General features: G+C 39.1%; 1 protein-coding gene across 1 annotated transcript; it reads left to right on the forward strand.

Moving 5' to 3' along the window:
• The first annotated feature begins 4715 nt into the window (after positions 1–4715).
• Positions 4716–78967, forward strand: Slc7a11 (solute carrier family 7 member 11). Its single transcript, XM_059264665.1, has 12 exons — positions 4716–5281; positions 9493–9619; positions 13025–13140; positions 21329–21454; positions 25224–25323; positions 31565–31609; positions 62235–62358; positions 64160–64263; positions 64905–65001; positions 66905–67054; positions 68416–68593; positions 76378–78967. Exons 1-12 carry the CDS (start codon positions 5005–5007, stop codon positions 76440–76442), a joined length of 1509 nt encoding a protein of 502 aa, XP_059120648.1. The 5' UTR covers positions 4716–5004; the 3' UTR covers positions 76443–78967.
• The last annotated feature ends 65212 nt before the right edge of the window (positions 78968–144179 follow it).

A 144179-nucleotide genomic window follows, 5' to 3' on the forward strand; every position in this document is an offset into this window, starting at 1 on the left:
CTCTTTCTCCTTCCTCCCTCCTCATCCCCTGCCCTCCTCTTTCTCCTTCCTCCCTCCTCAACCCCTGTCCTTCTCTTTCTCCTTCCTCCCTCCTCAACCCCTGTCCTTCTCTTTATCCTTCCTTCCTCCTCACCTCCTGTCCCTCTGTCCTCTCTCACTATTTCTTTCCATTCAATGATTCATCTTCCACTGTTAATACAGCTCAATAACCACACAGTCTAAGGAAATAATGTCTCACCTCCCTTTTCCCCAAGTAAAGGCACCTTAGAAACCATTTGATCACTTTTTAGTTTACGTTATTTTGTCTTTCTTTCCAGCATACTCTGCTTTTGTGTTATTTGTTATCAATCAGTAAGAACATGGTATTCTAAAAGGATTAAGAAATGAACAGATGGCCTTGTTTTTTATCATCCCCCAGGAGTGCTCCTTCTTGTTCCTCAGGGACAACAGTTTTCTTCCTAGTGTAATTTGTTTTCTCCTCTGTTGTTCTTCTCCAAATCTCTAAGTAATACTCTGATATAGCTATAGTTTTCATTTCTGTAGGTTACAATCACCCTTTAGCACGACTAATCATGACTTAGCTCTTTCCCTTCCCCATCCTGCCCCAGAGCTCCACCTTTTCCTTTCCCTTTATAAACATATATGCTTACAGTACTGGGCTTAATGGTTATAAAGTGGACTCAGTGATTTCTACTCGATAGCAGACTAAGCATTTCATATCGGGAAACACCCAATGGAATAAGGATCAGAGAAAAATGATAAATATTAATTATTGTAACTATTAAGGTGTGTAAGTTAGCAAAATAAGTACATTAAGTGATGGAACTTCAGGCAGAGGGAATGATCAAGTCAGGACATGCCTTCCTTTTAGGACTATTGGTCAATGAACACAGAAGGACAGGTATTAGAAGAAGACAGTAAGTATAAACACTGGTGAGTTCCTATGTGTGTTCATAAGCTAGAGGTAAGTAAACATTTCCACTTTGGGGTCCACTCATCTCTTTTGCAACGGGCCAGCTGTTGAGATGTGAAAGCGGCTTTAGAAATAGATTAATGAGCAGCTATGGGTGTATTTTAATAAAACTTTATTTGTAAAAATCCCTACTACAAGCCATTGCAATGGTTTTGTATTCTTTCATCCTGACTGCAGTCCAGATGCTGCCAGACGAACAGCTGAAAATTGTACAGAAGCTAAGATGGAGCTTTGCCTTTGAAAAGGTTGTAACACATGTGCACACACATACATAAGTGAAGAATAAAGTACAGAGAAAAAGAATGAGCATAAACCCTAAAATAATTATTACTTGGCTATTTACAGAGGAAAAAAATGTTAGCTTTTGCACTACAGTGAGATGTACAAAAATCAGTTGAGCTTTTCTCTCTGCTCATTGCACTCAGTTTTTATTCTTTGAAGTGTCAATAATGATTTTGTTTCAAACATAACAAATCAAAAAATGTCTTATCTATTTTATGTTGAAGACTCTCCAAATTTATATACAAGAGAGTATATAATCTCTTTCTTATGGAAGTCATTTTATATTTAAATTTTACTTTAATTATATATTTTAAATTTTAAACACATTTCCACAACTGGAAACCACATCTGACTAATGGTTATCACATGGTGCAACCTGTTTCTAGAAGCTCTAATGAGGAGCCTTCACATTCATCCCCACTCTCCATGTGTGACTGATACTTGTGTGGGGCACCAGTCAGCATTCCTAGTAAGGAACCCCCAGTAGCTGATAGGATCAATGGAAGATCTTCAGGATTCAGCACCAGTCCAGTCTTCTTGGCAATGAAGACATAGTGCTGTGATGCTGGGACTGTAAGTATCTCCATTGGGACCTTTGCGACACAGCCAGTGACATGCTTGACATCCTTGTCATTACAACTACCAACAAATAAGAAAGGGTAATTCTAGTTCTACTTAGAAATATGTTAGCTCAGATCACATTCCAATACACTGTAGCTGGAAAAGTGATTGCGTGGTTGGCCACACCTAAATTATAAAGCTGTATTTGTACACATGGGGCCGACATCTTTAGCATAACATGTTAACTACCACAACACATGAGATACTTTTAGGAAACTGGGACCATCCTTGAGCATAGTAAACATTAAGTAAGTGTTCATCAATAATCTCTAAAATGCTCCAAATAGCACCAAAATCAGGAGAAAGACAATAAACTTATTTGCTTTGAATTTATTTTTATGACATATACATACTTGAAGACCAACCAAATTCTTAGATTATAAGGTTAACACTGGTGATTATAAAGCCTTGCTAACCTTAAAGGTAATTCAACACTTGCTTTGAAACCTGTATTTTTTTGTAAGCCTGTGGGTAGTTCAAAGAGATACACTAAGATTTTTATTAGCTATGTGCAGTTTTAAAGAAAGCTTCAGTCTTAGTCCTATATGAAAGAGTACCACCTTCTTGGCTATTAGTATAATTTCAGAATTTTTTCTCCACGAAAACCTATTAAAATTGCTAAGGAGGAGAATGCTATTTAAAATTGGAAGAACATTTTTCCTCTTTTGGAATATTTCCAGCATCCTGTCTGAATAGTACCCTAGTCTTACTTACTAGTCCAACCATTTATAATTTAGTCACCAAAGTGTGGTGCCCTGGTAGTTACAGGACACGGTTGCCTGGGGCTTAGTGCTCTGTTTTTAACTCTTATTTCTTAAGAATTAACATTCCCCTCTGAGGAGACAAAGCTTCCTACCCCTGCTTAAGTTCATTCATCAGGAGAATTATGTGAGTGGAAGTTCAGGGCAAGAACAGGAGAAATGGAACAGAGGGGAGAGAACCTTTGTTTCCTTTCCGAGGAATTTGGACAAGATTTAATAAGGACCATTACCCATTTACTATTTTTTGAAATACATAACAGCTGAGGAAAAGCATTAATTTGGAGTTTATAAAAATGCTGATTTGTATATCCAAAGCAAATTACACAAAATTGGGGTAGGTCATGTCAAAGGGAAATCATGTGGCCTCAGTTATTTGTGTGATGAGGCAATCATGTCATGCACATTTTCTCAGGTAAGGACTAACAGAAAGCTTCTGACATTTTCCAGGATTCCTTGCCAATGGTTATTTCCTGTGTCTGTCACCCCCGCTTCCTCCTCTCTCTCCCCTCCCCCACTTCCCTCCAGCCAGGTTATTTGCTGCCCCTATCACCCCCTACCCCTCTCTCCCCTTCAGCCAATCTTTCTTCCACAGAGATTTTCTGTGTGTTGTTTTTATTGAGAGATTCTAAAGCATATTTAATCATGGGTCTGAACATAGCTTCAGGATAGTGATGGCATCGGACTCCTCATTAAATTCAAACCACAGTGACCCAGAGCCAAAGCTGATATAGTTGAGATTCCTTTTCTCTTGGTATTTATTTGGCTTTTATAAGACACTTGGTTAGAAGCAGAAAGTTTCAAGTTTAAGTATTTACTTTTGATCTTTTCAATGTACACATTTTAGCCCTGGTTTGCAATCTTAATGCACTTTTATATGTTTAAATTTCTTTTTAACTGACAGACAAAAAAATGAAAGCTGTGTATATTATAATAGGGCGTTAGGTTTCAGGGCATGTGCACATTATGGAACGCTAAATCAGGTTAAATACCTCCATGTCCTCAAAATTTCATTATTTCCTAATGTTAAAAAAAAAAAACCATCCTTTTAGTTTTATGAAATGGACACTATACTTCTGTTACAGTCATCGAGAACTTACGGCTTTGAGCTAACTAAAGTTCAGTACTTGTTGATTTTACTCCATTTTAAATTATAATCATAATAGCTATGGATCCAAAAAAATACACCCTATAATTCCCTCACTTTCTCCAGCTCTTTTATTGTGAATTCCTTCTCAAGCTTTTGCTCTCTGCGTGCCTTCGTGCAATTACAAGTATTGCCTAAGATTCAGTCTTTTTTAATTTGATGGAGCAACATGCAAATGAAGGAGTCCTCCACTTCAGGAAATCACACTGTGCTGACAAGAATCAGAAAATGACTATTTTCCCCAGTCACTGTGATCTTTCAACTTCCCAAACTCAGATGGCGATCTTAAATACCAGTGTATTATAGGTCTTAAGAAATAATTGCGTCTGTTCATGTGGAGCTGCGTGCAGCCACGGCTCCAGAGTGCAGAAAGTTTCTAGCTTTGTAAATATTAGATGTGACAGTGTTGCTAGGAAACACACCCGGGAAGTAAGTAGAATACAAATTATGAAGTCTAAACTTTGCTATTGCAAACAGTGCAGTCCTAAGGCACCTTTCTATTGTCAAAACAGTTGGGCACACAACATTTTTATGCACGCGCCAAAGTTAAGAAGCAACTCCTTAAAATGAAGTAATTGTTTCCTGTTTCATTTTCCATTTTCTTTTCTCCCTGAGAGCTGAGTTGCTTAAAGTCACCACGACAAGTCTGTTCCCAGTTTACTTCTTTTGGATTGGCTAAGCCCCTCTTTAAGAGTATGCTTTGTTCAGGGAAATGCTTTGGGTCAGTTGAGCAACACACACCGCTACTGTTAAAAAAAAAAAAAAAAAAAAAAAAGCTGAGTAATGCTGGCGCTTTCTCAAGCTGGAGCTTTCTCATGTGGCTGATGCAAACCTGGAGAATTTGCATCATCATTGTAGCCCAGTAAGTTGGTGTGACAGGCGGTAGCATAAATAGGAGTCCAGGAGGAAGCTGAGCTGGTGTGTAATGATAGGGCAGCAGCCGCGGCTGCTGCAAACCGACTCCTGGAGCCGGTGCGGTGCCGCACAGGTGCTCCGAGGAATAAGAGGCATAATTAGATAGCCGGGAAGGCAAAAACACACCTCTGGGGTTTCACCTGTGGACATCAGAGTGCAGAGCCAGTCAGTGAAAGCAAAGAGGTAGCAGAGACTCAACAGTGATCAGTCACATCTAGAGAAACCAAAGTTGAAAGTTTTTGTTTTTGTTTTGTTTTGTTTTCCCTCCTGTTTTCTCTTTCACTCCCCTCCCCTGGCGTGACACTACCATGGTCAGAAAGCCAGTTGTGGCCACCATCTCCAAAGGAGGTTACCTGCAGGGCAATGTGAGCGGGAGGCTGCCCCCCATGGGGGGCCAAGAGCCACCGGGGCAGGAGAAGGTGGTTCTGAAAAAGAAGATCACTTTGCTGAGGGGGGTCTCCATCATCATCGGCACCGTCATCGGATCGGGCATCTTCATCTCCCCCAAGGGCATACTCCAGAGCACGGGCAGCGTGGGCATGTCCCTGGTTTTCTGGTCTGCCTGTGGAGTACTGTCACTTTTTGGTGAGTGCACTTCTTCTCTGGGGGTGTGGCTGTGTGGCTCTCTGGGAAAGCAAAGGGTTATTTCTGAGGAGTAAGTGAATGGCAAATGCTACAGGAAATGTTTTGAATTTTTGTTGTTGTTGTTCAGGTATGTGCACTACCCAAACACACGGTCCACTGTTGGCTTGGGCGGAATCCTCTCAGATTCTTTCCTTCAGGCTATACTCTTCTTTCCTGCCCGAGACGGACTCTTGTATGACTTTTCTCTGGTGTGATGAGAGCAAAAACTAACTTTGATGACCCAGAAAGCCAAACAAGCCCTCTCTGCCCAGGGTTTGGGCTTTGTGAGGCATGCTTAGAGCGTTGTGGCAGCTGGCTGGCTGGGTGGAACACCTGGGAGGTGCAGCCTGCATGGCCCTATTGACATGCAGAACTAGATGTTCAGAAGAGTGTCACAGACGTTTCATTAGCTTAACAAATGGGTGGCACTCTTTGCCTTTTTAATATTTTTAATTCATAGGCTTGTCCGTTCCTCATATTATGCAAAAGTCCTTGGAAAGGCAAGTGTTTGATGTGACTCAGTCTCTGTGAGTGGCACAACTTTTTCCCCTTATATTTTTTCTTAATACCTTTAAGAAAATTTCTCAGTATGAGTTTCCAGGCTTCACTTGGGTGTTAGTCTTCCCTCCTTGGATCTGTTTCCTTCATGTGTGATTTACTTGGTCTCTAGGGAAACGGATAATTTCTCCACTGAAATAATTTCTTTTACTGAAGTTCATCTGACCAGAACTGGTATTACTATTACTGGTTATTATTTTTCTCTTCAAAATTTGTTTCTTTGGTTTGAGGATTAATACTGTAGAGGAAATAATTGATCCTTGATCAGGAGGGCAAATCAACATAAAACTCCCCAAGTTCATTGTGAAGGTGACAAAATGGTGAACGGTCATTTTTATTTTTTTATTTGATTTATACTTTGGTCCCAAAGTAGCCCACACTTCAAAATTACTTTGTTACTCTGGGGCCAAGTGCTAACTCTTGCTCCATTCATTCTTTCTGCTTAGGTCTTGTGATATTTTAAATCACTGTTTGGGGAGAGTTACCTACTCAATATATCTGTTTCTAGGATGGAGGCATTTCAAATAATTTTGAAAGCAAACTTACTATAGAAAGATCTATTGAGGAATTACTTTAAGAATCTGGAAAACTTGGTGACATAATTTATGTGAATAGATTGTGCTTGATGAAATGTTTGGTGACAGCTGTGTGCTGTCCCTTTCCAGTTCTCTTCATTCCTGGGAGTAATACAGTTATCAAAAACTCCAGCAGAATCCTTACCATTATTAATATTAAAGTGGTTCTGGCAAATGCAGGTACAGATAAGCAAGGAGAAACTCAGTTGTTGATCTTAAGTGACAGTGTACCCCCAGGCTTTCATTATCTTACAGTACTTGATCTATTTAGAATAAATCAATATCTAATCAGAAAAACTACAACCAGTTTCTCAGACTTTGCATACTTCTACACTGGCAGCTCACACTGTGTGATTTGATTTTCACACATAATCAATGGTCATTCAGATGCTGTAAAATAAATTACCTTGAATGTTGAGCTAGTTAAAGACACATTGACTTGTATGGTGAAAATATGCTTGTATATAAGTCTGTCATGCTTAATGGAAACTATGGAGAGCAGCTGAGGGGGTGTAATGTGAGCTGGGGTGGACGTTTGAGCTCTAACTTCAGAGATGTGCTCTCATATCGTTTCCACTTAAATTACTGGGAGCTTTTTTGGCATAAAGTCTTCACAAATAGGAAGCAATCGAGGTATAAGGAGAAAATTCTTCTTTTACTTAAAGCTCTAGAATTCAGAAAATACAAATCTAGAATGTGGACCAAGAGAGTCCCCAACTTAAGGTAGTCCATAATATGATTTTTTTTTTTTTTACCTTCCAGTGGTAGGTGATAAGAGTTTGTTTATCAATAAATTACTTGAGATATTTTAACACTTACAAAATGAACTTTTCGTAGGATGATTTTGTCTAGCTCAAAGCAAATGTGTAGGATGGTGCCTAGGCTATGTTTGGCCAATGAAGTTCCCACTGACTAGTGTTTTGAATGTTTTGGGGGACACAGTCACCCTCTGTGAGGGGAGCAGCATCTGTATTTGGTTTACAACTTTTTGAGCACTGAGGTCAACACATGGACTTTTATAGCCTGCTTTGAACTTCTTTTCATCTGGGCACATAGTTATGGAGCTTGAGACCTTTCAATGAAAATTCCATTCTCCCAGAACTCAATTTAAATCTGGGGCAAAGTGTACAGAGGTCTGGGTATTGATTCCCTCACAGTAAATTCCAAAGTGCTGAAGACTCTTTCCAATAACTAGGTTATATTGGTTGCTTTTCTGGACAATGTACCAACATGATGACGACTTTTTCAGAAGAAGTTTACTAGAGCTAGTTACCTTTAATTCTAAATTAATTAAATACTCCAGAAGTTCTTAAATAGGTACCTGCAAGCTCACCACTTTAGCACCTGTTGGCATTAAATGGCAGTAGAGCTGCTTGGGTTGTCCTTTGGGATGGAGTCTGGACTCTGAGAATGCGTTGAGGTGTGGTCTTTGAGTCTTTCCTTATTTGTTCACTCTTTACTTTAAAAAAATTCCCCAAGTGACTCTGAGATAATGCTCAATTCAGGGATCAGGTAAGTGATACTCAGACTTCACTAAATTTCCAAATTATATTTATTTTGGGTGTTCTATAGGAGATGCTGCTGCTCAGTGATTACTTTCCACATGTGGAGCCTCTTTAGGTGCTTGGGCAGAAACCATGTTACCTTTGAGCACTAAGCAATGGATTCAGAGTTGTTGGTTTTTTTTTCTTTATTTTTTGATAAAAGTAAGATTTTTTTTTTTTTTCCGAGACAGGGTTTCTCTGTGTAGCTTTGCGCCTTTCCTGGAACTCACTTGGTAGCCCAGGCCGGCCTCGAACTCACAGAGATCCCCCTGGCCCTGCCTCCCGAGTGCTGGGATTAAAGGCATGCGCCGCCACTACCGCCTGGCAAGATTTATTTTTTATTTCCTTCATAATTAACTAGGAACTAGTTGATAAATATAGTGATATCATCAATGTGGCAGATGTGGCATTTGCTGTGTCAGAATCAGTGCTTCCTGTGGTACACTTTACCACCTTTATATGCACAAGTCTTTTTTGAGATGAAAATCCATTTTTTTTTCACTTCAAAGGGGATGAAAATTAGAATTTGGGGAGTTTAAATAGCTTCCTCAATCCCATCTGAGTATTATTTCTAAGCACAACTTAGTTTATAATTGATTTTACATTACATACATGACTGTACATATGGAATCTCATAAAACAGATGTTCTTTCAACTTCCTGGGTGTTCATTTTGAAAACATTCATAATAACCATTTCTGAGACGAGAACAACCAAATCAAGATTCATTTTGCTGACAAGACGTATTCTCTCAATTAACTGAAATCTCCCAAGGCATGCAGTCCCATTCTTTCCCAAAGAACAGATGACCCATGTTTTGATATGCCACAGAAACATGATTTATTAAAATTTATTGAATACCATAGTGATGTCAGTTTGAGTACATAACTTCTCTGAGCACGAAGTGGTGTTGTTAGTCAAAGAATAGGTCAGTGTCACTGACATCCGCCTTGTCTTTTCCCTCTGCCCTCTGGTTTCTGACCACACATTCACAACCACAATTGTAGTTGCCATTTCGAATGAAATTCCTTTCCTTACATTGATTTTCATTTCCTTTTATTTGATTTTTCTGTCTATGGGTATTTTACCTGTATACATGTACAACATACTTGTTTGGTGCTGGAGGAGGCCAGAGGAGGGCATTGAATCACCTGGAACTAGAGACACAGACGGGTGGGTGTGAGTCACCATGTGGATGCTGAGGGTTGAGTTTGGATCTTCTGGAAGAGCAGCCAGTGCTCTGAGCCATCTTTCCAGTCTTTGGCTTTTCTTTTTTCTTTTTTTCTTAGCATGAGGCAGGTCTCAAGTGTGAAGAAGTTAAAAGAGGAACTTGGTGGGTCTCAGTTATGAGATAATGACTATTCTCATGAAGAAGGTCATTCTGGCCAAAAGAAGTAGCCACATGACATGTAACCCAAATACTGCTGTATGGATTTCGTTACAAGACTGCTTGATTATATGTCAAATTTGTGCCTTTTTATTATAACCGTTCACAGGAGCCTTGTCCTATGCTGAATTGGGTACGAGCATAAAGAAATCTGGTGGTCATTACACATACATTCTGGAGGTCTTTGGTCCTTTACTAGCTTTTGTCCGAGTCTGGGTGGAACTGCTCATAATACGGTAAGGATGTGGAAACAATTAAGGGAGAATAAGCCTATTCATTTCATCACTTTCCAGGATAATCTTGACTATTTTTAACTAACTACAAATGTGTGTCATGTGACTTTGTAGGAAACATGATAACCCTAAGGCATAAAAAAGTTTTCTTTAAGCTCCAATTTTAATTCATATATGTTTTTCTAGGAAAGGTATTTATTAGAGAGGATGTGAGACTTCAAAATCTACCTTGATGAACTGCACCTTTGACTGACCAGACACAATTTAATGTACCAAGAATTAGAGTTTTTTCTGATTGTTGATTATGTCATCAGGCCATTTAACTTTACTACTTGGGACTAAGAAATGTCTGTGCCAAAGAACTTAGGGTATTATCAAGTCTTATGCTTTACAGAAAGTTAAAAAAAAAAAAAACAAAGATCAAGTTGACATACCATGAGTGATTCATTTCCTCACATTAAACAAACCAGCGATCTGTAGTTGTGAAAATCTTTTGATTGCATTGCTGTAAGACTCCCTACCCCTTCCTGATTGTCTTGGCACTGAATAGCGCCAAGTCACTGTGAACAGCAAATTTCCTTCGACTTTGTGGGGAGTCTGTGATGTCACACCCGCAGCCTGTGTCACAGGTGTTTTGTGCTAACTGCTCCACAGGATGTGACTTGCACTTTCTGATCACAGAGCTCGGTAGGCATCATCAGGGAACCTTGCTCTCCCTGTAAACATAGGACACACGGTGCTGAAATCTCAGGTGAGGTTCCATTCTGCCATGAACACAAGTGACGAAGGCGGAGCTCTCAAGTGATCATTAGCAGGAACGATGGTTAATAACAAACTTCAGAGTGCTGCATGCTTCATATTGGTTATGACAGCTCATCGTTGCTGCTTAGCCATTGCTAGACTCAAATGATGATAAAGGAGTGTTTCCACTGTTTCCCTAAGATCCCCCTGTCTGGAATTTACTTCTCTATCCCCTCTGTCATCTTAGTCATAGGTACTCTTCAAAGTTTATCTTCACACCCTTTTCTTTTCTTCCTTCCTTCCTTCTTTCCTTTCTTTCTTTCTTTCTTTCTTTCTTTCTTTCTTTCTTTCTTTCTTTCTTTCTTTCTTTCTTTCTTTCTTTCTTTCTTTCTTTCTTCCTTTCTTTCTTTAAACAGTTAATTTCTGGTTTATCGCTAGTTTGTGGCATTTATTTTCATCTCCTAATTCTTCTGAAAACAAAAGTAGCCTCTAAATCCTATTTGACCTTAAACTCGTTACCTTGTATTTTATTTAATACTTTAGCTACTATGTTGTATTTTTCCCAATTCAAGTACTTGAGATCAGGTCTTACACCTTTTATAACTTTCATTCAATTTACATCGGCACCCTGTGTATCCTGGATATGAACTCTTTCTTAACGAGTGCCAGAAAGTCCAAAACCATGTTATTTTGAATGTGACAAACTCAGCATTGAAGTAAGAACACCTAGAATGCTGGCCTGTCAGGCTGTTGAGCTTCCCAGCCTGATGTCCTTCGACTTCACCCCATCTTCATCCATGCATTTGTTATGGAACTTTATCTAATTGCTCAATGTTGCTATTAGTGTGATCATTCCATTTGCAATGGACAGATACAGTGCCCGTTCATTAAGTATTCTTTCTGAAAATTGCTGCAAATGGTAAATTGCAAGATAAAGAGATCTAAATTGGAATGAGCCACATTTCCTGCTCCTAAACAGCTGATAATCAGATGTTACCTTAATTTTGAAAGAACTGAATCATGGTGTGTGTGTGTGTGTGTGTGTGTGTGTGTGTGTGTGTGTGTGTATGTGTGTGTGTAGCTAAATTACCTAAATAAATTCTAGAAGCTTTAAAATACATTTGTATTCCTTTTTGTCACACTGGACTCTCACTGCTGGGGTAGTCTTTCAAATAGACCAAATAACAAATGACATGAAGAAGGACTTGGTTCCCTAAGTACATAAATGCTTCTCTTCTATTAGTGATATGCATGATATCTAAATAGTAATAATTATGATCTCTAATGTTAAAGTTATACTATCAAATTAAGGCAGTATTGCCAGGAATAACCTGCAAAATGAGTTCAAGCACAGTCACCCAGCAGAACATGATGGGGACTTTAAAGTTAAGTTCAATAACTGATAAGTTTCTACTGTGTCACAGATGCTGTGCTAGCCACTGCACTGGGATAAGATTCTGATTAGCAACAGACACAGTCTTGTTCCCATAGAATTCAAAGTCAAGTGGAGAGAAAGAGTTTCAATCTGGGAATCATATTAAATAGAATAAAAACCCTCCTGTGATAAGCAGTGTGGAAGGGACAGGCTTGGTGCTGTGTAAGAGTACACTTAGACAGATCTGACCCAGGCATAGGGTTGAGGACACTTCTCGGGACCAAGACTGAATGGAAAAACAAATTACAAAAAGTAGCTATTTGATGTTGATTGCACGTGTAGAGCAATCGAGCTGCCCTACATGTGCTGCTCACGGCAGAAGCAAAGGCGACTGTTTGAAAAGGCTTTGGGCAGAGGCGATTCAGATCTAGATCCCGGGAGGATGACAAGAGAAGAGGTAGGAAAGCTTGGACCCAAGTGCATGTGCAAGATCTGACCATGGCCAAAGCGTGTTTGAAGGAGCCGGAAATGTCACTACCAGATTTCATTTTACAAATCAAAGACTTTTATAAGTGATAGAGAGAAGCAAGAGCACCCCCTTTGGAGAAAAGAGAAAGGGGTCTCTAGGGAGAGAAGAAAGTTACGATGTTTGTGGTGCCGACTGGAGATAGCAGACCAAGACTGGAGACAGGTGATGGTGGTTGGTTTCTGGTAATCCAGGGATCAGGCCTGGGTGTTAGGTAACCACAAGAAGGAAGAGAAGCTGAAAGGGACTCTTACTTGAGATGTTTAGCAATTCTGTGGATTTCCTTGTGTGTGGCAACAATATGCAGTCATATTGAAGATGAAATGGAATATTCGTTTTTCCCTTTGAAGAAGTAAAGTGGGATGACTTATTGTCTGGGTTTCTGTCTTCTCAGGCTGGGATTTTGTCTTATTTTGTAATTCTCTCTATATAAATATTCTTCAGAAATTAAGAATATTCACTTAGCTTTGAGATTTCTTTTTACTAGAAAATTAAGAGTCAACATTAAATATTTAGACATATTTTGGCAATGAATATTTATAAATACTAATTTTCACAAAGATTTTTAAAAATTAGCCTTTATTGGTATAGACAATATTTCATTTGGAGTGTATGGCAACTTAATGAAATACAAAGTTCTAAGCATAAAAAATTTCTGTGTTAGATAGATTTCATATGTTAGATAGTAAGACCTGAAGATAAAAAAATTTTAGTGAAACTGTTACTTATTGTTTTCTGTAGTTAACCTCAATATATTATTTCTTAGGCCTGGAGCTACTGCTGTGATATCCCTGGCATTTGGACGCTACATTCTGGAACCGTTTTTTGTTCAATGTGAAATTCCTGAACTTGCAGTCAAGCTGGTAACAGCTGTGGGCATCAGTGAGTATTATAGCTATCACAGAAAATAAGAACACAATGTAACAAAGTGATTGGAGGCAAATTTTCTTTAGAATTTTTGCGTGGTATCCCCCAAATTGTGTTCTCTATGCTTACAAATCTGTGTTGGAAACTAGAGGCAAGAACACAAGATTTGAAGTGGCCTCTGCTGTTACAATGCATGCCAACTGTGTACTGGATCAACAGATGTGGGAGCTGATCTTTTAAAGTAGACAAATAAAAACTCCTTCCTTGGTAAAATATTAAATGGATAGTGTATCAGAAGACACTCTTACAGATGAAGAGCTATTCTAAGGAATTGTTTTTGAACTAGAAATTACCCTATGCTAGTGATCTATGAAATTGTTACTAGTGAATGGTCCTGGGGTTATGTTTATATGCTGGGTGTGTATGTTGTGTTTGTATTGTTTATAGTGATATATATGGCTGTCACCCTCAGTATTATCGTTTTCTCTCCCTATTTTTGGCCATGATAAGAATTTTCTCACAAGATTTGATAGTCGGTAGCCTTTCTCAGCTAGAAGATTTGTTTACAGGGTTGCAAATCAGGAAGTTGTCCATTTTTTTTTATTAATGAGCATAGAAATTGAAGAAACAGATGAAATGAAAAGAGGAGCATGCACAAGATTCCATAAGCAGTACAGAGCCAAATCTGATGGTCATTTCCTATAAAAATCTAGAATGTCATGGAAAAGGATAATAATTACAGATTGAATCATTGTTTTCTGAATCCTTATGATCATAACTGACTAAGTTTAACAACCCAGAGAATGGGTATATAGGAATAACTGAATTTCACACTCAAGGAGGACTGCTTACAGGGTTTCTCCACAGTGGCTTAATATAATGACACAATGCTAAATGTGCTTTTGACAGCAGATGCCCTGAGGGCTAGTCTGTAACAAAGTGTTACAAACATACATCTCTGGTATGACATACATGGATTTCTCAACTAAACAGCTTAATTCCAAACACACAGTTGTTCTCTGACATCTCCGCAAAGACAAAGAAAACGGCTGAAAAGTAGACGTTTTGGAGTTCTGGGCATTCAGATGTAGTTGTCTATGACATTCTTCCCTTTATAGACACCACAGATAGGAAACCTAAGAACAATTGACCTCACTTCTCTGCACCTCAGTATGTTCATCGGATAATTATGCCAGCATTGTGAGGGCTGTGAGGATTCAGCAGTATGTAGAGTATTAGTGACGATGCCTGCAACTTATTAAGAATGCAGGGCAAGCGATGAGTATTTATACTTCTGTGGAGAAATGTCACTGGGATTCCCCTGGGACCAGGGGCCTCCACAAGGCTACATCCCCAGCCCCTCAACAGCACTTAGGTTGCTTGTTTGTGCTCAGTAGCTATCTGTAACTGATTGACTTTATGAGAAGCCTAAGGATGTTTTTGTTTAAAATCTAGCAGAAATACTTGTAGTTTGTGACCTGTTAACCATAAGTTTTAGGAAGCTTCAGTTCTCAGGAAGCGGGGAGATTAGTGGAGTGAAACAGTCTGCTAGACAAGATGTTAGATCTGGCGCCATGAGCTTTTGTGGGGTGAGTCATCTTACACAATGGTTATAATTACTATAGACCAACAACCTGGAGTTGGAACAAAGTGTCCTGGTTTCTTGGTTATGTGATCTTGGTCTATTAAACTTACTTATGCTTGTTTTGTTGATTGATAAAATGCCTGTGAAATAATAATGTATCTTGAATGACTATAGAAATGTAAAATTGTATCAGAGTTTTAAGATCTTGAAGTGTTCCTTGCACATGGAAAGTTCTTGATGGTTCTGATATTGCACTAAAGGGTTAGACTAACAGCCATTTTTACATCCACCATATTGTCTTCCCTGAATGAGACCAAATCCCATCACAGTTGTTTAATGAAGACTGAGAAGAGAAAGAAGTTCTTAAAGTTAAAGAACTCTTTAGACTAACACTACATGTTATTAATTAAAAAGCATAATCAGAGATCTTAAAGCAAATCCTGATGCGCAGATATTTACAAATCCACAACTTTTACCTTCTTTGACCATGGAATTAGATAAACGATGATATGTTTGTATTTTTATTTTTATAAGTCTGAATGACTCTGTCATTAATCTCAATTTTGCTAACTCTTTTAAAGGAGACATTCATATTTGAGGGAACTAAAAATTTCAACCCCCCTAAAAAAATTTTAAAGCAATTGAAAGAAATAATCAGTAAGCTGTGTTTGGGCTCATATATTTGTAGTAGAGTTTGGTGGAGGAATGGTTAGAGAAGAGCCTGAAGGATTGATGGAACCTCTATGTTTCAGTTTATTTTTGCCATTAGCTAGAGTATTAGTGTGTAAATTCTGACATAAACTACAGATGCTGATCAGGGAACAAGTTCCTAAGCTCAGAAGTACTGAAAGAAAAACCCGAATATTCTCTTGAGTCAGTGGGAAGTCATTTAAGTCAATGGCTTAATTGGAAAAGTCAAACTGCCTTTAAGAGGAATTTAGCTTTAATGGAGCAACAGGGGGTGGAGACAGAGATAAAGAGTGATTTACCTGGGGGCAAATCTCTCAAATACTTTATTTTTCAAAGTGAATATAGGTGATGTTCTGCCTGTGACAGGGCGAGGTTGTGGAGATGTAGAAAATGGAGTTTAATTGCATGAATTACTTCCCGAGTTCCTAGAGGGAAATGAGGAATTTAAATCTCTAGTTAAGTATAGAAAAAGGTCAAACTTCAAAAGAGTTTCAACTGTTGTGAAATATTAACTAACCATTTGAAAAATACTAGCAGGGCAGGGGAGGGATTTATCTAAATGCTAATTTATCCATAATTTTCAAAGTATCCCACTCTGGCAAATAATAAAGATGAGATACTTGTGTTTATCCAAAAATCTGTCCATTTTAGCAAAAATGTTAGGCACATTGAAGTGTAACTGGAAAATCTTGTAAGTTCACTGGCTTATGTCCCTAAGCCCAATTCTGACATGATCAACACCCATCTATGGAAGCTCACCAGTTCCACTTCTTTTATAGTTTGAAGGGATAGGTATGAATATTCAGTATGTAAAATATTGAGCCTATTGTTACGGTCCCTCAAGCTGGACCCTAAAGAAGCACATTCTCAAATGGAATATTATCATTCCAACACTTTCTTCTTATGTGGCGAGCTGTACTCACATCTACCCTACTACATCTCTCCAAGTCTCATAGTCTTTGCTGGCTTACTTTACATAGATAAGAGTGGTGTTGTGCGGCTTCAACTTTGTGGAAGTAACTGGGAGGAACAACGAAAACGGCATTTATGTATCATTGTGAAGCATAGCTAGGGGCTGAGAAGATGGCTCCCTAGGTAAAGTGTCTGCTAAGCAAGCGCGAAGACCTGAGTTTCATCCCCAGCCTGTAAGTCCAGGGCTGAAGAATTAGACTGGACAGCCTCCAGGGCTAAATCAGTGAGCTCGAAGTTCAATGAGAGATCCTATCTCAAAAATAAAGTGGAGAGCAACTGAGAAAGACGGTCAACATCTGTCTCCGGCCTCTTAATGTGTATATGCACGTGCACACCTGCCCACACATGAAAACACGTACACACAGAGACAGACCAAATCAAACCACTCAACACTACAAATACTGTCATTTCTGTTTTGCTGGCACCTTCAGATTATATTGAAAATATATGACTAGCTTGTATTGGCAATTCAATCACAGCGTGTGTCTGTGGATGTCTTTAACTCTGAAACCTAGGTATTTTTACTCCTTTTCTCCATTAGCTAAATTACAACACAATAAAACTGACTCTTCAGTAGATGCACAGCAAGATATACATATCCTTCAGGAGGATGATAAAAAAAATGTGGGATTCAAATGTCCTGAGATCTTAAGACAAACATGAACCCTCCCAGAGAACCAAGAAAAAGAGATGTCACAAGCTGTAAAGAAACTGGTTATGCCAGGGAGCTCACACACATCTTTTGAGCTATTTCCTCATTGTGTCACCTGTGAGCTGGTGGTAAAGGCTTGAACTCAGAAGTTTACCTACCTGCCTTCTAATCTTATCTTAACACGTACTGCCTGTATATGAACACCAGCAAATTAAACAGAACCTAAAGTTTCACCTGTTTGTATGAAATACATGACTGATAACAGCAACCATGTCATAGAAATGTGAGGTTTAGTAAATATTATCCATGGAAATCTTTGCACCATGTCTGACATAAGATAATAGTTTACATTTTTGTGGTGCTGGCTGTGTTTATTCCCAACAGTGAGATCATAGATATGGAGTTGGCCAGCTGCCTTCTAAAGGTACTTTCTGAGATCAGTGCATCCCGGAAATGGATGCTGAGAGATAAAGGAACCCAGCAGCTGCTACGGGAAACAGTGGAGGCACCCACTTTATCTCATCATGTAGCATTCAAATATAGCATCTGTATGTTTTATCAGTTTAGCACCAAAGGCTCCAAAGCTGGAAGCCCGAAAGAATATAGCTTTAAGAGACAACCCAATAATCTGTTACCTCTCTTTTCAAAATGAAAGACAGAGGCGAATGATGGAGTGTGCAGAGAGAAATATTTGCTAGTCCTTAAATCATAGCATCAGTCCCTAAGATTTCCCCAAACATTCCTTTTAAATACAATTCCTTTCAAAAATGGGTTTCTTATCTCTAGGATTTATGGATATAGCTTTTCCTGCTACATTGTAGTTTCTAGGAAACTGCATCATAAATAAGTAAATAAAGCCCATGTACTGCTGAATTTTCATTTTGGTAAAAATTTGAAGTAAGCCCCCCCCCCCCCCCAATTTCCTCATGTGTGAAATTAACTGTTACTCAAAGGGAGTAGAACTCAGGCCAGAGTGCTGGCTCAGACTTCTTTTATTATTACAATATGCATAGATGGTACACATTCAAGGAGCAGATATGGTTTATGTCAGAAACTCAGAACACTCCTGTGTTTACTGAATCCCAAATCCCTATTCAGTGTTGTGGGAGAAGTAGCACATGCAGCCTTAAATCCCTCTGCATAGACGCAGGAGGAAGCAGCTGTTTTAGCAGCCCGAGAACCTCTTCTGGCTGCCCCATGGGCGACCTTGTTACTCACTGGACTCTACCTCCAGGTCACCGTGTTACACTCTCTGGAATATGGCATAGCTACTAATGAGTGTGATATTAGATGCCCACATAAAGCTGACTTGTGAGAAAAGTTTGAGGAAAGTCAGTCTTACTAAGAATTCTTCCCTCGCCTAAGGGGAAGGAAGCAAGGGGAAAGGGTCAACTCCTGAAGGTTGTTTGTTTGATCTGAGTCTTCTATTTGTCCAGGAAAAGTCTAGAAAATAGAGAATAATATTCCAGAGCCTCATTGTTGTTCCTGTTTCAATGGACGTCAAGCATTTAGAAGGCAAGAAGCCTTTTCTCAAATATGCACATGGTCAGGTGTTCTTCAAAGGAGAACATTTCTTCTTGTGCAGTGTGTCAGCCTCTCTAGTTCCCTCTTCCTCCTCTTCCCTTTCTCCCAGGGCCTCTTTTCTACTGTGGACCACCTGAGATAGGGCGGACACAGTGCTCCTTTCCTGCTGATCACAGCCAAGGCCAAGCTTTTTTCCACTTTCATGTCAAAGTTGGACCCCTTTAATTAAAAAAGTTATCATTCTCATGTGATAAGCCATTAATTGCACAAGAATTTGCATAGAGAAATGGATACCTATTCAATAAATTAAAGAGAAACAGAGTTGCATTTGATTATTTTGGATATGTAACGTCTCTGTATGCTTTGAAGACAGATACATTATTTTACTTTTTATCACTCCTGATAAAATAATGCCTTTGTGCACTGACAGTGGCTATATTTATTTCTTCATGTATTTGGCATCAGAGATAGATGAATTATGATGTCCCCCAGCTCAGGTCTTTCTGACCATTTGCATCATTATTTCTTTGACATACTTCATTATTGCCCCATTGCACTTTCAGTGGACTCTTCTGACCCCCATGTTTGTCTTCCTTTCAATAAGACTTAACTTACTGCTTCATTTACTGATTAAAATGTCTGTCTTCACTGAGGTATATTTGGCAAATAAAGTTGTGTTATTTTAGTCTGTGTAATGTGGTGACAATCTGCATATACCATGTGAACTGTTCCTAGTGAAGGCTTGTTCTTGTTTCTATCACGTCCCTCCATTACCTCTTTAGTTTTGGTTGCATGGAGGGAACATGTACACACATTTATGTACATAGTTTACTCATTGACTGGGGTCGCTACAATTCTATCCTCCGCAAAATTTGTTGAAATGTTGCCGTAAACTAAATTTCAAATTTGAAAATTTTTGATGTTCTGTCATCTATAGATAGTTGATATTATTTTATAACTATTTTTCAGACATCCTCTTTTCCCTGTCTTGGACTTTCTCATTGCCCCATGCGTACATCAATGACTCTGTGGGCCAGTAGCATGCTGTAAACACATTTTCATGTGATACATGATTGATTATATATTGACTTTAGATGGCTGTCCAAAATCATTAAAAGAATGTCCATTAATTAGGCTCTGTCTGGGTATAGATTGTTTTAATTTTTTTTAATTAGTTATTGTATGTTGGTAATATTTCAGCAATTCTTAATTAGGGAACTGAGGTCATGATTATAGTATACAAGGGATGCATGTTGACAACTCTTGACTCTACACAATTCCAATTTGAATGGTAAGAATTATGCTAGTGGATTTTTTTAAATTTCCTGAGAAATAATTTTATACATTTTAAAAAATCTTTGTTAAGGGAGAATACATCTTTACAAAAAGAAAGTTTATTGATGAAAACCATACATGTCCAGAATGAAATAGCTCTTAACTACGTTTGGATACACTGTGCCTATGTTTTTGGCAAAAACAGAAAGTTGAAATTCACTGTGTAGAATAACCCTAGACATTTCATCAGATAGTAAGAGCCTAGAATACCACCATTAAAACTGTTCATTAACATTTTTGATAACCCAGTTCACTCATTCATCCATTTATTCATACAACAAAAATATGTTAATTATCTACCTGGGCCAGGAATAGAGCTGATTACCTTTAATACCTGAATGAATTCTTCTGTCCTTGATGTGGATAGGGGTGGCTGCTTGGAAAACTGTCAATGGTATCATTAAGAAGAAGAAAGTCTTTTGGCTTCAGACCCATTGTATGTCCTAAGTTGAAAAGTTCCAAGACTTTCTTATCAAATAGCCAAATATATATTGAAAGCCAACACTTGCAGGGTAGTTAAAACTCACCCCTCATTATCTGTTTGGAAAGCAGGGAGGAAGTCCAAGAACAGTACTGTGTAGGGCTGGTCCTGATGGTGAAGAGCGAGACCTCAGACAGAGTACTTCTTACCCTTTCCCTAATCAAATATAGCACTATCATGACCCACTGGATGACTTCAGGATGAAATCCAACACTATCATGACCCTCTGGATGACTTCAGGATGAAATCCAACACTATCATGACCCTCTGGATGACTTCAGGATGAAATTCAACACTATCATGACCCACTGGATGACTTCAGGATGAAATCCAGCACTATCATGACCCACTGGATGACTTCAGGATGAAATTCAACACTATCATGACCCTCTGGATGACTTCAGGATGAAATCCAACACTATCATGACCCTCTGGATGACTTCAGGATGAAATTCAACACTATCATGACCCACTGGATGACTTCAGGATGAAATCCAGCACTATCATGACCCACTGGATGACTTCAGGATGAAATTCAACACTATCATGACCCACTGGATGACTTCAGGATGGAGTTCAACACTATCACAACCTGATGGATGACTTCAGAATGGAATTCCACACTATCATGACCCTCTGAATGTCCTCAGGATGAAGATATTTTACTTTATTGTTATTGCACAGCAATATATGTTCATTCTTACTAACATTCAAAGAGCAAAACAGGTTCTCTGACTGTGCAGGGGTTGTATCTAAGCTTTTCAGGCTTGAATGTATATCAAAGAGGAGTCTTAATGCAGGAGGGCCTAGATCTGGGGCAGAGCCTGGGATTCTGCTCTTCTTAGGTTCTGGTAGTTCATGCCAGCACTGCATGTCTATAGATCACATTTCGACTGACAAGGACCTAAGACATCATTGTGCTCATGGGGGTTTGCCTTTTGTAACTTGGTCTATTTGTTTGCAGCTGTGGTGATGGTCCTAAATAGCATGAGTGTCAGCTGGAGTGCCCGGATCCAGATTTTCCTAACCTTTTGCAAGCTCACAGCAATTCTGATAATTATAGTCCCTGGAGTTATACAGCTAATTAAAGGTATGGACTGAAAAGTAAATGCGTTTTAAACTGTGTATCTGCTTCTGGTCTCTTCTAACACTGACTTTCGCTTGTCTAGCAGAATCCTTAATTAGTCTTTGCTTGTGGAACTTAAACTCTGTACTGTCATCTAATTGATTTGAAAGGCTACACTGAGGGGAAGTCAGTATTTATAGTCGAATGGCAGCAAGAGAATTAAGAGTAGACCAAGCAACAAAAATAAGGTGTCTGAGAATTCTTTTGGTATAAATTAAAATTACTTGGAGTCAAAACCCAAAGTGAAAACAAACAAACAAACAAACAAAAACCAAAACACTTCCCCCCCCAAAACACACACACAAAATGAATTTGCTGTATAGCTTTAAGTACTGATCAATATATCGTTTATTTGTACTACAGAACTTTTCAGTAATAGTAACAAATGTGAAAGATAAAAGTATTTCTGGAAAATAACGGAGGATGACTAATAGTTCTTTATTTTCTCATTTGTATTTCCTTTCTCTGAGATTAGTGCTCACAGAAGAGCAGTGAGGTTTAAGAGTAACATTCCTAAAAACAGGATCTTTATGCGACAATGAAAGTGTTGCAAAAGCTTAGTTCTTATCGTTATATTATTTTCCCTGTACAATTTGCATTTCTGAAGAAATGGGGCAGCTTCTGGATGTATTGGTCATGGAGCTTCCCATTTTATAAGATAAGAATTTGAGGGACGCTATCACGGAGTTAGGGTTGGCCTAGTAATAATAGTATATGCGTTTGCTTAGATTTGGTGGAAATGGCTGGAAGAGAAAGAGGGCCCCAGGGGTTACTGAATTTGCCTCAGGAAACAATGGGAAATGATTAAGAGCAAATCAATGGGAAAGAGGTGATGTAGCATGTGGGCATGTTAAGTATTGTTTACATGAACATTGCCAGTTCCAGGAAAAGGCATTTCTAGAAGTTGAATGACCCTAAAGGAGGAGAATTATAACAACACGCAAGGAAGCCGCAAAGTTCAGTACAACCATTGCCACTGGCAGAGGCACCAAACACTGAAAACTTGGCCACTCGAGCTGGGAGAGGGAACTGTTCTTGTCCATTTAATCAGCCTAGTGGGCGATCTTAGAGTCCTGCCAGTAAAATGCTTTCATCAAATCCCAACACTTCAGCCCCAGAATAAACGCAATGCATCATTTGAACAGTAGAGCCGGTGTGGAGAAGATGTGGGCTTGCTATCCCGGTTCACCATGACCTCCGCACAGTTGGCCTGCTCACATTCCATTATGAATGGAGGCAAAATTGTCCACACCCTCAGTGCTTTTGTCTCCTGGGCTGACTTTCTAGTCTTCTGTAGAGAGCCTCTCCGATTCTGGAAAGGAACGGAAGGGTGAGTCACTAGCCCTTCTAGACATGGCTCTTTTCTGGCTTTTCCTTTTGGTGTAATGCCAGATATGATAGGTAGTTAGAGTCTGTCATTGGTTCTGACCCCTCACTTGTGTGTGTGTGTGTGTGTGTGTGTGTGTGTGTGTGCAAAGAGGGGCATGTTTATCAGTTGATACTGTAGTGCAAATTCCTTGAGAACAGAGACCATGATGAAACCCCCGATTCTTTCCTGTCAGTTACAGAACAGTGGTATTTTAATTATTGCTTATGGTATCTGGATCGTAGGTCTACCCTAATTCTTGCTTCTCACACAACAGAGAAATTCCCTGAGGATGTTACTGCATTTGAAGCATAGTTTAGTACTTTGGAGGCCAGACATATTTTTTTTATTACTACAAAATTTTATGAAATTAAGATTTTAAAATTTGTGACATAATCATTTAGTTTTTCCACATTTCTTTGAGACCCCAGGAAGAAAAAGACTTCAATGATAAATGTGTTATGTTTATTTCTACTTTAATCAGATCCTGATTTAGCTGGATATTGTGCATTCACTTATGAAGCCTGGAACTTCCCTTTGAATGTTTCTTTCATCTTCTCAAGGCCTGTGTTATGCATCCAAAAATACTCCTGAAGTTCAGAAACAATGTGCCTCTATTCGGCACTCTCAAAGTAGCTCACATGAAGAACTGTGGCTCAGTCTTTACAGTTTAGAACTTTTCTCTTATCCATTACTAATTGCTACACTCTGAAGGATATTCTCTCATTAGGCTAAGGAGACCACAGATCATAAAAGAATACCCAATAGATGTTTCTTTCTTTTAAAAAATATTTTATTTTTAAGTGTGTGTGTGTGTGTGTGTGTGTGTGTGTGTGTGTGTGTGTGTGTGTATTCACCCACATGTTTGTCTGTCTACAAATGGTCATGTGCACATGAACACAGGTGCCTGCCAAGGTCAGAAGAGGGCATCAGAAGCCCTGAAGCTGGAGCAACAGGTGATTGTAAGCTACCTGCTATGGATGCTGGAAACTGAATTCAGGTCCTCTATAAGAGTAGCACCTGCTTTTAAGTGCTGAGCAACCTCTCAATTCCCAACAGATGTTTCTTTTCTGAATCTCAGTGTGTAGATTTTCCTTTTATTAAGGCATAGACATGTTTCAGTAAAATGGCATTTCTAATTCACCCTGTCAAGTTTCCACAAAACTGTATTTAGAAGTTGCTTGCTTTGAGAAAAATATCACTCTTCGTGTAACACAACCATGTCCTTTTAGCCCCTATCTTCACATCCTATCACTATGAATACTGGGTCTCATGATGTGGGCAATAGCTGATATTTGACTTACAAGGGAGTGTTATATATCCATCATTCACCTTCTGCCCTCATGGCCCACTTTTGTTACTTACTCAGGGTCAATTTTAAACAGAGTCATTTCCTATTTGAGTACTCTCACTCAGTGTTTTTCTTTGGGGGTGGTAGATGACACAGATGCTTTTTTGTCCAATTTTGAATCTGTGCTTATTAACATAAATCTGATTTTGTAATCTCTTAAACTACCCAAAAGATTCAAAGTAAAAGGTACCCACTGTTCACAAAATAGAGAAAAAAAGTATGATGGACAAAAGTGTTCAGTTTACACATTGATGCCAAAGTTGGTAAAACTTGGTTTGGTTTTTGGTATAATTTCTTATTCATATTTTTAGAAGAAAATGGGGGCATGGACCAAGACAGTGTCAATAAGTATCTCTATAAAGAAAGCCCTTCGGGTTGAATGGCTTCTCACAGTTAATTACACTATGCTGCTGGGTGACATTGGCCATAGACACCCTTATATGAGTGGACATGGCTGTGCTCCAGGGAACCTTTATGTGAACAAGCCTTGCAGGTTTTGATGGTGGCTTTTGTCTGTAGCTTTCCCTGCTTTAGGAGGCAGGTGTCAAATGCACTACAGGGATAAACAGCAGGATGCTAAGTGCTATGAGAGGCAGTGCAGGTGTTTCTTGATGCCTCCTCACTCAACCAGGCTCTGAGATTTCTTTTCATCCCCTACCATGTTATACATTGTCTTCTAAGAATTTTGCCAAACTCTTAAAATTTCACTTTATGGAAGATGCTTTAGTCTACTGTCATGGTTAAAACAGAAGACACTCAAGCAAAGGGAATGGAGTTACCTATTTTAAGTGCTACTTTTATCCTGCTGGTCATCCACAAAAGAACTTTAAAGTGGTCTCGGTGACAAGTGTGCATTTGAGATTCCTGTCCTAGCTTGGGTGCAGTTTTAATGGATGGAGTTGGCTATGAATAGAGAATCAGAACAGAGTAGCTCATCTCCCAACCATGTATAGAGTTGGAATAAATAATAATCCGTTCTTTGCAAAGCTCTAAAAACCCTCAAATTCTAATTGCAGGGCAAACACAGCACTTTGAAGATGCATTTTCAGGAAGAGATGCAAATCTGATGGGGTTGCCCTTGGCTTTTTATTATGGGATGTATGCATATGCTGGTTGGTAAGTTGATATCTCCAGATGCTTTATTAAATTACTTAATTTGCCTTTTCTCTTGTTAATCTGTCTTTTTTTGTTGTTTTGGTTTTTTTGAGACAGGGTTTCTCTGCATAGTTTTGGTGCCTGTCCTGGATTTCTCTCTGTAGACCAGGCTGGCCTTGAACTCACAGAGATCCTCCTGGCTCTGCCTCCGAGTGCTGGGATTAAAGGTGTGCGCCACTGCTGCCTGGCCATCCTCTTGTTAATCTGTTGAGTGTCAACTTTGACCCCAGTGATGGGTGAGGAAGCACATCACACATTTCTTCTCCAACTAGATTTTCATTATGTCATGTGCACAGCTATAGTCAAGTTTCAAGTAACATGGAATTCTCAGAAATGAAGACCTATAAAGCCAGGACAAATTTTTTTTTTTTTTTTTTTTTTTTTTATAGCCAAAGGATATAAAGCAATGCTAGTAGACTGGAGGGAAACTAAGTGATGTGTGTTTGTTTAGATTCTCCTTGACTTCTTTGTGTAGCATTTCTTCTTCCTGGGATAGGATAGACCCTCTCTCAACCAAGACTCTTACGCTGCAGTATGAGACAAGGTGGAGCAGAGAAGTGCCCAGCTACTGTCCACAGAAAGGCCGCAGGAAGTGTGAGACACACATGTATTTTAGGTTTTACACTTGGCTTTGCGGGAGACAGGTTCTGGTTTCTGTGAGCACTTAGGGAACACAGATTCTAGCTTCTGCAGGTCACCCTTGGAGGGAAGAAAGAGAAACATGAAGGGAAGGTGGGAGGATCCTTCTTCAGAGATCCTTCCAGTTTCCTCCAGTGTGGCAGAGCCTTTAACTTATGATGTCATTTCTGAGCCCCCAGACAGTCAGGGTTGCTATTAGATTTAGCCCTGTGGCATAAAAATGAACAAACAAACAGATGCTGGAGATTTAACAGCCAGTATACATTACTTCTAATCATTCATCAGTGAGGACAAAATAGTGCCATGGGGTACTTGGGGTTAGTACCCGCCCTGTCAAAAGACCTTTGTGCCGGAGTACCAAGGATATTTATAAATAGTGGTTAATGAATTTTTTTTTTTTTTGTCTACCCTCTCATGAGGAAGAAACAATTCAGATGTAGAAATGAGATGGTCTCAGGAGATCAAAATGATAAAGATAGGAAAGGAGAAATCACAATAATAAAAGTCAACTGGTCGAATGGTATGCATCATATTCAAGGGCCTTTACACATTTCATTAAAATGTTTCCAGTAGCTGAAAACACAAACCGGTAGCCAATATGACTGGCACCACCATGCCATGGATTCATTTATTTCCTTCATTCTTGTGTGCCTGTGATTCCCGGTGCCCCTGGCACAGCAGTGTTTTGTGGAGGAGCGTGAGTCACAGTAATCACATATCAGAGAGGCACTTCCTGTAACTAAATTTTATTGACCTTTTAAGTTTTAGTTGAAATGACTATTTCAAGAAAGCCCAGTAGGTACAACAAAATCGAAACACTAGAATCATTTCAGGAAGATTAATTTTCATTGTTTTGGGGTAAATAATTGTAGTAGTTCTTTTTCCATATTTATAAAACCAGTAGTTAAAGCTGTGATAACACTCTGTAAGCCTAAAAACACTACCAAGAAACTTCATTATCGCAAAAGTTATGTAAATATGTATATAACATGAATACAATTTTTTCTTCTTTCCTCCTTTTATTTTATGTTTTTGGATCTTGCCTTCCAGGGAATATCCAAATGCATTCCAAAATAAATAGAATATGTACCCTATTAATCTCACAAATTGTGAAAATATGGCATTAGAAGAGAATCAGCGGAGTGTGGCTACATGGGTTTAGCATAGCTTTGAAGTGAAATATGTTTGAAGGTTGTTAGGTTATAGCATAAGAAGATCAATGTAAAATATTTGTATACCCAAAGAAGATTTTTGCAGCCATTGTGTGCACGCTTTAGTTTTGAATCTCAATTTTTTTTTAAGCCTTTTCACTTTTGTTCAAAGCACAATGTGGTGCTAAGCAGAGAAAAGGACTGAGTGTGATCACAGTGTTAGAAGCCGAATCAACTCTTCTCTCTTTTGAGCCTGGATCAGGGCTCCATGCCCTGGGGCAGCAGCCAAGCCACAGTGAGGGTCCCTGGGAGCCCCACAGCAAAGCCAGGGAGGGGAGCAAGGGCTTTCAGCTCCAGCTGGGTGCTGGGAGCCTGTTGTACTCGGTCAAGAATGTGGAATGTGGTGATCTTCACAAGGCAGATTTGATTAATTCTGTTGAATGGAGTTTCTTTTGCCTGTGAGCACCATGCATCTGTTCCCACGGAATATTAAAACATTTCTACCCTCACTCCACTACCACCCGGCACTGAATATTCAGGTCACCTGCTTCATGTAGAGCCAATTTTCTCCACTTCTGAGGTTTTTGAGGGGCGGTGGATTTTTCCGTGGAAAAAGACTCTTTTCATCTTGACTTATCTTATTAATATTGTATTTTATTGATGCTGAGTCCAAAATGCCACTTGCTTTCACCTATAATGGAGGTTTACAGAAAACTTGATTTATACTCCTTACCCCACCCCCCACCCCTGCCTGCATAATCCTTGTGTCTCTACCCTAGCTTGAAGAGCCAGGAACCATCAATTTTTTTTGGTGTGTGTTCTTGAAGATTCAGTCACAGTATTGGAAAGTAAGTCTAGGATTGTAAATGAGAGGTTATCTGATCCAAATGGCTTAGCTAGGGCATGATAGGGAGCTATTTAGCTTTATGGGTTGTTATGCTGGCTTAATGCTGCTTTGTGAAGAGGGGGAATGACCTGGCTATTAATCTGTGGCCCTCAGTCTGAGAAAAGAGAAGCGGAACTAGAAGAGAGAGTGTGTGGGTTTGGCACTCTGGAGATACACATATTATTTCCATGTAAATTGATTAAGGTGGGGTCTGAAATGGTCTCAAAGACTGGAGCATTGTAAGAACAACCTTTGCTATCTGAATTCACCATCTTTTACCGTATGATTCCAAAACTGGCTTGTACCCTTGTACGTTGGGACTGTGAACGGCTCCCACTCCCTGCATTGCTGTAGAACAATATTTGACTAAGGGAAGAATAAAAGAGGGGAGGGAAACAAACCTAACATGAAGACATTGTCACTGAGACAGAAACAAAGCAGTGATGGTCAGGAGTTGCAAGCCAGGCTGCTACCTCTGTTGTCCTGGTTACCTTACTCTCAGAGTGGTCACCTCCAGCTGTTAGGGTGAATAGGAAAAAGACACCACCAACACTTGGGGATCCTGAATGGAGTAAAGTTTTGGCTCTGAGGAGCGCAGAACCTATCCAGAATGATGAAAACTCCTTCACTGAAACATGATTAGGGGAAAAGAAATCATTAGCTCAGTCAGGTCACGGAGTCGGGTCAGAACAACTTTCATATTATTGCCAATGTCCGTATTCAGAGAAATACATCTGCCAGTCCGCCTGTGGCCTTGGGGAAGTCAACCAATTTCAATCCTATGTCTGGGTCCAAAGCTAAGCACAGCGTGGTGAGATGTTTTTTTCCTCTCTCTTTTCACTGTGTGATAGAGAATTGGTTTTCAGTGTCTTTTGTCGCCCTCTTTAATCGAATCCTCAATGGATTTAGTCTCCCTGAAACATCAGCCTTTGTGTCAAATCTCACCTCAAGAATCTGCTTCCTTTAAAAGTCATGTACAGGTTGGGTGCTACAATGTAGGGCAACTATGGCTTTTTATGCACAGTCATAGAAAATCTGAGACAATAGACCTTGTGAGTATTCTCTAGGGACTTTGAGAAGGAAACCAGGGGAAAGAGACTACTGTGGCCTTCATCCCATACTGAGACCAGACAAGTGTCAAAGGTATATTTCCCACTGTGTATGGATTTTTTCACTGAAATGATCTGCTGTCCTCCTCTTCCCTCCAAACTGTAGGAAAAATATTTGAAGTCACGTTTTTTTTCACAAGTATTCCCCTCCTTGCCTTAAGGTTACTGGAAAAGGCCAGTTCATAAACTATTAAGAAGCAACTGACTATCTCTGACATGCAAAACCTGGCACCATTCCTTAATTCATGTGATTTATTCCGTTTGAGGTGTTATTTATATTTTGCTTATTTATTTTTATTTGTTCCCCATACTTCCTGTTGCCTTAGGCTTATAACAAACATGTCAAATCTGTCTCAAATAGCACATTCCACAGCACTATCTCTGGTACACTCAATGCAGGAATAGTAGCTCATTTATAGTTCACATTATAATTCTTTCAGCCAGTCTTGCATTATATGGTAAAAAATGGAGTGTGCACATAGCAAGGGTTGCATTGACTATTGCTTTTCCTATAATAACAACATTATATGCATCCTGCTATATGTGCACTCTCCTGGGGCAACAACAGCTGTTGTTTTTAGAAGTTTAACTTTCTAGTTGTTAAAACATATTGTTAGTTTTATATGTGTGTGTATATATATACACTTTTTATATTACCCTTATTGCTACTGTTTCCTCAATGTATTTCTAATATTGATTTAAAACTTGGTCATTAAAGCTGTAGCCCTTTTGTTCTTGAACATCAACTGACTAATAAATTCAGATAGGATTGTCATGAAGGTGGGGCAAGACCAGCTTCCTCCCCTGTCTTGTAGGCTGTGAGATGCTTTAAGCAGGCAATGGGCTAATATTCTGGATATTTGTTTTTTGAGAGAAGAGAATTTGGCTTTCAGACTTGTGATCCCCAGTGCCATGCAAGAGGCTATTTAGCACCAAGGAATAATAAGATAACCATAGAATTGCTTGGCTTTCCATTCAGTGAGAGTTCCCCGAGCTTAGAGAAAGAAGATACAGCAAGTTCTTATAGTTGTGTTCATCTGTTCTCATGAGGATTCTTAATTTCCTTCAGCTGTACTTTGAGGAGGCTTAGGAAGAAGTCAGTAGGGCTTAAAGGGCCTCTAGCAGTCCCTTTTAGTTGGAAAATAAAATCAAGGATGGAAGGCATTAGCCATGTCTGTGTGGGCTTGGTAGAAGCTCATTGTGAAGAGAGCAATCAGAATTTCTTGGACCCTGACATTAAGGTAAGAATTGGAGATTCCATTGGCATTGAAAGTGAAATATTTTGTGCCTAAAATGCTTCTTTTACATGTAATTCTCCGAAAAGTGTTATGGACCTGGCAAATGGTCAAAATTCCTTGCTTTGTTTGTTCTTGAGGGACAGTGTAATAAGTAACAATGTGCCTACAATTAACTACCTGAACATACCTAAGACCTCCCTCCCTCCGTCAGCTTGTGAATCGGGTTATATAGGGTAAACATGGGCAGTGACTCTAAAGGAAGAAGTGTGAATGGAAGGTTTAATCTTTTTATTTTAGTTTAAAACTATACAGTGGCAAATAGTATGCATTTCTGAGGTACAAAGAAATTAGGTTATGGTTTATGAATAGAACATGAAATAATTAAGTCAAAGTAATTAACACTTCCATAACCAAGTATAGATTTTAATTTTCTGCGGTAGAACATTTGAAATTTTCTCCTTTAGAAAATTTGAGACATTTAATAAACTATCATTTCTACAAGTTTTGGTCCCTTCTCATACACTCTGGTCTGTGTATAAAGTCAATAGCACTTCTCTACAAGGCTGCCCTCATATAATTTGGATCCTCTTGTTTCTAGCTCTAAATTTAGATTTACAGGAAGCACAGGCCATCTTATACTTAATTTCTCCCCCCATGCTTTCTTGCACACTTGTATGGCTGAATACTGTAGCATCTCTCCTTTCTCTATGCATAACCATTGCGGCACACTTCTGGGCTTCATTCCAACCTCAGCCTGGAATGGCCTCATGACACCTCAATAAGGTAATGTTGTGTGTCCCTCTCAGGTCAGGAGGAATTTCCTCTGGAAATGCTTTTGCCACCTTAGCTCAGGGCTGGCTCTGCCCATCTAGCTCGTGTGCCCTTTCCGGGGGCGTAGCATCACGCTGCTCTGAGACGTCCTGTAAACCGTGAGCTTGCCCTACAGATTACGGGGTTTTCCACTCTCATTACCATCGTGTCTCACATTTTAATGCTTCCGCTATGATTTAGGAGAAAATGTTCTGTGGGAATTCTGACTGGTTTCCCATTTGCATCTTCCTGCATACAGTTTTCTGTCATGTTCATGACTCTTAGTTTGATTTAAAAAAGTTTAGCATGTGAAACTTTGGATTGTGGTGGCAAAATATACTAATAGTTATTTGTTTACTAATAATACAGGTTTTACCTCAACTTTATTACTGAAGAAGTAGAAAATCCTGAAAAGTAAGTAACCTAATTTACTGTGAGATTTTTGTTAGAAATAAAATTTGAATTTTCTAACTGAATAATGGGCTTGAAGAGGAAACCCAGTGTGGGCTGGTTAATTTCACTGCTGTTGATATCATTGAACTGTTAAATAAACTGACCACAATTTTTACAATAATATATATTATATCTTAATATTAATACATATCAAATATACCATGTATATTTGTAACCATATACCATATTCAATACTAAATTGTCTTATAATATGAAAGTAGGAAAGAATAAAGGTCTCTTTTATATAACCTATTTTACATAAACATATACATATACACAACACAGACTCTTTATAAGTGTAGTTTGAACTAAAAAAGTTGATTATTTCTACATTTACCTTAAAAAGAAATCTACACAATTAGAGAGAATAATATAATGAATGGAAACTTTGTGAAGTAACTGAAAGGTGTTATAGGAACTTGTAAATTTTGGTGCTCAGTAATTTTTTTTAACGTTTTCTTCCTTAAAAAAAAATTGATAGATGATTTGGTGTTAAACAAGTCAAAATGGCTGCAAAATTAATTATTTTCATGATTTGTGAATAAACATTTGACTATGTATAGAAAAAAATAAATGTCTGTGAATTAAAGAAGGAAAATTTAAGAAATATAAAACATAATTATATTTAACTCATCTTGCTTCTATTCAGCATAGGCTATCTTCTAACCATTGTGCTAAGCGCCTCTTTCAGGATGAATGAGGCTTATCTTCAAGTATTTTATTGTGTTCTCCATGAATGAAAGTGTGGAAACAGAAGTATAAGAGTGTGACTGATGCCACAGGAGAGTGTTAGCTAGCAAAGAGAAAATGAGACATCTTTAACTTTACCCTAGGGCATGTTTTCCATCAAGAGTCTCATGTAAGTAAGGGTCCCCAGGTAAACAGAGATACACACACACACACACACACACACACACACACACACACAGACACACTCACGGGGTGGGGGGAGAGATAGAGATACATACACACAGGGATAGAGAGAGAAAGAGAGGAGGGGAGAGAGATACAGCAATTCAGAGAGAGATACAGAGAGATGCAGGGAGATACATAGAGAGAAAGAGAGAGGGAGGGAGGAAGGGAGAGGGGGGGCGCTCTGGTTTGTTGGAAGAAAAGCTGAAGTATGGAGTTGAGAAAGTATACCATTGTGAAATTGGTTGGAATCAGAGACTTTGCCTAAGGGGTTGACAGTTCAAGGTAAGATGAACTATCACATTATGGCCCTGGGTATCTTGGAAGATGGTTAGCTAATTGCATTTGGCCAAGTATCAGAGATATCAGGGTTTAGAACATACAAGCCAACAATGGAAGTTAACATGATGCCTTATAGCATCTGATTCAACTGCTATGTAAATCAATATGTCATCTCAACATGAAGAAGGCCAATTCATTAAGATATACGGCCAATTTATAAGAATATTTTTATATTTGTCACTGAAATTAAAGGCAGAGGAAATATTTACCAGGAACCAATTCTTATGTTTCTTGGAAATGATAAGCAAGCTACCCAGTGACTGTAAGCACACTGATTATAGAGATAAATAGGTAGGCCTGTCTTTTTAGTTTTGTAAACTTATTACTGTGTATGTGGTGATGCAGAGAAAGGACAGTTCATACTAGGTTTTATGTAAAGTATTTATTGAAATCTGATTATGTGAAACAAATAACTAGGGCTTAGTATGGCATTTAAAGCTAAAACATTTTAAAGGGACCAATTGCTGAATCTAATGTAAGAGAATATTATGAAAAATAGCAAGTCACGGTTTATGGACATGTTCTAGATCACAGTATCAGTGTTACAGAAGCAATTCATACTCCAGGTTGAGTTACTTAACAATTTAGACAGACGTGTTTGCTAAAGTACATGTTGCCATTGTGTGTGTATGTATGTGTTGTCTTTAAGTGCTTCATACCACTGTTACGTGTTTCTGATGCACGGCCCTGGAGTGGCACTTGGGTTAAGGAGTCTCTTCCTTAGCTACATTTCATCTCTTAGTTTCTGACATGGATTAAGCCCATGCTTCAGTGTCTACACACACTAAAGAAAAGTGAAGGTGATGGATTGATTCAGTGAATTTTTTCACTGAAAAGAAAATTTTCTTGTCTAAAAAGAAAACAATGGGGGCTGGAAAGATGGCTCAGCAGTTACGAGTGTGTGCTGCCCTTTGCAGAGCACTGGAGTTCAGTTCCCAGCACCTACATTAGGCACTCACAACTGTCTCTGACTTCAGCTCCAAGGAGTCCTGTGCCTTTGGCCTTCATAGACACCTGTACCCATGTACATATGCCACCACACAGAGATTAGCACATACGCATAGCCTTCAAAGATTAAAATAAATCTGAAAAGTAAAAAATAATAATAGTATATGCCTTACTGGATGTACTGAAGAGTTAGTACATATATTTAGATTAACGAGAGTTATTTTTTAATCTCCACATAATTGATTGTTGTTACCTTTATTGTTATATTCTTATTTTAGAGCAAGGCAAACTGTTACTCATTTAAGAGTGTTTTCTAGGTTTTGATATTCCAAGCAATTGTCTTTTCTCAGTCATTTTTGAAAGGAGTATGAAAAATTACTATATTGTATTGAATCCAGTCCCTGCAATTTTCAGGGCTGGAGTTGAATATTTGTTTCATTAGTCTTATTTTTGTACATAGAACTCATTGAGGCTTTATATTTAGAGAAGTAAGGCTACTTTATAATGGAAAAAATAAAATACAACTTTTATAATAATTAAAAACTAACTTGGACCTGGAGAGATGGCTCAGCAGTTGTGATCACGTGTTGCTCTTCCAGGGGATATGAATGAGCTTCCCAACACCCACATCAGGCATCTCACAACCACCTGTAACTCCAAACAACTTTAGTTCTTTCAGCACCTACACACAAGTGGTGTACATGCACAGACATAGACACATACACATAATCAAAACAAATCTTTAAAAGGAACTATAAATCAGTCTTAGAATATTATTACTTGGTATGTATTAGAATAAAATAAGATTTTGAGGGACTCAAATGACTGTAGTTTCAATCATTAAATTCCACATAATCCCAAGAAATACTAGAATTTTAAAATATTGGCTCAAATAATTCAGTTTCTGGAAGTGTTGATTCTGATAAACTTATGTACAACACTTTTAATTCAGTATTTAATTTTTAAGATTTTATTTTATTACTTTATATTATATATGTGTGTGTGTGTTTGTGTCTGAATGTGCACAGGAGTGCAGGTGTCTGCAGGGGCCAAAGTGTTAGATCTCCTTGAGTCATGTCAGTTGTGAGCCTCCTGATGTGGGTGCTAGAAATAAAAATTGGTCTTTTAGAAAAGTGTGATTTTTAATTATATTTTTATTATTTAGAATAATTTTTAAATTTAAATGTATTTTGACCATATTCTTTCCCTCCTCCAAATCCTTTCATATCCTCTTCCCCTCTCTACTTATCTAACTTTAAGTTCTTTCTCAAAAAGAACAAAAACCCAATATAACAACAAAACGAAGAAAACAAAATAAAACCAGCCCCCCAGATCTCCCCCAAATTGTAACCAAATAAAAGCACACACACCAAAAACCAGTGGCATCCAATCAACTACTCTTGAACATGAGGCCTGTCCTAGAGTGTTTGATAGGCCCAGTGTCACTCTATTGGAGAAAATTGATGTTCCCTCTCTCAGCAGGTATAAACACCAGTTCAGTTGTTAACCTTTACCTTAGTGGCTAGTTTCCATTCATTTACTCATTCATTAACTCATTCATTAATTAATGTTTTAAATATAACAAAATAAAATATAAGATAAAACAAAAACTATCTCATCAAAATTGGATAAGGTGAACCAACAGAAGGAAAAGAGAAGGTAGGTATAAGAGTCAGAGACCCACTCGTTCTCACACTCAGGAATCCCATCAAAACACTCAACTGTAAGCCGTAATATATACGCAGAGGACCTGGTGCAGACATGTGCAGGCCCTGTGCTTGCTGCTTCAGTCTCTGAGTTCACATGAACTTTGATCATGTTGATCTAGAGGGCCTTGCTTTCCTGGTGTCCTCCATCCTTCTGGCTTTCCATCTCCTCTACCATGGGGTTCCTGAGTTCTGAGAGGAAGGATTTGATGGAAACATCTCATCTAAGGCTGAGTGTTCTAAGGTCTCTCACTTCATGTGTAGTGTCTGGCTGTGGGTTTCTGTGTTCCCATGTGCTGCAGTAGGAAGCTTCACTGATGATGGCTGAGCAAGGCCATCTATGAGTTTAGCAGAATATCATTAGATGTCATTTTATTAGTCTCAGGTTCTTGGTCACTCAAGCAGTTGGGTATGGGTTCCATCTCGTGGAGTGGGTCTTACTTAAATCAGTTGTTGGTTGGTTACTTCCACAAGCTTTGTGCCATGATTGCCCTTATATATCATGCAGACAAGACACCACTGTAGTAGATAAAGGGTTTGTGTCTAGCTTGGTTTTGTTTCTCTTTTGACAGTGTGCAGAGTGTTCTAAAAACACTAAGAACAGAGTCCTTCCTGTTCTAAGGACACTGGAATGTAGGTGAAGGCTTTATGTAGGCACTGGCTAAACATCTCCATGTTCAATGAATTGTGTATGTGTTGTCTTCAGCAATGGGCCTTGCTGTCAGTGTGGAGAGCAAGCCTGGTTTGTTTGGAGATTCCTATGTGACACCTTTGGCCAACAGCTCAATTAGATGTAAACTAACATTCTCGTAACTGCTATGAGATCTCTCATATAGCATCTTACTTTAAGGTCTTACTTAAGGGATTTCTTAGTACATGTTAAGAGTCTTCAGAATTTTGAAGTCATTACAATGAGACAAGTTGAAGAACAAAAGCTTTGATTCCTTTTTCTTCTTTCACACAGCATACTTAGTTAAGTTGGTTCTCATTTAGAAGACTGCAAAACTTAACCAATATCTTCATTTTCTTTAAATTAAAGCATGATAAATCCACAAAATTTCCTAAGTACACAGTGAAGGTTAAGGTCATGTTTTGTATTTATCAACCAAAGAAACTCGGAGTTTTGATCATTTTCTTTAGTGTTAGGTTTTAACATGACATCTTGTGACCATTTTAACAGTCAGCATAGGTCTTTTCAAACTGTATTTTATTTTTAGACCACAAGAAAGATTTGGGAAATATTTAGAGCTAAGTATCTAGAACAGATGGCACAATTATGTGGATCTGGTCCAAAAGCGTACTTTGTATTATTTTGTAGGTGGACACAGGTTCCAGAATGCCTTTCATTACGAGGGAGAGTAATTATGGTTGCGTCTCCTTTGTGATGAGCCAAGATAAATGTATTTCCTAATCAGTCACTGGTGCATGTGTCCAGGTGTGCCGAGACATGCAACTTGCTGGCAGCTGGTGCAATGAATCATCAGCCAAGGGTATAACCCTTTTACTACCTCCTCCATGTGAGCAATCAGATCTTCCCCAAACTAATGGAGAGAGGGCGATAATTAATTTAAGTCAGTGCAAAGAGCAATGCGATTTTTAGAGAGGTAGAATAAAGAGTGAAGTTTCCTCATATCCACTGACTACTCTTCTCAAGGAATCTCTTTGTGAGACATCTCCCAGGTTACCTAACATGACACTATGAACTCATTTCTGAGCTATCATAGGCATGCCTCATAAAACAGTTGTTAGGTGCTGTAACAAGAGAGAGAACAGCTTGGCAATTATATCTATGCTTGCATTTACATTACATTACAGTTAAGAAATTTCCTTGTGGCCTTTTTTTTTCTTCTTAACAGTACTCCCTCCTCTATAAATATTAACGCTGGTGCGTATGCACATGTGTGTATGCATGCATATGGATACCAGAGGTCCCTGTTGGATGGCTTTTCTAATCCCTTTCAACCTTATTTTTCTGAGACAAGGTCTTTCTCTGAGCCATGAGCTCACTGTCTCGCAAGACTGACTGGCTAGCGAGCTTCAGGGATCTGTGTGTCTCTACCTTGTCAGCACTGGGATTACAGACACCACCATGCCTGAGTTTCACACAGATCCTGGGGACCTGAACCCAGCCCCTCAGGCTTGTGTGGCAGGCACTTTACCCCCCGAGGCACCTCTCAAACTCCCTTACATTTTATAGCCACACAAGAAATAACAGTTTTGTTATATTGTTTAATAATTATCCATAATTCGTTGACCAACCCCACAAATAAATGCAGTAGAATAAGAGTACTATTTTCAGGGAACATTAATGTGTAAGGTTTGAACTATGAAGGGCATAGAATTCCAAGGAATCTAGTTTGGAAATGTAATCTCCCCAAATGGCATGTGGCATAATAATGACAGATGACATATTCAGGGTTTTTTTTTTTTTAATGTGTTTTGGGAAATATAATGAGTTTTGCCTCATGACATTACTTTTGTAGGGAATATATCACACAATCTATCATTGTTCATAAAGTTACACAGTACAAAGAACATATTATTTAGATGTATAATGTTTGAAATCCTGTTCATCGATTGATAAATCATGTCTTGTGTTGATGAAAGCTAAGAAATGGATTGCTTTGGTTTGACCTTGGGGGTCTGAGATTAGTCAGCCTGTCTATTAGACTTGTTCTCATGTTCTTCTCACATCATTTGTCCCTTCTGCTCTGAAGTGTTGGAAACCACAGATACACAGGGAGTCACTAAAGCTTGATACCATCCATCATTTTTGAAGAACACGCCATCACCGTGCTCTGAATGATCAACTTAGATAGAAGGTTTAAATAATCAGAGTGTCACGTTTAATTAATATCTCTCCTGCTCCCAGTTTATATTAATTGGTACCTCAAAGTCATCACTCCTTGTACCAGTGATAACTTAGAAGAGGAACTTGCTTCGGGAAAAGTACTGTGAGATCAGTGAGGTAGTACAATCCCTCTGACTGGCCCACAGTGGTCCTCCAAACAATCTTGATATTTGTATTTGGTTCAGCTGTTACTCTCTGAAATTTTTAAGATAGGCATTTAATTTCTTACCGACTGTTTTATTTCTTATTATACTGTTTTATATGACCTGTAAGTACAAGGTATATAAACCAATAATCTGATTAAAGATAGCGAAACAAAACAAGCAAGCAGAAAAAAAAAAAACACAATTTGCCTCAATGTTTTGTAGTGAAGTTGCATGAGAAAAGACTAAAGCTGGGCTTGGAATTCTTTTTATCTTTCATTTTGGCATTTTTAGGATTCAGCCTTATATGAGCTTAATCTTCCTCTTCATGGGCTCAATTAGAAGATTTTAACTCATTAGCAAATAACAGCATGTTTTGTGTGTGTGGATTGTGCTAATGTTTATGAAATTGTTTACTACAAAATATTGTAATTTTATAATCCTAGAATATATTTAAATTTTTATTATGTATAGTCATGTTTGATGCTCTTTGGTTATATAATCTGTTTTTATAGACAATTAATTCCTTTTAAATAAATTTATAGAAAAACCTATGTTAGTAAACCAATGTAACTTACAAATGTATTTGCCAAGTGAATCTCTTAAACAATGAAGTTTCTGAATAGAGGATTTTAAGGATTCAACCCCATGATGAGGCAAATTGCTTTTGAACCTTTGTTTACTACTTTTAAATGGATGATAATTATCCTAATATTACAGTCCTCATAAGTAAGAAATACATGAAAAATTTAAATTGTAATGGGATTGAAAAGTAATACAAATTGCCAAACTGAATTTACATCCAAGTCCACAAAAGTCTTCCCTTTGACAAAATAAAACTTTTTTTTCTCTATTAATGTCAACATGCATCATTAGATTTATCTTAAATCAGGCCACTGCTGCTCTTCCGTTTTGAAATAACTAACACCTAAATTAAAATGTGTCCATGTTGTGCTTTCCTAAGAATAAATACGAAGTTTGGTAGCTCCAGTTCTGCTGTGTTTCACAATAGAAATATAATGACATCATTGGGGCCACTGAGACTGACAGAGGCCAGCATGTGACTATATTTCAGAAAGAGATGGTTGTATCTTCGTCAAGGTCACAAGCTCTTCCTTGCTGTTACTCAGTCTGAAAGTTTCTCCCAATGGAACACAGGGTTGAGGTACCTAGGGATCAAAATTCTCACATTTCTCAGCTTCACATATGCATAAAAATTACATTTGGCTCTGAGACCCTTTGTTCATATAAGGCTGAAGTATCAAATAAGTGATGCAGAAATTATAGGATTATATTATAATATTTTATCATGGGGTAATCAAAGAAGACAGATATTAATCCTTCAAGTGCTTTGTGGAAGGCACAGGACTTTTTCTTTTTTCTTTTTGGATTCCAACCACATCAAAAGGCAGGTTTTTGAAGGGGAGTGCTTTTGAATGTTCTTGCTCCTTTCAGTTCAGTCATTTCTGAGTTCTATTTTTAATCTCATTGAAGTTTATATTTGACATCCAGAACAGAAAAAAAAATCATGTTTTGGGATCAATAACAGTGGTTAATTTATTTTCACCCAATTTCGGTTTCTTTTAGAGAAAGAAATAAGAGATCATGACTGGTAGAGTGGATAGAGCTATAGAATGCAGTCTTAGAAAGGGGAAGCTGGAGAGTTTCTGACTTAGGTTAGAAACCGAAGCGTGAGTCTGTTCTATCTTAAACAGCAGTAAGTCATAAGTGACAAAATGAGAAACTGACTATTGTGCCTTTGAATCAGTCTACCTTAATAACATTTATTATGATTAGAGTTGGGGGTTTCACTATGTAGCTCTGCTAGTGTGGAACTCATTAATATACATTGGGATGGCCATGAATTCACAGAGCTCCACCTGACTCTGTTTCCAGAGTGCTGGGAGGAAGGGCCTGTGCCACCACACCTGTGCCTTTTTGTTTTATGTGTGCGTGTTGACTAGCAACTTTCTAATTTATAACCATTTCTAGTTTGGATAAATTATTGTTTGAACAATATAAGCAGGGTGGTTGTTGATGTCTTGATGCAGTAGATATTATTCAAGTGAGGAACAATATATCTCACACTTGGGGTTCTAGATCAGAGTTTCTGGAATCTAGGCACTCATGCTGTAGTGACGTTCAAGCATCTACTCCAGTTTCCATCTACTCATCTACAGAGCTATTCTCTCCATATTTAGAAGTATCAAGTCAGCCATCAGCTTGTCTCCCAATTTTGAGGTCACATGTTCACAACCCCCCTCATCCATATTCTCATTTATGCAGATAATCTACCTTCACTTTTTGCTATGTCTGCATTTGAAAGTCAAGCAACCATGCCCAAAATGTGGCTCATAAATAAGTTTTACAGTCTGGGTTGTAATCAATGAAAACCTTCTTAGAACTGTAAGCTCTAGTCTATGGTCTGTTGCTGCTTAAGCAATCACGCTGACCCACTTCTGCTTAAGATTCCCGCTAGACTAGAAGTAAACTTTCATGTGATTCTTTATGGGTAGATGCAAGATATGTCATTATGTCTCTAGGTCATGACGTAAGGGTCATTATGTCCACACACATCATGCCTCAAAACTATTTTGATAAATTTTTCCAGTCATTCAAACATCATTCCACTCAGGAAAAGAAACAACCCTTGCGTTTGTCCAGGCACAATCAAGACCTAATCCCAGGATAAATTTGAAGGAAACCAAAGGAAGTTAAGACTTTCTGGTGAGGAAGAGGAATTCCTTCATTACTATGAACTATGTTTATAGAGTCATTGCAAATAGTGCTGGTTCAGAAAATCAAAATTCAAGCCCTGTCTGGCCTTGACCGGCCGTTTGACTTTGTACACACCTCACTTGGCTTGGGGAGCCTTTGTTTGCCACTATAATATGGAAATAATAATCCTTTATTTTGCTCTTCTCAGGGTTGTGGGGATGAATATGTGAAATTCAAAAATGCTAATGAGCTCAACAAGTAATATTCAAACACCAGCTGCAACCCAAACCTATATTCTTAGAGGATTAGAATATTTTATAAGTATAAGCTCTGAAAAAAATTAAAGGATTAACGTAATTGTTTCATGAACAGGGGATGCCTTTTCTGCTCATGTGACCTAATAATCAGCTTGGAATGTTGTCTGCACCATCAGCAAATCACCTACTTAGTAGTAGTTGGAAGGCTGGGGGAGGGGGAGACCAGGCTCACTCATCTGAGCCAGAAGGAATTTCCTGGAAGACATTTTTTTTTCCTTTTGTAATAAATGTTAGCATGCTCACACCTGGATGGCTGTCGTCACACATTTGATTGATGATGCTGGTAGAATGAATGGACTGCTTGTAGTCTGACTAGAGTTCCCTATTTTTAGATAGACTATCTTATCAAAAATACTTTCATGAAATCTGTGAAACAAGGCCTTGGTCTGAGTGGCTTACACCATGTATTTTAAACATTTTATTTTTACTTTTTTCTAGTAGAGAAGCTAGTTAGTACAGTGCATGAGAATGCAAGCTTAAGTTTTATAAATTTTTATATAATTTAAAGATATAAAATCTTGTTTTGTATATGTATGATTTTTTTAAAGATAGGTCTCATTTTATCATTCATGCTGGCCTTGCATTCTTTTGGTAGCCCAGGCTGGCCTTGCTATCCTTTGGTAGCAATACTCCTGCCTCAGTCTTCCAAGTTAGGGATAATAGGTGTGTGCTACCACACCTAGATTAAAAAATAATTCTTTATTAAATATATAAACAGTATTTTTTTTTTTTTTTTTTTTTTTTGGTTTTTGGTTTTTTTCGAGACAGGGTTTCTCTGTGTAGCTTTGTGCCTTTCCTGGAACTCACTTGGTAGCCCAGGCTGGCCTCAAACTCACAGAGATCCACCTGGCTCTGCCTCCCGAGTGCTGGGATTAAAGGCGTGCGCCGCCCCCGCCACCACCACCACCACCCGGCATAAACAGTATTTTAATCTGGCTCACAGATGGATCTCAGGGGTTAGTAACTCAGATGATTATTTTCATAGCTTGATATGTGTCCTGTGCAGAGAAGAAATCTGAAGCTCGAAGGAGTGGAATACATTCTTATGGCCAGGCATTTGGCCAGTGAGAAGATTAGGATGGTAATCCACGTTTTTCTAGCTGCAGAACTCAGAGTCTTTCTAACACAGCGTTTATCTTTGGGGGACAAAAGGCAGAAGTGATTCTTGACCATAAAGAGCACCCATGCTAATTAAGGATGTAACTTTGCTGAAGAAGGGGAAGTGGAAAGCAGAACAGAGAAATGGAGGTGTCTGAGGCAGTGACTGGGCATGCACAAGACTGTAGAAGAATGATTGATTTCAGAGAATAATGTGTAATAAACTCTGTGTAGGACAGAGTGTGGGTGTTAGGCTGCAGTAAGCATAAGCTTCCATCGTAAGGCGTTGGGTCCTTATCTAGCAGCCAGTGAGACTGGCAGGCAGGAAAGCATTTGGGTGTGGACGGGAATTAGTGCTTGAAAAGTATTAACTCTATGGCAAGTCCAGTGGGTTTTGTTCTTGTGATGCCATAGTTTACTTGTAGTTGCAGTGATGGAGACACACTTCAACCATCTTTTGTATGTTTGATCATAATAAAACAACATCACTGAGAAGTTAGTTGCCTTTTATACTTGTCCCATTGCTATATGAGACACAGTAACACAGTATGTAGCAGAAATTCTGGCAGAACCACATAATCACCACACTATCTCTGCCCCAAGATAGAGAAGGTCACCTACTTAGGCAACAAGATGAATCAGCACTGTGTCCATGTATTCTCATCACAAATACAGGGCTGGGGATGTTTCTTTTTTAGTGAAAAAGGTTCATCCATCTATTCTTTCTGCCACTGGAATAGCAAATGAGCTAAGAGGAGATAATTCTTTTATAAAGAAATTTATAACTCAAAAGTATCCAAACAAGAGAATTTGGTTAGGCATGGAAATGCTCAAAATGTAAGTATAGAGGACTCTTGATCAGTGACATTTTTTTTTCTTTTAGATATTATGATTGGGCAAATGAGACATGCTCACATCTAACTTGCTTTGGGTTCTATGATATTCTAATTCTTCTTTTAGATGAGTGACTGTAGAGAAATCAGTAGTCATGCTGATGGCTTGTGTTATTAGAAATAGGGAAGTGTCACAATTTAGTGATATGGCTGAAAAGATTTCTTAGTGGTTAAGAGTGCTTGCTGCTATTTCAGATGATCCAAGTTTAGTTCCCAGGACCCATTTCAGGTGGATCACAATCACATACACCCCCAGCTCCAAGGAATTCAATGTCTCTTCTTTCATGGACACCTGCATACAGTTGAACATACCCACACAGATAGCCATAACCACAAGCAGACCCACACAATCTTGAAAGCCTTTGGAAAAAAAGAAGACCTTAGACTTTTACCTATTTTATCAAATAGGAAACTTGGGTTAGAATCTGGAAACCTTTCAAGCAAAATATTTTAAAGGTTCAACTATCACTCATTCGATATTCCAGGGGAAAGGTGGGCATAGGAGAAGAGAAAAGTGACTGTGAGCATGGGATAGGAGACAGGCTGATGGACCATTGGTACTGCAAGACACAGTGAGTTTCATAGTGATGCTGTGTTCACAGATCCACGTGGATCAGGTGGATCAGATGGCCAAGGTTCTAGATTTTTCTGCCTTTTGTTTTCTTTTTTTCTGCATGTAACCCAGGATGGTCTTGGACTTGCAATGTAGCTGCTTCTGCCTCTCCAGCACTGTGATTATAGACACCGGGCCACCATACCAACGGAGACACCATTTCTGCTTCTGGGAATGTTTTGCTTGGTGGCTTAGCTATCGATGTTCCTTGTCCTTTCCCACCATCTTGCTTATTAGAGAGGGATGCTTGGTAGCTGCCTGTCCTTTTAACTGTAGCATACCCTGTGTAGGTGGGACAAGAGGCCAGATGTGGGAAGGAGGGTGGATCATCATGGGAACCACACAAAGAGGGGAGATAGAAGGAACCCTACCTCAGTGGCCAGAGTTAGTTTCAGAAGGCAGAGTTATAGGTGGGTGAATGGGGGAAATGAACTGATCTATTAGACCTTAAAGCAAGGGCCACATCCAGGAATCTAACTCAGTGAGGATACCTGAGGAAGGGCTCATGATCTGTGAGTGGGCCAGGAAGCACCACTCGTGAAGAAATCAGTAATGCTGTGTGATGAGGAATCCCTGATTCTAGTTATTTTCTTTATCATATATGCTCACAGGAGACAGACAGTTCCTGGTAAACCTCGGAGGTCCAGAAGATTTTTAATTAGTACTTTTCCATGTGCCTTATTGGATCTCTTAAAAGATAAATACAAGCAGGAAAGGATCCTTGAAGAAGTCTCCTGTGTCACAGATGATGCTTTCAGTAACCCCTTTAGGATCTCGTTATTTGTTTGCACCAGTTAGCATGATAGAAGAGAGGGAGAGCCCTTCCTCGTAATTTTCACAAGTATTTGCAATCTTGCTTTTTACAAGTATTAACCTGCTGTTTGTGTGCTCTGACTCTCACCAAATGCAATTGTTGTGGGAACTAAGGATAATATATTCATATGTTTGACAGTGCCATTCTTACTTATTTAATGATAGACTATCTGATCTCCCTTCCTTCCCCCTCCCTCCCTCTCTCCCTCCCTTCTTCCCTCCCTCTCTTCTTTCTTTCTTTCTTTCTTTCTTTCTTTCTTTCTTTCTTTCTTTCTTTCTTTCTTTTTTGCCTTAACTTAGAGTTCAATTTGCTCATTATCTTAAGGTAAATGCCACCCTCGTTGGAAACACCACTATGAAGCAGAATTTATCTCATCTTCAGTTAAGCATTTGTAATCTTTTACTATATTACAAAATCATAGAATATTTTTGTACTTGGATTTCTAAGGAAATAGGCTTATGTTTCTTTGGGTTTGCTGGCTATTTGCTGCTATGCTGTATTTTCTTTATTTCTTTTACATTCTTTCCCTCTTTCTTTATAGAACTTTCTTGATAGTTCTACCCATGGGAAAGGCCTACCAGCTCTCAGCCTTGGTATACATCAGTTGTGAATGCTATAATCAAATACCATTGTATTTTGTAGAGGTCACACAGTACCACATGGAAAACTGTTTGTGAGTTTAATTTTGAAGCCCAGCATTCAAATATGCACTCATATGTGAAGAGTTGAAACTTAAGTGATGTACTCTTCTCACACAAAATGAAGATGGCAGGCTAGGATGCATGATGCTGTAAGTGAAGTGGTTTTTAAGGGTTGAGATGTCTATATATCACTGGGCTTTTACAGGTATCCCAGATCCTGCCTTTCCAAAGTGTCAGCTCTGTTGGTTTTTCATGATGCCATTTCTCCTTCTGATCCTTCTGTTAATCTATTCCCATTCTCTTTGGAACAAATAGCAATCTCTTAAATTTTTCATATTATCACCCTGTACTAATAGTTCTGTTTTTATTTATCTTCCTTTATATGTCTTTGCGTTATCTTTCATTGGCATGTCCTGCATGCCTTAGTTTATTAAATATCCCCTGGTCGTGTTTCAACCATGATCAATTTGGCTTGAGAGAATAAGTCACACCAGTCTATAATGTGGCTATGGCAAGATTTTAGCCTTGAAGTTAGCTGGTGGGGAAATGTCACCATTAGACATGTCCTGTGCAGCATTTAATAAAACTGTTCTTTAAAACAGTAAAATGCAGCTTTCTAAAATCATTTGGCAAGCAGATAACGGATGTGGTTTCTAGACTAGTAGAAGTAAGTAATCTATTCCAGGTCATTTAGCAAAGGTCGTGAAATCATAAGATTAAAAAGGAAATATTATGAAGAAGAAATGCTAAAGTTTCAGGATACTATAAAGGAATACCTGCTTTTATTTTCTCCAGTGTCTCCACATGTACAGTGACTCTTAGATTCTTCCTATCTCTGAGTGGCTATATTTAATTTTTCTGATATTGATACCATCAAACCATCAAAGTTCCACTTTCTGTATTTTGTACTTGGGGAAGGAACAGATAAATTGATACAGAAGACATGGTTAACTTTTGTTGTCTGTCTGAACATGACAAAACAATAAGTGAGCTGAGCAGTGACCGGAGGTCAAAGCTCTGAGGTGCTGTTTTAGAGCTGCGTAGGGCTTTAGGTAAGAAAAGTTAAACATGTCTGGAATGTATGAAATGTCTGTTTACTTGATCTTCCTGGCAGGGAGAGATGACCAAGGGACAATGTGGGGAGAAAGCAAGTATGCCCCGAACTCAGGGATGCGATGCTCTGAGTCATGGGGCTTTCCTCTTTATACTGCACCACAGGCTGAGCTGTGAGTCAGCATAGGGGGAAGCTCCACTCTGGGTGTCTAGGTGCTTTTTAAACCTTCAGGTTGATGATACAAATCCATGACTAAGCAGGGTAGCTAGACTCTCTGTTCTCTAAACATCATGTCAAATGAAGTGGTTATCATTGCCATTTCTGTAGAGACAGATGGGTGGAATTTCCAGGACTCAAAACTCTGCCTGCCCACTCTGCCCTTCTGATCAGAGACACTTAAACACCCTGACTCTCTTGTTTCTGAGTTCTCCTGAGGAGCACATGCTATTTATCTCATTTAAAAGTATCTGGGACTCAAAAAAAAAAAAAAAAAAAGAAAGAAAAGAAAAGTGGTTGGAATCCAATAATCCATTTAATCAGATAATGACCAATTTTCCACATGTTTTATACTCTGCTACAACAGTGAAAGTAACATTTTCAATAGCAATGAAAATGATTTTCATTGGATTTCTAATATGGCAGTATGCACTCTTTCTCTTTAATAATAACAGACGGCCAAATTTGAAAATTCCAACAAATTCCAAAAGAGAAACGTAGAGCCATGAGTAGTCTGTGAATCATACTGAATCAAAATAGTACTCACTTGGATAATTTTGGTCCTCAGTTCCCTACCCCTGTGTGTGTGTGTTCATGATTGTTTGGCTTGGGATAAAGATCCATATATATTTCTCTTCACAACTTGGGCATTCTGATATTTTCTTCTTGTTTATTTGTTGTGTTTTCCCAGGGTGTTGTCTACCTCATTAATGTCCCATTCTCAGCCTTATCTCACACACCTGCTGTGCCCCACACCCAGCTTCTTCTACTTAGGTGGCTACAGATCTGCCCTGGGTTTTTCATCTCACACTATCCCATTTGATTTCTGTATCCTTAGTGGACACCATTTTAGTGGTGGATGGCATACTTCTGTTTTTCTCTTTTTCTTGTTGAATGTTGAAAACATTTCAATTTTTCCTTGATACAATAATGCTTGATCACAGATTTCTTATATGTCTATGGATCCAGTTATTTCCTTAGGATTGAATGCCAGGTTGAGTCTACTTTTTAATGTGCACTGAGCATTGAAAGGTCACTGCTTGTATTGCCTAATGCCTTTTAAAGAAGACGCGCTGCTTCCCTTCAGCACCGGCGTCACTACTTCCTGTTGCTGGTTCTACTCTTCTTCCTCTGTACTTCTAGGGCCTGGACACAGCCTCGTGGTGCAGTCATTTTGTCTTCCCCCCATGTCACTTTTGTTCTGTTTGTTTGTTTGACATGCCAACTTGCAGAACTTTTGCATTTGCATTTAAATATAATAAGCATTTTAATTTATGTATATTGCTTTTATGGTCATAGCCTGTTTTGTATAAAACATTTAAACCTCTCTTTTACACACACATACTATTTTTGGAGAAAACCTAGTGTGTACACACACACACACACACACACACACACACACACACACACACACAAAGTGATAAAACCCCTAAGTTTATGAAGCTCATAAATTATGGCACTTGTCATGATATGATAATATACATTAAATTTTATGTTCTCTACTAAGATATTTTCAGGTCATTTCTTTTGGCATAACAGCCAATTACTATATAATTTTATTATTAAAAATCTTTTTATTTGGGAGAGAAAAGCTGCTTCCATTATTACTCTGTTACTTTAAACAAACCCAAATTGGGTACAACTTATGTTTGCATGGAGGAATTTTCTGTTCAGCTTTTTCTGTATATGGAAATAACATGAATAGTGCTTTGAAATGTAATGCCCATGGCTTTTCAAGTTATCTTGAAGGCATTATCTCTTATAATAATGCCCCCACTGTATCATTTGTGTGGCAGATATCTTTCTCCATACATTTCTTTCTCTATGGGCCATGCTTAATTATTAAGTTTGCTTCTTTTTGTCCTCTTGAATGAAAAGAAAGTTAATGAGTGAAGGTAGCTGTGAATGACATTCATTCTTTTTTCTTTTTGGCCTTCTTACCCTCTGAAAACACTAATACAGCATTTTAAACATGATTTTCTATTTTCAGAATACTTTTAATAAGCCAACATGCCAAAAATATTAACCGAAATACCAGTGATAACATAAAGAAATATTGTTGGTGATATTTGCAATTGCCAGCATTTCCCGTTGAGGATTAAATATTAGTTAAGTTTATAAACGCATCCAAACTCTTTGGGTTTATAATCATGAGAATTAATCTTTTATCACATGTTGGTAAAATAATAAACATATTTCCTAAGCAATTACATAGATTCCACTCTACATTAAAAAGAATAATACACACTTTTCTTCTTGGCATCTTCTCTTTTGAAGGAATGTATCTACCGAAAAGAGAGGAAAATCTTTTCCTGGCTTTCTTACATGTTGGCTACTTTTCTTAGAAAGTGGTGGTTATGGTGATATTGGCTTATTTCATCACTAGCCTGTTTTCCCCATGATGGCTCCAGGGTACTTGGTATATTTAAATTATACATTAGAAAACAATTAAACACAAACAAGCGCAGTTGTGATGTCTGTCCAATTGTGCACTGTTTTGACAGGGAGCCTTGCAGTGGTGTGGTGTACCCTTGTACCCTTTCTGGTCCAGCATTGGTTTCCAGTCAGTCTGTGTTTTAAGGAGCATCGTTTGTGTGTGACTGCTATGTGAATCCAGGAGGTTCCTAACTTTTATTAAAAATGATCTTGGCTAGGAGTAGCTTTATCCTGCTCACAAATCAGGTGTTCTGAGAGATTTTATAATTTAGGATCCACACAACACTTGGATGGGATGAATATTTCCTTCTGTGGTAGCTCCCTTGTTCCTTCCATTTACTTTTATGGAATCTTCTTTTGGGAGCTTTGCTGACTTATCACATGGTTGTGACAGTCATATAAGATGGAGTATGAATTAGAAAAGATGTAGTTTGCTTGAAGTGACTTAAATTTGCTCTCTTTTGTGTCTTCTCGCTACTCTAAAACTTAGTTTTATTTTAATTGATTAAAAATATCTAAGTTTTAGATTCTGACAGCATAAATGTCTCTTCCTGTTTTAATAAGATTTTTTTATTATTATTATAGGAGATGTCCTAGAAAGACAGTATACAAAAAATTTAAAATTTAACCCAGGACTGGAGAGATTACTTAACAATTAAGAGCACTGGCCACTCTTAGAACCTGTGTTCAATTTCCATTACCTACATGGGGGAGTCAAAACCATTTGTGACTCCAGTTCCCAGGTGATCCAACACACTTTACTTGCCTCCTGGGGGCTGGCAGGCACATGGTACACAGACATATATGTGGGGGGAAATACCTATAGACACAGAATATTTTTTAAAAAAAATTAACAGAAACCAAAGAATCCAAAAGCCTTTTCCATATGTGGCTAGAAGTGTCATAAAAGTAAGTTATCCTTGGGCTGGAGAAATAGCTCAGTCCTTAAGCACTTGGCTTACAAATGGGAGAACATGAACTTCGTTCCTAGAACCCATGGTGTATGAGCTGGTTATAATGATTGTCATTGTTAGATTTCTATTGCTGTGACAAACATCCAAAAGCAACTTGGAGAGGAAAAGGCTTATTTCATCTTACGGCTCTCAGGTCACACTCCATCGCTTAGGGAAGTCAGGGCAAGAATTCAAGGCAAGAAGGGAAGCAGAGGCCATGGAGGAATGCTGCTTATTGGCTTGCTCAGCTTGCTTTCTTATACAGCCCAGGACCACATGCCTAGGCGTAGAACCACCCACAACTGTGAAGGCCCTCCCATATCATTCAACCATCCATAAAATGCTCCATAGTTGTAGGTGGAGTTTTTTTTGTTCAGACCACAACCAGCTCTGGTCTGCCAGCTGCTTCCACATAACCACTCAGCGACTTATTATTAATTATGGATGCTCGGCCAATAGCTCAGGCTTATTACTAACTAGCTCTTACAACTTAAATTCACCCATTTCTATTGATCTATGTGCTGCCCCAAGGCTAGTGGCTTTTACCCCGAGCATGTCCTGCTTTTTTTCATCTGGCTGCTGGCTGTTGACTCTTCTGACTCCACCCTTCTTCTTCCCAGCATTCTCTCTGCCCAAAAGTCCTGCTTAGTCATCGGCCAAATGGCTTTTTATCAACAATGAAAGCAATACATATTTACAGTGTACAAAGATTTGTTCCACAGCACACAGGCCTGTCTACCCACAGCCAATCTAACAGAGATGGTTTTTAATTGAGGTTCACCTTCACATGTAACTCTAGTTTGTTTTGGTCAAGTTGACCAAACAAACAAAAACAATCCACCCAACCAACCAAATGAATAAACATAAAAACCCCAAAACAAAACAGGATAGTAACATGCTCTTGTAGATGATGAGAGACAAATAGACCCTCGGCAGTTGGCTGGCTACTTGGAGAACACCTGTGAAACTATACCCGAGGTTGGCCTCTGCCACACACACCCATGTATACACACACCCACAAACATAAAGATACAGAAGCATAAAATCAGTTACATTTCAGAGTGACAAACAGATGTTTGTCCTTCATCTTCAAAGATGTTTTCATTAGATACTTAGAGGAAATCTTCGGGGTACTTCAGAATGCTTAGGGAACACTTAATTTCTTTGTGGAATTTGTTGTCTATTAACACATAAAGACTTAAAGACACTGTTCCAAGACCTACTTAGAAAAGGAGGAAAAGGTTCTCTGAAAAGGGACACTTTGATCTAAGACCAACCAGAATGGGGAAATTTGGGACAGTCTTCTTAGGAGATAGTCCCCTACCCCCGGGTCCTGTTTGAATTTTAGGTTCCACTAGTGAAGAATTTCTGTACATTTGATATTTTAATCACTCTACTTATAATAATTAGCAAATAGAAGATATTTGGCAAGTGTTGGTCAAATCCACAAGCTTGGTGTCAGTTAACTTGCTCGATACCTTTATTGTATTGCTGTGTATACTCTCCTGAAATTCAGGTGATAATGGTAGGACACAATAAAGTTTTGACAGATGCCAAAGTGAAAACACAAGGACTTAAGAAGCCCCCCATGAGTGTTTATGGTGGTGCAGTCTGTGGAGGTTTGGTTTCATCACAGACTGTCTGTGTAGAATCAGGAGGGTGGACAGCTCACTTATCCACTAAATTATCTTCTATGATGATCGTTTTTCTTTCAGTCAGATTGGCACTTTTAGATGGTAATGATGGAAGGTGCTCTGATGTGTTGGGTGCCTGCTGAGGACAGCAACACATCTTTAGAGGAGGGAGGAGATTGTAAAGTTGGTGCCTGTTCTGTCCTCTGAGAGACAGAAAAAGCAAAGGCAAAACTACATTCTGGTGCTCTGGTCTAAGAGCAGGAATTTTGATGCTTCAGGGAATCCTCTGGGACTCTCATTTCAAAAACTGTAGAGGAATGAAGATTCCAGGGAGTGTCCTCTAGACTCCACCAATCCGATGCTCTTGTGTATTTACTAGTGATGGACACCTGACTGAGGCCCGGCTTTCAGAATGAAATGTAGAGACTTCCTAATGGTCCCATGAAATCAAGTTAGAACAAATATCAAAGTCAGAGTTGGAGTGACATTTAATGCTCCTCCAAACTATTTACACTGGGATCATATATATGGAAATTTTTAATTCTAGGCATGTGAGAAAGAAGGTGAGGGGAATTATGGAAGAGAAGAAACATAAGGGATCAATGGTTTTGAGCACCCCCTGCCCCGTTTCCCTTGATCATGTATCACTGAGTCATCAGACAGTGTGTTTGCCTTGATAATATTTTCCCTTCAGAGAGAGGTTTGCCTATGAAACTGTGGTCTAAGAAAAGATATTAGTAAATATAAGATGAATGCATGGACGCGTAGTTTTCAAAAGGTTTTACTTTTTTGCTGAAAGATAAAAGATCACAGCATTCCACTTCCTCTGGGAATATGAATCTTGATAGCTGGACAGCTTGAGAAGAGGAGAGGGAGGGCTTGACCATGCTCTGCCATTCTGCGGGCCCCTGTGACCTTTTCGGGCAGCTGTCAACCGTTCTAGCCAGGAGTCTCCGTCCTCACTTTCTTGACAATGACATATTATCTCTCCAAACTGGCAGAGTGTTTAGCCCATCAACTCTATTTTTTCTCTTCTCCACCTTTCCCTAAACTGCTATGTCATGTGCCCTGCAACAGGGGGTTTGCCACTTTGACTAAAGCCAGACCATAGCTGTTGGATCCTTAATCTGCTTTATACTTTCCTTGCTAAGATTAGCTTTATATACTAACTTTTTCCTCAATTACTATAGTATTAAAATTATTTTCAAATTTAAGGGTCAGATATATACAAATCATGTAATTATTCATATATAGGCACTTTTTAAAACTAAATTTTATTTTTAAGGTGTACCTTAGAAAGCCAAAGTTGAACCCCAAATCTTAACTAAGGCATAAAAGAACTCTGTAGGGCCATAATTGTAAAATTACCTTAGAATTCTGGGTCACACCATCCTTTTAAAGAGGATTCTGCTACGTAAAAGCAACAAACGTGAACGTAACTGGTTGAAGTAGCTCAAGAGTACTCCATCATTTTGTCCGTGGTCTGCCTTCTATTCTGGTTCCTAGAGATATAGTTTAAAAACCAGTTGTCTACTTGACTACCAGATGTGAAAGTTAAAAAGATTATTATTAATTTGACCTGACATCATTGGTCATAGATATTGGAGGCAACTTTGGTGGCAGATGCAATAGTTTATCAAAACTGAATGGCTACGTGTCTGACTGCACCATTTCTCATTGTCTGCCAGAAATGTGATGGTTGGTCTATTTTATGTGTGTACAGTAGCATGTTGTCAGTTCCTACTAACTGACATGAAGAAATTTTGACACCACTTTGCATATACCACCCAGCAGTGGGTAGGCTCAGTACACACTGCCTTGCTTCCATCGTTGGAGTTTCTTTAAATTTGCATCATTGGGGAGACAAGTGGGCAATTACGTTTTTCTTTTTGTTAGATTGGTGGAAATTTCAGTAGTTTAAGATACTCTGCATTGCTTCAAAATAGCAAATAATAAGAGGTGTCTGTTGTTTCTGGGGAGTTTGCATAATGATTCATTTTCTCTATCCTAATTTGTTCAGACAAATATCCATTTTGATTTGACATTGTCATTTAGACCATTAAGAATTTTATGTCATTTGCTCATCTTTTGTAAACTAAATAATATATTATACAATACTACTTAATGAGGTCACATTTTCAGTCTTATCAACCCTAATTAAGATCTATAAATATAAAGAAAGGGATCCACACAATGGAAGTCATTTATTCTTTGATTATTTAGGTTAATGCTTCTTGAACTAACAGTCAACCCACAGAATGCCTGTGGCTTTAAACCACCAAAAGGTTACTTCTTAAATCTTACAGCATCCCATTTTGGGTATGCATGGATCCTTGGTAGGCTTTTGTCTATGTTAATTCTGCAATTCAGATTTCCTCCCATGGTATGGCTTCCTCGGGAAATAGTCTTGCTTCAGTTTGCAGGAAAAATGCCGCTCCCCTCCCCCAAGGTCCAGGAAATAAAGACTTGGTCCAAGTGTGGTACTTTTAGGAGATGATAGAATCATTGAAAGGTATGGCCTTACTGTGTGACACTATTCCTGTGAAGTGAACAAATGTAGGGAACTGACAATAATAACTAAAGTACAGATACCACCAGAGTGCAACTTGATGAACCAATAAAGTAATTGGGGTTACTTATAGAAATATGGGTGAGAGGTTACTTACAGGAGCAGACATGACTCAAAGACTACCTTGACTCCCAAAGCCCACTCTAGCACAGAGTTTTCACAAAAGCTGGGAACCTGGAGTACACTGCAGAATTTGCAGACAGCTCAACAATTGGAGAGTGTCTCTTCAGGCTGCTCAGCGGGTCTCTGCCTCTTAGAGGCAGCTGGGCAGGCCTGAGCTTGTCTCTCAGCAGTCCTTACTGAGTATATATGGAGAAGGAGGAACTTCCTGAGGCTTTTGAATTGTTTTCTTTCTGAGTTTTAATGAGTTTCCCTGAAGGGTGGCATTTTCATCTCTCTTTAGAGCGTCCTGAGTCTTACCGGGGCTTCTCTTCAAGACAGAACTCTTTACCTGGTTGGAAACTTACACATAGGCATCCTGGGAGTTCTTTGGGTCAATGAAAGTTTGCTGTTGAAGGAGATTACTTGATCTTGTTTCCTTCTTTTGCCTCAGTTTTGTTCTTTGCCATGACACGAGGGGAAAGGTTTTGTTCCGTTACACACTCCAGTCATGAAGTGTGGCCTTGCCACAGTCTCAAGCAATGGGGTCAGGTGGCCATACACTGATATATCCAAAGCAGTGAGCCAGAAGACACTTGCCTCTTCAGATATTGACTCTTTTGGGGAGTTTGCTACACTGATAGAGCATTGACTAACATAGAAACCAGATCCCAGCTAGGGCAGGGGTAGTAGCCATCTTAGCTTCTAACTCAAATCATCTATTCACATCCTGTAGCTAAGAATGAGTCACATTCCCTCCTACATAGGAGGAAGCCTGGTAACTGGGTTCTCTTCTGGGTGGCTACTTCTCAGGAATATGTAGATTTGAAAGAGGAACACACAATGGTGTGTAGTTTCATGCCTTGTTCATAAATCTGAATTTCAGGAACACCATTGTAAAAAGTGGTTCACTGAGACCTCAGTATACTTTGAGTCAAATCATGAGCAATATAATGAAATTTAAAGAGAAGTATTATTATATGCATGTCATAACAAAAATAAGAACTAACCACTACTGTGGAATTTAATTTATTACTATTAAGATATTTCTTCCTATGATTTAATTGCTGGCATTTAATTTAAAGCTAGTTTTGTCTTTATATACTAGAACTCGCCTAAAATATGCTTGTGTTTGTTCATTATAAATATAGATAACTGTAATGTATCCAGAGGACACACACTAAATCTTCAGAAAATGAGAAAAAATGAGATGCACACAATGCAAAGTTTTTGAGATTGTATAAAGTGGAAGCAAATGAAAATTTATGCTCATGCTACATTTTGTTGCATAATTTTATTTAGTCATGAATTTATTCTGGAACAAAAAATAAAGCGTTTGCAGGATAAAATGCTTATATTTATGTTTGCAACTGCTTATTACCCTGTGTTTCTGAGTTATACGTTTGTGTTTCTCTTCGTTTGTCCTATGAAGTTTTGGGGGAAACTTGATCCTTTTTGCCCTCTTTCTTGGTCCTCTTCCTATGCCCCTCTTTACACATCCCTCTATGTGTGTTTTCTCTTGAGCCTTTTGTGACCCTCCAATCTTAATCCTTGTCTATTAATTTCTCACATCTCCTTCCAGGTCTGTCTGTCTGTCTTCTCTTTCTGTTTCTCGACCTCTTCATCTGTGGACACAGAATGGTGAGATTTAGATGAGACAATGGTACTAGATTTGGAATGTGCCAGCACAACTACCCATGGTCTTGCTATATTCCATGGGAAGTGGGGGATGGGCCAGATAGGACTGAGCTCAGTAGTAGTTTTGTTTGCACTTACGTTACAATGTGTTTGTTGTGTTGGTATGTTCAACTGTGCTCCAGAACGGTCATTAGGCACGAACACAAATCCTTTCAGAACGTTAAACAGGTTCTTCTGGTATTTTCTTCCTCGTAAATTTTTTTTTTTTTCCTTTCAGTGTCAAACAACACCTTCTCAGTTGCTTTCAACATGCCCTCAAGTGGGTTTCTTTTGCACATTTTAGTATCCCATTCCCACTCTTAATGGACAACTAGAGATGTAGCAACACTATCGTAAATGACAATGAGGCAAAAATCCCTGGAAAAAATAGGAGATGCATATGAACTTAGCCATGGAAAATTGTCAGTCACAGCTATAATTGCCCCCTTTGCTAAAAGTGCAAGTGAGTACATGGCCACATGGGACAGTCCAGTGTCCAGGGGTTGCTGAAGACACTGTTATTAACAAGACTAAGGAAAGATGATTGACATATGTGTAGCTGGAAAGTTTCTTTCCATCTCCCGCCAAGCCCAGGCAGTCCCGCAGCCCACTTATAAAATAAACACACAGACTCTTATATTATTTAAACTGTTTGGCCTAATGGCTCAGGCTTCTAGCTATCTAGTTCTCACATCTTAAATTAACCCATTTCTATAAATCTATACCTTGCCATATGGCTCGTGGCTTACCAGTATCTTACATGTTGGTTCTCATGGCGGCGGCTGGCAGCGTCTCCTGACTCAGCCTTCCTGTTCCCAGAATTCTCTCCTCTGCTTGTCTTGCCTATAATTGCTGCCTGGCTACTGGCCAATCATCATTTTATTTATACAGAGTGATATCCACAGCACATATGTGAACATAAAATCATGTGCATGAAACATGTAGAGGAAGCTGTTCCTTGAAACAAGCTGATTAATATTTGGTCTGTCATACACAGCTAAATTTTGAAGAATTTAAAAAATTAATAACAGTGATTAATAAAAGAAACGATAACTCTCAAAAAGCAAGTTGGTGAATCCAAAAGAGAGAGGTAATGAGGTTTGAATTATTTCTTTGTCAAATCTCTGAAAAAATGATATAAGTCTTTTAAAGTCCCTGCAGGGTCACTATAGAGAAAATCTGAAACAAGTATGTCTCTAAAATAAATAGTTAGAATTGGAAGGTACTTAATATAATTATAAATACTTTATGTTACAGTGAAGAATGGCTGCATTTCAAGTACGTGAGGGCAAAGCCCCCTGTTTCCCAGCAGACAGAAAAATCCTTGAAAAATGTTAGTCTTCCTTTATTTATTTATTTACATCCCCCCTTTTTTTGTTTTTTTACATTAAGAAGTTTGCCATTCTTTTGCTCTTCTTGATCATGACTTTTTTTGTCCTTTCTTACCTTGAATGCCAAATACATGCATTGAAATATTAGTGCGTTCTAAATAGAAAGTTGAAACATTTACCACTTTAGAAGGTTCCAGAGCATATAAGAGTAGGAGTGTGTGTGTGTGTGTGTGTGTGTGTGTGTGTGCATGTATGTATGTGTATGTGTGTGTTTGTTTTGTTTTTTAATAACTTAGTTGTCTGCCACTGTGTCCTGGCCCATATCTCAAACATAAGAGCACATCCATAGGGGATTAATGAGTTCTAGGTTGCCATGGTGGCCAAGGAGCTAACGAGGGTGGGGGTGGGGAGATGGGGAAGGGTGGGGGTGGGCAGTAAGTTCTAGGTCCTCATGGTGACTGAGGAGATTAACAGGCTTGGGTCACAACAGTCTTGGGAGATTTTGTTCATGTTATGAAACAATCTTGGGCTATCCTAAATTCACACAATTAGGGCATTGCTTTGGTCACCTGAGCAGCAAAACTCCTTTTAACTTTGGTGTTCCTTGAAGGACTACAGCATCAAGCTGCATTTACTCACTCTCATTTTACAGCAGTAGCTCCTTCTGGTCTAATTGAAAGTCTGGAAACAATCTTTCTGGTACTTAATAATAACATGCTTAACAGACTCTCTACCTTCAGTGACTGTTGGGTTCATAGTCTTATATGCATGGCATACGATGTGTAGTAGAATGATTGGCTTGATAATGGATTGCCTACATAAAACATGATGTGCATCCATTGACATACCAGGACCCTATGGATCTGGAACTTGAAATAAAAGTCAAGATGCCCTTGCAAGAGCTTGAAGCACTGGCAAGGCTGAGTTTGAGTTCTAGCTCTCCACTCACTGCTTCTGTGACCTTGACCCATATCACTAACCAAAAAGCCTTGGCTTTTCTGCTTAAAAGAATATGGGAGTTAGCTCCCACTTAAATATATGATTGTGCATTTTATTTACTTATTTTATGTATCATTCCACAGTGATCTGAATGCAGCACATCTACTTAAGTATCAAGTGTCTTTGTAGGGGCTATGCAGATTCTTAAAAGGCAAATATCCACCCATCACTTTTGGAAAATAAGCCATCACTCATAACAAAAAAGAAATGGAAAAGGAGCTCCTGAACAGGCATTTCAGACTTCCAGTTTAGTAGTTTCAAAGAATCAAACATTCTTCCTTGTGTGCCAGAATGGCTAGAGATGCCAATTTAAATTAAGAAGTTGGAAGACTATGATATTTTTGAAGACAATTTCCAGCTAATAAAAATATCATACACACACTCATTGCCTGCTAATCGGAAAAAGCATATGTAATGACGGAAGGCTCTTGAGGATGAGGGAACTCTTCTCACTAAATTTGTGTTCTGTTCATCATAACAAACATGTTCAAACACTTGAGAAAGAGGAGGGTTTACAGGTGTGCGCCATTCGTATTCATCACGAAGCTAATGCTTTGTTACCCTTTAGGATGGGTGTCTACCTTTCACTAATTTAGAAGCTTTGAAATATCCATGGCCTCTCGGCTCCTTCCTCTAATTCCTTTTATTTCCTGTGCTACTAGTCTTCCTCTTGGGTTCCTAACCTTGCTTATCTGCCCTCTGCATCTAAAGTGTCCAGAAAGCTCACTCTGGTGTGGCCTAAAAGCTTTTATCAGTTCATAAGCTTTGATACTTGTAATCAGGACTTAACCGCGTGGTGCCCAGCCCAGATCAGGCCAGCTGCTCACCTTTGTAAATTGATGCTTTTTATGCCAAGGCAACCACAGAATCTGCCCCACCCCTTTCCCTTCCTTCAAAGGAGAAAGGGACCTGAGGACAGTCAGTAAGGCTAGCAGCTCTGTGGCCACAGTGTCTCTAGTTCCCGTGGGTTCATTTGATCTAATTGGAGAGAATCATGGTTATTGTACTCAACAGCATACCCTCTCATTCTTTGGACCCCTTTTTCAGCTGCCTGTGGTTGTCCCTCTCAATAGCTACCTAGTATATTTGACTCCACATCACATTTGTTAATAAGTCATTACAACCTATTTGACAAACATGTTGACTTATTCCCTTTTTGTATACAAACATGTCTGGGGAAATTCATCAAGTGAACATCTTTTCTTTTTAAATAATAACAACAATAATAATCATAATAATAAATAATCTGTTCCATAAAATGAGAAGTTATCTGAAAACACTCACCTTTCACTACAGTTCTACAAAAGCGTGATAAGAACCTCTGAATGCTTCTCCTTCCTTTACAGAAACCTATGAGAAATGTAGTCTTGATGAGACTTCCCCAACTCACTTAATATTCTATATCATAATTTCCATAAACATTAATATAGCTGAGGGAGCCACACTTGTGGCTTAATTGATTCCAAGTTAGGCCATGCACACAGCCGAATCCTGAATTCCACTCTGATATCCTTGGACAGTTACTTAAGCTCCAAAGACTCCATTTCTTCATAAATAAAATAGTGATGATGTTTCCAGCTTACAGGAATTTCCAAGGATAAAATGAGGCAGATTTGGGAAATACTCGGTAGAAGGTTGTGGCCGGCTACAGCCCAGTGGCCTTAACTGCTGCTGTTATGTTGTTAAACTGAGAAAGAGGGAACACTAACTTAGATGGCTGGATTAGCTAAGCCTGCCTCTGATAAGATGGGTATTGAAAGCCCCACTAAGAAACATACAACGAAAGGGACCAGGCAGGGGTCTGACTTCTAGATACAGGGCTAAAAAACTCAGTTCTTGGTTGGGATGACCATAGTCCCAAATTCCAGATGTGTTTTTTTGTTATTTCTCAGCATTATATGGTATGGCCATGTTCCCTATCTTGTGCAAGTTAGTCACCCCACTGCACTGAGCAATGTCATCTCAGTTTTTATTACTAGAACCTTGACATACCTTAATCAACCATGGCCTTGGAAGGAATGGAGGGTCTGTTTCTTCCCTTCTCTGCATCTCCATCTTCCTTTACTGAAAAAGTTCAATACAAGTCAGTGAATGGCTGAGAAGGGGAATCCACCTCACCTCTTCCTGCTCACCCCTTTGCAATGCTATCCAGTCTTTCAGAGAAACAGATTTTGTCTTTAATTCCTTCACTGCCTTGTATTTCTTTGGCCCAGTGATTTTTATTTTTTTCTTTCTTTTGACTTAAATTTAGCACCTATCAATTACAGCTAGTGAGGCCTGTCACAGTGCTCACAGGAAATTCCACGGGACCCTCTTCACACTGGGGATGGAGAACATCTGCTACTTTCATGTTTGGATGCCAGGATTTAGAGGTCAAGGCTGAAGGCTTTGGGGATCTGGGCAAGTGTCAGGCTGCAAGCAGCATAATGAACGGCAGTTGCTGACTGTCATTTTGCCTGTTCTCAACAGGGAATATTGCCACTCAGTATAATGAGCTGGGCCTCAGTGTGTTAAATGCATCTAGCTTGGCCAGTGAAACTGGCTATGCCTTTTGCCTCCTGGTTCTGAACTGCATTTTCATCTTGGAAGAAATTATATTGAGGTCTTCATTAGTGGCACCCAGCAGGGGGGAAGCCTCTGTGAGGGCTGATAGCAGGATGGCAAAAAATAAATAAATAAATAAATAAAAAATAAATGACCAGCTTTTGTGTGGGGAGTTGAAGGTTTAAGTTGCCTGAACTGGAAAGAGTCTGAGGAGGCGATTATGTTAAGCAAGTAATGTGTATCGGTAACATGGAATCAAATTATGAGGGTCAGTAGCTTCCTGGCTTTCCCACTGCACTAAATGAAGACATAATATTGCATTTGTGCCGGGTACTTCTTGAGGCCACCTAGTGTCAGCACTGTCCAGTCGTCCATACTTCCCAGCATGTCACCTCTAATTTCATGGGATTATCTGCACGGCTGCTTTATTAGATGCTCATGAGCTTGAGAGTCCTTTGAACTCACAGCAGGGCTGTGCAGAGTCATTATTGTGAGCACTTCCCTTACATGCAAAATTCTTAGTGCCATCTTTTTACGAAGATAGATACATCCCACTCTCTTGCTTCCAAATGTCTTCACTTGTTTGCACCACAAGCTGCCTAACGGGAAAACACTGAATATGAAAGATGCTTTGGAGGACTCCCTTTAAAAAGCTGTCAGTACAGTGGATTAATAGCAGAAAGGTATGTGCTCCCTAGTGAGCAGCATCAGGGTCACTTTGGAAAATAGGAATGATGCTGATCCCATTGAATCAGAAAGTTAGGGATAGGCTCAGTGGCCTGTGCTTTAACAAGCCTTCCAGGTGATCGTGAGGTTAGTAGAAGCATGGCAATAACATTCATGGAAAAAAGAAAGGAACAGACCGAAATATTTGGGAATGAAACAATAAACAAGTTATACAAAATACCTGCCTCCATGGATCTCATTAAATTGCAAAGATACTTTGTTCTGATAAAATGTCCCTCCATATGCCAGTCACAGGCAATGCCATGACATCCTGCACTGGAATGAGTCCTCTTTATTCTTTGGTCGTAGAGAGCGCATGACGACTCATAGGTGATGTCTCTGTGTGTTTCAGAACCATCCCCCTTGCGATCTGCATTTCCATGGCTGTTATCACAGTTGGCTATGTGCTGACAAACGTGGCCTATTTTACGGCCATCAGCGCTGAGGAGCTGTTACAATCCAATGCTGTGGCGGTGGTAAGTCCACATTAAAACCATGCCAGCTTGAATTTAGGCTAAGGAGATTCCCTCCAGGAGAAAATGTTTTGGAAGTCAGTAATCTTTTCTTGACCTGTATGATAATATTTTGAAAATTTTGAGCACACCTTACTTAGCATATATCATGTCTCTGCCATAGATTCTCTTTGTTTTTATTTTAATCTCCTAGAAAATATTTCCACGTATAGCTGCTTAAAACTCCATCAATACTGTCTTAGGAGGAGGAGTTATTTTCCCAACATGTCTCTATGGACAGGTGGACAGTTACTGAATGTAAATAAATGTGGATTTTGATTTGCAAAGTGCAACCCGCCTCTGCTCATTTCTAGTTATAAACTTTTCAAATGTTGACTTGATTCCTCTCCAAAGTATCGTTCTTGAAATTTCAGGAGGACCATGTCTATCTATTTCTAGCATAACCTTGGAATAGTAGTGTTGGAGAATTTATAAATTTGGGAACAACTAGGCAATTAAATGCTAAAGAGATGTTGCTGTAATACTTGAGGATGCCAGTGTGCATTGTAACTCCCTAAGAATATATACATATAATTCTAAAGCATTTCTCTAAATTTATTTGAAAACCAAGATCATAGTTGTTTCCAAAGATCATGCTATGAGGCTGTTTCTGTAACACAGACTTTTATTTTGCTCAAACATTTTGGCTTGTAAGAAAGAATTCACTCATTAACTCAAAAGCAGGAAGGGTGAAAAAATTAAAACTGTCCATGAATGTCAATTCCTTTTAAAATAGGATCACTTCCTATCAACACCACCCACAGGGGATAATTATCTCATTTTGTGTGAACCAACTTATGAGTTCACTGTATGAAAAGGCTTTGTCCACTGGTGGGCTTGCTATCAGGCAATGACATGTATAAAGCTTCTGGGTGTCTGGTCAGTTGCCTCACCTTTCTAGGCAAAGGGCAGCACTAATTTTTTGAGAGCATAGTGGGTTCAGTTAATTGCATAGCTCCAGCTGCATCAAGAACAACGAAAAAAAAAAAAACACTCTACATTAAAAAAAAAAAAAAAGTGTGTCCTTCATAGAAATGTACAGGGCCACACATGTGACAGCCTACGAGGAAATCCCAGAACTTTGTCTACCTTTTCTATTTCCTGTCACCTGTCAGGATTGGAATTGTGTTCTAGCTTTTTATAGGAAAGCCTGGTAGGAAATGACAGCTTCCTGGGATGGGGGAGGGCTAACTCCATAAACAGGTTCAGCTGGTATGACTGTACTGGAGGAAAGAACAGTGCAGACCGGCGCATTCGTGTGACATAACTGATCAGCTTGTGTGTTGTCTTGTTTTACCGTCTAGCACCAGGGTTGGTATGTGAAACAAATACCTGTAACTCGCGTGAATGCTTATCCTTACCCCATCACACAAAGGTGGCTTTCTGGGCGAAAGAGCACGCTTTGTGCAGAACCATTTCTGTCTCTAAAAGTAGAATTTCCGAATTGAGCTTCCTCCTCTGATCAGAGTCAGAGACGATATACATCATAGTTGATAAAGATTCCGCAAATGGATCGTTGCTTTGAAGGGAGAGAGAGGGCGGCTGTTGAGACCTTTGCTCACAGGTCTGAGACAACCAACGCTATGGTACCCGCTTCTGATGATTGTCTGTGGAGTCAGTTTGACCCCAACCAAAAGGAAGGATTATAAAACATTCACGTAGCACCGGGCTAATAGAAAGTCAAAGAGCAAGTTTGGCCTAAATTGTTTCATTTTATTCCACTTTCTGGGAAAGCATTAATTTGCTTCGTTCTTTCTTTCCCCAGACCTTCTCTGAGCGGCTGCTGGGAAATTTCTCATTAGCAGTCCCGATCTTTGTTGCCCTCTCCTGCTTCGGCTCCATGAACGGTGGCGTGTTCGCTGTCTCCAGGTGAGCGAGTTCATGTATTTTCAGAAACACATTTCTGTTTTAGAGATTGGATGTGATAAGGATAACTTTTAAAGAGAAAAGCAATAGAGCCTCCGAACCTGTTGTTTTTAAAGGGATATGCAAGTTTGGAGTAGATTCAAGTGAAGCATGTTTGATTCTGTCCAGTAGAGGGCGCTGCGGGCCTACATATAGCCCGCTCCTAGCTGGCCATGCGGCGTTTTTTAGAGTCTGTCTACAGAGTCTCATAACAGCTTTTATTTCTGGCGATAAAGTCTTTTGTTTTTTCTGAAGGTGCCACGAAAAAGAGTAAAGTAGAAAGCAAAAATAACCACCCCACCATCTGTAACCCTTTTGCTTTGTTTGATGGTACGAAGATTTCTTATTTCCTTATGTTACATTTTAAATCAGATAAATCTGAATGCCACATGTATGTACATGTGTGTGCAATGCATGTGGGCTAGATTGGATTGACACTAGCAATCTAGAACTGACTTTGCCACCAGCTCTTTGTGTGTAGGAAAAGCTCCACGCAGTGGGATGTTGCTGTTGCTTTTTCTCGAAGAATAGTATGATATGTCCCAGATTTCCCTTTGGAATGATTGATTCTATCGTCAACTCCACCCACGTTTTTCTCCCACCAGGCTATTCTATGTCGCATCTCGAGAAGGGCACCTTCCGGAAATCCTCTCCATGATTCATGTCCACAAGCACACTCCTCTGCCAGCTGTTCTTGTTTTGGTAATGCACATTAACAAGTATATGTAGATACAACCTCACAAAATGTTTAGCAGAAAGAGGGAGTTGAAACAGACATCCTAATTCACCACTCACTTGGTGCTCATTGTATCATGTTCGGGAGGCCAGAGATTTTGCCATGGCTTCCTTTGATTTTGCCATGGTTTCTGATGTGTATGGGATGCCCTGGGGAAGGCCCCACCTCTCGTCTCTTTCACCTTTGAAAAGATTTGTAAGGTATAATGGGAAGTAGGTGCCGTGGTTTCTCTCCTTGGCAGAAAACCTCAAAGGAAAAAAACCACAAGGACATAGTCTGAACCACTGACTCAGAGTTCAGCTGGAAACAGACTGTGCTAACATTACCCATTGTCTCCTCCTGGCCCCCATCATAATGAAACACACACAATGTAATTCAAAGCATAGACAAAACACTAAGCCGTGAAATGGTTCTCCAATCGTAAGTGAGACCTGTGAGAGCTAACCTTACAGAGAAGAAAGGAAAATCCCACATGCAAATGGAAGCTGTGGATTTCTCTATGCCGGCAACAATGTTTGTGAAATGTGGGCTACAAAAGACTGTAAAAGGTAGATGAGCCCTCAAATACCCATTGGCAATGATATAGTCATTTTTATTTTAGTAGCTTCTTTTTTTCTCAACTGGAATGTCCTGTCGAGAGTGCCCTAGGAAGCACTGAAGATTTTTTTCTTTTCCATGCACTTAATTTGTTTCAGAATGTTTCCTTGAAATTTCTTTTTAAAGTACGCACACACTCTGTGAGGAATCTGGAAGCTAACGTCACGTGTGGGAACAGGATGTATTATTCCATGAAGAAGGCTTTCATCTGAAGCATCTGCTATCAGTCAAGGCATCCTTGGCTTTTTCAGCTGCAGAGGCCTGCTCTGTGGCTCTCCAGGCTTCATTCTTTCCTGTTCTTGAGGGCCACATGCAGTTAGCAAAAGGGGGGAGTTGACCTGGACCAGGAAAATGTCAATGTTTTGCTTTCAGGAGCTGAAAGATTCATCTCCACATGGTTGTTTCCTGTGTGCATCTCAGGAATCACTTCAGAGCTTCCTTTAAGCTTTCTAGTGGAGTCTGCATTTAATATTTATGATTGGCACTTGCTAATAATTGATTCTGCATTGATTTTGAGTGATCGAATGTCTTTTTTTTTTTTTTCCTTTTTATTCTTTAGAAACAAATTGTTTGGGGTAGGGTGTACCTGGTGCACTGCTAGCCTTCAAAGCATGAGAACCTGAGTTTAGTTCCCTAGAACCACATTTTAAAAAATGCTGGTATGGTGGCCTGGGTTCAAAAATCCTAGTGCTGGGGTGGGGGGCACAGAGATAGGGAGATCCCTGGAGCCCACTGGCCAGCCAGCCTAGCCTACAGGGTCAGTTCTAGGCCAATGAGAGACCCGATCTCACAAGGTAGAAGTTACCTGAGGGATGGCAGGCTGAGGACAACAGCCAAGATTGTCCTCTGGCCTCCACATGCATTTATAAACATACCTGCATTTATAGATGCGTGCACCTGCGTATAGATGGACACACATTCACACAAAAACAAAACAACAACAGAAAACACGTTGTCTCCTCTCCAGGGACAAGAAGGAACTGACAAAGTAACAAAACAGCAAATTCACAGAAAATCCCAACTGAAAAGGGGGGTGATAATGGCACCCTCCAGCTGAGGCTTAGTTGCAGCCTAAGAACAGAATATGGAAAAAAAAAAAAAAAAAAAAAAAAAAAAAAGCGTGTGGAGTCTAGGCTTCGGTCAGGATGATGGTTTCTGGTTATAAATAACCACTGGAAAGACGCTTGTAATGGGAGGCGAGGTTGCTGTTCGGTATTGCCTGCTCCCTCTTAGTTCCCTGCATTTACTTTACCTCCTCTCCTCCCCCACCAGCATCCTTTGACGATGATAATGCTCTTCTCCGGAGACCTCTACAGTCTTCTGAATTTCCTCAGTTTTGCCAGGTGGCTTTTTATGGGGCTGGTAGTTGCTGGGCTGATTTATCTTCGATACAAACGCCCAGATATGCATCGTCCTTTCAAGGTAACCGCAGCGGTCTTGATGGGTTTCCATAAATCTCTCTCCTAATACCTAGACCTCTTTTTCTCATAACTTGATGAGGGGGAGGTTGGGGGGAGGGTGGGGTACTGCAGTGTAAAATATTTAACTCTTGCAGGGAACGCTCCTAATATGCTTCACTTAGGGAAAATATATACATTAGTAAGTGTGCTACAGTGAATTCGTCACAGATTTTATCTGTTGAGAAAAGAGAGTGTTGAAAGATACTTTTGATGTTGGGTTTTCATGCATGGCTTGGGGTGTTCAGAGGGTGTAACACCCCTATCTGTCTTCATATCCAATTGTTGACACAGCTGGGCTGTGAAAGGCAGAGTACTTCATTAATTATAACTGGGAAAAGGGTGTAGCTTTGCAGATTAGTAAGCATTTTAACTTGTTAACATTGTAGTATTATTCCTCCATGTACTCTAAAGCAATGGTTCTCAACCTGGGGAACCTGGAGGTCAAATGACGCTTTCACATGGGTCTCCTAAGACCATAGGAAAACACAGATATTTATCTACATTATGATTTATAACAGTAGCAGAATTACATTTATAAAGTAGCAACGAAAATAGTTTTATAGTTGGGGGTCACCACAACATGAAAAAATATATTAAAGGGCCACAGCATTAGGAAAGTTGGGCACCACTGTTGTAAAGAAATATGAAATAGCAAAGGAAGATCTTGCCACCAAGTAGGAGGAACATTCACTGTAGCTGACAATTCCCTTTGGGAAAGCAGAAGAACAGGCTTGTCATCTCCCCCAGCCTCAGACGTCCATGGGTCAGTGCGGTCTCACTATTTATTTGCTTTGAAGACATAGCACTGATAATGCTGCCAGTCATGTTATCAGGATTTGTTTCTAATTGTATTCATTGCCACATGCTTGCAGCATCTTTATTAGCTGTTGACTAGGAGTTGGCCTGTTTTATTCCCATCGGGTCGTAGTGTGACTCTCAACAGGAAATCAATATTCACTGAGAGGTGTTAACATGTAGCAAAGCCACCGGCCTGCTTGACTCCATGTGAAAGTGGGCTCTCATCCTAATTACCAAATAGCCAATCTTTTAGGATGAAAAATGTAAATAATAACGATACCTTGCTAGGGAAAGAATTTGAATAGACCATCCACGAGGAAACACAGTTTCCTAGCCTTAGACTTGGTTCAAATATTCTAAAACAAGTTCAAGTTAAGAAACCACACCTAATACGTGCTCTGTGCTGCTTGAAGAGATTTTGATGCTTAAAGGAGTTGGGGGCTTGCGGCCTGGTCACGTGACTGGTCGCTCCGCCCCTGGTCTCTTGCACGTGTGTGAAGCCGTTTTGTTTTGCCTGTGTTCCAGGTGCCTCTGTTCATCCCAGCGTTGTTTTCCTTCACCTGCCTCTTCATGGTTGTTCTCTCCCTTTACTCGGACCCATTTAGCACGGGGGTTGGCTTCCTTATCACGTTGACTGGAGTCCCTGCGTATTATCTCTTCATTGTGTGGGACAAGAAACCCAAGTGGTTCAGACAATTATCAGGTACGACTTTTAAGCCTCTTGGACCTGGTGAGAGACTGTGGTGTAGAAAACCCATAAAGGTGCACACATCCAATATACATCTCTTGAAGTTTAGAGCTACATATGGTACAATTGTTATTAAAGTAAGTTACAGCATTTTAATTGCAGCTGTGAGGAAGACAGGAAGGGCGTTTAGAGTGCAGCCCTGTTGAACCCTATTGGGTATTTAATTTGGGTGGTTGGAGTCCCAGGCATGTTAGAGAATAGCTTCTTTAGGTATAATTTTTTCAGTACTGTAAATGGTCTCAACTGCTCTTTTGAATCCCTTAGTGACATAATGATTGTTCTCCTGGGTTGAACAAAGTCTAGAGACTATCATAGCATAAAATTGACCAGTGACATGAGATTTCTTGGTGAGTGAGGTGGAAGCTTGCAAATGTCTTACATCATGGCTATAATACTACCTTGTTAGGAAAATGGAGCTACAGAGGGTTCTGGTAACAGCAAAAACCATGAAGAGAATAACAGCTTGCGTTTCTTGTATGGTTTCTATATGCTTGCACACGTGTGACCATTTTCAGTCCTAACAACCATTTGAAGTAGTAGAAGTCATTGTCCCTATTATGTAAATTTTGAGTAATGTCACCAGAGAATTCATGTCATTCTTACAGGTCATGTGGATGTAAGTAAAAGAACCAGGGCTCAAACTCAGAAGGTTGCCTTTGAAAAAGCAATGCTGGGCTGAGGATGGAGGAGAGAAGGTTGAGGCTGAAGAGAGAAAAGACATGGTGGTTTCTTTAGGGATAGCAACAAGGACACTAGCAGGACTAATAGGGAGTTAAAAGCACTAAGGAGGAAAAGCTGGTTAAACTTGATGGCCAGTTAAAATGTAGAGGAGAAAATGCAGCTCACTTGGTCAGAAGGGTGCTTTGGAAGAGCCTCAGTATCAGGGGCTCTTATGGTCTCTTTCTCCAGCTTCACTGTCTCAGATCAGTTCCCCAAGGATCCACGTCTAAGATTCTGTTTCCACCTGGTGAGGAAGCCAGGGCTCAGCAAGAGGGAGAATTTAGAATTGGGTATACAGAGTCTTAAGCCTTACAGCTAGGATTTGAACTCACATTTGCTGGACATCAGTATCCACTGTGTTAGATTTTCACCACCATGACAAAATATGAGATCAAGAGTAATTTAAAGGAAGAAAAGTTTATTTGGGCTCATGGCTTCAAAAGTTTCAGTTCACACACCTTCATGGTTGCCCTTTCCCTTCCTGGGACCCTTCAGTTCTGGGATTGGCTTTATCACCACACTGATGGTGCTGGCTCTGTTGTTGGAGGTTTTTACTCTACAAGGGGGCCTGACACCCAGCTCCCAAATAAGTCACACACAGAGGTTTATGCTTAATTACAAATGTCTGGCATTAGCTTGGCTTGTTTCTTCCCAGCTTTCCTTCCTTAAATTATCCTATCTACCTTTTGCCTCTGGACTTTTTCCATTCTCTTACTTCTGTAAATCTTACTCTTACGCCATGGCTTGCTGTGTAGCTGGGTGGCTGGCCCCTGATGTCCTCCTCCTTCTCTGGTTACTTCTTCTCTCTCCCAGATTTCTCCCTCTATATGTTCTCTCTGCCTACCAGCCCCGCCTGTCCTTTCTCATGCCTTGCTATTGGCCATTCAGTTCTTTATTAGACCATCAGGTGTTTTAGATAGGCAAAGTAACACAGCTTCACCGAGTTAAACAAATGCAACATAAACAAAATTAACACACCTAAAAATAATATTCTACAACACGGCCCTATTGCTTTTAGAGGCCTGGGAGTACCTGATGAGGTGAAGCTGTATCCAGGATGCAGAGAACTCCACAGAACAAGGGACTAGGGTTAAAAAAAAATACCTTTTAAATGCAGTCCTCAATCATCTAATTCTTCCAAACAAACCCAGCTTCAAGTGACAAATTCAGCTAAATACCTATCAGTAGATTAAATCCTGGTGACCCTTGACACAGGAAGAGTACATTAGTGTAAATAAAAATTTCCTCATTTAAGTTAAGTCTGGTATTTTATGATAGTGACTTGGGTTAAGTCACATAAAATATATTTTCAAAACCAGATATGCTGTTGTTTATGAGTTTGGTGAGTTTAGAATGCAAATTCCTTTTTGTTTTGTATTTGGTCTTAATTCACTTAATTTATCATGCCTAATCTTAAAACTTGAAGGAAGGACATGATCTTGAAGCTTTACACCCTTGAAATGGCAACAATATGGTCACCTAAACAAGACCCACATAATGACAGCCCAGGGTGACATGCCAAGGTGATTGAGGAAATCTCACAAGGCTACATCCCTAGATTAAGAGCAACAAATCCCTAGATTAAGAGCAACAGGAAAGCAATGGCTGATGAGAAAGGGAGAATTGGTCTTCTCCCAGGCCAAGTCCCAATCCAGGTGGCCAGCCCTACACACATCTACACACCATCCACACCAAATGGACTCAGTATGTTTATATATGTTATATACATATATGTATATATGTAAAAATAGCAATTAAAAAAAGTCATAAATTTGAAAGAGAGTTGGAACATGATAGGAGTTGGTAGTAGAGAGAGTGGAATAACGTAAATGCAGTATTCATATATGAAGTTCTCAAAAATATAAAAACTTACATTGGAAGTCTAGAGATTAATGGGAAATTTTTCAACAAGTGAGTGTTGATACAAAACTACAACAAAAATATTTATTTGTGGACTCTCTAATATAGTCCAAAAACACATTCAGAAACCAGCCATTTAAAGTAGTTTTGCCATGACTCCTTACTAACTGAATCGCCATTTGGCTTCTTCAGATTTCCTACCACAATTTCTGCTTGGATTTAACTTTCTAGCTGGCAACACTATTCCTGTAAGAAATGTTGCTATGTAAATTAGGATTTCAAGGCTAACAGAAATACGCTAATTCACTGAGCACATGCATGGTCTCTATATCCTGCACAGCTGTATTTATTTTTCTATAGAATGTATTTAGTAAGGTTTTCTCTACTGGAGACACTGGCTATGGATCCAAAGGGAGGATAAATTTTGTTAAAATATTTAGGATTAGTATTACTTGGCTTCTTGATACAGTTTAGGGCTGTGTTGGGAATGAGATGGAGGTACACAGACAAAGAGGCCTTGAGCAGGGCAGACAGCCCTATGCCCAGAAGAAAGAGTCAGCAGCTTTTGAGTGAAGAAAGGGTGAGTTCTGTCCTCTCCTGTGCAGTCAGCCAGTTCTAGCCAGTCTCTACCACAGGCGCATGCTCGAAGGCACTCTGTCAGTTCCAAACAGACATTTTCATACAAGATCTTTCTTTGTTGTCCTTCTGCACTCATGTAATTTTGGAGTTTTTGCTATTTTTCTGCTTCTAATGATGCTTTGAACATCTCCAAGGCTGCTGAATTTAGTGTCAGCCATTTGTGGAATGAACTGCTGGGAAGGAGACCCACAATGGTGGTTTGGTTCTCGGGGATGCTCTGGCGTCTGACCAGGGACACAGCATTCTGCTTTAAACTGTGATCATTGCGATTCTTTATCTTTATAGACGCCTTGGAAGGGACTAGGGAGAAGCAACGGTCCTCTGTAATTCTGCTTGATTTTACTCTTAGGCAGTGTTCTTGTAGGAAAATAAAGCAAGTTCATAATATTTATTGCTGCAATAGCAAGTATTTTTGTAGCCTTTGGCCAAAACAAAACACACAGAGACGAAGCATGAGAGTCCTACAGCAGCACTGGACCCTTCCAAAAACACACTTTCTGATTGAGAGAAGACTCCACCTGAGCTTGGAGGCAGGAGAGCCTTTCTTGAAGCAGTTTGTTCAGTACTTTAATATGTTGTGTTGCTTGGTAAATGGTCTAGGTTTTAAGTTACGCTGTTTTTTTTTTTTTTAATCTTAATATGAGTGAATGGATTAACCCTGGGAAAATGTGACAGTCTAGCAAAATGCACCTTTCCCCGGGCTGTTTCCAGGAGTTGTAACTAGACATCATTCAGAAACTGGTGCAAGGCTAGTTGGCAGAGCCAGCCAGGGAGTGTTCCTAGCCTCCTAGCCCAAGGATGTGAGATTTCTAGAGATTTGATGAATACCTCTGGCCACAGGATGCCAGTATTGAACCACTTTTTATGTTATAGCATTTCCAGAGCTAGAAGAAAGCACTCTCTTAAGGGGATAGTCATATGCAGAAATCTTCCTCCCCCGTCTGTAAGAGGGCGGTTAATTCTTCTGCTTGGTTGTTTATATGGTTTATTTATCTACAGACAGGCAAACTTTGCAGGGGAGGAAAAGGGGGCTGGTTCCACCCTGATGTGTCCAGATACACAGAGGTACTAGACCCTGGAAACCCAGACCAGGGCTAGTGGCAGCCATTGAACTTGACAGCCTCTAGTTATCTGCTCAACCTGATCATAGCTGAGAGCCGGTGGGGTGACTAGCAGCTGGCCCCTCTTGCTTAGGTAGAGCTAGGGAGGCAGCTGTATTTAAACAAAATCTTTGATTATAAAAACAAACAAACAAACAAATAAACAAAAACCATTCTGGCCCACATGAACAGAATGCCTATAACCCATCTTTGTGGACAGCAAGCTTGCAACTCCAGAGCCTGAAAGCGTATGTTGCTCAAGGTATATCAAGATAGCTTCATCTGGGACAGGCCCCTAAGAGCCAGTTAATGCATTTGTAGACTTTCCCTAAAGATTAGAGTGTACCTTTTTAATTCATTAAGATTGCCTGTATTTCTTAGGGGCTCAAAACATGTTCTGAGACTAAATAAATATGCATATGAAAGCATTTTTAAACCCTCTTTTAAGAGAACATACTATTATTTTCAATATAATTTCTGGGGCTGGGTGGCTTTGCATTGCTTCCCAAGCTCACTCAGTCTTGGCTGTTGCTCCCCTGCGGATACCAGGTATAGTGGGGAGTGAGATTTTGCAAACTCAGTTGTTCCAGTTTGTGTCAAGAATAACAAGGGAACATGAAAAATAAAACTGAAATCACTGCATTGCTGTGAATTCCTTTGGGTTGTAACTATGGAAAACTGTAACTGCAGGTCATCGGCTCACCTTTATTTAAAGGGGCAGTAATGTTGATTTATATTGTCCAGCCACTTATCTTATTGTGAGAGTGAACAGAATATACGGCACTCCAAAGTCACATGTTCTGCAGTGTTTCTAGAAGCTTCCTTGGCTCCATTGGGTACCTGTGCCAGCCCCACTGCTATAGGACAGCCTAGTAGGAAAAGTTGGGAAACCAATGAGTATTGAAGGCAATGCCAATCCCTTTGCTGAACACGCCACCATAATACAAGTTATGCCACTACTGGAACCCCAAAGGGAGAGTTTAGTAAATTCTAGGGGAGAATATCAACAGGATTGAGTAGGCAGAACCATACAGCTGGGTCTCTGTCTTGCTCTGCTGAAAGGAGAATCTGAACTGTCCTTTCAGGAGGGCACATGCAAACATGTGTCTGGAATGGCTGTAAAGTTCCCATACCAGAAAGAAATCTAGGAAGGCAAGAGTGGGAAAGCCACATTATGGGAGAACACGAGGACAAGTTTTGATGTCAGGTGTGAGGAATGGGGCTAAGTGAGACGACAAGACAGAGAGATTAGCTTAGGGGGCAACAGGCAGGGATGCCTTTGAAACATGGGCTCGAGGCCATGTTTCTTTAACCTCATTGCTTTTCTTTACAACTCTTCTTGTACTTGTATCTTATAGCCTACTATCAGATGGCTTGGCTCCTTCCCCATACTATAAAAGCCACCTTCCCCATACTGCTGATAGATCATTTCCCCCAAGCCTATTTTCATAGTATAATTTTGCCATGTCCTTTTCTGCAAATATGGGATTTGATTGTTGCTCTCATGGTGGAATGGACTGTTACAAAATACAATTTATTTAAGAATTACATAAGGTTTAGTTCACTTGACAATAGTATACATGAAACCTTTTACAATTAACATGGAATAAAAAAAATAATGTGCCCAGGAAACTCCCTCAGGAATATGATTGTATTTGTTACTGTTTTTTTCTGCCATGACAACATACATACCCGAGAAGAGGCAAGTTAAGGGAGGAGGGCTCACAGTTTGAGTGGCTACAGCCCATCCTGGCAGAAAAGGCAGGACTGTAGGGGTTTCATGAGTGGCTGGTCATATTGTCTGAAGTGAGGGAGCAGAAACCAAGTAGAGACCCTGTAGGAAGTAAGGCTAGATTGTAGAGTCTCCATGCTGGCCTGTGTAAACTCACATTTGTAGATGCAACTGTCTTATTAAATAAGAAACACAGAGCCAATGCAGAGATGAAAGCCCTAGAGGTCAGAGCTAAAAACCTTACCCTTCACTGCCGCTGCTGTCTTCCTCAGCAAGAGACCTACTTCCTGTCTGTTTGTCCTTTTTATAGACTTTCTATTCTGACTTCTCATTGGTTGTAAACCCAACCACATGACCTCCTTGTCACTGCCTGTCTGTACAGACCTCCAAGTCTTCTATGGTTGGTATTGAGATTAAAGGCCTGTGTCTCCAATGCTGGCTGTATCCTTGAACACACAGCATCCGCCTAGCTCTGCCTCCCAAGAGCTGGGATTAAAGGCATGCACCACCACTGCCCAGTTTCTGCTATGGCTTGCTATTAGCTCTGACCCCCAGGCAACTTTATTTATTAACATACAAATAAAATCACATTTCAGTACAATTAAAATATCACCATACACATTCTTCAGTGAAGCTGCACTCCTTAAACCTTCCACAGCCTTCCTAAACAGTATCAACAGATGAGGACCAAATGTTCAAATACATGTCCTCTGGGGGACATTTAGCTTTGAATCCACAATGTTCAGAGAGCAAAAGATGAAAATAGCTTTTTTAATGTAGTTAAATATTGTTCGCGAGAGCCTGTTAGAATAATGAGTTATCAGAAAAAGAGAAAGACTATCTGGAGGAGAGGTGATTTGGTTCTGAAACCTTTAAGAAGACAGAGCCTGGGGTTTTCTAAGATTAGGAGACTTCTGAAGATGTTCTGTGGGGGTTGGTGACAATGAGCAAACAAGAATGTCCCTGAAACCATCACCACAGAGCTCAGCGCTCTAGGGTTGTGGGTAGAAAGTGTCCTTAGAAGTAATAAAACTCAGGGGTTCTTATATTTTAGTGCTTGTTACAGTTACCTCTTGCTGGGTTAAACCTTCAGCTTCTAAATTAGGAGACTAAGGATTGAATTTGAAGCAAATTTGGAATTGTGGACAATACTTAATGGAATTGGTTCAAGGACCAGACCTTAATGACCTAGATTAGTCCAAGATTCTCATCCTATTTATGAGACAGGCGAGGCCTTGATAAATATGGTAATTTGCTCAACAATACTACAAATTAGACACTGAAAATAATATTCTTCTCTTGACTGTCCTGAGAAATTGGTTGTCATCTCTGTGAAAAAAGAACAAACCCATTTTGAGCTGAACATGAAGCATATTTGTAAACATTTATTTATATCTTGGTCCCATTGTCTCAAAATATTTTCAGCCTCCTGGTTCATAAATAAGTGTTCTTATTTGAATGCAAAATATTAATATATTCTTACTGAGGAAACATCATGGGAAGTTGTAGAAGTGACAAGTAAATTAATTGAGCATGATAGGATTGTAATGAAGTAAATAATTCTTGAAAGTGCACTACAAAGAAGGTGGCCATGCACTCTCAGTATGCATCCCCAAATAATTCACATTTTGCTATTTTTATGCTGTTCTGATTTTCATGCATTTTAATCTCTCCTTATTTCTTTGTAGACAGAATAACCAGAACATTACAGATAATACTACAAGTTGTACCAGAAGACTCTAAAGAATTATGAACTTAATACATCAAAATCTTGGCTATCTGCCCAGGACTGAGATACAGAATGGATCTTTATTTCAAGAAAACACAACTTTGGTGGTGTACTAAAGGAACCGGTTATTTCTATTCATATCCTCTAATGTATTCAAACTAATTTCTGAGCAATTTACTGGTAACTCAATGTATTTGTAGAAAGCTAATATGCAAGTCACATAGTGAGGCAAGGGCAGTGTTGGAGTCTGGTGCTTATCCATTGAGGTAAGGGGACAAGACAAGGGGCATTGCCAACAGGGCTATTATTCTCTGTAACATTTTTTTTCGTGACCGAGAACCTTCAAATGGAAGACCAAAGTGTTTTCTGTATATAGGGGGTCTGTATACATAGCTTTACCTACTGGGACACCTATACTGTGAAAAGTATTTTCTATTTTTCTGAAAAAAATGTTATTATTGTGGCAAAGGGGCCAGAAATAACTTTATTTTACATAGACCTTGGATGGTTTTGCTTTGGTGACCAACATGGCTGTCATTTATATTTCAATGGCTTATACTCAGAGCATCAGAACAAAAGATGGGGGAGTACTGTGTGTGTGTGTGTGTGTGTGTGTGTGTGTGTGTGTGTGTGTGTGTGTGTGCAGTTTGAGATTGATCTCAGGGCTTTGATAAAGCCAGGCAAGCACTCTACCTTTAAGCTACATCCACATACCCTAATTTTCTTGAATGCATTAAAGAAGCATTTCTTGAGGCTATGATCTATGAGGCAATCCTAGGAACTGTGTTTGAATAAAAATCATGGAGAATTTGTTAGGTTAAATATGATTACACTTATTGTCAGGAGGTTTGATGTTTGGAGTGTCACTTTGTTTTCATCCTGGTTCCTTAGTTCCGGAAAATGTGCACTTTTTGGTATGACATCCACTGATGAACCACCTCTTTGGTAATTTACTCCTTGATGAATAAAACTAAATTTTAATCACTATAGTACAGCATTAACATGGGAGAAATTGTCCATGAAACTCTAAATATCAAGCTTTGCCCCTATAACCACATTTATATGCAGTGTTAGTCATTCTAATCACTTTTCCCTTTACTTTGTGGCTATTTTTACATGGTGATGACTTCTGACAGTGTGTGCATTCCCTTTACAGTTCTGTTAAAATATGTCTCTGGATAAAATGATCTGGATCAATTAGAAAAAAGCACAGATTTACATAAAAACTATGGAAGAAATGTCACTGCTTAGTAAGACTTCCAACTGATCTTTTAAAAAGTGTCTTCTTCTAAATCTAAGCTTTTTCAATCATTTCTTCACTTTTGTTATAATTCAACTTGTAAAAGAGATCACTGAGGACAAATCTATTGGAAGGAGACTTCAGTATGTATGTTCAGCTAGGTGGTGCTAGGTCAGAAGTAGAAAACACTGGGCAATTTTCAAATAAGGTTAATGTAATGATGGGACTTCTAAAACTCTTTCTAACATTCAAAATTAAATGCTTAGCATGGCCACACTAAGTTTCATCTCTTACATTCTGACCACTTAAAAATGAAATGTTTAAAAAATTATCCTAATTAATAAAATCATTGAGTTCATAGTTAATTGCCCAAAGTACAAATGACAATTTTAATCTAAAGCAATTCACCAATTCAGCTTTTTTAAGTCTCAGTAACATTTAACATATACTCAAAGTTGACTTTGTTTTTCTGTAAAGGCCAAACGAAGTATTTATTTCCCTAAGTGAACCAGTAACAATTCCTCCTGTTTTTACTAATATGGGCTATTCCAAACCTTATGTCTAGTCTCTAGAACCAAAACAGTGCTACTTTGCTGACATCTATCTCTAGCAGATGCCACTGGAGGTGCATATTTATATATTGTTATTTTTACACTAGACCCATAAGATTTAACGTGATGGTGTTTTCTTCTTCCCTATGAAAGAGAGTAAAGCCATGGAGAGTCCTGTGGGATCTGGTTCCTGACCCTTTTGTTTCCCCTGCTGTTTGGTCTCATAGTTATCTTTGATAACTACTTATCTTTCCCTGTACCAGCTAGTCAGGGTGTGCCTTGTCATTGCCCTCCCTTTTCAAAGAATTTTTTTGTAGTGTTAAATTTATAATGCCATTGTAATACCATTTATCGAAGCATAAAAAAATGAGTATTTCTTTAAAATACTGTCTATGGAGTTGCATTTTGGCTTATTTTGAAGTTATACCCCAAGGGAACACAGCATTTCTTTAATTGTGGAATTCATGTTCATAATTGTTTTATTGAGAGCTTATAAACAGATTTTTTTTTACTTAGAAATACTCCTGCCCACTTGTAATGTGTTTTTATACGAAGTAATTTTTTCTCATATTTTAGATTAATAAGCATATATACACATGTGATTACATGCGTTAATGTTTGTGCTGGTGTACATATTTGAATGTTCATATAAAGTTATGATTTGATTACTATAACACAAAGCTAGATACAGCCTAAACAATTTAAGATATGCAATACTCTATTTTCAAATATTCTTTGTTTAGTATACAAAGCCTTGAACATGCAATTTTTATTTTTGTTTTTTATTTTATTTTTTTTTGTTTTTTTCAAGACAGGGTTTCTCTGTATAGTTTTGGTGCCTGTCCTGGATCTTACTCTGTAGCCCAGGCTGGCCTCGAACTCACAGAGATCTGCTTGGCTCTGCCTCCCGAGTGCTGGGATTAAAGGCGTGTGCCACCACTGCCCGGCTAACATGCAATTTTTAAAGGATCTAATAAAGATTTCCAAAAGTTGGGTGCAATTTTGTTCTCTTCACACAATTATAAGTATTTCCACGGATCGACATTCTAGCAGTGCTGTTTTGTCTCTTAAAGCATTAGATTCTCCCCTTTGATTTCAAGTGCCTCTTCTTACAAATGGTGGCTTTGCTTAGCTGGCAGTAGGCCCAGCACTTGTCTTTCTTCACGAGACTGGACATTTGTCCTAGCAAACATGGCTGAATCCAGTTCCACTTGTAAGATCGCGCGTGCGCGCGTGTACATCCACAGTCTGGGTGTTTGTCCCCCAGCCCTGTGGGCACAGGATCAGGCCAGCTGACAGGCTTCTATTCCCAGTGCTCTGCAGCTTTCGATAACACTAAAGTATGCATATGGAAACATTTTTATTTTTTCAGATTGCCTTATGTGTCTGCTTAAATTGTTTCCTCAACTGCCATTTGAACAGCAACAGATGGTTTTTATGAAGACAATTATGTAGCAGAAGTCCTCATAAGCTGGGATCAGCCCTTGGCAAACTCCCTGTTTTATCTCAATTTACAGGTGAATGGGATGTGAAGAAAGGGAGCATCTCTCCCTTTTGTGGATATCTTATAACTGAGGTGTGAAAAGACAACTCAGGGTCAGGATAACAGGAAGTGGAGGGAGCCTATGATTAGCAGTAACCACGTTTCACTGTCCTACAACCAAGTCAGAGCACTATCAAAGCTTGTCTGTTCGATGTAAATGAGTACCCTAAGAAGCTAATTAAGCAGGAGCAATGCTGTCTCCAGTGCTCCCAAGCTCCTTCCAAGGTCCTAGTGTGGCTTTAGGAAGATTGTGTTTTAAAAACAGAAGACCCAGAATTGGGCCTGGCTTAGCTTCGGAGAACACTTACTGTTCCTGCAGAGGACCTGAGTTCAATTCCCAGCATCCACATGGTGGCTCCCAACCATGGGTGACTACAGTTCCAGTGGATCCAATGCCCTATTCTGACATCGGTGTGCACAGGCATGCACACGGTGTACACGCATACATTAAGACAAAACACTCATAGATACAAAATAAAATAAATGTATGTAATTTTTTTAAAGACCAGGAAAATTGCCTTACAATATATACTGTGGCATCCACATTTATTTGTGAACAAGATAAAAAATAGTTCCTATTATTTTTCCATGAAAAAGAACCATAGAATATTTATAAAAATATTTTAAAATACTTAAATGCTATATTAATTGAAATGTACACATAAAAGACTATCAGTGGCTTTCTTATAAGGTCTATGTGATATAGAGGGCAATGGTTTCAATTGTGTTATGCTGTGAATAACAGAAAAGCAGTGAATGAAGCTTTATTTGTAGCTCTTTTTCTTATTTTGGAAAGAAATAGATTTGCGATTCCAATGAAAATGACTCAAGAAGCTTATTCTATTTGAGTGTCATTTGCTTCATAACGTTCTGTGTGTTGGTGCTGATAGAGTGCATGATGATGTTTTGGGTCCCTAATCAATCAAACCAGGAATTAAGTCATGGCATCGTATAATGGCAAGAAGCTTCTAGAGGATATAAATTAGAGAAGATAATGAGTCATTTGCATAGCTTCTATTTATGTTATAGATGAGTAAAAGAATTATTGCCTGCATATGTAGTTTAGCTAAATTTTCCCATAAATAGTATTTCAAAAGTCTATCTCAATATATTTAATAGCTGAAAGTGTGACCTCTATGTAGGCCACTGATTGTTAGTGCTGTACTTTAAAATAGATGATTTAACAGCCAATTCTTATAAGCAGTTCTTTATTTTATAGAATTTTAAAATTATTTGGTATCTAAAAATAAGTGATTTGTCTGTTTTTATGTCACATATGGGTGCAAAAGCATGAGTTATGGCCACATAGCTCACCATTTCTTTATTTTACGAGACATTGTCCTTCTTTATCAACTCATGGCAATACTGTTATTGTTACTTTTTTCTTTTCTTCTTTTCTTCTCCTTTTCAAAAGATTTTCTTAGTGAAAAACCTGCCACTTTTATTTGTTTTCTTGGGATTAGCCCCCCTGCTCTTCTTTATTTCTGCTTCACTTGAAATGCACGGGATGGTTTCCGCCTCCAAACAGCTACCTGCTACATGTGTCCTGTTTGGATCAAAGGTATTTTGTCGTATCAATAACTGCCCACACAGTTTTGTAGGTAATACTTTCAAAGAAATGGTGACTCCTTAGGCATGAGGGCCGTGTGGATGGCTACAGCAATTCAAAAGTAAACACACTCCCCCACTTTAGCACACACACTGCCGATTTTTAAACTGAATTCATTATTGGTTAGAAGACCTCCTCGCTACGTCCTTGTTACCTCTTGATGAGGCCACAGAGGCAGTGTTGAAAGCCAGGGGAGAAAGAGAAGACTAATGCTCTGTTACCTCTTTTGCAGCAGTAATTGTATTTTGAGCACTTCCTGTGGTGGTATTTTGCACAGCATCTTGTGGGAAAATGCGTTAGGTCTTTGGATGTTACAGCTCTAAGTGGGTTGTGCGTGGTCTGACTGGGAGGGGCGTTTTGAAGGTAGACCTCACATGTTCTTACTAATGAATGACCCTTAGTAGCCACAGACTCAGAACTACAGTCATATCTTATCAGGAGACAAGTCATTATGGGTCCCTGCTCCTAGGATTGAAGGGTCTTGTTTCAAAGAATTTACAAATTAATCTTTTTCCTAGAATTTCTCCATCATCCTACTTATTAAATAATATAATCAAATATTATTTTAAAGTAGAAAAGTGCTTTGGAGAAATAAAAAATAACAACCACATTATTTGCAATGAATGAATGTTCATAGCAGGAGAAATTACTTACATTAAATTACTTTGCATTCTAATTATTTCAGATACTAGTCAATAGCGTTTTTTATTACTCTGAAAGCAAAAAAATTCTGCATCATTAAACCCATCTTTTCCTATATCTATGTAGATATGTGATAGTGGTTATTTGACAAGCCACCAGAATTCTCTTATTAATCTGAGGAACCTGACCATCTTCTTGGAGAGACTTGCTAGCCAACCCTTTTCTCTGAGATTTTCATTGCTGCTGCTATAAAATCTGCAAATAAATTCTATCTAGGTTCTTCTTGATATTTATTACTCACGTTCAGAGAGTTTCACTGTTAGGAAGTTCCTAGAATCAGTCACAATAGTGGTACATACTTCATTTCAAAAGCTTGTATATCTTGAATGCAGACACTGGCCCCAAATTTCTGTTTCTGTCAAGGGGTTTCAGCACAATAGTAATGAGGGTAGTGGTGTTTTCCGACATGTGGGAATTTTGCAAGCATAAGCATCAGACATGTTTTCTACCTGTGCCAAACATGATGAAAAAATATGTAGTTATGTCTCTCTAATGCTGCACTGGTTGCCTGTGGTTTTATACTAAACACATTCCAGAGAGTGAAATCTACATCTGGCCTACTTGTGCTGGATGCTTGGAGAGCTTAATTTGTCTTCCCTCACAGATAAGACTCAAACCCTGAATTTCATACTGCATCGTTCTTATTGTAGTGAGACTTATATGGTAGTCATGCACTGAGAAGGGGGAGTTTTCGTTATTAATTCAGAATTCAGTCACTTCAGTCATATGGCTTGTCTCTTTGTTTTAGTATATCTGGTTTTTCTTTGCTAAAATATGGGATTGTAAATTTAATCTAAATATTTGACATACTAACTTTTTCCTCTTCCATCAAGGAGTAGAAAACTTCTTATGTGTGTTGGTTTGTTCCTATTAACATATTAGGCACTGTGGATAAACATATTTAACTTTCCTTTCACACATCTGCAAACATCATTGGGTGGTTCTGGTGGGGTCACTTCAGGTTGGTGGCAGCCAGGCTGACAACTGTCGTCAGATCTGTACTCCAGTTGTCATTTATAAACATGCTGAGACCTATAGTGGCTCTAGACTGTGTTCCTCGTGACCTTGGAGCATTGTCCACATTGCAGGAGCGTGGCAGCTCTGGAGCATTGTCCACATTGCAGGAGCGTGGCAGCTCTGGAGCATTGTCCACATTGCAGGAGCATGGCAGCTCTGTTCTGGTGACCTCATTACAGGATTAGAAACATCTGCCAAGACAGAATGGACCCTGGGTTCTCTACACTCCTTTACCCTGGCGTTGTGACGATGACCCTTGATGAAAGTGATGGCTAGAGTTCGCACAAACTTCCCACCGTGTCTTACATTGAGTGGTGACTTCTTAAAGGGTAAGGTGGCTGTGCTACAAAGATGCTGAATGACGAGTTGTGAGCAGTGCAGAGGAACTCTTATTTATGGATCCTGTTTTTGTCTTCGAATTCTTTGGCACTGGTGTCGTAACAACATGTGATATGTGAAATAAAGTGCGTTCTTCTACAGCTAAATGATTTTCCTCTAGGGAAAGTGCTGCTGTAGCAGACTCATTGCTAGATGATGTTCTTGGGCTATGTGTATAAGCGGGAAAGCACAGTGAAATGTGTGCTTTCTGATGGAAATGCTTCTTGTTCATCTCCTCATATGGAATGCATTTTGGTGCAATATGATGTCACTCCAGTTCACATTATCGAATTATGTTTCAGTTGTATTTTGTGGAGCTGCCCACTTGTTATGCTTCTAGCTGCTTCTATCTTTGTATATCCACCTTGTATATATTTTTACTTGAAAATACTTTAAATGGTTATTTGGATAAATATTTGATAGTTTTCATATTAAACATCATGTTTTTCTTTCTTTTCGATAATAAAAACCACTTTAAACGAAAGTTTCTGGTTTTTATGATTGAATTTGTCTCACTGATTATGTGCATGAGTTAACCCACTTCTTGACACTCATCCTCTGCATGTAAACTAACAGTAGTGGCAGATTCGATCTCTGCAGCATCTTCATGGTCCATGTTTGTCTGGCTTCGGCTCCTCTGACCTAATGTCTTATTTTCACATGTGGGATAAAGTCTTTTCACTTATTACCCTTGACAAGAGTATTGTTTCTTGTTTCCTTCTAGTTCAGGATCATGTATTTCCCTAGAATATTCTTTGTAAAACTGAAATCAGGTCACATTTTCACAACATTTTCCCACATGTTTGTTTGAAGATAAACCTTAAATTCCTTTATATAGTGTGTAGGGCTTTCCATAGTGTATAGTGTTTTCCATTGTGTACAGAGTTTTCCATACTGTATAGGGTTTTCCACAATGTACCTGTTTTTCCATAGTGTATAGTGATTTCTATAGTGTACAGGGTTTTCAATAGTGTGTAGGGCTTTTCATAGTGTATAGGGTTTTTCATAATATATGGTTTTTTCCAGTGTGTAGTGTTTTTCATGTGTATAGGGTTTTTCCATAGTGTGTAGGATTTTCTATAATATGTAGAACTTTCCATACAGCTTTCTATAGTGTATAGGTTTTTCCCATAGTGTATAGAGTTTTCCATAGTGTGCTGGGCTTTCTGTAGTATATAGGACTTTCCACAGTGTATAAGGCTTTCCAGAGTCTGTCCTTACTCCACCTCCCATAGTCTCTGTATTCATATTAAATATCTTTTCAGAGGTTCAATGAAGAGCAGATGTCAATATTATTGTTACTTAATGCAATGCAAACTCTTATAGGAACTATATGTTACTTCCCAACACCCATATTCTTTTTCATACAAAGCAAACCTCTATCCAACATAACATATTGAGTTTAAAAAAAATGATCTCATCCAGAAATCCTCACAAAGTTGGTTCAGGACCTGGTTCACAACCTGGTTTCTGATCTTCATTGTGGTGATATATTGTATACCCCAATAAAGCTTACCTGGGGATCAGAGGACAGAGCCAGCCACTAAATTAGACATAGAGGTCAAGCAGTGGTGGCACACACCTTTAATCCTATCATTCAGGAGGCAGAGATTTGTCTGGATCTCTGTGAGTTCAAGGCCACACTGGGCTACATGAGAGAAACAGAACCAGGCAGTGGTGACACATGCCTTTAATCCCAGGAAATAATGTGGCAGGACACAGAAAGGTATATAAGGCACAAGGAAACAGGAACTCACTCTCTTTAGGCTGAGGATTTCCTAGAGGTAAGAACTAGTGGCTGGCTACTTGGCTTCAGTGATCTTTCAGCTTTCACTCCAATATCTGGCTCTGGGATTTTATTAAAAGACCATGTAGGATTCATGTTAGACTTTATCATCCTGAGTGTCTCTCTTTAGAACTCACTGTATACTACTGTAATTGATTGATTGGACACATTTTCTCTGGCTATATGTGTCCACTTTGTCTTTCATGGACTAAAGGAGGGCTTCCTCTTTTTCCACTTGAAACTAAATTCCTTTAAGTACAAAGGTGAGTAAAACAGGTATGTTAATGAAAGTTTTACTACTAATAATACTTTTTTCAAAAACAATTATTAAGTACATGTATGATTTTACCACTTATTAAAGGTGAAGACAAACTTGCATACTAATTAGATAGACATGCTTGTTTATATTTACATGAGGAATTTAATCTTGCCTAAATATTTTATATTGGAGGATGCAGAGGACCTTTAATGTTTTTCAGAGTTGACTGATAGTTTGATTTTGTAAACACCAATGCTGAGAATGCCATTTAACATAAATGTATATGACTACAAGGTAGAAATAAGCTTAAAAACCCATTAGAAATTTTAGCTTAATCCCAAGCAGATATTGGTAATTTTTTTAAAAATAAAAATTCAAGTCTACAATTTTAAAAACCAAACATTTTAATACAATATAAGTTTAAACTTCCATAATTAGGCTATTATGTTTCCTAAAAAGCTTGTGTTTATAGTAAAAGCACTACATTTCATAGCACAGAACAATCACAATTCTGAGCTGAGTTGTTTCAGAAAGCAGGAGCTGGTGTTATGTGGTGTGATGGAATGCCAAGTGCAAAGTGCATATGTTGTGTATTCATAACCAAGGCTGCAGGGAAGCCGTGTGATGCAGCATGGGGATACTGCCCAAACCACAATGGATTGGGTTCATTGTGCATTTGATTTTGAATCATTTTTTTGGTTGTAGTGCAATCAGAAAACTTTTACTCTTGCCAAACTTTCCCATAATCATCACATCTGGTTATGTGACTTTAAATGGAATTGTAACCACAGTTTAAGAAATTGTGGTGGAAAACATAGGCAATATTCAATTGTGTTTATTTAATATATAAAAATAAAGCATGGTCAGCTGCTCCATTCAAGGATGATTCAACTTAGATAAATCAATATTGTAATACTTAAAAATTAACATACTTAATTTCAAATCACAGGATCATGTGAATAGATGCAGAAAAGACCTTTTACAAAATCCAACATCACTCCATGATAAAAGTCATGGAGATACTAGGGATAGAGAGTATATTTCAGCATAGCAAAAGTTGTGTGCAATAAACGTATAGTCGGCATCATGTTAAGTGGAGAAAACATTCCACTAAGGTTAGGAAGAAGACAAGGATGTCCACTCTTCTCTCCTGTTCAGTAAAGTGCCTGAAGTCTGACCTAGAGCAATTAGATAAGAGATAGAAATAAAAAGAATATAGATAGGAAAAGAAGATAGCCACATGGAAAGATATTATGATTCTACCTACTAAAGATTCCTGGGGAAATCTCGGAGAATTGATAAACACTTTTCATTAAAGTGGACAACATCCACTCTCAGTTGTAATCAGAGACATGAATATAAGAAAGGTATTTGTAGGGAAGAAGGCAGGAACACAGGGGTGGTAGGGGTTGAGAGTGGTCAAAATTGTCCAAGAACAAGCTACTTAATAAAACAATTAAAGCATGAATGGATTTGTGAAATATACTTTTGCAACTCTAAAGTTATGTTTCTATGGTGACAAAGCCTACGAAATCTTACATTAAGAAAAAAAAAACAAAAACAAACGGACTACTGAGAAGTTTGAGCTTCTCCTTCCCTTCCCTCCCCTCCCCTCCCCTCCCCTTCCCTTCCCTTTCTATTCTCCCTTCACTTCCTTTCCCTTCTCTTCACTTCCTTTTTTCCATTTCCCACCTTTCTCTTCCCCTTCCCCTCCCTCCTACTCCCTCCATCTCCTCCCCTTCCTTCTGCTTTCTTCCTGTCCCTTTCCCTTCTCTCTTCCTCTCTCCTGTTTTTTTTTCCTTCTGTAGGTAAGAAGAAATTCTCAGTCAAGAGTATATTATGAATTCTTTCTGTTAGTATTAATTTAGGTTTTCTTTGGGTATCCTGCCCATGTATATAATAAAATAATATATATTTTAATCCTAATAACTTGAAAAATGCTATGGTCAAGTGTAGAACAGAAGAAAGCCTAAATTGTGGATGATAAGACTTCATTCTGAAGATGGGCAGCATGAAACAGCATTTCTCTTCCTTGTTAAGGGAAAACATTACTGAAGGAATCTAATAATTTTGGCACCTGTAACATTTACATAATTTTACATTAAAAAAATGCGGCCAGGCGGTGGTGGCGAACACCTTTAATCCCAGCACTCAGGAGGCAGAGGCAGGCAGTTCTCTGTGAGTTTGAGGCCAGCCTGGTCTACAGAGCGAGATCCAGGACAGGCACCAAAACTACACGGGAAACCGTGTCTGGAAAAAACAAAAACTAACTAACTAACTAACTAAATAAATAAATAAATGCAAACTATGTGATATCAGTGATGTGGGTAGGGGGTAGTATGAGAGTGGTTAGTGGGTACATGTTTGTGAAATCATCAAAAATCAAATTTAATGAATAAGACAGTGAAAACATGAATGAAATTGTGCAATATTTTTATTTACATCTAATATTAAGTAATCAATTTGATGCTAAGGCAACTGTCTATTCTTACTTTAAGACAGTGAATATGACTGAATGTATGTCTCATGAAGATCTATGATGGCCCGCATTCTGTTTGAGAACCCTCAGTAACCTTTTGGATATGCTGTTTCAGGCTCACAGAGTCTTCGACTTGAATTCTAGGCTACATTTAATGAATAAGGGCTTGAGCCGATCATGTGCAGGCAGGTGTTGGGTAAGTAAATGTAGCCTTTCTTTTGTTTTCACATCTTAAAATTACATTTTCAGGCTTTCTGGAACTCTGACATTGAAGTTGGAAACTTCACAGCCCTCTTACTAGTTTTTATGGTCTTAATTTTAAAAACACCTGGTCACCAGCTGGCAGTGGCTAAAACTATCGTCTAAGAAGTGTTTGATGTTTAAAGAATTCTGAAATAAAAAATAATTAGGATTCAAGGTCCTTTAAGTTTTATTAATTCAGAAAGACATGAAAGAGGATTTCAGGCTAAACACTACAAAGGTTGAAATACATTGCAACTATAGTATAAACTTAGTAAATTATTATAATCCTGTATAATATAAGAGTCACGTAGCATACTAGTTATTTCCCTGTAGACAAAATTATAAACAGTCTTATTAAATAAGAAACACAGAGCCAAATACAGAGTTAATAGCTAAAGAGATCAGAGCAAGAGCCATGACTACCTTATTTTACCACCAGCAGTAGCTTCCCCAAAGAGAGCTTCTTCCTGCCTGACTTGTGTTTTTATTGCCTTTCTGTTCTGCCTTCTCATTGGCTCTAAACCCAACCACATGACTTCCTCATCACTGCCTGTCTATACAGACCTCCAGGTCTCTATGGTTGGTACTGGGATTAAAGGTTCCTGTTACCACACTTGGCTGTGTCCTTGACCACACCGAGATTCTGCCTGCCATGTGATCAGATTAAGGGCATGGGCTACCACCGCCTGACTCTGCTTATGGCTCACTTTTACCTCTGATCTCCAGGGACTTTATTTATTAACATACAAATAAAATCACATTTCAGCACAAGTAAAATATCACCATATTTCCCCTTATTTAATTTTTTAAAAATAAGGATATTAATCTTATTTTATCATAGTAATCAGCACAGTACTTATATAACATCATTTTTTGTGTGTTTTTAATTTCCTAAAATCTAAAGCCATTCTACTTTTTTCATGTCTGAATTCTGCTTCAAACTCACTTACGATTACTTTTTATTTATACACTGGTAGATTGTCTCTATAATTTTTTATTCAACAGGTTATAGTGGAAGATTAGCTGCTTATGTTTTTGATTTAGCAAAAATGACCAAGTCTCTGACCTTCAGTTCACATGATAGGTACCAGAGCTCAGTGCTTAACAATTTAGGTATGCTTTCTGCTTCATGAACATAAATATTTGGGGAAACAATGTTTCTTAATGGCACTAATTAGCATTGCTGTTAATTAGAGTGAGTCTTGGGTGTTTTAAGTCAATATAACTAGGTGGAAATGACCTAGTTTTGGAGTTAGGGGGAGCTGAGTTGACACTGAATGGTGAGTGCCTGTCACCAGATAACAAGTAGAAGGCTAAGGGAGGGATGTTACCAGCAAAGTGTGTGGCAAAGGCCTTATGCCAGAGAAAGCAGAGATTGTTTAAAGAGATACATTAGCTAGAGGGTGGGCTTGGGGATAAAGCCTTTGCCTAGCATGCTTGTGGCTCTGGGTGCGAGCCCAAGTTAACACAGAGCATGAGAGACCAGCTCCCACGATCAGCTCAGGGTAATAAAAGGAATGCCTCAGAGTAGCAAGGAAACTTTTTATCTGAGGGCAATTAGGAACAAGTTTTAATTTATCTATCACTGGTGAAATAAGGAAATACATGCTTTCTGGTGTTAACTTTCTCTTTTACCTCACCTTAAAAATGGTCTCTGACTCTGTTTCCACATTGCTATGTATCTCCACACTGCTGCATACAGGTACATATCTTTACGTACATACTGTGGTGATATTGTGTTTCTCAAAATATTGTGCACCCTAATAAACTTATCTGGGGTCAGAGGACAGAACAGCCACTAGATAGACATAGAGGCCAGAAAATGGTGGCACACATGCCTTAATCCTATCACTTGGGAGGCAGAGAACCATCTGGATCTCTGTGAGTTTAAAGCTACACTGGAAACAGTCAGGGATGGTGACTCATGCCTTTAATCCCAGGAAGCGAAGGCAGAAAGCAGAAAGGTATATAAGGCCTGAGGATCAGGAACTAGGGTTGGTTAAGCTTTTAGGCTTTTGAGCAGCACAGTTCAGCTGAGAGGCATCCAGTCAGAGGAAACAGGATCACCTGAGGAATTGGCAAGGTGAGGAAGCTGTGGCCTGTTCTGCTTCTCTGATCTTCCAGCATTCACCCCAATATCTGGTCCCGGTTTTGTTTTTATTAGTAAGTACCTTTAAGATTCATGCTACATACATGCACTTTTTCACATGGCTACACATCTTATTTTATATACATTTCTCTTCTGCGTCTTTTCCATACAGCTTCATCTTCCTTGCCTCCACGTAGTTACAAATCTCTACACAGCCACAGCGAAGCATCTCATTTACACAGCTCTCTCACCATACAGTGCTTTCCACCGTTCCTAGGCACAGCGCCTCTCCATAGCAGCAGCTCTTTCACACAGCTCTCACACTACTCACAAACACAAACTTCTACATACACTGTTCACTCACTCTTCACTCACCCACTCCTTCACCCACTCACTCCCTCACACTTCTCTCATGCTTCTTCTTCATCTCTCACCCAGCACACACACACACACACACACACACACACACACACACACACACACACACATACCACTCACATTCGGCAGCAGCTCTCACAGACTCTACACAGCCATCTCTCTCCACACTGATGCTGCGGCTCCCTCTCAGCCAAACTCTGGACAATCATAAGTTACATTTTCAGGGCCCTACTCATTCTCAAAACACAAGATAGGTCACGTAATTTCTCTTAGGCTGGTAATGTCACATTGACCCACGCACGTAGCTCTAAGTTGATGAGGGGTCCCAGACAGTAAACAACTGGCTGAACCTTGAGCAGTCAGTACATGCAGAAAGAGAGCTACTGCAAGGACTATGTCTTGATATAGACAGCCTGGCCTTGATTTAGCAATAAACAACACCTGAGAATTAGTCTTTGTGTATATTCTGCAGGGGCATCTTAGTCTGTTTTGGACTTGTTCTAGGGTCTTTGTAAAATGTGTAAAAGTCTGTCTTTGAGACTGAGAATACTGTTAATTTTCTGTGTCAGTAAAAACAATATTCTGGTAGTATTTCTGTTCATCAGAATTATACAGCTTAAACAGAAAACCACAGCTAAATGTGTGCCCAGAGATGTAAAACACACCACCCTTTGGCTGTGGAAAGCACCCCACAGCTGTTCTTATTAGGGAGGCATAGCAGTGGCACCTGAGAAAGTTACAGACAGAAAATAACAGTTTCCACAGCCAGCGACCCCATGGCTTTGCCAGATGGGGCTCCCCATCAGGGGGTTATACATCTGGTGGGTCGACCTGTCAAACACTAGTTGTCACCTGCTGTATATTCTCATGGCCTTCGGCACCCGGTACAATGGAAAACAAACAAACAAACAAACAACAATCAATAAAAAAAAAGTCAGAAATAAAAAACTTAAAAGCCAATACGGGTCAGACTGTGTTCTTCTTTTGTACCAAAAAATAATGGTAATCCCAGTGCAACTACAGCACTGGGACAAGACAGGATGTACCTACAAGAGGGACAGTCATAGAGTACTTAGGAGAAAATGCTCTGAACTTGAGCCTGTATTCAGCATGCGGGAGAGAAGCCACGGAGAGTGAAATTCACATGCAATACAGCTGCTGAACTTCTTCAAAACTTCACAGGCAGATCGGAGCATGTGGAGACGAGGGATGGGTGAATCAGATGAGGGGTGGGGTGGGGTAGAGGGAGAGAGTGTGGGGAGAGATAGCTAGAATTGGGAAGCCTTTTGTGGTGTGTGTGTGTGCGTGTGCGTGTGCGTGTGCGTGTGCGTGTGTGTGTGTGTGTGTGTGTGTGTGTGTGTGTGTGTGTAGAAACCTAGTGCAGTGGTTTCTCTAGTGCATAGATTCCCTGGAATCTATGATGGTAATCCTAATGAGGACTCCTAGGAATGGAGGATAGAGTCTCAAATGGCCATCTTTTATCACCAGGCGAGGCTTCCAGTGATGAGACTGGGTTGCATTCAACTGAGTTGTTGGCCAAGGGGGTCCTATGGAAACCCCCAAACAATCAAGGCCATTGCTAAGACAAAAGGTCGCTCTCCGCAAACTGACAGCAGGGCCCCATTGCTGAGAACAACACTCACACAACTCCTTGAACTAGAAGAAGTCAAGGTGGTGCCTACATGGAGCCTTCCCCCATATTCTAGTCTCTTTGGAGAGGGAAGGTACTCCATGGGCTACCAAAGAGAAACATGAAAACCAACCCAGCCACATAAATCTTTGACCTGCAATCTATCGTGCCTGCAAGATGTGCTGGGGTAATGGTGGCACAGAACTTGTGAGAGTGGCCAACAAATGTCTAATTTGACTGAAGGACCACTCCTCAAGAAGGAAACCATACCTGATACTGCTTGAGTAACCAAGAACCGGAGACTAGATAGCCCAGAGGCAGAGAGTAAAACCAAAAATTATATATATAAAATCAGATAAGAACAGATGCAGAGATCCACAGCCAGACTTTACATGGAGAGTCTAAATAGGATGTCTCCATTAAATTCCTCCCCTCAGAGCTCAAAGAATCTTACAGAAGAGAAGGTGGAAAGATCTTAAGAGCCAGAGCGAGTGGAGGATACCAGAGAACACAGCCCTCTGAATCAACTAAGCAAGGTTCACATGAGCTCACAGAGAATGAAGCAGTAAGCATGGGTCTGCAGGAGGATGTCTTATAGCTTATTAGCATAGTGTTTCTATGGGACTTTTGACTGTGAGTATGAGTGGGTCTTTGATTCTTGTGTCTGCTTTTGGGACTCCTTTCCTCCTGTTGGGTTGCTGTGTCCAACTTCAATATGAGAGTATTTTTTTGCTTCATCTTACTATGCTTTATTTTGTCATGTTTAGTTGTTATCTCTTACAAGTCTGTTATTTTATGAGAGACAGAAAGGGAATGGATTCAGAGGGAAGGGCATGTGGGGAGGGTCTGGGAGGAATGGAGGGAGGGGAAGCTGTAATCAGGATGTATTATATGAGAAAAGAATCTATTTTTAATAAAAGAAAAAACCTTGCATCTTTCTCTTTACCAATGCCTCTAGATAGAACTATTTTTTTAAAAAAAGATTTGAGGCTAATTTTTTTCACTCGTATGTTTTGCTTAATTAGTTCACACTGTCAAAATTGTTTATAAACTGCAATAAGCTGTAAAATAGGCATTTCAAAGAGGATGTAACCCAAAGAATCACATAACCAACAACTGTGGGGAATCTGCTTTCCAGATGTGTATAGCTGTTTCTGCTGGCACATTTGCCTTCTTCCTTCTAGGCTAGGTGATGTTTAATCAACTTTAGTGAGCACTTACCAACCATGTCTCTAGAAATAATCATCTGATGCCTTGTTAAGCCTTATCTTAACTTCCCAAATCTACTCAGTCTTAGGACTTTTGATTTATCACAAGAGATCATTACTTGACTAGTACTTTTCAATAAGTACTTTTAAGGTAATAAATTCATTTAATAGAATTTACATTTTGTTTTTTTAGAAAAAAAAATGATTTCTTTTTGGTTTTGCACTCTGAAATTCACAGAAAAAGAAAATTAACTTCTCTGGCAAGAAAAGAATTTTGCCTAGGGGAATTATAGAAACAATTAAAGAAAATACTATTTGAGATTAGTTACAGTATTATTCCATCAAAAACAGGGATTTTCCTCCATCATGTGTTAAAACAGGTTTCTCTCACCTGAAGCTCATTACCAGCTGTTTTTCCATGCACTTCCAGTGATGTATTGATTTCTTTAAAAGAATAATTTCATGCCGTCCAGGTGTACCTAATGATAAGAAAAGGTTAATGCAGGAAGCCGATGGTTATTAGTAAAACATTTCATCAGATTAAAGTTCTCAAATTTCAGTGAGGGAGAATTGAAACAAAGCAGGGAAAGGGCAGCAGAAATTGAACAATGGTTCAATTTTATAATGTATGTTATTTATCATTTTTATTAAACCTTGTATTAGCCATGTGCCTTGCATCGACTAGGACACTCCTCACCACTCTCTATGAATAAGACAGATGACAAGCCTTACTTTCATTTTTGGATTAAGAAAATGAATACAAAATCACTAAAATGGCCCTCCTGGAGCAATAGAGAAAGTCAAGGAGGTCGGAGCAGAATTTCTGATGATTAAATTACTCTGAAATTTCAGAGTCCTGAACCAAGCCATCATTTAAGGAAAGACAGTTACTTTGTTTTTATTTATAAGTCAATTAATCATTAAATTTTTTTTACAGCCACCGTGTGATCATCAAGTGAATTTTATGATGTGGGATGCATGCCCTGGTTCTTCAGCCCCTGAAACCCACATTGCTATATCCTGGGTAAAGATGCTGCTGTAATAAACCACAGGAACACTCCATTTCATATAGTGTGTGATTAACTGAAAACTGGCATTGCCGCTATAAAAGTAACATTCAAGGACAGAATGCTGGGCTTCCCATCTGCCTTTAAATAGTTGGAGGAGTCAGCCAGAGTGGAGAGGCTGCTTTGGGGTGATGATGTGTAGGTGGATTACAACTTGAGCAAAGCCATATAGTAGACACATTGCTTCATAAATAGTTTGGTCTATAGAACAGGGCTAATCGCTTCTCTGTCTTTGGCTAAGATCAAGTACAGAGGATACCAGATACAGCAGAATGGGTGAATACCGTGTGGCTTTTCCTATGACGATGAGAACAGACATCTTTTCACCCCAGGCAGGGTACTGATAACCGACCAAGGAAATGACTCTACTTGAGCTTATCTTACTGGACCAATGAGCTTACTAGGCTTCCTTTCAGGCATACAGGCAAGGAGGTACCTTCAGGAGGCTCAAAGGTTATTGCATGACCGAAAAGCCCACGCCAGCGTGAGAAATGACTCATGAAAGCTCTGTCTCTCAAGCTCCATGTCTTATTGGCAGGCTGCTCTTCAGTTTGGAGTGTCTCCTCTCCCACATAAGGGTTATTACTTGTGTAAGTTTTGGGAAGGACCTGTCAGCTCCGCAACTTTCAAGAGCATTTTGAGATCTGTGACTTTTGTTTGTTTTCCAGGCCTTCTAGGTTTTATTCACTTCTGATGTTAAGAAGCCTCCATCCTGGATCTTAAGAAGCACCTGCCCTGGACAGAATGTTTCAGTTTAGAGGAAACATGGTTTGTTTCCACGTCCGGAAGTGTTTTTTATATCAGGAAAAAGGATTTGATTTGGAGATGGCAGCCACCAAGAGCTATTTGGAAGGGAATGATGTAGTCAAAGTGGCATCTGGAATCTGCAAATATCTAACGTGTGAGATAGGGGGTGGGTGTGACATGCGGAAGTCTAAATTGGAAACTAATGCAGAAGTACAGATAGATGAAATAGTGTCATCAGTGACTCGGGTTCCACACCTGAAATATTTCATAGATGAGGCATTTTGGCTAAACCAGAAACACTCAGTGCAAACTTCCATTTCTCTTTCATGCAGAGGTTGGACACTGGAGGACACTTTTTGTTTGTGAAGTGCTGAACTTGAGGTGGGGATTAGTCCATTAGACGTGTGTCACTGTTAATAGATGACAGAGCAAGGTCTCAGTGAGAGGGCAGGGCTTGAGATATGCATTGCTAATATTCTTAGGCCAACTTTCCTTAGTATTCTTCCTTATTCAAATTATAAATCAGTTAAGACATATGTCAACATCACTTGGCAGACAGGAGAAAAAAACATGGCACCCTTATTGCTGATACAGCAAACAGGAGAGTGTGACAATGTTTTGGCCAAGCAATTCACTATTCTAATACTGAATTCTAGGATTAAAAATCCTAGGCCTTTTCTATCACAGGAAGCTGCCTACAACCAGGCCTCTTCCCATGGGTTCCCTCTAAACCTTATGGCATGCCCAATCCCAGTGAAACCAAGGACGAGGACTGCTCTGGGGGCAAAAAACAGTTGGATACTTGATTTTGCTTTTTTCCAAAGTCACTAACACCATTAAACTGATGTTCTTCTAGAAAGAAATCAAGGGATTTCCCTTTATGCACCTCTTCCTGCATGAAAGTAGATGTGACCTATAAGACCATCTTTTCCTTTCCCTACCTCATTAAACTTATGAGCACCCCTGTATAGAAGTGGATTCAGCTTCAGAACTGTGTCTTTTACCCTTTGGAAGCCCCACTTAATTCAAGCATGGTGCCTGGAGACACTGATGATTTGAGAAGTAATTTTGGTTAAGGGAGTAAATGAAATTAGCAGTTGACTGTGAACTGGTGCCTTTCTATTGTTGAGAGTATAAAAAGAACACAAGTCCATCACCAAACTCACATGCACCAGGGAGGAAAGAGAATGTCCAAAACAAAACAAAACAAAACTAAACTAAAAGGGGAAAAGGGTGGTGAGTTCCTAATAAGACTCTTTGGATCTAAGATGAACTAAGTTCCTAATGGTGATGGAACTAACTGCAGCTTGAAAAAGCTTCTGCTGATGTTATTTCTCAAATTTTGTTCAAGTTGGGTAGATGGCAGCTGTCCAGGCTTTGTGGTTCAGGTATGTGTTAAACGAAGAAGAGATGGTGAACAATGATAACGAATTATCTTCTGATCCCAGAAGTGATCAAAGACATGTTTCTCAATTTTCACAAGTTTGCTGTGATAGCTGCGTACTACTATCTGGTACAATGAAAACACAAACTGACTCAAGGAATGAAAGGAAAAGAGGGAAGTGTTGAGGGTGTAGTTATGTCTTCAAGACCTGTGAGCAATGCAGGCTGGCCTGGGAATGGGCTTCAAATATAGAAATAGGAACCAGGCAATAGTCTCTTTCTCTATTCATCTTTATGCCTCTGTGTGACTCTATTAGACCTCCATTGTCACACATTGTACTTTCTCTACACAATGCTTGAGTCTGTGTATCTTTCCCAATCAAGAAAATGACTCAAAAACTCAAATCATACAGTCATATGCCAAGTACTTAATTTGAACCCCCAAAGTATAGCCTCTAAAGTTGCTATACAAATAGCTGGGTGAATAGGTTTGAGGAATTTCAATCTTATTCTCTTACACATAAACATTTAAATTTCATTTTATTCATAAATATTGGAAATTTTTACTAGTGTACAAGAGCAGAAAAAGCTTTACTAAATAATAAGATTGATAGTGACCTCCTGGTTGTGTAGACACGAATTGGTCCCAGGGCATGTCAGTGTTTCCTGGGACAGTATCTCATGCAGCTCTGGGGGATATGGAAGATGGAATTGTCATCTGGGAGGTTTTCTTAACATCAGGAAGTTGAGATCAAATTATAGGTTCATTTTCATTCCCCAACCATGAAACCATAGTTTACAGAAATGACTCAGTTTCTAATGAGCAATTCTAACAGCTTTGGTTTCTCCTTTTCTTTGATGGTAAGTGTAAGTAGGAGGGAGAAGTGGCCAGCATAACGGGGAGGTTGGAATGCATTGCCCACTTTACCTGGAGATTCTAACACTTCTCAGAAATTATCTGGATCAAACTGACAAAACACAAAAATACAAAATGTTTAACTGTGTGTCCACACATATTTAAGTAAGTTTACCAATACACAGTATACATAGTCAATATCCAATTAAATATAATCTTAGTATCCATAGATCAGTCATAAAAAATGTGTTTTTGTCAGGGGTACTTAGGTATGTTGGCTGCTTTTTCTGTTGCTATGACAAAATGCCTGACCAAGCACTGAAGAAAGGAAAGGCTTGTTTGGCTCTTGTTTGAGAGCGTGTGTCCATCCCAGCAGGACAAGCACAGTGGCTGGAGTGTAGGGCAACTGGTCACTTTGTAGCCATAGTCAGGAAACAGATTGAGATGAATACTTAACTTTTTATTGTTCTCCTTTATTTCAGTCTAGGATCCTAGCCCATAGAATCGTACCGACCACAGTCATGGTATGTCTTCCCTCGCCCACTAAACCTCTCTGGAAACACCTTCCTAAACACACTCAATGGTGTATCTCATGTGTGCTTCTAAATCCAGTTGACAATTCAGGTTAACTGTCAAGGCAGGAATCTAGCAGGTACGTGAATATCTAAACTGGAAGCCTGTGCAAGAACTGGGCTGGGGGTTTGATACTGAATGCCACTGATCTGATATTATGGAGACTGTGGCAAAAATATAGCAGAGTTATAAATATGGCATAAAAGGATGGCTTAAATTTCTGCAGGCTTATAAATAAATGAGAAGAAAGTCATAGGGGGAAAATGAACCCTTAAAATATTTAGAAATAGAAAACAATGGAAAAATGGCAACCTTCCATGTTTAAGCTATAGTTAGAACTGTTTGCACAGGGAAACTTGGAAGGCGTAGAGATGAAGGTGTGGTTATGGGGGAAAGAACAATGGCGGCAACACAATAGAGAGACTGAGTTCATCAAGAAGAAGGGCATTGGGCCGAGGGACTGCTTGGTAGTATTTTTAATACTTTTAAGACAATTGTCTGGTAGGACCTGAGCTGCGTGCAGGAAGAGTGAACTGCATTAATGCCAGGTTTTAGGCAGGAAGGGAGGGGATTTATCAGGAAAGGAGGATAATATTGAGCAGTTAGGAGTGTGTGTGCTAATGGAAATACCCTCAAAAACCTTGTAAATGCCCGGACCTCCTTAGCTGTCTGTGCACCTGAGGTCTGAAAGGGAAAGAGGGGAAACAAAGAAAAGAACTAAGATGCTTAGTCCGCTGTTTTAGCAAAAAAAAAAAAAAAAAAAAAAAAAACTCCATTTCACAAGTCGAACACTGCCAGTCCCTGCCTCCCTGTTCAGGGAATTTACTGGTGTTTTCTGGGTTATAGAGAAAAGCCAAATGTAGCTTAGCTCTGCTTACTTCCCTGCTTTTCTGGTAGGATCTATGGCCTAATAATCTGCAGTGCCCAGGTAGAGTAATTTTCAAGTAAGATATCTCCCACAATTTATTTCTGGCTCTGCAGTAAATGAAGCAACAAAAATAAGGCCCAAGAAGGTCCTATTAACCTTTTAGCCATCTAATACAATGAACATGGCAATGGGAGATTGTTATGGAGTTTCATTGAATTCCAATATGAATGCAGATTTTTAAACTATATATTTTCCTGCAACATCTTTCTGCTTCATTTGCTAAATCAATCCTACCAGCATCAAACAGATACAATCTCCTCTCTCTCTCTCTCTCTCTCTCTCTCTCTCTCTCTCTCTCTCTCTCTCGTGTGCGTGTGTGTGTGTGTGTGTGTGTGTGTGTGTGTGTGTAATATGCAGTGTATGCAAGTGTATACATCTGTGCATACATGTGCAAAGGCCAGAGGGATAGTCTTTATTACTGAACATTGGGCTTGCCATTTTGATTAGACTAAGTGACTTGTAAGCTCCATGAATCCTCTTTTGTCTGCTGTCACCCATGGCTTGAGAAACAGGTCCTCGCTACCACATTTAACTTTTACAAGGATGCTTGGGATCTGAACTCAGGTCCTTAAACCTGTGTAGCAAGCCTTTTACCCACTGAGCCATCCCCCTGTCGATAATTTGTACTTTTGAGCTTGAAATCTGCCACTGAATGCTGGTTTCCTTTCCACCATTTCTTGTTGTATAGAGGTTTACCAGGATATACATGATAGAATGATTTGTGACATTTTATAACACACATTAAAATTGATTTCCCCGGCAACAGCTATGTCTATCATTGTTTCTCAGTATTATTTCAATTAACTGTTAAACAATCCCCCTCCTTGGTTGGAAACTAATTTTTTAAGGGCTACACAGTGCTATATAGTTTAATTCAGTAATTTAACTCATTTCAACAAACAGTAAGTAACTGTTATATGTCAAGATGTATGCCATGCAATCACAGACAAACTATGCTTCCCACCCCCCAGTTATTGTTTCATCATATCTTAAGTAATGATGAAAGACAGACCCCACAAATAGATGTCTACAAAGTACATGGTGAAGGGTCTAGAGAGGCATGCATGGAAACATCTGGTAGTCACACCTCATGACATCTAAGAAACCGAGAGATGGGACTCTGGAGGGATGATTACTCACCAAGGCCTTAGAGGCTCACCGTGCAAAGGTCTATGAAGGGCTGTATAATGAAAAAAAATCCTAGCTACAAGTTGCATCACTTGGAAAGTCAAACAGAGACATATAATGGGTTTGCAAACAAAAAGGGAAGAAACAGATTTCTGAGATAGGCAAAGGAATGTCATCATGAGGAATTCTTGTGTGGTTGCTTGAGGTGGGATGCGAGAGAAAGTGTTCAGAAGTCACTTTACTGAGAAGACTATTGATTATAGAGAAATCACTGTTAAGAAGGCTGAGAAGGGTTCCAGTGGGGCTGGAGAGATGTCTCAGGCATTAAGAGCATTTGCGTTTCCAGAGGTACTAGGTCCAATTCCTACTATCCACACGACAGTATACAGCCATCTGTAAATCCCATGTTCTCTTCTGGCCTCTGTGGATACCAAGCATGCACTTAGAGCACAGACATATGTGCAGGGAAAACACTTGTATACATAAAGTAAATAAATACATCATTTCTTAAAAGAAGGATTTCAGTGAAAAGGCTGGCAGGTGTTCTGTGCATGGCAAAATATAACCAGGGCTGTTTGGACGCAGAAATTGAGACAAGCGAATATATTCCTTTCTTGTTGCCTTGATTAAAAAAAATGCCATATGTAAAGTGGCGAAGGACAGTTCAGACTTACTATCTTGCAATTCTGCAGGTCGGAAGTCTGAAGGAAGTCCATGGACTTAGAAACCATGTTTCAGTGGATTTGTGCTTCTGTTTGCTGGCTGTTTTCCTAGTTTCTCCATTCCTTGGCTCCTGGCCTCATCCTTCCATCACTCTGGCCCGTTTATGTGGTCTCATCTCTTTATCAGACTGATTCTTCTTCCTCTCTCTTACAAAGACCCTTGAAGTCATACTGAGTTGTGCTTACCCACCTGGACCTCAAAGACTCCTTATCTCAACAGCTTGAACTTACTCAGTAGCATCTGCAGAGCCTTTTGTTGTTCAAGGTAACACCCTAAGAGCATCAGGGGATGAAAGTACAGACATCGTTGGTACACTATCTATCAAAATATGATATCTATGATATGATATCTGTCAATATGATATCTAGCAAAAAGCATGAGCTGAAAACAATATCTTGGAGGCTTTAGTAATTTACATATGTAGTACTGGATGATGAAAATGGAAAGTAAATGTAAAAACAAATGTACCAACAAAAATCACTTGCTGGTATTTAATTTCATTGCTTTCAAGAATGGTGGTGTCATTCAATGATAACAGTGTGTGTGGGGGAATCATTTACAGTTGAGGACTGTGATATTGGGGCAGTAGAGGTAGGGTCTAGGAAGGTAAGGCCAGAGCTGTGACTTGATACCATGCTTCCCAAAGCCTCCTTTGGGATAACTACATTTGGTAACATCAGAGGAGAGGAAGAAGAAGAAGAAGAAAAAGAAGAAGAAGAAGAAGAAGAAGAAGAAGAAGAAGAAGAAGAAGAAGAAGAAGAAGAAGAAGAATCTCTTACAAATGTGGAAGACGCTCTGTTTTTATTTGAGTTCTCATTATGTACTTTTATAGCACTCTGTTTAATTGCCGAGTTTTCTTTCAAAATTATATTTACATTTTGAAAACTTCCTGTGCAGAGAATTTGATGTGGAGTGAGTGACAAATGTTCCCTGTCACTGGACTAGAGCACAGCAGGACTATGGCCATGAAGATGTGCTTCTGAGGACCTTGAACAGCTCCCTCCCTCAGTGATGAGCTCCCACTTCCCTGCCATGGTATACCTAGTTCATTTGGGTTTTCACTTTTCTAGACTCTGAACACATTAAAAAGTTTCATCTTTGTACCACAAGAGTAAAAGTGCAAAGGAAATTTCATTCATCAGACTCTCTCACAAATAGAAAACTGCCTGCCTTCAGGAGAGGCAGATATCAACCACAGACCCACAGAGAGAGTTTAGTAAACTACAGTGTAGGGGGAGGGATGACAGGTTCCCGAGGAGTGGGAGACAGACAGAGGGAAGGATGCACACAGACTTGAGGACAGAAAAGGAGGAAGCTCTCATGACTCTGCAGTTTGTTCACGGTCAAGTGTAAGTCTCTATCTATGGTCTTTCTTTTTAAAGTCTTGTGTGTGTGTGTGTGTGTGTGTGTGTGTGTGTGTGTGTGTGTGTGTCTGTGTGTATGAAGTGTGAGTGTAATTACACATGGACTAGAGCACATATGGGCCAGAACACACGTGTGGAGGTCAGAGGACAAATACTGCCATCAGTACTCAGTCCTTACCTTCCACCCTGTTTGAGATAGGTTCGCTGATTCATCCTTGCATCTACTAAGCTAGCTGGGCAGCAATCCTCCTGTCTCCACCTCTTCTCACTGTGCTACAAAAGCAGCAAAATTAGACAGGCATGGTCATACCTAATGTTACCTGGATTCTGGGATCCATTGTGCAGACAGCACTTAACCCACTGAGCCATCCCCCCGGTCCAGATTTCTGAATTTTTATTTGAGCTAAAACAAAACTGAGTCAGTGTGTATACAGAGCAGTTATCTGAAAAATGTTGCATAAAAATAGAATAGCTAGGAATTAAAGGAACCATAAGAGGCAATCAACTAGTATATATATATATATATATATATATATATATATATATATATATATATATATAGAGAGAGAGAGAGAGAGAGAGAGAGAGAGAGAGAGAGAGTCTTTGAAAGAAAATTTTAGAACAGTTGCTCAGCAAAAATCTAATGTGAGCCACAAAATATAAACCAAACATATAATTTCAAATGTTCTGGAAATCACACTTAAAGTCCAAATAATCAGATGACATTTAATTTAAGTAAATTCTAATTTAATACAATGTAACTGTGCTGGTTGATTTTTATCAGCTTCATACAAACCTAGACATATCTTTGAAGAGGGAATCTCAATTGAGAAATTGCCTCCATCAAATTGGCCTAGAGACAAGTCTGTGGGGGCATTTCTAGATTGATGATTGATGTGGGTGGGCCCAGCCCACTGTGGGCAGTGCCACCCTTGGGCTCGTGGTCCTGGGATGTATAAAAAGCAGGCTAAGCAAGCCATAGGAGCAAGTCAGTAGATAGTGTTTCTCATGACCTCTGCTTCAGTTCCTGCCTTCAGGTTCCTGCTTTGAGCTCCCGCCCCAATTTCCCTTCTTAGTAGACTATGCTCTGTAAGATGGAATAAACTGTTTCTTTCCCAGTTGCTTTTGGTCTTATGTTTATCACAGTAATATGTAGAGTGAATGAGATCCTCATGCTCACAGATAAGCACTAGAGAAACCAGGAATGTTAAACACAGAGGCTTTTCTTTTAACAGAAGGAATTTACATCTGTTTTCCATCCAGAAGGCTGGGAGTAGATGCTGTTAATAACCTGGTGGTCTCTTGCCTCACCTGCATCCCTCAGACTTCTGAGCATTGTTTCTCTTATGAAAGAGGTCCCATGTACTTTTATAAAAGTCTGTTATGCTTATTCCAGATTTTTCGTCCTTAGACCCTTATCCTAAGCATTGTCAGCCAATAGAACCTATTCTTTTTTTGTTGTTGTTCTGAGGATTGAACCCAGGGCCTTGTGCTTGCTAGGCAAGTGCTCTACCACTGAGCTAAATCTCCAACCCCTAGAACCTATTCTTATGAAAGAGATTACATGTGTTTTGCTAAAGACTTCTGAGGTGGTCATGTCTAGAGCTTTGTTATGATAATTATCATGAAGAAACTTTTTTCAAAGCTGTATTATGATTAAATATGTCAAAAATAAACTGCTCTGGGTCAGAGTCTAGAAGCTTGAACCATCATTGGCTAAGTCACACTGAACCGAATTTCCTTCTTACTTCCCATAAATATTTCCCTGTGGACCGTAGCATCTACAGGGATCCCTTAGTAATAAAAAGCAAACTAAGACAATATCTAAAACATTATCTCAGTATATAGTTTGAATGGAAATAATTGTTTTACATTCTGCCTTGGACTGTTTTGGGGATCTGCTATATATTCTATACACCCTGGAGTAGTCTCTGCAACATTGAACCTTCAGGACTCCATAACATAGATTATGTGCATTGAATGTTTAGATTTCATTTTAAGGGCTCCTTTGAGGGTTGGTGGACTTAGACAAAACAGTGAGCTTTATCTTGAACGGCAATCGGAAGCACATTCTCCCCACTACAGCTTAACAGTGTTTGCTTCAACCTAACATGGGTGAACATGGTCCAAGTCAAAGGAAAATAGTTAAACACCTCAATTCACTACTCTCTTTATCTATGAAATGCCTCCAAGGGGGGGAAAACCCACAATTGAGGTTTGTTCAAGTCTTCTTATCAATATAAGCTTTCTAGTTATTGACTTATTGAGAAATAATAGCGATTCTATGTAGGAATGGCAGAAGTTTGCCTATGGAATACTTTGAACAGATGCTACTAAAATGTTGTGCTCATGTGTGGTTTGATAATTCATATGAAGAAAATGAATCCTACGGAGATATGTTTAATGGTTTCATTGCAAATAAGCTCTGGCTATTAAACAAGTGTGCAGTACCTAGTAGAGGGAAGACACTTTATATTCAGTGCCAGTGGCTTTGTTTTATTTGCACATAAGATATTTTGACCATATTCACCCCATTATTCTTCTTATCCACTTCCATTAATCTTCTTCCTCTTCCAACTAGTAGCTTCCCCTCTACATTCATGTCTATTTACTTAGAGAATTTTACATATTAGTACTATATTTACATCATTTCTCCTTCCTTTCCTCCCCCCAACTCCCCTTATGTTGCCCCTCTCATATTCATAGCCTCTTATTCTTCAATTATTATTGTTGCATATATATAATTTATAAATACAATCTTTTTTGTTTGTCATTTTTTTTTATAAATACAATCTTCTGAGTTCCTTTAGTGTTGCTCATATGAACATATATTTATATCTGACCACTTGGGATATCTTAAATAAAAGCCATTAGCCACATGGAATGATTTAAACTTAAATTGATAAAAATTCACTGCTTTACTTGCACTAGTTCACATTTCAAATGCTCAGCAACCACACATGCCTTGTGTCTATTGTGTGGATGAGAGGAATATAAATCATTTAGTCATCTCAGAAGGTCCTGTTGGAAACTCCTGTCCTAGAGATTAGAGCTTGCACTGGGTGCTATAAACTGGAAAGAAGACTTTATTTCCAGTTAGAGCATTCTAGTGAAATAAGGCAGTGGTGTTAGATAGGAAAGTAAGAAAGCGATTTGGTCTTGAGAGAGGAGGAAGAATGAGAGAAGGAGAAGAATAGACTACACAGGGATACAGAGAATGTAAAAAATGGGAGAAAGCTGGACATCCTTCCAAAATATTCCCTTTATGCGAATATACACGTTCAACAGCATTACTGAAACAGAGAACGGGCAGAGGTGTGTGGGGGTGTTCATTTCTTGTTAAAAAAAAAAAAACAGGTTTCTTTTCGAATGGATCTGCAGTTATTGATGACACCAAGAGACAGCAAGTCTTCAGAATTATAGCAATGGTGGGATAACATTGGCATTTTTTCTAGTTATTTTAGGATTTGCAACTCAAGCTGTATAGCTATGTCTCTAAGATGTAGACGGGATATGAACTTGAATTTTTGGACTACTAGTGTATGATAGGGTGTCTGACATAAAGCAAGACTGCAGTTAAATGGTAAAATGTGTTAATACATTACGAACAGAATTTCTTAAAGCATGTTCTTTCACAGACAACCATTGCTTTTTAGAAATGGATGTAATATTATCTTTGACATGCTTTGATTTTACAATGACAGCATCAATTTGGATCAACCCCAATTGTAATAGCTTCATCTTTAGAAGCTAAAAGGTGGGTTAGCTTGTCAGAAGGCCTCTTAACCTTCAGAAGTTCATAGTATTTATTTGCCTTCGATTTATTGCTGTGTTCAAAACTCCAGCGTGACTAAGTCAGCATTCATCCCCCAGTGCGTCTTCACCACGGAGCAAACCCAGTAAGTGTTAAGGGACTTTGCAGACAGCCCTAGCATTGAGAAAAATGCAAAATTTTGACCCTTTTAATATGCCTAAAAAATACAGTGCTAGAAGGATATGTGACTAAGTTTTCATCCCAGAAACACAGGGCTGAGATTTGACTTGACTTTGTCTTGTCTGGAAAACGGGTTAGATTCAGTATTGCTGAGCTGCAGAACGACTTCATTAAGTTAGCTTTCACTCTATTTAAGCCTTTGTCATTTCCTTCCATGTTTAAGTGAAAATAACACATAAGAAATCCTTGCTGACAGGCCTAGAATTTGTCTTCTATTATTTATTGTGATACTTCTCTCCACCCACCATTACACTCTAACAAGTCAAGTACCAGTTTAAGGGATGTTTACGACCTTGCAATTCACAGCACAGTGTCTGCTTTGACTATATTTAATGGCTGGCACTTACTCCAAATGAGTTAAAGCATGTTATTGTGTAAGCATTTATTTTCACTACTTCACTGTCTTGGTAAAACATTTTCCCATTTCTCCTCTGCTTTTCTGTTCTCTTGGAGGTTTAAATCACAGAATGGAACAAGTTAATAAATGGTATTAGCACTGCTCCAACTGGCTTGATAAGTGTAGGACATTACCCCTGCACTTACAGACACGTAAACAAATATATACACATCAACTCCCACATCTGATTTTTCTTCTGACCTCCATCTTTATATGAGTCTCTCCCCTCTCAATTCAAGTCTCTTCACTTGTTCTTTCTCTGCAGAGAACCATATTAATATTTGTCTCATTGCTCAAGCCAGAAATAAATTTGGCCATTTTCTCCAACTTTATGCATATATAACCATTTGTAAATTTGGAATTTAGTTATACTGTAAAGAAGATCACTTGAGTGATGTTAAGATTTCTCCCTTTACCCCAATTTCATAATTATCTAGCTGACATGCATGAAAATTAAAATCTACAGATGAATTATGCATGTTTTTGTTTTTCTTTAATTACTAATATTTTTCATAATTAGGTCAGTGTGGTGTTTTGAATGAGAATGGCCCCCATAGGCTCATACATTTGAATGTTTAGTTACCAGATTAGTGGAAATCTTTGATAAGACTAGAAAAATTAGGAGATGTGGCCTTGTTGGAGGAAGTGTGTCATTTTGGGGTGGGCTTTGAAGTTTCAAAAGCTCATCATGCCAGGCCCAGTCTCCCTCTGCCTGCGAATCAGGATGTAGTTCTCAACTACTTCTCCAATATCCTGCCTGCCATGCCTGCCATTGACTAAGCCTCTGAAACTGTAAGCAAGCCCCAAATCAAAAATTTTCTCTTTTAAGAGTTGCCATGTCATGTTGTCTCTTCACAGCAATAGGACAATGACTAAGGCAGTCAGTCATAGTCTTGACTTGCAAAAATCACATTGCACTTAGTAGTTTCTTGGATATGGGAGGGAAAAAATGAATCGGGGTATATTAAAATATTGCCTCCTGACATTTTCTTTCATTGTTTCCTAATGAACTCTGAAGAAAGCCATCCGTGTCAAATGCAGAATGAAACGAAATTCACATGTTAGACTTCGATTTTTCACAGATAAAATATAAACATTTATGCAGTTACCATTCAGAAATTATTCCATCTTCTGTCTGTCAGCTACCTCTTTAAGAGTCAGAGAAAACATATTTATGAGACACTTGCAGTTGGCTAGTATAATTACTATTGGCTCCATGCAATTTACCATAGTAAACATAGAAGCATACCAATAGAAAATAATAATACTTCAAGCTAATGGAAAGGGTGATACAAAAAGTTACTTTAAAACAGTAAAATTTATAACCAGCTAAGCTTTTAAGATGACGTATTAAAAACCTTATTATCAGAGTGATGATAATTTTTACAGTTTCATTGACAGGGATATATTAACAGGAGATAAATTAATTGCCAATGGTGCAACAATAAATAATAAGCAATAATTAATCAACAAAAAAGTTATTAAAATAATAATTCACAAAATGTTTAAAACATGAATTGGATAAGAAAAAAACACACTGAGTTTCTGCTCATAGCTTCCTGACATTCACTTTTCAGCCTCACATACAAAACTACTTTTTACTCTCTTTCATAGTACGGTCCATACAGCTCTAGTAGGCACTTCTTGTTGGCATCATCTCTTACATGTGCCATCGGCTGGTGAAAGCTTTGGCAAGTGTAGGTTTGTCTGAATAGGTTTTGCCACATTGCAGGTGAGTGACCCTAAAATCATACTGACTTATGATAACAATTGTTTCTCTTATGAATATTCTCAGTAATGAGTTCTGGCTACTCTCCTTGGTTAGTCCCTACAATATTCACTCAGAGTGATGTGGCCATTACCTCTGGAACATCGTCATTTCAGAGAGAAGAGACATAGATCAAGTGAGTGCTCAAGGCCCCTGCCTCTAAAAACTCATATTCGGATCCAAATTGGATTTGTTACGTGTCGGACATGGATTTCCAAACTTAACAGGGCAGGATGTGGAGACATTTAAACAAGAAGGAGGTAAGAAATTATGTTTGATCTTAGAATAAATAACCACGTTCACCTTTCATTTCCTCCTCTGTCATACTGGGTAATTTCCACCATGGTTCCACTTTACCATGCCTATCTCCAGATGTTTGTGTAGTCAGGGTGTTCATACTGTGATGGAAGTTCGGAAATTAGTCCACTGTTTCATCATCATGTGGTGTAATTTTTGCCTCTCACAGGAGGTCATATTATTTCCCTACAAAATCTCCCGATTTCTTACTTAAGAAAGATGGATGTTCCTACTTGAATGAGATCTGGGAAATACTGTTTCAAGTTGCAGATGTCCTAAGATCCATGTCTAAATGGCATTCTCTGAGCTGGAGTGGTCTGGTGCTAGCTGTAGTCCGAATTATCCTTTCTCATAGATCCTGGGCCATTTATGTTTACCTACTTTCTCTTCATCATCCTTTCATGGACTGAGAACAGAACCAGTTTTCTTTTGAAGTAACCACTGAAGACCCATTCTCTTGAATTTCTTGAATGTATTCTGTAATTTGTTCTTTTTTTTACCCTTCTATTTTCTCCAAGATAGCTACCTTTTTTGTCATCAAATAGAAAAAAACTTGAAAATTATTCGTGATTCAGTTTTAAAGTGAATAAGGATTTTCTATTTAACTCTCTAGTTCCAAATGTTCATTTTAGGCAAAGATTATGTACTTTTAAAGATATAGTGATGATATTTTCAGGTTTATAAATGGGTTTTGAAATTTGAGATTTTACTTATTTTTTCTAACTTTCCATGTTTTCCAAGTATTTATTTTACAATAAGTATGTTATTACTTTTGTAGTTAGTAAAATACAATGAAATTATTTTTAAAACAGCATATGAAAAGAATGAAGAGACACCAACTAGAAGAGACAGCTTTCAGAGAAGCTGGGGACAGCTTGAAGCCATTTGGGAGTCTGTATAAATGCCTCATCACTTTTATTTCTCACAGGTATCAGGTAGAAAGGTATGAGCATGATACAACTCTATTGTGCAGTTCTGGGTCAGGATGAACAGAGAAACTAATGCAAAAGGAAGAACTTTAGATGTTTCTAAAGACCACAGAACAGTGAAGAATTCCTGAGTTGCCCTGAGCTGAAAGAATGGGGAGCATTTGGAAATAGTACAGAGTTTTTGGACTGAAAACCCAGGCAGAAAAAAATGGTGGCACATGCCTTTAATCCCAGCACTTTGGAGGCAGAGGCAGGGATCTCTGAGTTTGAGGCCAGCCTTGTCTACAGAGAAATTCTGTATTGAAAACACAAACAACAACAGTCTGTATGGCCCTATCCTGCTCTTCCTTTGCTGAGGCATAACGGTATTTAAATGTTCTTCATTCAAAGCACAACTGACAGTGACAGTATCCCTTCTCTCCATTCTGCCCAGTCCCTCTCTACCTCCTCTCCCATTTGGATCCACTCCTTTTCTGTCTCTCATTAGAAAACAAACATGCTTCTATGGGATGATAATAAAAAATATAATAAGATAAAATAGAAAACTAACATAATTGGAATATGACAAAACAAACAGAAGCAAAGAGTCCAAGAAAAGGCACAAGAAACAGATATAGACGCAAAGACTCACTCAATTCACACACTCAGGATTCCCATAAAAACACTAATCTGGAAGCCATAATATATACAAAAAGGATGTGTATGATAAAAAGAGAGAATATATATATATATATATATATATATATATAATAAAATATGTCTTTTTAGAAATCCCTGATACAACGTTATGAAACAAGGAACTGCCAAAAGTGTTCTTGAGTTTGTTTTCTGTGGTCATCTACTGCTAGGCATGCAGCCTACCCTTAAGAGTTGTTTCTTTCCCCATGACACTCCCTTGGAGAAAACTAAATTTGTAAAATTTGCAAGTAATTATCAATTAGAGACTATTTTTGCGTTCAGGATGGAGGCATGTGTCCACATCTCCTTTCAGTTCTAGGACCGCGTCTACTGCAGACCCTTGCCAGCCTGCATGTGCTGCCTCAGTTTCTGTGAGTTCATGTGTGTGCCATGCCCTTTGATTTGGAGGATCTTGTTTTCTTGGGAAACACAGACTTACACTCAACCTTGACTGCTTATTTCAGACGTTTCCTTGGACAGAGGAGCCTTCAACTTTGGGGCCTATTTCCCTAACAGAGCTAAGACTAAGAGAGAAAGAATCAAAGACTCAAAGAGCAATGACAACACAGATAAGGATTCCTGGGGGAAAGGTCCTTAATGGCTTGCATTCAAATGCATTCACTAGCCCAGGGTCGACAAGATATCCCAGAATCTGAGTGGTCCATGGTAGTAACACTCTTGGTCTCCATTAGAGAAGTGAAGCTTGCTTGTACATTCTGCAGCCAACGCTTGCTACAGTTGTTGAATGTTGAAGAGATGGAGTCCTCTGATGTTTCAAGTGGACAGGAAGTATATAGAGGTTTTCTATCTTGAAGAAATGCAGTCTTCAGCTTTAATCCATCACTGTGTTAAGTCTTTACTCCAACACAGTGTCAAAATAATCAGGAATTTTTCATGGGTAATACTAATAAATTGTAATATATAAGATATTCAAAAACAGAAACACAAATTATCAAATTAATCAACATAAAATAGGCAAAGCAAGCACTTCCAACAGGCAGTCTTCTGCTATGCTAGCAGGTTTCTTATTATTTATATTATTTTACAAGTCAATTTACAAGGGATAACATCGTTTCCTAAGACAATGCAAGTCTCATGGTTTCTTTAGCTGCTCCAAAATTCTCTCTTGAAAACACTTCCAAGTTGAGTCAAATTTTAAATTTGAGACACTTCTGAATTCAGATCTGACCATGTAAAATGTGAATACAGTTTCGTGGAAGTAGAAAAGTGAAAGCCATCTTCATGATTTTAAAAGGGGAAAGCATTTGTGTGCAGAGAAAGAATTCTTTACCACCTTAATCCATTATTAAAGGTGACCATTCATCCTTGGTAATCAGATCAATTTGTGCTGAGAATTTAACTCTATATGTGTGAATTGGAAGTGATTTTATTAGTGTTCTACTACATCAAGTTTGATAAAATCCCCAATCCATTTCGGTTAAGTTTCTATTGATCCACTTAAGAGATCAATTTGGACTTGTTCGATTCTTTTGTCAGGGGATTTCATCTGGCTTGAGTTTAACGTTATGAAATAAATGTGATTTACAAAGGAAGGGGGAATGAAAAAGAGTTCAGATGATTGTTGACAATTGTTTAAATGTAAGTGTTTGCATGTGATTGTTTGAAGGGGCAGCACTGTTTTAAAGCAGGCCAGGGAAACAGGACAGCATGGTTAGAGCATGCTTTTCAGGAGGATTCCTGGTCACATCTTCCCTTGCTCCAATAGTAAGCATGCTTTCAGTGTTATTTAACTTTTCAGTGGTCAAAATAATGCTTTTATTTTATCTTTAACTATTTTATATGTTTACTTATATATGTAGTGAAATCTTTCTCTCATTCTTACTTTGTAGTTTTCTATTATCTTCTGTGGTTTAAGATAATTTTTCCTGGGGAACAAACACTGGATTTGAAAAATCCCTGGTGAACCTTGGGCAGTTATTTGCCAGCTCTTTTTTCTGCCTTCTTGCCTTTTTCTGGAACACTTTTAGGAGTGGTCTTAGAGGGATAACTGCCCAGAAACATCTCTCTTTCTCCTGAAATTCTATTTTCTTATTGACAAGATACAGATTTCTCATGCATCTTCCCCCACAGAAGGCAGGGTTTGAGACTATGGCATTTTTTCCTGGTGAAAAATAAATGTATAGGTTGGCAGTCATGCTTCGTTTGTCTAGTATATTGTGGAAGTTCATACCAAAGTGAAGCTCAAAAGATTGAAAGTAATCGAGGGTCAATCTGCTACTTTAGGCCATTATATCTGCCGGGTTTTAGCAGAAGAGCCACTATAATTCTGCAGGCTTAAAAGAGAACTTCTAGTGAAATTAGACTAAGATAAATATGCGGCCACTGTGAAAGTCAAGGTCCGGAAAGAGGTTTTGAGATGAGAGAATTAATTATGAAGAATCATGCATGTGTAGGTGGTATCTGTGCAGGGAGGAATCCATGCATGCATAGAACCTGAGGCAGGAGCATACACTTGCGTGCATGCATGTCTCAAATATACTATTACTCTGAGAAAGTGGGACAAAGATGTGGGAAAAGATGAGACCTTAGTCAAGGGCTCAAATAAGATGCCTTACTTCACTATGATTGATTTTGCTTTAATTATTGCTAAATAACTATTAAAAGTTATTTTCAAAGACTTGTACTTCTCATGTTCATTTGTTTATCAGAAGAAAACCTCACCAAGCTAAGTTTACTAAAAAAAGAAACTAGCCAATGTTTCTTTTGCTGTGATTTAGTCCTTCTTGAGAAGCATTTTCGACTTCGGCCAATGAACAGGTTTCACACTTTACAGCATTTTGATCTTACAAATGGCCTTATTGACATTTATTTTACCAAGTCCAACTGTCAGAGCATCATCCCTAGAAGCTGGATAGCTTCTAATGCCCTGTCCCCTCAGAGACCGTGCTATGAGGAGGACAAGACAAAATACAGCTCACTGCATCCTTATAATGAAAGAATACTCATTGGCACTGAGCTTTACTCCAGGAAGTCCAAGAACCTGTGAAGGCAGGCAGCAGAGAGCTGTGAGAACCTCTGGCAATGGCCAGACAACAGCTTTATTTGACGAACTAAAGCATTTTGTTTTCTCATGTTATATTTAACTATCCTCACAGCAACTTTGTAATGATTGAAATGCTTGCTAAAGAGACCGGAATGAACCATCTGCTTAGATTCATTCCTGTAACCAGAAAGATGGTGTAGAAAAATAGAGAAATAAAGTATTATTTGTCTCCAATACGCATAACAATCGTGGAGGGTGAGAGCAACCACAGGCTATGGTTTCACACAGCTCAACTTACGTCTCTTAAAACTGGATCACATCATCAGCCAAAGTCTGTCATAAAACTGGCAATTTAAAATCGAACTCTGCTGCTGCTGCTGCTGCTGCCTTAGTAAAAGTGGGAATGCCCAGGTTCTGTTTTTCTATGACCTGCTTTGCTTTCCATTTTCAGGGAATTCCTAAGACTGCCTGAACAAACTACAGGCAAATTTAGCTGTGTTTGTTGATTGTTTTTTCTTTTGCTCTTACGTGCTTATGACAGGTAAAGGAGTAAGTTGCTGATGCCGTTGATTAATGGTCATGGGAACACTCGGGAGCATAATCAATCTTCAGAACAATTTATTGTTTGTACAGTTTACTGCCAATGCTGCAAGAAAGATTTTTCCTTTCATACATTTGAAATCACAGGAAAATCGCCTTTCTTTCTAAGTGGTGGGATGTTCCTTCCTTGAATTCCTAAAAGAGGCTAGTGGATGTGAGTTACTGCCAGCCTTTCAGTGAACTACTGGAGAAGGCAGAGTCCAGGGTCTAGTAGGTTAGTGGCCATTCTACCATCCTGTTTCTTAGACAGGGGAAGGAATGGAAACAAGGTATGTTTGGGCAAATGAAAATGTAAGCAAAGGCTTACATATAACATCAGTTTGGAGGTTGCACTTACTGAAGAGAGACCTAGCTGAGAAGGAGAGGGTGAGGAATGTGTGCTGCACACAGATGGCCACATTGAAGCTCTCCTTGATTTCTTCTGACTCTTATTGCTAAAAATCCCACAGCAGAAATGATGTCAGTCTGCACTGCACCTTGCCTTGTACACATCCTTATTTCCATTCAGTAACTCAGGCTCCTGAGTTCTATCTAGGGTTAGAAGATTGACAAGTTCATGGCTATAACTTCAGTGTTGGCAGGTGCCAATGGTTTGGCTGTTTTGCAGATAGGACAAGCTCAGCGAGAGAAGGCAGAAAGGACACCATGTGTTCCCTCAAACTAAAGAAGCAGGCCACTGTCTTGGTGATTTGGGGGACTTTGTGAGGTCTTACTTCTGAGTCTGTGCCACATGGATTTTTTTCAATGTTCATTTTGACCTGCTATCATAGAGAGTAAAAGAAGTCAAGTTGGATGTGCCATGTCTGATTCTCCTGTCCTCTTGAGAGCATCTATTTCACTGGACTTACAAATGCCCCAGGTGAGATTAAGGTATGATAAAATTATAGGGAAATATAACCCACAAGAAAGAATGTTTACAGAGATTCTGTCATTTATCGTAAAGAAATAAAAGGACAGTGATGACATCAACATGTGATGACCAGAATTCTGATCAATCAGCTCACAAAGTCATGAAATAAAGCCTGTGAGCCAGGGATAGAGTATGGGATGGAAATCCGAACCCTAAAAGATGGTGATTCACTGTATTCCACAGGTTAATTGACATATAAACTTATACACTAATTCACATAATCACAGTTGTGAAAATTTGTTTTTAAGTCAATAAATAGCATTTGTGTATGTTTCTGGGCTGTAAGGAAATGCTTTGACTTATGTGTATGTTTTATAAAGAAAAAGATCATAAAGACCAAATAACATATTTATCACCTAAACAATCTATCACTTTTAACTTAGCAATTTATTGGTGAATGCTAAAGCTATATACTCTTCTAGCACTTTGAAATATATACTATATTGTAGTAATTATGAAGAACAATAGACAGCAGAAGCTTATCCTTACAGGGTGGGTTAGGTTTTATGTTTTTTGGTCCAATTTCTTTTTTCTCTATCCCATTCCAATGCCTAGCCTCTGGTAACCTTCTACTTTATATCCTTTTGATCAGCATTGTAGATTTCTGCTTAAATGGGATCATCGGATATGTGCCTTCTCCCTTGACCTATTTCCTTTTGAACAAAATTCTCTATACCAATGAATGGTATTGCATATGATTCGGTTTCTCCTTTTGTCCCAGTAGAGTACACAGAGTTCCACTGAGCACACCAAGCACATTGTTGTGTGTGTCCATCTATCTGTGGCTACTTTGGCCACTTCCATATCCTAACTATTGTGAATGAAAAACGTGGGAATATAGATATTTCTTATGTACCTATTCGGATTTCTTTAGATATATACTAGGGAAGTTTTAAGACTCCTTTCCAGGAATGCATATTCCACAAAGTGTCTTCTGCAACTCCTTCTTGGTGACCCTTCTACCACACACCTCCTTTGACACATGCATCACTTCTCATGTACTTACAGCCTATTACCCATTACATTACTTTCACTGCGGATTTTAGAAAAAACCTGAGACCCTCGAGCATATGCACCAAATTCTTTTAATATTTTTGTGATAAAATTGATCACACTGCTACCTGTACTATTATAAACGTTTTTTTTTTAGAAGGCTGAAAGCTTATTAGAAACACAAATAGCTTTATTTGCTGTTTTCCAACATGGCATGTCTGTTTTATTCATGAACTCACAGAAGCTAAGGCTATTTTATTGTTAACTTTTTGTTTTTGGTGAAATAGTACACTCTGAGATGACAATAAACAATGTATAGAAAATATAAAACCCATAAGCACAATTATTTGTTATTGTCATCATACACTGTTGTATGTATTTGTACTACTGTGTTTCTATACAGCTGCGAGTGGGTGGGTAGTTTACTTCTGCATCACTACAGACTCAAGGAATGTGTTGTGACACATGTTGCCATGTCCACATTGTCATCGAATGATGGGGACTTCAGTTCCGTTGTAATACTATGGGAATATCATAATATTTGGGGTCTGTCATTGACCAAATATTGTCATGTGGTACATAACTATGCTTAATGTTTAGCAATCAAAGAGAATGTAAATAAAAAAAATGAAACTCAGAATGTGGGAAAGGATGTGAGAACATTGGCATGGTCCACCCTCACTGTGTGACCTGCTGTGTTTTCAAACCCAGTACACAACTAGGGTCATCATAGAGCTGAAATGAGAACATATCTCTTCAAGCTCCTGGGATGCAAATAGTTTGAAGAATATTCTTGCAGTTGGAAATGGACCCACAGGGATGGATGAGTTCATTTCTTCAATATTCACTTTTTATGACCAATCATAATTAGTTCCTCTATGTGACAGGTTCTAACCTTGATATTTAGAAATATCTTTTCTGTCCTTACTGTGAGTACAGATGACATTATAACCTTTAATTAAAAATAAAGAACCAGAAGGTTGGAGTGACAGCTCTTGCAAAGGACCCACATTCAGTTTCCAGTACCCACACGGTGGCTCACAACCATCTGCAACTCAGATTCCAGGGGATCTGATGTTCTCTTTTTACCTCTGTGGGCACCAAGCACATACTTGGTGCATGTGCATGTATACATGCATGCAAAACACTCATATACATAAAAGAAAATAAATAAATAAATAAATAAATAAATAAATAAATAAATAAATATTAAAAGAGAGAGACTTGGAGTGAAAAGTTAACCCCTGAAGTTTGTTGTCTACATTGTGTCTCCTCACTGATGTCTCCATTTGCTGCCTTCACTTTATTCAAAAGTCTAATTGATCAGGGAAATGCCAAAGGGCTTCATAAAAGACAAAGTGAGGAAACGACTTTTTATGCTGAATTAAAAAGCCTACTTAATAGAAACCAGGCTTTGCAGGTGCCCAGTTGTTCTTGTAAGAGCCTGGCTCATGATATTCACCACCAGAAGATCGAAAGGACAACTTCGAAATATTTGTTCAAGTTTAATGACAGATTCAGCATCTCCAGTAACTGGTTTCTTAACGAAGCTTCTTATCTGATAGTTGTTGCATCCAGACTTGAAGGGATATGACCACCTTTGTTGATAATTGTGCCCCGTGTGTTCTACATTAGAAGAATGTCAACCTCTTCCTGATCTAGCCAGGTGGTAGAGCAGAATTGTGGTGACTTATGAGGTAAATCTTTCACATGAAGACACTTTCGTCACTTCAGAAAACACTTCAATGAGGCAAAAGACTTCATATGAGTCAGGAATAGCACTGGCTAACTTCATTTCATAAACAGCTTCATAGAAAGACTCACATATTAAAAAGAGGAGGGACTTAATGTTCCTAAACTTCTTATTTAACATAAGCTTATTATTTCTCATTTTCAATTAAAATGTTAGTTATGGTATATTCTAGTTAGAAATTAAAATACGCCAGTGAAAACTAAAATTAGCTGGGCAGTGGTAGCACATTCCTTTAATTCCAGCAATTAGGAGGCAGAGCAATCAGATGTCTGTGGGTTTGAGGCCAGTCTGGTCTACAAAGTGAGTTCCAGGACAGCTAGGACTGTTACATAGAGAAACTCTATCTCAACACTCCAGCTAATAAAACCAAATAATTTGTATGTGTATATATCTCATAATATCACTGACAAAAAGTAAACAGGTTAAGATTTTACAATAATTTGGAGCTTCAAGCTCTGAGTTTTCAGCATATTTTAATGAACAAGCTATGCATTTTAAAGTGGGGTTTCAAGGAGAGGCTGTTGAGTACTGAATGGTCCACCATGAATCATGTTTGTGGCTTATTTTCTTGATGCATTCCTGTGGCCTTGGAGAGTAGCATCCTTAATGAATAGGAGCACTCTGAATTTTTATACTCTTACCGCTCTGTAAATATTAAGAGGTGTTTGAAAACCAGGCTTCCTCACCTTTATGACAGAATTGCCAAGTGAAGTGGATGGTCAGATGAGAGTTTTATTTACCATGCCTTTCAGAAAAGAAAATGAGAGGTAAAAGTAAATGGCTTGCCTTGACGTTAATGAATAAAACAAGGGATCTATCAATGCAGATTTTTCTTGAATCCTCATTTAGTTTTTAAATCATTTTACTTTCAAGAGACAAAAGAAGTGATTTTTTTTCCTCTTTGGATAGTAATATATTTCTATGCAAAATATTGGACTTTAGGATATTGAAGTATAAATAAGAACAGAGCTCTTGAGTTCTTGTATTTATTACTGTTATGTTTTATATTTATATTCATTAGATGCTTGTCATTTAAGTATTTAAATAAACTTATAGGATATCAATCTTTAAGAAATTGGGGAAATGGAAATTAACCAGGAAAAAATAAAGTCAAACTTAATATTAAATCATAAAGTGCATTTCACAATAGATTTGGTTGAAAACTTAACTTTAGTTTTCTTAGTAGTTAACAAAGAGAACATTCAAGAAATATTTTACTTCTAATACTAAAGGATTTTCCTGTGTATCCTACCATGAAATTAGATTGCTTACATATTCCAATATATACTTCCAAAATGGTGTGTTTAATTCATGGTTAAGACAGCAAGAAAAGATTGTTAAGTCAACTATGGAAATAAGCTATAGTTTAATCTAACCAGAAAGTCAATTAACCTTGGTGTCAGTAATTTTTAGTGGGGTAAGATGATCTCCTGGTTGTGCCAAGAACACTTGAAGAGAAAATAGAAGTGAATATTTGTTGTTGTTGCGTGGTATTGTATATCCAACATTCCTTACATGGCTTAAGATGATGGTTAATAATTTTATCGTTATAAATTATCATATTCACTGACTAGGTCAGGGGAGAATTGCAAGTAAATATTCAATAGAAGCTGAACAAATAGAGTTATCTCTCTGGAACATATTGGAGAATGTCTGACAGTATTGGCTAACTGGGAGAGTGTCCAAGGGATACGTTTAGACCTTGGCATCTTTTTTCCCTGATCAACAGAGTATGGAAACACTTGCTCTGTCCAGATGTTAAAATCATAGTAGCCATATTTGTTGAGTGGCATTTGTATGTCACAATATGTAATTGTGGCAGTAATATTAAGATAGCACATCCACGAAAATGCCACAGCAAAGGCCTGGTACAAATGACTGTAGCCCACAATGTATTAGGGAAAGGATCAAGAGGTACCAGTACTGTTGGATGGCTTGTAGAAGAGGAAAGCCTGGGCTCTTTTGACGGAATAGGTAAAGATTTCCAGGAAGAACTGATATCTGAGGGGTTCTGGACGAACTGATAGAGTTGGACCTGGAAGAGGAAGGCACTTCATGCAGACACCGTTTTGTGGGTGTAAGCACATGGTTGTCTTCTGGTCCCCTCCTGTCTTTGATTCCATTCTCACCCACCAGAGCAGTTGCTGTAAGAAGTCATTTCCCTTCTCCCTTCTTCACACCCTCAGAAGTCAGCTCAGAACCTGGTAATTGATCCTGTCTCTGTCCTGTCTGTCTCCTCGGCTGCATTATGGGATTCTAAAGACACTCATTGAAGTGCAATGCTCACTTAGATTCTTGGCATGATTTTTTTCATCAGTGACATAAGAGACATACAAATTGTTTCCTCAGTTCCACCTCTGCCATCCATTGATACGGGTAGATTATAGGGACACTTCTCTGTTTCTACTCCCTTGATGCCAGTTGGGGGTAGCCATCTAACATCCCATATTTCGGATGAGCTGAGTGCAGAGCCCAATTCTCTGCTAAACCAGAGGATGGCAGTATAGGGTTGGAAGGCACAGGGGGCGGGCAGGAACACTGAGCAATTTTGTTTACTAGGAATATGGACACATGAAGGAAATTGGTAAAACCTAGACTTGAAAGATGTTCTAGTCTCATCTTGTAGGGATATTCGACAGGCTGAGAAAATTGCATTTGATTAGAAAAAAATTGATTAGAAATGAATATTTGACAGAGGTTTTTCAACGGGGTTTACAGTCTGCATTCATCTCCCCGCCCCCTGCCCCCCTACCACACCTACCCTCCTCTGTTATTACTGTGTACATACACAGGCCTGTAAGGGTGTTTCCCATAACATGTTGTTACAAGAAAAATGTGGGGAATTGCTATTGTTTCGTCTTCCCGTGGTGCCATCCACATCTCTGGGCATGTGAGAAGGGCTTTGTGAAGCAGAAAACTGGTGATGAAAGTTGGGAAGCTTCTCACAGTGCTCTTGAGAATGTCGTGTTTAAAAGGGGCTCTAACATCTTTCAGAGGTAGACGCAATGCCTTTGACAAAGAAAGTGGACAACACCATTAAAACTGGTACTCTGAACTTACCCCCTTGGAAGTCTTTCTTTTGAACTGGCAGAGACTAGATGGAAGCTAAAACAAATCCCTGCGTTTCATGCTTTGCTGACAGCGGAGAGGTGGTTTAGCTAGCTCCTAGCCAAGTGTTTAAGGGACTCTGAAATGCTTCCAGTTTACAGTACATTTGGCAGTGTGTATTCTGTTTGGAAGTGAACTCTACACCAGTTATTTAAGTAGCATTTTTTTTTAAATCTGTTGCTGTGTTAATTATAGCAGGGACAACAGCAACACAATCACAGACTGATGCGAATGTTTTATTCAATGAACCAAAGAAATATCCACCAGGGCTGTATAGAAATGGCAGTGGACTGAAAATAATCAAATATGAATGAGTCTAGGTAGCCAATGGCGCTGACAGCTTATGAAGCTGAACACTAGGAATTCTTCCCGGCTGCAGTTTATGTGAGAGTCACTGAAGAAAGCAACCCCTGGCATGATTATATTTTCTTGTGGAATGTAACTAATTTCACAGTGGAATAATTTTGACAAGAGTTCTTAGTTTCTTCCCATATGTTTTATTTCATTTACTTGAAAAGTGGTCCTTGCCCTGGCACATTCGGCTGCTGTAGAGCACTGTAGGAAAAATGTTTACTTTTTGTGCAATCATCAGTAACTAAAAAAGGAGGTGAGTCATGGCGCATTGCCTTTCCACAATTGTGTGAAGGCAGAGACCTCAAGACCAAACAAAGCAAGGCACCATCTTGGCTTCTCTGCAAGACCCAAGGCAAAGAGAATACTGAAAATTATAGATGAACATGTAAACTGGGATCCCATAGTCCTCCTGGCCATGAGTGTATCTATGAAAGCTGAGAAATCAGTTTGTTCTCATTCTAAAGCAGAAACACTTGAGAAGTAATAGTATAATTGGCTGATGTTCTAAGATATTTGATGTGTACATTTTCTTTTTCAAAAGTATCTGACAAATGTTTTATAGAATATGTACAAAGGAAACTAAAGAGTGCACAAAAGTTATACTGACTGCTGTTGGATTTATTGAAGGGAAGATTTCTGAGTTACTTCAAAGTATATATATATATAGCTTTCAAGTACAGATGTTGGCACCAACTCTTGATTATATTTTAGTAGGCTTTACTTTGCACTTAATTCTTTTATAGATTAAAAGAGAAACCAACCTTTAAATGGTTTATATTAGCTTACCTCTTCTAACTCCACCCCAAACACATGAAGATACACACAAGCATGTATATATCCAGGTACACTTCTCCCTTCTAACTCCACCTCATACACATGAAGATATACACAAGCATTTTTATATCCAAGTACACCTCTCCCACAGCAACACATCCCTACACACCTCTATTCCCCCACATATACATCCCACACGTCCATATATATTCCCACCTGTACAATCCCCACAACTATATACCCCCATATCCTTTTTCTTGCAGAAATTTAAGAAGTTATATTGTAGATAAAAATCAATCTGTCAAAACTTTACTGTTAGTTACAGGATGAAAATGATTTTGATCTCTATCCTTTCAGAATTCTCACGCAGGGTGTCCCACAATAAAATATAGATTAATAAGTGAAGGACAAACAGAAGTTCATTACTATTTATTCCTCATGTATTTATGGGAGCTACTCAGACATAAAAGTAAATCTTCAGAGCTAGATAGAGTTCAAGCTTATGCTTAATACTCAAAATAACTGATGCCAGAGAGATATGTTTAGGGGTGGCCTATTGTGGTCTCCCAATCATATTCTGATTTACATTATTCATCATTTGAATATCTGCAAAATAGATGAAATGGCCCTATAAGGAAGTTAAATTTTTCCTTCTGCTCTCTGTAAAAACAAATGTTAGACAAACTAATAGGAGAAAATTATATGAATTTATCATGGGCCTGTGCACAGGAGACTGACAAATGTAAGACTGGATTAACAGCCGGATGGTTAGAACATGTACAGTGTCCGCATCTACAGCTGGGAGGAAGAGTGGAGAGTTTCTGAGACTGATGATGGGTACAGGAGAATAGGAGGAAATGCTCTTGACATGTAGTCAGATAAAACATTAAGTTTAAAGGAAGATCCACGTCATGGTTTGGGGAAGAAAAATATGTCAGAGACAAGAAGTCAGGACTTGAACTTAGGAGCTGAACTTCCTTTGTCTCAAAACAAAAAGTGTACCCACACAGTTTATTGTTTTCTGAGTCGCAGTAGACAAGTGAGATGTTAATAGGACAGGGCTGTAATTTCTGTGAGATATGCTAGCACCAATGAAATTGCTTTGTAGCCATTCTCGAAGGAATGAAGATACTCTAAAGAGACACCTCTTATTCCTCTGGCTAGCAGACATTCAATAACGGAGTCCAAGAAATCGGGATTTCTCAGGAATCTTATGCTGAGAAAGTAAACGGTCGGGGCTGTGGTGCCAGCCACAGGAGAAACTTGTCTTCCAGAAAGGTATTTTGCACAGCACAGTTCTGACAACTTGTCAGACGACACTTAGATGATGATGCTTTTAACTATTACTCATCTCTTTAATTGGCCTATTGAGGATGGGTGGCCAGGGCCCAGACTCTGACTCCAAAATCTTCTGGAACAATATCAATGTAGCAGCAGTTGAACATCCAGAGAAAAAATAGAAAAGCAATAATTCATTTAAAGATATTTGAGTGCTGTCATTTTTAACACCTGACATCGTGTTAACATGCAAAAGGCATAAATAGCTGACCAAGATGATACCATTTATTGACTTTTTCAGAGTAAAATAGCAAATCCACTAACAATTATGACATAGTATGATAAGTTCTGTAGTAAAATAATGGTTTATAGATCATGATAGAACTCATGATACACTGCACCCCAAAGCAGAACAGAATATGCTACTCCAAGATATACCTCTAGAGCATATTGATTATTTTGAGAAACAGTCACAGTTGGAGTATATCTGGAAAGTTACCTATTTTTAAGAGAAATTGATAGTTATAGAGGAAATCTCTATTGTGTGTGTTTGTGTGGCTGTGTGTCTTCTTCTGAGTGCAGGTACATACATGTACATGTGTGAATATGGAGACAAGAGGTTGATGTCAACTGTCTTCTTTAAACTTTCTCCACATCATCATCATCATCATCATCATCACCACCATCACTATCATCATCATCATCAACAACAGCAACAACAATATCATCATCATCATTATTTTGAAACAGAGTCTCTCATTGAACCTGGAGCTCACCAATTCAGCTAGAGTGGCTGAGCAGCAAACCCCAAGGGTCGCCCTGTGTCTGGCTTCTCTGTGTTAGGTTTACAGGCATTGGCTTTTTCTTGGGTGTAGGGGATCAAAACTCGGGTATTAATGTTTACACCACAGCACTTAACTGATTGAGCCATATCTCCAACTTTAGAATTTCCTTTTCTAGTTACTGCATGCTGAAACCTCTGCAGAGGATGATGAACTGAAGTGGTTGTCTTTGATCTGTGGAAAGGAGCCCGAGTTTGTCTAAGGCATGAATGTCCTGGTTATCTAATCCCTTCTGGTGTTTCCCTCAATCCTTTCTTTATTTCAGAGAACAATGCTGTTTAAGATCAAAGTTTAAATGTTTTCTTTGAGATTGAGTCTAGAGTTTACATTCACTTCCAGGATTCTCCTATGTACCTGGGAAAATATATAAGCTGTGATGGTATTGTGTTCCCCAAAATATTGTGCACTCTAATAAACTTATCTGGGGTCAGAGAACAGAACAGCCACAATATTAAACATAGAAGTTAGGCAGTGGTAGCACACACCTTTAATCCTGTCACTTGGGAGGCAGAAATCCATGCGGATCTCTGTGAGTTTAAAGTCACACTGGAAACAGCCAGGCATGGTGACTCACGCCTTTAATCCCATGAAGTGAGCCTTTAATCCCAGGAAGTGAGGGCAGAAAGCAGAAAGGTATATAAGGCGTGAAAACCAGGAACTGGCTGGTTAAGCTTCAGGCTTTCGAGAAGTAGTTCAGCTGAGATTCATTCTGGATGAGAACTCAGAGGCTTCCAGTCTGAGGAAACAGGATCAGCTGAGGAATTGTGAGGTGAAGAAGCTGTGGCTTGTTCTGCTTCTCTGATCTTCCAGCATTCACCCCAATACCTGGCTTCAGGTTTGATTTTATTAATAAGACCCTTTAAGATTCCTGCTACAATAAGCTAATAGACCTGAACTCATTTGTTTCTCTTACTCATTCATCATTTGTTACAGAGTTCCAGGTTAGAAATATAAAGGACATAGAAAACTAACTCCCTGCCCCATCACAACTAGAGAATGAGGATGATTATAAGAAGAGTCTCAAACCCAAATGCACACACTAGGAAGCCTGCTCTTTATACCAACAATAGCAGCAAAATCTAACTCCTCCATCTGCAAAGCTCTCCTTTAAATGCATAGAACTAATTATCTTACACAACAAAAGTGATGATAACAGATAGTTTACTAAAAGGAGATATGTATAACTCCTAAATATGAAAATGACTCTTAACCTCAATCATACAAGGCCTATTATACAAACTCTTCCCTGCTTAGATTGACAGGGATTCCTGGTTCATGTACCATGGGGCCAAGAATGTGGGGAAAACAAGCTCTCCCACATCTTAGCACTGTCCACCCCTCTGTGGAGTGTCCATTGGCTTTTGCCAGCATTCTTAACTCTGAGGAGAAGCTATATTAAAATGGCCAAGATGTTAATTGCTAATCCCAGTGCTCAGTGAGTGGAGACAGGCAGACCTTAAGGTCAGCCTTAGCTATGGAGCAGTGATCTTGTCCTCAAAACAAAAACCCAAACCACAGCAGGAACAAGCAAGGAAGACAAAACTAACCAGACAACTGCTAATGGCTAATTTATCATTCTTTAATGTTACAAAACCCAAGATCTAATGACTCTGAGGAAGCATCAGAGTGTGCCGCAGCCTCCTTATTCAAGTCCTATGCATCACCTAACACAAGGAGTCAACATTTCTATGAGGTTTAATGAACAGAAAATCAAGACAACAACAATGACACAGACAGGTGCATACATGCATACACTGGAGAGTTGGCTCAGCAGTTTAGAAGGAAAGAGTACTTGCTGCTCTTACAGAGGATCTGAGATCAGTTTCCAGCACCCATATCTATAAGGCTGCTCACAACTTCTTGTTACTCCAGTTCCATGGAATCCCACTCTTTCCTCTGGCCCCTTTGGGCACCTGCATGCATGCGGACATGGACAGAAGAGCAGGCATACCCATACGTGTGAATAGAAATAAACCAAAACTGAAACACAAAAGAAGAACGCAAGAAGACCCAAGCATGGCCTGCATGATAGACTCTGCATGCAGCTTCCTTTACAGTCTTCTGTATTCCCTTTCTTTTCCCGTGAAAGCCTGCCTAGTTCAGGTATCTGAATTCCCTAACCTGGCCTTTGCTGAGAAGGTTTGTCTTCTCTGGGTGTTCAGCTGTGAGTAACACAGAATTCCTTCCTATTTGCTCTCCTTTTCTGAGTATTGGTTTTGAAACTTTAAGATAGTCTCAGGTTTGGTAGTAACACTGCTTGAAAACTAGTATAACATGTATGAGGAACAATTGAAAATTTATTGAAATGTCATAATTCTCAAGGAAAAACTTCAATTTATTCTGGAAGCATACTATTATACATTCTCAAGGTGGCATGCATATAATGCTGTTAATTTCATGATGGCTTATAATAGTAAAATTTAGAAACCATCTGAGTTGCGTTAGTAGCAAAGTGATTAAATAATACATGTTATTATGCTACAGTGGAGAACTACATGGCTGCCAGGGAATGATATGGAAACACCCCCCTCTTAAACATATAATTAAGTGAAAACAGAAATGTATAGAACATACTTTATCACACCCTATCATTTGCATTAAAGCAGAGGGAAAATATGCTTATCTCTGCTTATTTATGTATAAATATCTTTGGGAGTACACACATAAAATTAGTTGATGAGAAAGGAAACTGGGTTACATTAAAAATAGGGCAAGAGAAACTTTTCACATGAAAAATTAAATAAATATATATCTATATATTTAAAAAGAAGTAAGAAAGAAACAAATAATTCCAACCTGGATTCCTTTAAACAGGAAATTTTATTTGAACTGAATCTTGGAAGATGCGTATTTCAAGCAGAGAGGAAGAAAAAAAGAAATGCCAAGAGAAATTGTAGGAAACACATGAAAATCTTTGGGGGGGTCAGCAAAACCACAAAATGCCACTTAGCAGGAAAGTTCAAAGAGGTAAGAAAAGAGCCACGATACATAAAACAAAGGGAACAGAAAGTTCCAGGAGGAAGATCTGATCATTAGCGGTGAGCACAGCAGGGAGGTCACGCAAGGCTGCAGCTCTCCTGTGGTTATCTGCTGCTGATGTCCTCTCTCTGCTCTTCGCTCTTTGCCTCTGGGCCCCGGGGTTAAGGGTGTTAGTTTTATTTCTGGCTTCACTAGCCAGCAATTTTCAGATTGTTTGCCATACACATGTCTCTTTGTTAGGTACAAGGGGAACACGAAAGTATCAGGAAACGTAGGCTATGATTTCAACATTTTTTTAAATCTACTCTGAGAGAGAAATCCTGTATACTTAGGAACAGCTGGATGGTCACAAAGCAGAGTTCAGACACACTCCTGATGTTCACATAGTCAGTATGTTAAGATACTTGTAGGCTGGAATCCAATGAGTTCATGTAGATTCTAAAAATCTGTTGCCAAAGAGAATATGTGAAATCTACAGGCAGATGACAACACTGTTTTCATAATAATAGCAATGGTGACCCTAAGATGAGTACTGAACCCTTGTTATGTCTTCTCTCTCCTGCTGAAGTAATTTTCCTCATGCATGCTTCTCTGCATGTCCTACACTTTGGTGTACACAGGGATGAACAAGGCTTGGATTCCAAAAGGGATCCATGGATTTAAGCTGGGAAAGGTGAATAGCCGTTCATCAAGAAAAGAGGACATGGGTGATGCTGGCAAAAGGAACAGCATGAAGGAGAGTTGTATTCTTTTGAAAGCTTGTGACCCATTCTAAACTCCCTGAGCAGGAAGATTACACCTCTGACCTGAAATTGGATAAGCAGTAGTGACCTAATCAGGTCACCCTTCCCAGTTTTAGTGTATCAGCCCATAAGTAACAAAAGCCACAGATTTTTTTTCATTTCATTACTAGAAGCAAAATGCTATTCTCCGAAAGAAGCCAAACCTAACAATGCTAACAGATAAAGCTGGGGCAGGAGCTATGGAGGCTAAGCAGGAGTGGTTATCTGTTCTGCTAGCCTTTGAGGTAATTTCTAAAGAAAGTGTCACAGTGTAATGAACAACTGAATCAAATCGTCTTAGGGTCCCTTGTGTGCTAATCTTTTAATTGGCTTTAATATTCCAAGTCGTACAGAGATGACTAGCCTAAAGATGAGATTATTCTAGAAAGCTTTTCTCAGAGTTTTTAATAATAACTCTTGAATAATAAATACAATGACATGCTTCTGAGAAACTGTATGACCAAATATTTCCATTTGGCTTTATATATGTTTACAAGAGTCAAATAGTTCATTATCTTCACTGAGTGTTGTAGGTAAGTACTATGTTTCCTTTTTGAAAATCTGGCCATACCACTCACTACAACAGCCAATATTTGAACAATTCTTAAAGAACAAAATTTGTACACAGTAATTCCACAACTCTGGATTATGACAAAGTCATTGACCTGGTGTATTAGTTGGATTCACATAGCTGTAATAAAATATTGAACATAGCATTCGAAACAGAGAGGTTTACTCTGGCTCAAAGTCCTGGAGGTGTAGGTCAAGATTGAGCATCCTCATTTGTTTGGACCTCTTAGAGGGAAGTCCTTTGTAATTGGAGAATGCTTCAGAGCAAGAACAAATAATGAGAGGAAAGAGAGAGAGAGAGAGAGAGAGAGAGAGAGAGAGAGAGAGAGAGAGAGAGAGAGAGAGAGAGAGAGAGAGAAGAGTAAGCAAGCTCTCACAATGCCTTACAAAGGCATGCACCCAAGAACCATTCATAAAGCCTCACCTTTTAAAGTCCCACAGTTCTTCCCAATGCTGCCACTTTGGGGACCAAGCCTTTATATGTGGATTTGGGGGGCTTTCTTACAAACCATAGTACCTGGTTTTCATCATCTTACTTAGATACATATCAACTTCAGAGTGTTACAACTGGAATACACATGGGATGATTGTTAGAATCCAGACTGGATTGCTGCTTAGTTCACATCTACCTGCCAACAGTCTCTTTCTTACAGTTGCTGAAAAAAATAAAAAAAATAAAAAAGAAGCTCAGTCATATCCCAAGGAAATCACTGCTATGGGCCGTAGAAATATGAAGCAGGAATTCAGCTGACTACAGCAAAAGCTAATATCTGGAAGAAGCAGGGCTCTTCCACAGGAAAAAGCCAAGCCTCAAGGAGTCTTGGTGATATTAGCTTTTAAATATATATTAGCCAGTCCCTGCAATGATTTCCTTGTGTGCTACGGTAGCTTTCCCAATTAATTCTTCTTCTAAGAACTTCTAACAGTGCATTTTATCTAGTTACCTCTCAAACATCCAAAGACAAACTGCAGACGGAATAAGCATTCCAGACCACCTGCTAGTCTCCTGAATTAAGGTAAATATCCATATGGAGACATTGCCTAGGCCAGGTGGACAAGATAGACATTAGGCACATAGCTTTGTTTCTTGTGCAAATTAAGCTTAGACCCTCTTTTTTCCCTCAGCCCAAATGGCACCCCCAGACTTCCCCTCCAACAATTAGTTCAGAACAAAAGGGCTTTTTTTCCTACCAGGTACATTTAAACTGTGAGGCAGGTTTCCCGGCTACTGAACAGACTCACCCTGCCCAACCAGAAAGCAGCAGAGCCGGAGTATTGCTGATTGTAGGTGTATTGATATGGGTCATGGGAAGAGGAGAGAAAGAAATGAAGATGGAGGTAAGAGTGAAGATGAAGATGAGAACGAGACGGAGAGAACTTAGAACTATGAGAGGACAGGAGGAAAAGGCACAGAGAGGAGCTAAGTATGAGAAAAGAATTGAAGCTGTGTAGATAGAATTTTGTCTTAGAAGAATAAAATGATTGGACTAAATCATGTAAGTAGATTCATTTGATATCCCTCAGATTAGTATCCCTGCCACTTGTAGCATCTTCCCCGGGACTCTGGGTGAAATCTGCTCAGGGAAGGCACCTGAGAAGATTTTGATAAATCACAGACTTCAGTTTGCCAGACTTGTGGGCATCAGAAGACAGCCTGTAATGTGTGTTCTCACCCTTCTAATACCTACATCTCAGCTAGATTCTCCTCACTTCCTTCACATCCCCAGAGTGGCACACTTCTTCCTCCACAGTGAAGGTTCCCTTCCTTCCCCACCTGGATACCAGGGACAGTCTGGCAGACCTGAGCTCTATACTGCTCATCAATCACATAGCATGAAACCTCCTTCCTATGACACCTGTAGGAAGGGAACTCCACTCTGCCTTGTGGACCTCAACTCTCATCAGAGCCCCCATCATGTTGCTGTCTATGGCATTAATAACTTTTAATTAATAACTTTTACCCCAAAGTACAATTCACCTCAGTATTCACCTTGAGACTCAAGCCAGAAACCATTTATTGAGGACCAGAAGCTGTACTGATTTCAAAGGCAAACACGACGTGAGCTAAACCATTAAAAACAATCCAACATCAATTTATACCTATGACATTATTAGTCTCCCACATTACATTTACAGGAAAAGACATAATTTGAAACAGGAACAATATATCCCAAAGTTAATTTTCCTCACAGCAGGCATGGATACATCTCAATGTGTCATTGATTATGCTCTCCATGTACATTGAAGGATCATTGTATTATTTGGAGTTCTCCAGGGAAGCAGAACCAATAACATATACATATATCAAATACATACAATGGAATTTATATAAGGAATAGACTCATTTGATTATACACACTGAATAGTTCCATGATCTGCTGTCTGCACGCTGGAGACCCAGGATTGTTTGTGTGTTATTCAAGGCATGAGAGAGCAACAGCTGATAGTTTTAATTCCAGTCCAAATCAGCAGACACACTAAGCACAGTTGATCCATGTCAGCTCAGCAGTCAGGTTGAGAGGCAACTCAACCTTCCTCCTCCTTGTTGTTATTTGGGGGGAATCCTCAATGTACTGGATGATGGTACCCTCATTGAATAAGGTTAGCTACTTCGCTCATCAGTTCAAATGCCAATCTCTTTTGAAATTACCTTCACTTATATGTTAAATATCATGGTATTTATTTACCTGGTATTCTGAGAGTCAGTTGACCCAACTAAGTTGACAGGTAACATTGATTGCCAATGATGTGAAGTTCAAAGCTTTAGTGGAGTCATGCTTTGGGCTGAGCTAAGTACTCACCAAATGATGATGTTACTTCTAAGGATTAACTGATATATGTTTCTAAATCTTCGTCATTTTGTGTGTTGTTTGTATATGTGTGTGTGTGTGTGTGTGTGTGTGTGTGTGTGTGTGTGTGTGTGTGTAAGGCTGGATGATAGATAGCCTTAGGATTCTTGAGTGCCATCCACCTTTTTGTTTGAGACAGAGACTCTTCATTGGTCACTTTCAAAGATTTTTTTTTTTGAGACAGGGTTTCTCTGTGTAGCTATGGTGCCTTTCCTGAAACTCACTCTGTAGCCCAGGCTGGCCTGGAACTCACAGAGATCTGCCTGGCTCTGCCTCCCAAGAGCTGTGATTAAAGGCATGTGCCACCACTGCCTGGCTTTGAAAGATTAGTTTTACATTTTTATTAATTTATTTTGTGTGTTCATATGCATGTATGTATGTGGGCATGCATACCACAGTGCCTGTGTGGAGGTCAGAGAACAATATGATGACTCCAGTCAATTTTCTTTCTATCACGTGGGTTCCAGGTATTGAATTTATATCTTCAGACTTGGAGTCAGGCATCCTTAACCTCTGATGCATCTCAGTGTCCCTGAATTGGTCTCTTAATTTTAACTTAGTCTACTTTTTTGATTCCTCAACACATACAAAGTAAGATGACACACATCTACCTGTCAAAGCAATCAAAGGCAGCTAAAATCACCGTGGCCATCACCCATCAGAAGTTAACAATTTTGACTCAGTGTTATTGAATAAAAAGAATATTGTATACTGTGATTTGTTCTAAGCTATCCATGTTTGCCTCAGAAATTTTCCAGGCTACCAATCCAGTGCTGGTACTACAAGTGTGCACCATCACAACCCAATATTTTAACACAAGTACTGGGATTGAGCTCGTCAATGCTTGCCAGGCAAGCCCTTGATGAACTAAGCCATCTCTCTAAGTCCAACTCTTCATGATTCATAACCTCCTGCCTTCCAGAAAAATGTACCCATGCTGCCTAACTGAAATTACTCAATATTTTCAAACTATTTGTTAACGTGGATTGCTTAGAATAAATCACAGATAAATAAGTCTCACTTTATTCAATGACATTAAGTCAAAAGGGTTAACTGTTGATAAGTAAGGACCATGGTGACTGTGCCTGCCTGATTGCTTGGTTAGATGTACATCAGTTCACTTTGTCTCGTGCTGAGGAGTCAAGAATGGCACCTTCTATGCATGCCCAGGGCTAGCTTCTGTTGCCGGACCCAGGACGGGCACATGTTGTACAATCCTTGCTGCTTCTAGCTCACGCTGGGCATGATTGGCAGTACTGTAGAAAGCAGCAGCTGGCCAGGAGACAGAAGGGAAGGCAAGAATGATATCAATAGCCTCCACGGGGATTTATTTTAAAGCCTGCCATCTTGTCAACATGGTTTCAATACGACAGCTGAGGCTTTCACCGAGGATTGAACGTCTGACCCCATTTGGCTTGTCCCTTTAAGCTGTGCCTTATTCTAAATGGAAGGGCTGACCCTCTGAGAAGCCACAGTCTGAATCTGAGTTTGGTTCATCACCAAGTTCAAGATGATTATCTGAAGTTTGTTTGAACCTCGAGGGAGAATAAAATTGAACTGAAAAAAATCTCACCCGAGCAAATTTCTCCAGTGATTTTTGGCCTTTCAGCTTCTGCTTAGAAACGACATGAAAGCAGCTTTTGTCCTCTAGTCATTTGGGACTAGACTGCAGATTCTCCACGTTTCATATGCCATTCCAGTGAGAATTGAACAGGGGAAAAATAGTCAGTCATGTTTCGAAATAAGAAGTAGGATTCAAGTGTTTAATCTCAGACTTACGCATTGTTTCCTAAACTGATAGACATTGTCACACTCAACAGTTTATGCATGTCACCTCTTACAAACTAATTTTTATTAATAAAACTTCAATAGCTAAAACAAATAAAATGAATAGTTTCAGAAATTGTCAACAGGGGGCCTGGAGAGATGGCTTAGAAGTTAAGAGGCTACACTGCTCCAGCAGAAGACCCAAGTTCGGAAGCCAGCACCCATGTCTGGTGGCTCCTAACTGCTTTTAACTCCAGCTCCAGAGGACCGGACACCCTCTTCTGTACTCCATGGGCACTACACTCACATGTGAATCCCTCCACACAGGCATTCTGATAAACACATAATTAAAAACAAAATACAACTCTTAAAAAGAGTCAATAAAATCTTAGAACAATGGTTTCCAAAGTATGAGTCCCAGGATCAGCGGCACCAATTTTACTTGAGAATTAAAGCTCCAAATTCTTAAACCCCCTTCTAGACCTACTGAATCTGAAACTCTGGAGGGTAGGGCCCAGCAATGTGTGTTGGAAAAAGCCCTCTAGGAGAATCTGCTGCACAGTGAGAACCAATATCATACAATATCATAGAGCATTTACACTCTGTGTGGGTCAGTTTTTTTTTTTTTTTTTTTTTTTTTTGTGTGTGTGTGTATGTGTGTGTGTTGACACAAACTAGAGTCACACGGGAAGAGGGAAATTCAATTAAAGCGGGAAGAGGGAAATTCAATTAAAGAATAGCTTCCACAAGATTGGCCTATGGGCGTGTTGGTGGGGCATTTTCTTGATTCCTGATTGATGTAGGAGGACTCAGCCCACTGTGGGCACCACCATCCCTAGGCAGGTAAGCCTGGGTTGTATAAAAAGGGGAGCTGAGCTAGCCAGTAAGCAGCTTTTCTCCTACTTCCTGCCAATGCTCCTCATTGAATTCCTGCCCTGATGTTCCTCAATGATGTTCTGGGATCAGTACATGGAAGCCAAATAACAGCCCCCCCCCCCCCCATATCTCAGTCAATATGATTGAGACTTGTAAAATTGGCTCTTATCATTAACCAAGAAGAAGTTATTAATCTCTCTGAACTTCAGTTTACTTATCTTGAAAATATGTTGGTCAATGTCTCCCTAGCACGAATAAACTGAAGATCATGTAGCCTCTAAAACATGTCTAGATTATGATACCTTTTCCAAACATAGTAATAATTTCTGTCACAATAAAGCACACAGTGGATGTGTAATACATGCAGTTATTTTACAAACTAGCTTTAGTCATGTTTGCCAACATCCTTTCTAAAAGCAGAAGGGAATATTGAAAACAATAATTTTAGGAATACTGTGATAACCTACTTGGGGATTATTTTACTGCACATCACCATTTACCATATAAATGTTTACGAGAAAGGAGTTTTGTCCTTATCCATCACTGTTCATTGGTCATCTTGCAACTCCAATAGCCAGAATTTTAAAAATTCTTAACAATTTTAAAAGAATTCTTAAAGGACAATAATTTTATTCATAATGACAAAAAAATGAAATTCTTAATTTTAATTGTGGAGGTTACCCAAGCTGCACAGTTCTGATCATCAATTTCTTGCCTTCTTTTTTTGTTTGTTTGGTTTTTTTTTTTGTTTTTGTTTTTTTGAGACAAGGTTTCTCTGTGTAGCTTTGTGCCTTTCCTGGAACTCACTCTGTAGACCAGGCTGGCCTTGAGCTCACAGAGATCTGCCTGGCTCTGCCTCTTGAGTGCTGGGATTAAAGGCATGCCCAACCATTGCCTGGCTCTTGCCTTCTTAAATGGAGAGGCATTACCATTCTTTGAATTGCAAACAACTATGCCAGGAGTGATTAACAACTAGTTCCAAGATAACTGCAGCAGCGTTTGGACTAGTAATGAGCTGGTGAGAGTGGCATTCTTGAACCCAATGTGTTAACTAGGATATGATATTCCATCTGAATTGCATAGGTAGCTTTTTTCCTAAGCATTTATTTATCTGGTGGCAACATGCAGCCTCATGTCTGAGTCAAAAGCAAAACAGGAGTGGATTGGTGGGTTGGTTGGTTTACTCTAGTTGTCTCTGTGGAGCATCATGATGCAATTTTTTAATGTTTGTATTTAAGTTAAAAGTTTCATTTTATTGATACTCTGAGCTCTCTCCCTCTTCCTCCCTCCCTCTCTCTCTCTCTGTGAATGTAAGTACAGGAACATGAATGCCACAGAGTTTTTACCCATTGAACCATCTTACTGGCCTACCTCTGTATTTAGATTGGTGGTTCCAAACACAGAATATGCATGTTTCAACTTAATTGAATACCTCTATTAATGAAATAAGGAGGCACCAACTATTTTGAGTAAGGAAAACAAGTTTTTAGTAAAGAATACTAATTTTAATATGACAAGGGAAAGAAGCAGAATCTACGTTATCATATCTTTTGTGAATGCGGAAATCCATAATTAATTCACTCTGAAAGTTGCATTTTCAAAATACTTAGAACAAAGTTATCATTGGAGTAATTACTTGTTGGGAAGGTTAAATGAAGAAAACTGCCTATGTAAATTAAAGGTAGTTTTTTTTTTTTTTTTTTTTTTTCTCTCTTTGTTTGTTTGTTTCTCAAGACAGGGCTTCTCTGTGTAGCCCTGGCTATCCTAGAACTCATTCTGTAGACCAGGCTGTCCTGGAGCTCACAGAGATCTGCTTGCCTCTGCTCCTGAGTGCTGAGATTAAAGGCACGTGTCACCACCGCCAGGCTTGAGGTAGTTTTAATGTATAACCGATTCTATTCCTTTGTCACGTACAAACCATGCTGTTTCTTTCCCTGAAGAATTTGGTTTCTTCCTGCATACCAGCCCGTGCTGCCCACTTTCCTGTGTCTTCATTAGAAAAGTGAAAATTCTGAGATAAAGTGCTAGAAATTCTTTTAAATTCTCTGTCAAAAGAAAAAAAAAATCCCTGTAATTAGTAGCTGGTAATTATGTCTTCCCAGTCTCCCGTAAACAGCAACTTTCATAGGAAAATAACACAGTAGATGCTTTGATTGTTTTAGTTCTCTCCAAACAGGCATTTAACTTCTTCAAAGGAAAAAGAACATGTTTTTCTCCCTAAAGTTGACTCATTAAATGCAGGAGTAATCCAAGTACCTGGCTCTGGAAAGAAAGGCAGTGGTGCGATGTGGCCACTTACTGAGTACGTGGATCTATTTCTACACTGTATTACCCACCTCATGCTAGGACAGGTCATCATGAATAGGGCCGTAAGAAGGGTGGCATGAAACTACATGAAGCTGATGGCGGTGCACGCTTTTATAAAGCCTGGAAGAATGGCCAGTGTCTTTTCAATTCTGTGTTTTCTTAGATCTAACTTTAATGATACATTTTCACTTGTGTATGTGTTCATGTGTACGAGGGTTAGCACGCATATATGTGGAGGTCAAAGGTCTACATTGGGTACCTTACTCAGTTAACTGCTTTTCCATCTTATTTATTCTTTCATTGATTTATTCATTGTGTGTGTGTGTGTGTGTGTGTGTGTGTGTGTGTGTGTAGTCAGACATTCCTTTGGGTGGCCAGCTCACAAATAACAACATGGAGACTTATTATTAATTAGGAAAGCCTGGCCTTAGCTTAGGCTTCTTTCTCACTAGTTCTTATAACTTAATTAACCTGTTTCTATTAATCTGTGTTCTATCACGTGGGTGGCTTAATTACCTTTACTCTGTCCTGTATGTCCAATTTGTTCCATTGTCATCTCCCATGTGCCTTGATTATCTCCTCTTCCTCTCTCGGCTCGAAAGAGTCCTGCCTATCTCTCCTGAACAGCTATTGGCTGTTCAGCTTTTTATTACAGCAATACATCATACAGTATTCCATAACACACACACACACACACACACACACACACACACACACACACACACATATATAGTGCACGCATGTGTATGTGTTTGTGTACATGGGGGTACACATGCATGTGTATATGTGCATACATATGAAAAAGCAAGACTGATATCTTGTGTATTTATCTTTAACACTTCATCTAAATTTTTGAGACAAGGCCTCTCACTGAACCCAGAGCTGTCTAATTTGGCCTTACTGGCTGGCCAGAGATCTCTGGGGGTCCATGTGTCTCAGCTTTCTCAGCATTGGGATTAGGGCTTTACACTACCACACCTAGACTTTTTCCCTAGGTGTAGAAGATAGAAAAGTAAGTCCTCATACTTTCATGGCAAGCATGGTTACCTACTGAGCCATCTCTCCAATGTATGTTCTTAGGAATTTTGAAAGCAGATGTGTCATCTCCTGTTGAAGACTTTGGCTCCATGCTTGGTATTCAACCCCTGCCCCCACACCTAGATATTATAGCTCTATACATTCTCTGGATTTGAAAGGGCTTCTGTCTTCCATGACTTGAGGAGAATAAAATGACCATAGCGCTTTGCCAAATTTCCAATAGTTCCTCATTTACCTGCCCAAAGAGAAGTGCCTAGATTTAGTAGCAAAATGATTTCTTTGCTCTTGTTCTTCACAGGCAGCTCAGTATTGGTCTTGCTGTTTTTAACAACAGCATTGCCTTGTTGGTAATTATTTATTGTCGACTTCTTAAAAAGAATTCAAAACAGTTTCTCATTTTACTTTATCTCTTCATGGTTGCTCTGCTGACTCATAGTTTCTTTTCCATTTAAGTCAGTGCTGTTCCTAATGCCACTTCCATCTACATTGCACAGTGAGATACCTGAAAGGTAAACAAACAAACAAACAAAAACAAAACAAAACAAAACAAAACAACAACAACAACAACAACAAAACACTACAGAGACTGATTTGATGATAATGAAAGCCTCTCTGGATAGTTTATTCTTAGTAGTGTGTGTATTCTTCTCTCAGAAAGGGATTGTCTTACCTCCTAGTAAAAGACTGTTGATTTTTAAAAAATAAGAAACTGCATTAATCTTTAACTTTGGTGTGTGATATCTCACACAACTAGTTTAGTCTTTAATGTCTGGTGTGCTTTCTATTTTACTCTCACAGGATTGTGAACACAGCGGCATAGGTCATGGTTTTCATGAGTTACTGTGAAACACAGTGAATGGCTGTCCAATGCACACACAGTTCCAAATGGCTTATACTTTCCTAAAATTGTTGTTCTGGGAAAGGTCCTGTTCGTACGATGTGGGAGCTTCATACTGAATTTTCTTTCCACACATTCCTGTAATTCTTTGCCTTTCCCATCATTAATGCCCACTCAGTTACTTTAGGTGAGGCCCTGTGATCCTTTTTGCTGCTGGATGTCTTGGTATATCTTCCCTTTCATCTTTTCTCTTGATAAGAGTTCAAGTTCTCAAGGGACGCCAGACCCAGGTGAAGAGGTGGTGGCCACCACTGGCTTCTGATAGTCCTCCAGTGCCCCTTGACTTGCTCAGTGGCTTCTCCCAACCTGGGTCATCTTTAGAAACCATCATTCTGTTTCCTGTGCTTTTACTCTGAAAGGAAAGATGGTGCTTGTTAATTAAAATCCCTTGTCTGAAACTTTAAAAGCGGCAATCTTAATGTAAGTTATATGTCCATTTTTTCCTTTGAAAATGGACCATTACAGAACATGGGAAAATAACCAGTTTTAAAAAAACAAACAACAAAACCGGGGTCGAATTTAATCAAAGATGTTCGAGCCAATAAAATAAAAGCAGGAAGTTTAAGTAAAAGAGTGTTTTTCAATTTAGAAAAAGAGGGTCATGTGATGGGTCTAGATAAATTCCTCTTAAAATAGCACAGAGGCCGTAAAAATATATAATTATTTCTCTACTCTAAAAATGATTTGTGATTGAAACAACAGAGTCATGCTGGGAAAAAACCCGAATTGCTTCTGTTACAACCCAGCTTTGTTGTCATTGTCATGAGCCATCTTCCTCTGTAGCAGCCAAGGGGCTATTAACTTACGGGGGAAATTCTGAAGTGCCCTAAATACCAGATTCTGTGAACAGCATATAGTACACATTAAATGAAATTTCAACACCCCAACATACAGCCTTCAGATCTTCCCACGAGGGAATGATAATTGACAGAATTAATGAGAGTATTCGATTACACACAGCAGTTTTCATCACGGCTAGAGCACACCACTAGCCATGAGTCGCATTGTGATGGAGGCCCTCTCAGAAGGAAGGCAGGCTCTTGATTTATTGAAACTAATCTTGAAATCGTGGTACCATACCTGCTGACTACTGTAGAAATAATTTACAAACATTAATTGCAGGAAAGAGTGGAGCCGTTTGCTTCAAAGAGCCCATCAGCAAGCTGTCCTTCCTGCTTTATCAGTAGGCAAAGCTGAGAGCAAATAACAGATGGAAGTGTCCCTTGGTGGCAGCACAGAGCACTCATGAAATATAGCACAATCTTCCTCCAGTGTATTATGCTTTTAACAGTGGAAGATCAGAAGCAGGAGAGTGCGGGCTAGGATGAATGACTCTGCGTGATGAAACATCCCTTTCTTCTGGGAAGATTCCTATAGCAGATTGAGCTCAGGCCATTGGTCTCAGAAGCCTGATACAGTGTCATTACCAAAATGCATCTGGAAGAGTCTCAGCAAAAGGGACAAACCTCAGAAGACCAAGGTGAATTTGCGGCCTGTTCTGCACTCTTAATGGGTGGTTAAATTCTGGTTCCTTGAATAAGCATCAAAGACACCACAAAACCACAGATAAGGCTGTCATAGGCAGCTGTATTCATTACTCATTTGTAACCTGTCAAAAGTGCCTCATTATGGTACCTACAAAGTGTGTGTGTATGTGGGGTCAGGTGCTGTATCTTAAGTGTCTCAGTGTGTGACTACAGTTGCTCCTGTATCTGTTGTATGTATAATCACATTGAAAGAAGGTGATCCCTACAGTCAGTGTAGCTGGGTGGAGAGAATACTGTTTTCCCTAATGGAAAAATCTATCAGCCCAATGTCAGTGACTATTATTACACAGCTTTTAGGCAGTCATGTAGGAAGTGGTTCTCCATTCCACTAGATCTTTTATTCATGCCTAGTTCATTATCACTTTTTATAGTAATGGTTCTTAATGTTCTCCAGTCATACAGGTTTTCTTCCTTCCTTCTTTCCTTTTTTCCTTTCATTTTTTTTTTTTTAAATTCTGCTTCATTCTTTGAACTTTGGGCACCACTGCATAGCCTATTAAGGTAGAAAGATCCAGGTGTCCCCTCTTCCTTTTATAAGCAATGACTACCTGCCCCTTCTCCTTGCTTTATTCATCTTTCCTTTTGTCCTATGCTAAGAGGAAAAATCATTCTTTAATCTATACGCATTGTTCTTAATTTTACCCACATCCATCCATTCATCAGTTTATCCCTTTAATGACTACAGAGTTAAACTTTTTTCTTAAATGAATACTCTTATTGACTTACATTTAGTTGTTACAATGGAAAAGAGAGCTTTACTTCTAAACTTGCACTGTCTTTCAAGCTACTAACCCTTCTATCAATACAAAATTCCTTCAGAGATTAGTCTGTTTCTTGCCATTGTTCTTCACTTAATTTAATCCTCTCTTTCTGAGAGTCGCACTTTCTTCTTGGCCACTCCAACATTTTCCTCTGAAAGCATCCGGCTCCTGTCCGTTGACTGCAATTGTGATGGTGTTAAACCATTTGGCACCAGAATGCCTTTCCCACCCTGGGTATTCAAGTCTTGGCAGGAGGCAGGGTGTCATGGATAAGCACGAACAGATCCGATGCGCCGTTTTTCTCCACTTAGATGGTGAGGTCACAGGCACATAGTCTTGGCTTGGCAGCGAGATGGCTCCATCTGGGGATAGAAAAGAAATTATCCAGAGAAACACAGTAGAATCCACAGCAGACGGAGCTGGAAGCAGGTTGATGGCACTAAGTGTAGAATTTATGGTGCTCTAAATACAGAGCTTCCTGCGGTCTGACCTACCTTTGTTCTCATCTGCCGCTCTTCTAACTTCCACACAATTCTGTGAGCTAGCATCCCTGCTGCAAGTCACCCTTTCCTCTTAGTTGTACCATGTTTGGTCTAAGTTCCTTTGAGTTACACACCTCTCTGATGCAAAAACTAGTAGTTGGGTTGTGCATCTAAGTATTGAAGCCTTAGGAAAATGGGGTGAGATGTGTGAGTGTGAAGTACTGATTTTCATTCTGGGGAGGGACTCAGTGAGACTTCATCCTTCTCTGTGGATATGTCTCTGGAAGTCATGCAGGTGGTGGGGAAAGGGAAAATTAAATAAGGTCCATGATCTCTGAAATAAAAGGCTCCTCTGAAATTAAATACCTATTTAAGGCGAAGCATTCCGGAAAACAAAGTTGTCGCTGTCACTAAACAGATTAAAGATGTAGAGGAGGCTTCCCGAGGGGTATTCTGAGAACAATGAACAGTTGAAAAGATGGTAAATAGGTTTATCTGAAAGTTCTTCAGTGTGGCAAAGACCAAACTTCAGGAATGCTAACAGCACTAGGAATCTCCATTCTCTCAGGTCTTTTAGAAGTCTGCATAGTTAAAAATATTTCTCATAGATGAATGTCAATGTTGTCAAATTAAGCTGTAGCCTGCTGGTTCTCTCACATAAAAGAGACAGTGACTACGAATGTGAGGGATCCTGAATGTCAGAATCAGATCCTGTGAGTGGTTCCAGAACTGGATAATGCCAGAGATGCATGGCTCTTCTCTCCACTGCTGTGCCAAACTTCACAGCTCTGAGAAGCCAACTGTGTTATCTCTTTCCACCTTTGTTCAGTGATGTCATGTGGACAACTTCTCATAACAGAATTATTTCAAAGCTAGAAATCAAAGATCACTTGTCCTCATTTGCTGGAGAGCTCGATGTAAAACATTTGTAAGTTTATATCTATTCTTGGGAACATCAAAATGTGCACCCCCCTTCTTTGATGGGTCTATTTTCTTACGCAAAGGCTGTGTTCCTGTCTCTTAAGGAGTTCTGGTGTAAATGTGAAATGGTTTGGACACTTGGTCCCCACATAATTTTGCTGCCTTGAGATACAATGGAAACTTTAGAAAGTAGCATCTGCCTAGAGGAGTTGAGTTATTGTATGATTGCTCTTAGGGATTATATTCTGGCTATACCACCCGACCCCTGTCTCTCTCTGCTTTCTGTACTACCAAGAGTTGAAGAGTTAACAATTCCCGGACTTTCTTGCTGGTTAGCATGGAGTCCCTGCCAGCATGCCTTCCTTTATGTGAGCTATATCTCCTTATATCCTGGGCAGAAATAAATCTTTATGCCCTTATTTCTTAAGTATTTTATCTCAATGATGGGTAAATAAATTAATCAATGGTCCAACTGTGGAAGGGAAAACCAGCTCATCTTGAAACTGCACTACATCTACCCCATCACCTTCAGGCTTTTAACTAGTGGGCAGATCCCAACACATCAAAGGGAGTCACTAGCATTGTAAAAGGTAGCTGGAGAGATTCTTTTCTTTTATGACAAAATTGAGAGCTATATGTAAGGATAATAGTGATTTCTAAGCACAATTGACCTTGGAAATATCTCAGTGTCAAACTTTACAAAGGAGCTAGTCTTTCTGAGATTCTGCAATGGAGGTGTTAGCCAGAGTGGCTGGAGGGAGTCTGGCCACGGCTTAGTTCTTGACTAGATTCAGTGGCAGCTTTGGATAAGAAAGCTGAGTTCCTAGGAGTCCTTTGAACTGTTCAGAAGAGAAGGATGTCCTCTAAGGTGACATTTAAACTACCTTCTCAGTATTTGATCCCAAGAAGTATGGAAGACGTCTTTAATCAAGGTATTGGGAAGTCCATTGGTCAAGAGATGGGCATGGTTTTGGATAGGATTTGAGCTCCTATTCTCCTTACCCTAGGAGTAGATGCTTCTGTTGAAGTGGCTTCCCTGATGGCACTGAGGATGAGCCCATTCCAAAGTAGCAGCTACCAACTGGCACTACCTACAGGCAAGTGACACAATTGCTATCGTCACCACAAGGATCTTCAGGGTAAAAATCCTTGTTTCTTAAACTCTGATATGCAGGAATCTTTGGTAGTCATCAGACCCTTCTGCTGTGGGATGGTCTGTATGTCAAGTGTGTTGCTGATTGGTCAGTAAATAAATCACTGATTGGCCATTGGCTAGGCAGGAAGTATAGGCGGGACAAGAAGAGAAGAATTCTGGGAAGTGGAAGGCTGAGAGGGAGACACTGCCAGCCGCCACCATGACAAGCCGCATGTGAAGATCCCGGTAAGCCATGAGCCATGTGGCAAGGTATAGATTTATAGAAATGGATTAATTTAAGATATAAGAACAGTTAGCAAGAAGCCTGCCACAGCCATACAGTTTGTAACCAATATAAGTCTCTGTGTTTATTTGGTTGGGTCTGAGTGGCTGAGACTGGCGGGTGAGAGAGATTTGTCCTGACTGTGGGCCAGGCAGGAAAACTCTAGCTACACCCTTCACTGAAATAAGTGATGGCACAATAGTCCCTTCTGTTCCCATTGTAGAAAACACTGCACCCCATCCCTGTGAAGCATAGGCGTTACCTAGGTCACTATGGCAGGGGTTGAGCACCCTCACTCTAATTCTCAGATGTGAGTTACACCCATAAGAAGAATTCTTTGATACTGGGCTCAGCAGTAGTAGCACTGTGCATGTAGTCAATCTTCTCCCTGGCCTTAGGCAAGGGATAGCTGGGTATTTACTACATTGCAGATAAATAGCCCTTAATGTGGTCAGCCTATTCTTTGTCCTGGATTTATGTGCAAGGGATGTGACATACTGTCCTTTTGGAGAAAACATTCTAAAGTGCCAATGCTCCTTTATACCAATGATCAATTAAGCATCATGCACAGAGATATTACATTCTAAGGGTAATGCACTTTTAAGGGTCAACATTCACATAAACATGTTCAAGTACCAAAGTTATTGTTTTGACTTTGTGACCAAAATAGACTGCTTACTTTTCAGGTCATGTACCTAAAATACATCCTAGATCTGGTTACATAGACATTTCATGGAGGGGTTGGTCTCTGTGTGATCAGAATGCAACAGGATGCTAATGAAACGCCACAGAACTGTAAGACTCAAGATAGTGAAAATACATTCAGCAAACGTGACCTGGGAGGAAGATGATCCGAGATTTGGGATATTGTTAAACTCTGACTCTAAGCTATTCTGATTCCAGCAGCCCTGAGAAATTCCGCTGTCTCTCCTGATCAGAATAACAAATTGTACTTTGGGTTATAAATTGAATTTTGATCTCAGTTGGCCTCTAGGTAGTTGAGTCT

Source organism: Peromyscus eremicus, chromosome 6 (genome assembly GCF_949786415.1).
Source record: "Peromyscus eremicus chromosome 6, PerEre_H2_v1, whole genome shotgun sequence".
NCBI lineage: Eukaryota > Metazoa > Chordata > Mammalia > Rodentia > Cricetidae > Peromyscus > Peromyscus eremicus.

Excerpts from the sequence above, each read along its gene's own strand:
- Slc7a11 (XM_059264665.1), top strand. The coding sequence starts at position 5,005 with ATGGTCAGAAAGCCAGTTGTGGCCACCATCTCCAAAGGAGGTTACCTG. Across the intron at positions 9,620-13,024 it reads GTGGAACTGCTCATAATACG|GCCTGGAGCTACTGCTGTGA; the intron begins GTAAGGATGTGG and ends ATTATTTCTTAG. Across the intron at positions 21,455-25,223 it reads AGTTATACAGCTAATTAAAG|GGCAAACACAGCACTTTGAA; the intron begins GTATGGACTGAA and ends TTCTAATTGCAG.